The 143,171-nt window shown below is 38.6% G+C and overlaps 13 protein-coding genes across 13 annotated transcripts; 8 read left to right on the top strand and 5 right to left on the bottom strand.

Moving 5' to 3' along the window:
- Window positions 1-36,371: 36,371 nt before the first annotated feature.
- LOC128862160 (collagen alpha-1(X) chain-like) lies at window positions 36,372-37,085 on the bottom strand. Its single transcript, XM_054100629.1, has 2 exons — window positions 37,010-37,085; window positions 36,372-36,947 (listed from the first exon to the last, which is right to left on the bottom strand). The coding sequence occupies exons 1-2, from the start codon at window positions 37,035-37,037 to the stop codon at window positions 36,385-36,387; spliced, it is 591 nt and encodes a 196-aa protein (XP_053956604.1). The 5' UTR covers window positions 37,038-37,085; the 3' UTR covers window positions 36,372-36,384.
- Window positions 37,086-37,579: 494 nt separating this feature from the next.
- LOC128861927 (collagen alpha-1(X) chain) lies at window positions 37,580-38,145 on the top strand. Its single transcript, XM_054100303.1, has 2 exons — window positions 37,580-37,607; window positions 37,700-38,145. The coding sequence occupies exons 1-2, from the start codon at window positions 37,580-37,582 to the stop codon at window positions 38,143-38,145; spliced, it is 474 nt and encodes a 157-aa protein (XP_053956278.1).
- A 9,120-nt stretch (window positions 38,146-47,265) lies between these two features.
- On the top strand, window positions 47,266-48,388 carry LOC128861926 (uncharacterized). The gene is made up of 2 exons (XM_054100302.1): window positions 47,266-47,296; window positions 47,395-48,388. The coding sequence occupies exons 1-2, from the start codon at window positions 47,266-47,268 to the stop codon at window positions 48,354-48,356; spliced, it is 993 nt and encodes a 330-aa protein (XP_053956277.1). The 3' UTR covers window positions 48,357-48,388.
- Window positions 48,389-52,420: 4,032 nt separating this feature from the next.
- Window positions 52,421-53,316, top strand: LOC128860418 (nucleoplasmin-like protein ANO39). Its single transcript, XM_054097943.1, has 3 exons — window positions 52,421-52,498; window positions 52,588-52,965; window positions 53,104-53,316. The coding sequence occupies exons 1-2, from the start codon at window positions 52,456-52,458 to the stop codon at window positions 52,962-52,964; spliced, it is 420 nt and encodes a 139-aa protein (XP_053953918.1). The 5' UTR covers window positions 52,421-52,455; the 3' UTR covers window position 52,965; window positions 53,104-53,316.
- A 2,112-nt stretch (window positions 53,317-55,428) lies between these two features.
- LOC128861925 (uncharacterized) lies at window positions 55,429-58,752 on the bottom strand. Its single transcript, XM_054100301.1, has 2 exons — window positions 58,591-58,752; window positions 55,429-55,650 (listed from the first exon to the last, which is right to left on the bottom strand). Exons 1-2 carry the CDS (start codon window positions 58,750-58,752, stop codon window positions 55,429-55,431), a joined length of 384 nt encoding a protein of 127 aa, XP_053956276.1.
- A 10,353-nt stretch (window positions 58,753-69,105) lies between these two features.
- Window positions 69,106-70,639, top strand: LOC128860414 (uncharacterized). The gene is made up of 2 exons (XM_054097940.1): window positions 69,106-69,516; window positions 69,587-70,639. The coding sequence occupies exons 1-2, from the start codon at window positions 69,486-69,488 to the stop codon at window positions 70,570-70,572; spliced, it is 1,017 nt and encodes a 338-aa protein (XP_053953915.1). The 5' UTR covers window positions 69,106-69,485; the 3' UTR covers window positions 70,573-70,639.
- Window positions 70,640-76,833: 6,194 nt separating this feature from the next.
- On the top strand, window positions 76,834-78,109 carry LOC128861924 (uncharacterized). The gene is made up of 2 exons (XM_054100300.1): window positions 76,834-76,888; window positions 76,974-78,109. The coding sequence occupies exons 1-2, from the start codon at window positions 76,834-76,836 to the stop codon at window positions 78,107-78,109; spliced, it is 1,191 nt and encodes a 396-aa protein (XP_053956275.1).
- Window positions 78,110-81,014: 2,905 nt separating this feature from the next.
- LOC128860416 (transmembrane protein 19) lies at window positions 81,015-82,808 on the bottom strand. The gene is made up of 4 exons (XM_054097941.1): window positions 82,566-82,808; window positions 82,252-82,500; window positions 82,044-82,196; window positions 81,015-81,972 (listed from the first exon to the last, which is right to left on the bottom strand). The coding sequence occupies exons 1-4, from the start codon at window positions 82,681-82,683 to the stop codon at window positions 81,491-81,493; spliced, it is 1,002 nt and encodes a 333-aa protein (XP_053953916.1). The 5' UTR covers window positions 82,684-82,808; the 3' UTR covers window positions 81,015-81,490.
- Window positions 82,809-82,938: 130 nt separating this feature from the next.
- On the top strand, window positions 82,939-84,717 carry LOC128860413 (ruvB-like helicase 2). Its single transcript, XM_054097939.1, has 2 exons — window positions 82,939-83,566; window positions 83,626-84,717. The coding sequence occupies exons 1-2, from the start codon at window positions 83,099-83,101 to the stop codon at window positions 84,586-84,588; spliced, it is 1,431 nt and encodes a 476-aa protein (XP_053953914.1). The 5' UTR covers window positions 82,939-83,098; the 3' UTR covers window positions 84,589-84,717.
- A 4,682-nt stretch (window positions 84,718-89,399) lies between these two features.
- On the bottom strand, window positions 89,400-94,129 carry LOC128860412 (lysophospholipid acyltransferase 5). The gene is made up of 5 exons (XM_054097938.1): window positions 93,779-94,129; window positions 92,612-92,743; window positions 91,801-92,538; window positions 91,446-91,738; window positions 89,400-91,378 (listed from the first exon to the last, which is right to left on the bottom strand). The coding sequence occupies exons 2-5, from the start codon at window positions 92,721-92,723 to the stop codon at window positions 91,034-91,036; spliced, it is 1,488 nt and encodes a 495-aa protein (XP_053953913.1). The 5' UTR covers window positions 92,724-92,743; window positions 93,779-94,129; the 3' UTR covers window positions 89,400-91,033.
- Window positions 94,130-94,362: 233 nt separating this feature from the next.
- Window positions 94,363-95,239, top strand: LOC128860419 (BET1 homolog). The gene has a single exon (XM_054097945.1). It carries the CDS (start codon window positions 94,707-94,709, stop codon window positions 95,052-95,054), a length of 348 nt encoding a protein of 115 aa, XP_053953920.1. The 5' UTR covers window positions 94,363-94,706; the 3' UTR covers window positions 95,055-95,239.
- LOC128860417 (protein max) lies at window positions 95,217-96,691 on the bottom strand. The gene is made up of 5 exons (XM_054097942.1): window positions 96,439-96,691; window positions 96,261-96,326; window positions 95,969-96,076; window positions 95,779-95,902; window positions 95,217-95,656 (listed from the first exon to the last, which is right to left on the bottom strand). Exons 1-5 carry the CDS (start codon window positions 96,475-96,477, stop codon window positions 95,496-95,498), a joined length of 498 nt encoding a protein of 165 aa, XP_053953917.1. The 5' UTR covers window positions 96,478-96,691; the 3' UTR covers window positions 95,217-95,495.
- Window positions 96,692-102,662: 5,971 nt separating this feature from the next.
- On the top strand, window positions 102,663-109,770 carry LOC128860411 (collagen alpha-1(IX) chain-like). Its single transcript, XM_054097937.1, has 7 exons — window positions 102,663-102,890; window positions 107,367-107,812; window positions 107,881-108,072; window positions 108,137-108,445; window positions 108,506-109,049; window positions 109,109-109,210; window positions 109,272-109,770. Exons 1-7 carry the CDS (start codon window positions 102,803-102,805, stop codon window positions 109,679-109,681), a joined length of 2,091 nt encoding a protein of 696 aa, XP_053953912.1. The 5' UTR covers window positions 102,663-102,802; the 3' UTR covers window positions 109,682-109,770.
- The last annotated feature ends 33,401 nt before the right edge of the window (window positions 109,771-143,171 follow it).

Genomic DNA, 143,171 nt, shown 5'->3' with positions numbered 1-143,171 from the left:
TGTGTATGTATATATGAATTTTTCACAATACTACAGTCCTATATTAAATTCAGTCCCATATTAAATTCAGCCCTATATTTAATTTGTTACAATGACAATGACAATTGCAAACAACAGCTACATACACACCCACATAAGTACCGAAGTACTCCACCAGAGCAATTGTAAATATCCTTGTTTTTATATGTATTTATTCTCTTGTAAACAAACAAATAATGCAAATATCTGTTTTTCTTCTGACAGCCGCTTTCATTTGAAATTTAATGATAAATAAAAGTGCTCTGCTGGGCATTACTTTCCGATTTAAATGGGCAATTTTTCGCAAACACTTGTTTTCTTGTGATTGTGCCATTTTTTCATACAGATATCGAATACGAATGGTGAAAGAAATTCGTGTCAGGAAAATACTATTATTAGAATTGCTAGAAATGTTTGAAAGGCGTTTGCAATTAATCGTAATATTGTACCGAGCAGCACAAAAAAATTATAATAATTCTTTGAAATTAAATTCTATTAAAATTGACGCCCTACGCTCCACTAAGAGTTAAAGGAAAACATATAACGGGTGATTTTTTAGCTATTATCTTTTTAAACAGTTGGCTTAAACAGCTGACGCACGTTTCGTGTTTAGTTTCACTGTCAAACATCTTCAGTTTGGTCTATAATTTAACCATGAATCGTCTTACAAGCGAACAACACTTGCAAATCATTGAATTTTATTATAAAAATGCGTATTCTGTTATTGGGCATCAAACCACCAACACGCTTACGTAGAGTGCGAACTGAAGAAAATATCGCAGCTGTATCGGTCAGTGTTAATGATGACCATCAATTATCGATTCGTCGCCGTTCGCAGAAATTGGGCTTCTGTTACTCAACAACGTGGAAAATTTTGCGAAAGGATTTGGGTGTGAAGCCTTTCAAAATACAGCTGGGGCAAGACTTGAAGCCGAGCGACCTACCGCAACGCAGAACTTTTGGTGAATGGGCTCTTGGAAAGTTGGCCGAAGATCCACTTTTTAACCGAAAAATTGTGTTTAGCGACGAAGTTCATTTTTGGATCAATGGGTACGTAAATAAGCAGAATTGTCGATTTTGGAGTGAAGATCAGCCAGAAGAATTGTAAGAGCTACCAATGTATCCAGAAAAAGTCACAGTTTGGTGCGGTTTATGGGCTGGAGGTATCATTGGACCGTACCTCTTCAAAGATGCTGCGAATCGTAACGTAACTGTGAATGGTGAGCGCTACCGTGAATTGATATCCAACTTTTTTTTGCCCAAAATGCAAGAGTTTGACTTGCATGACATGTGGTTTCAGCAATACGGTACCACATGCCACACAGCACGCGAAACAATGGACTTGTTGAGAGGCGAGTTCGGTGAACATTTTATTTCACGTTGTGGACCTGTCAATTGGCCACCCAGATCGTGCAATATAACGCCTTTAGATTATTTTTTGTGGGGCTATGTTAAAGCTCATGTCTATTCAGACACGCCCGCCTCAATTAACGCATTGGAAGACAAATTAAAGCATTTATATGTGAGATACCGGCCGAAACATTGGAAGAGTATGCCAAAATTGGACTAAGCGGATGTACCATTTGAAGCGCAGTCGCGGTCAACATTTGCATGAAATAATCTTCAAACATTAAATTATATGGACTGTACTATCGATTTAAATAAAAATTTCATGCATTTTTCTGAATTTTACGTTTGTTTTTTGAAAAACTTTCCTATAGCTCTTAAAAAATCACCCTTTGTATAAAATTTGCAAAATTCAAAATTATTTCCGTGATTTTATCGACATTTTCTTTAATATAAAAAGTGCCTCAGCGGAGTCGACGGAACCAAAACTGCACGTAATTATTTAGCTGCTCAGTATCAGTGCAGTATCGGCACCAGAAACACCATTCACAATTTAAGCGGCCTGGCTTGCATTTTCGCATTTTCACCTTTATCAGAGAAAAACTCTAAAATGTACCGAATTTTCTCTCTGTTGAGTTTCATTGTTAACACCCGGTAACTTACAACCGAATGGAACAAACGAAAAACAGCAAAAGAATTTTTTAGTGTGAAAAGTCATCTTTACAACGAGCATGAACTTTAATTGTTTGATCGATAATTTACGAGATATCACTACAAACATCTACGAGAAAAAAATGTATACAAATTTCAAAACCCAAAAATATTTACATATTTAGCAAGGATAATTATGACAAAAGAGAATTTCTCTGACTTCTCTTGACATTCTCCTTTCATTTAATATTACATTTTTTTTTTGTTCATTTGTCGGGACATCTAGCAAGTACAGCACTATTACAACATTAAGTCCATTGTACTGCACTCGGATTCCTTTTTTAATTTTCTTTAAATTTATCTGCCCTCCGAAGAACTCCGACTATATCTTGTGGTGCTAAAGAGCCAAGACCTCAAGCCTGATTCGAGCGAAGGCCGGGCAGACGCACCGAAAATGATCCACCGTCTCATCCCCCTCTCGCCTACAGTCCCTTCTGCTTAAATGACAGCCTTTCCATCTGCAGCCTCTCTTAGCTCGCCAAGTTCGCTTGTGTGTTAGAGTAACCCGTTTGCTAACCGTGGCTTTAATGAATGCAGAAGGAAGTGGCAAAATGAGCAGAAGTTTGGCTCAGAGCCCATCCTATCTAAATAGTCATAGGTCTCGTTACTCGCGATACTCACGATTACCGGGAGCCATGTTAGGATCAGGATAGTATGTCTACCGACGAAATTCAGCTTGCATTTACAAGACTCAGCTACCCTTGAACTGGTTGGAGGCTGTCTAAGGCCATGAGCGCAGCTTTTACATAGATTTGTACATTCCAAAAGCAAAGTGCAATTTTGCCCTGCTTGATTCCACGTACTCACCAGAGCTGGAACCGTGCTCGGTCCTGGAGCCATCCGTGCTCATTTTCAGAATTTGACCACAATTGAGCCTCTGACAGCACCTAACTATATCTATTTTCAAGTACGACTCTTGATGAAATGGAGTCAAATGGTTTGGAGAGAATCGTTGGATCGAAGTCCATGCCTTCTCTGTTGTCCGGATGGGGCCGCACAAGGGCCGTACCAATTCCCTTTGTATTTCAGCCTGCGGATGTCCTTCAAGGCCTCTTCTTGGATGAAAACATCAAGTGTTGGTAGACTAACCAGAACATCTAGTGCCGGCCTTGAAGTAGTCACACTTACATATACTAGGTGGCGCAAAATTAATCATCTAACTTTTTTTTTAATAACTTCTTTACTAAATAAAAAAAATGCTTTTGAGTATTGGAAGTCTTTATTTTGATCTTTACGCGCTCCACTGCTTGTATGTTTGTGTATGTACTGCAGTTATCTACTCCACAAGATAAAATATTATTGAAATATGACGCTATTAAAATTTTAGATCTTCCTATAGCACGATTAATAAATTACTTTAAATTATTTTATAGATTTGGATTAATTTTTTTAGTACTGGATTCTAACTTAACCCTTTCGGTACATCTTTTTATTGCGCCATCCAAAAAATCCAAATTTTTGTCTGAGTATTTATTTTAGGACCAATAACAATACAAATAATTTTTTTTTGTTTGTTTTTTGTTAAGTGATTTTTTTTAATGTTGCCATATGGCAACAAATGTTGTGTATTCGTTTCAATCGCAACTAAACTTCTTCTGCAATCTAATGCAAGTTAACACCTTACGAAAAATTTGTTGCCATATGGCAACAAGCTTAGTTTTAAAAATTAGTACAGCTTTTAAAGCTGCTAGCAAAAAAATATTTATATGCCAAATGACAGATTGAACATTTTTCTATATACTTTATTCAAAAATTGTTGAAAACATTTGCCCAAAATGCCTCAAAAATCTAAAAATGCAAAATACAAATTTCAGAGTGAAGTGCTATATGCCAGAAGGCTTTCTTTAAAAATGTTGTATTACCGATATATAAAGGGCGGTTATTATTTATTTTATTTCTGTTTAACCATTAAACTTCAATTTTTGAAAATATGTAACAAAAAAGTTGATATTTTTTACAAGAGAGTGTTGACGGCCTTTTAAAGTTTACTGTTGCCATATGGCAACAATATCGCGAAAGGGTTAAATTTGGAAATAAAACAATTTTCTCCTATTGACTTATAGTAACGCGCACGTATCGATTTTCTTATATGTGAGAAAAAAATTTTAAATTCGGCGCACTGTGTTACGGCCGAACACGGATTTTGAAGGCTGAAGCGACCTGAAATTTAACCCATTTTAGCCGAAGCCGAACAAAAACTAACATGAGGATGACCCCGCTAGTATCCCAAAAAATGGTCGCCATGACCTTTTCGGCGGATGGGACTGTCCTCACCTTCATTGGAGCGGATTCACCGGGAGAAATCCATTATTTTGATTGTTGCTTAGTTTCTGATGTGTAATGATGAATACAGTTTCTATCAACGGTGACAACTCGATGCAAAAATGTCTTCGTATTTCGCTTAAATTTCTCCAAACACTGCTTCGAAGTTAACAGCCGAATACACTTGTTTCCCACCGTTAGTAAACGTGTCACTCATCGGACCAACAATTTTTTCATCGCCAACTTATCATGAAAATATGAGTTGCCGTTCCGGCCGACGTGCCCATGACCTCTGTTACTTCGCGCACTTTCGTTCGTCGATCAGCGAGAATCATGTCGTGGATTGATTTCCTCGGTAACCACTTCTACCGGACGTTCTGGTCGCTCCTCATCAAAAACGAATGATCACCCACGTTTAAACTCGTTTAAATCTAACTGTGGTCATAGATAGCGAAGCGCCCCCATAGACTTTTCAACCAACTACTGAACGATACTGCTCTTATTCCATCTTAGCGAAAATCACGAAACTCGAATAGCTGCCAAATCCAAACTAAACTATCAATCAGTCTGAAATTTGTTTTGCCTGCGTTTAATAGATGGCAGCACATGATGCAAACATCAACTTCACATAGGAACGCCCTCTGTTATCAAACTCGGGTACTTATTGAACCGCCTTCCTACAGTTTTATGACGCCAACGAACGGCAGATGGCTTTTTATGAGGACCTTTTTAACGGCAGAAATATATATATATATAATATGGAAATATTTTTCCATCATTTTCCATCCGGGGTTTCGAACCGCTACCGCGTTACCGAATAGTAGTCACGCACCCATTCGGTTACGTCAGCCGCAGGAACTGAGGGACAATTCTTTAAATACAATTTAAATTTACCAAAGTCGCAAATTAGTTTTTCTGAAATTTTACTGGCATGTAATCTCTGTTTAATATTTGTTTAAATCGTTATGTCAAAACCAATAATTTCTACCGCAAAAATCGAATATTATCTCCTTCAAATAGGAAATATTTTACAAAGAAAAATGAATTCAATTGCTTCTGCAATAATGTTTTTGTTTCCTACAGCTAAAATTTTGCAATATCCATATAATTTTGAAATCAATCAACAGAATTGCGTGCAATAACTCCGGGCATACTAATACATACTCGTACGTACATGTATATGTCAGTCAATACGGATATTGCTCAACACTCATACGCCCAGCAGGACCGAAGCAATCCATTATAACAAGCTTGAAAGCTTTCATCATTTTCTAACCATTTTTACGTAGCACAAATGCATACACTTTTATATGTGCAAGTACACTGTGACAAAGGCAATTGCTAAAAAGCATGCAAATCAAACAAAACCACTTTTCACATTCTTCAATTCAACATTTTTGCATGTCTGCCGTGCTGCTGGGCTGCAGATGGCGATGAGACTACCATAGAAAACCACAAATTGAATTGCGAGTAAGAAGATATCAAAATTTAAAATAAACAATTGACAGAATGGTAAGGAAGTTGAAAATAAAGGAATGCCGCTGAGAATGTCAAAGACAAAATCTTACTCCCCTTTTGGCCATTCCTGATATGGTTAAGCGAAATTTAATATTAAGCAAATTTTCACCCAAACACGCACAAGGGCATGGCGTACAAAATAAACACACAGACATTTTGTAAAAGTCTGAGTTGTTCATTATGTCTGGCATTTCAGCCTTTTTATTCATTTTGGCTCGTTAGTTATGCAATGCAAACGCAGACAGAAACGATTTAATGTTGGTAAAACACCAGAAATGCAAATGCACTATTTTTTCAGATCACATTTTTCCCTCATCAGCGTGAATTAAGTTCAACATGCCTATGTATATGTGTACGTATGTATGTATGTATGAGCGTGCATTTGATTTCAACGCCGACAGATTGTCTTCGTGGTGCGTTAACAGGCCAGTTGTCTGGTTGCCAACGTGATTATGTATTTGGTCCGGCTAAAGCGGGCTGTAGAATAAAAGGTACATTTCCTGCAAAGAAGAAAGAAAGTCATTAAAAGCCTAGAGAGCCTGCAGAAGGCTGCAAAATTAATGAAAAGAGTCGTCTATTGAATTAAAGTTTAGCATTTATAAAACTCAAATGGGCTTAACTGCATATTTTAATTTTACTAGATAACTTTCAAATTAGAAAGCGACAATAAATGGATTTATGTAGAATTTCTTTAATCAAGCCGCAGCCACAAGAACTGCACTTTCGATAAAACCATCCAATTTTCAGAAGCTAATCGGCTTTGCACTCATGACTAGCTGTGATTAATGTATATGCAGCCGACTAAATAGAACAAAACTCACTTCGGCGCTCCCTCGGTTACTTTGAAATGGAGCTGCAATACGACTACTTTTCTATAGTAATAGACCGGAAAAGAGTGAAACATCAAAAGTTGTTGGAAATTGATGGCTTCGTCTTCACTCTACAGCAATGGCACCAGGTAGAAAAGCGAAACACAACCGATCTTTGCTCACAAAATCTGCAGCCTGGCAACTACAGGATATTGCAAATGAAATGCATCTCCAGCGATTTATCTTTACTGTTAGAAGTGCTGCACAGAATCAATGTCAATAGAATCTGGTGGTGAGTGAATCACATTCTCACGACAGTCTTTGTTACATTACCGAAATGACCTCCGATTTACTTCCAGTTAAGGGCACAGAGCTCTTCCAAACGGTATGATGCATGTTTTATCCTTTTTTTTTTGGTGGGTGAGGGAGGGACCTTTGCACGTTGGCAACGACGAATATCGCAGGCGATGGAACATTAAGCTGTATGAGCTTTACGACGACATAGACATAGCGCAGCGAATAGAGATCCAGCGGCTACGTTGGCTGGGTCATGTCGTCCGAATGGACACAAACGCTCCGGCTTTGAAAGTATTCGATAGTGGTAGCAGAGGAAAGGAAGACCTCCTCTGCGTTGGAAAGATCAGGTGGAGAAGGACTTGGCTTCACTTGGTGTGCCCAATTGGCAGCGGTTAGCATAAGAAAGAAACGACTGGCGCGCTTCGTTAAACTCGACCAAAATCGCGTAAGCGGTTATCGCGCCAATTAAGAACAAGAAGAAGAAGAAGAGGGAGGGTTTAAAACACCTTTGCACCTGCAACGAAACTGGGGAAACTCCCTTCCTGGACTACTTTCTGCATTGCGATGGGAGAGCCCCGAAATTCGTTCATAAAATGGACCAGTTCTATTCGCCCATGTTTGGTCCACCATGCTTGTAGCCAGCTCCAGCTTCGTCTTCCTAGGTCTGTCTGTTAAGTCTTACTTTATTGTACTGTTCTTGAGGTCTATCTTTTTCCTCCTAAATACGTCCTGAATGTATCTCTTTACACGCTTTCGAACATCTTGATCCGCGCGATGTCGCCAATCTGCTCCCTCAGATCATCTCTTGCCACGAGCCATCTGTCGCCACTAAAGAATGTGTGTTCAGCGTCATCGGTCGATGCTTTGCAGTATATGCACGTGGGGTCAATTACCTTATCCATGCAGGAAGGAAATACCCGTGGTCTGAAAGGAGTTGAGTCATGAAATAGTCCACTTCCCGAAGTTCTTTTGAACCCATTTGTCTATTGTAGTAATCCGCTTCGCCGTTCATCTGTCACTCGATTCAGTGTCCCATTGGCTTTGTCATCGTTGCATGGTTTGGCATATCCGTTGCACGGCGTTAGTGGTGGTATTTTTTTCTTGGAACCCCACGCATCTCGTATCTCCCCGCTGATCACAAAAACTGAGACAGTGCGGTAAGCTCAAGCAACTCTGAATGCATCTGTTCGTTGTATAGTCTCCAGTGCTTTGCGTTTAGTTTTACAGTTTAGCGTATCTCCCCATATTTGGCTGTTGTACAGGAGTATTGCGTTTGTGTTTACCATAACCAGCCTTCTTTTAATCTGGGTTGATCCACCGATGTTCGCCATTAGCCTGCTCAGCATTCCTATGATATTCGCTGCTCTAGTGGCCGCGTGCCATATCTGGGGTCAGAACGTAAGCCTCCAATCGAGTTGGATGCCCAAATATTTCATCGCTCTTTGAGTCTCTAGGAACATATCGGCTAATTGAATGCTGACCTCGAGTGGCATATGGCCTCGTGTCATCAGGATGACTTCGGTCTTATGTTTGTCGAGTTCCGTTTTATACTCTTACAACAACAGCAAATTGCAATATCAACAATTTTTAAGATATCGCTACCTTATTCCGGTACTTGGAGTGCTATAAGGTCTATCTCTACTGTAGATATTGTAAAGATATATCTTCCTCTTGCCCCAGTTCTTTAAATACAGTAGAGAGCGCAGAACAAACCTTTCAGTGACTAACGAGCAGAGCTGGAGAAGGCATTCAAACATCCACCATCTCACTCAAGAGTTGTCCAGGATATGTGCTCGACCATCGCAAAATGGGGCGCCGTAAAAACGTTCGCGGTTTCTGTCCCCACTTCATTTGCTTCGTAAGAAATTAAAAATCCTGAGATTGTTGACGAATAGCCCCGGTGTTTTCTGGACTTAAAAAATACTGAAATCCCTGCATACCGGGACTGATATTAATATTGCGTACTAGAAGATGTAAGATACCGAGTTTGATAAAGAGATAGTGGCCAAATCTGCTTTCCAAGATAGATCTGAACAAAGATTATAAAATACGAATACCCGACAGAAAGGATTGGCAGACCAGAGTCATATCAGATGATAGTGGTCACCATATTTATATCGACGGCTCATAGATGGACAATCTCACTGCGTTGGGAGTATTCTCAGAACAATTATCCTGAAAGTGTTCCTTTAGACCCCAGACCGGTGTAGCGTCTTCCAAGCTGAGATCTACGCTATAGACAAAACAGAACAGACGATAGGACTAACGAATTTACCTCCGGTAAACTCACCATTTTTGTTGACAGTCAAGCAGCGACGAAAGCACTCGCCTTAGCGCACATCAATTCAAGTTGTGTTAAAGAATGCAGGAGGTTTTTCTCGCTTATCCATCAACACGACACCATACTTTGTTGGCTCCCCGACCATTTTGGAGAGGAGGAAAATAAAAGAGCACTCTCATCCGCAAGGAAATGAGCATTCCTCTAAACGAACTAAACACTGCGATTGCCTTAGGCGTAATCGCGGAACCCAATAGAAGGTGGTCTTTAACTAATAACTGCAGGATCTCCAGAATGTTCTGGTCAAAACTGAATCTTAAAAGGTCAAAATTTCTGCTCGAATTCAACAGATCAACTACCAGCGTCCTCACAGGTATTATAACGGGTAACTGCACTATTGGCACTCTAACCAGTAGAATGGGTGTACACACAATGACTTTTGCAGGGGCTGTGGAAGTGAAGAAGAAATTGAGCCGGTACAAGATCTTCTCTGTGAATGTTCTGCACTTCAAAGAAGCTGTGCCGATAATAGCCAAGATATTATTTCATTGAACCCTGCCACTTTCTTTCAACTATGCATAGAGTGGAGTTAAAAAAAAGAATAAAAAATAGTAAAAGCAAGCTCCATTATCGATGTGCTTCTTTCAAATATCCTTGCCGTTTTCATCCCACTTTTTCATTTCACTACTAAGATTCATTGCTATTAAGAAACGTATTTCTTTGAGAGCACAACTTAATAGAACTATTTAAACGTACAAAGTTCAACTGAACCTTGGATGAGCAAAATGAAAATTATGAATATCAGTACCATGATGCAAAAGAGCCCTCATAGTTACCTATGCAAATTTCCCAACAGTGCTTGCCTACTGTATACCTGCACACGTACTCACATATGCACATATGTATATCAATGCATTCAAATCCCCATACACGTGTTTTTTTATATTGACTCGTATTTATTATCTAGATATTTTTGAAAACCATTGAACACCTTTCACTTAGCACAGCAACTCTTTACTTAGTGTGAAAAATTTGACTGCAGTTATCTTTTCGATTGCATCCAAGCAGAAGTTGCTATCACTTTTTGTTGCCACGGTAGAAAACTTGCATAGAACCAACCTTCTTTGCTCTGAATTAAAACCTTCTTCGCTCCCTCTCTGCGCTGTGTTTATCCAATGACTTCGACTGCTGTTTGCTGGTCGGTTGACTTGTTTGGTTGGTTGTTTGTCGATTAGACTCGCTCTTAGTTGGCTGCGACTGCATTTACACACATACATACATATGCAGATGAACGCCAGACAGCTGTGTATGCGAATTGCGCGATATTAGATCGAAGTATTGAAACGCTGATTTACGCTCGTTTTGCTATTACAGATGCAAATACTAAGGTAAACGCATACGAACCCAAGCATATTTTCACAGCCAGCAGGCCCTGTTGGTATGCATTAACAAGCGCAACCTTGAAATATTGCCAGATAGTCATTTAAGGTAATCACCAAGAAGTGCTTGAGTAGATAATTGCATGTGGTGTGTAGGCAATTGAGCACCAAAATATGCTTTTGATGAACAAGAATTGGTTTTAGATAGTCCCGATTTACACACAGAGGGATCTGGAAGGAAGACACTGGCAATTCTCTCTTGGTGTTTCATTCGCGGTCACATGGGCAAAGTTGTTTTCGGCAATATTTGCTGTCTTTGACGTTTACTTCCTTTTACTTCCTTTACTTATGCGATGTGCATATTTTCACATTTTTCTCATTCGTGCAGCCGTAATTTTTGTGGTTTTTATAAAGTGACGAAAATATTTGGTCGGGGAAAAGTTCGTAGCGCTCTTACCGAACACATTTATTTAAACAAAAAACAATAGTTATATCAATAAGTTAATCAATTACATATTCGCCGTTGCTGTTTACAACCTCTACCCACCTCTCGACCAATTTGTTGATGCCGTTTCGCCAAAAACCGGCGGATGCTGAAAGACCTCCCATTCGAGCTCTCGGAGTGCGACTTTGACGACTTGTGCAACATGAGGCCTGGCGTTGTCGTGAAGAAGTATAGTTTAGCCATGTAGATTAGGTCTTTTCAGTCAAATAGCCTCATTCACGCAGTGTAACTGGCCAATGTAGGGCTCCTTGTTGACTGTGGCATTCTTTTCGAACATTTTCCCGTGCACCAAGCCCTCCCAGTCCCCCCAGACACATATCATGATCTCCTTTGGATGAAGATCCGGTTTGACTCTCGGTTTTGGCGTAGCTGGAGCCACCCACTCCTTTCTTTGCTTCATATTGATGTATGGGCATCATTTCGTATCTTCCGTGACGATTCGGTACAAAAAGCCCTGTTTATGACTACGTGTTACTCGATGGCGGGCGAGATGCTGAGAAGCAATTTGAAGGCGACTTTCTTTGTTTTTTTCATTGAACTCATGACCGACCAAAGTTCCTAATTTTTGGTAAATCCCATTGAATGATTGCATTGTTTTATGATTGCAGTTAATTTTTTCCGCCAATTCACGACTGGTTAGGCGACCGTTCTCCTTCAAAAGTTATTTAAGCCGTTCCTCATCGAATTCAGAAGACCTTCCACTGTGGGACGAGTCATCGACGTCAAAATCGCCATATTTGAGCTTTGCAAACCATTTCTGGGCTATAGCCTCGCTTATGACACCTTCTTTAAACATGTTGCAAATGTCCCGGGCTGCTTCGGCAGCTTTTTGACCTCAATGAGTAGCAAAGAAGAGCAGGTGTCGAAAATGTTGATTTTTGTCTCCTGGGTATTCCATTTCTAAGCCTCAAAACTAGTAAAAAGTTAAATAATTCAAAAATACACGCGTCCTTCTCCCACGAACAAAATGTTTCCCTGTGTAAATCGGGACATAGGAGACTCAACATAATTTCAATACGATATTGTGGTAGCGCGACAGCATCTCAGTATCATTCATCTCGTTATCATTATTTAGCAAAGCTAAGAGTTAAACATATTTCATCCAATTTTAGGTACACCTCTGACAATTTATCTGTGATGAATATTAGTCACCTACCCAATTTTTTTATCGACAGGCAAAAATTAGCTTATTCCACGTATAAATGGATGCCGTTCACTTCTTTCCTTTTTTGCTTTTCCTTCTGATTTTGCGCTAGTTGCTATATTCTTATACCTTTTTTATTTGCGGATCCAATATGACGATCTTCTTAAAAAGTGGTTTGCTTTAAACCTCTTTATATGCCATACAAGATTTTCTTTGGTTATTTTTTTATTTGATTTCAGGCCAATATTTAATGATCCTAAAAATCACTTGCCATACTGGACTCTCTACTATACTACAACGATGTCTGTTTTACTCCAATTTATTTCAAAATACTGGAAGACAATTTTTCAGCTGAACGTCTGAAAAAATTAAAGGAGGAAATGAAACCATGAAACTTAGTTACACTTAAAAATAAATTAATAATTTGCATGCACTCTTCTGTTAGATGTTTAGCCGAACTCCTCTTCCCATTTATGGCGTACGTTTTGATGGTGTTCTACAAATGAAGGGATCTACAGTTTGAGCCGTCTCCGAAGGTAGATAATTTTTATGAGGAGCTTCTTTATAGCAGAAATACACTCGGAGGTTTGCCATTTCCTGCCGAGGGGCAACCGCTATTAAAAAACAACTTTTTCTATTATTTTGCTGTTTTATGCCAACAAATTCGTACCTAGGCACTTTCGAATGGTAGTCACGCACCAACCCATTCGGATATGGCGGCTGCTTACAAATCTTATATTTGGGGCCCAGTTGGGACTGGTTATTAAATTATATTAATAAATGCGAATAAATTATAAAATGTTTTTCAACGGTGATCCTATGCCTGTATATAGGGCACTAAGCCATCGTAAACTCTCGGCAACTGATTTCCTACTGGCACCTTCCGATTCTTGTTCTAATATGTTTGATTAAAAATTAAAAAAATAAAAAACACAGAAATAGAAAAGCAAAATCTGACGCTGTTCAATTTGTTTGCCATCGCCTGTTCGCCATTGGACGTTGTTTCCACCGAAGCGACAGGTGGACATTGATGTTCAATGGACAGCAACTGACTTTGAAAAAATTGCAATATGAAACTATCAAAGTGCAGATGTTGAAGACGAAGGAGAAAACGTAGCATTAGAAATCAGCCAAGCAGATAACTTTTTGCATGCGAGTATAATTTCGTTCTATTCCCTTCTGCTGCTACTACAGCCAGTTCTGACTGCTCTGCATCCACCCACCAACAAACTGTTCTTTCCAGCACATCCGACTACTCATTTTATTCCACCCACACTGGCTGGCTGTTATGGCCTTAACCCGCACCACGAACAATATCAACTTTTCCACCAAGTTATCATCTCAATCAGTCGTTTCTTGTGCATCAATGATTGCTCATTGCTCATTGCTCTGTGGGAAGGTGATGCTGCATATCGGCTGATATGAACATCATTCCGGTCGTTCAAACATTCAATCGCTCGGTTCTATAGTTATGCTCTACTTCATCGTTCCTGCATTTCAGCTAGCAAACCATTCAACAGTTTTTTGGAAGCCATTCGCTCTGCTTGGCATTGACTAACAGCCAAAGCCGCACGACACACAACACACTAACTGACGGACAAATATTGGTTTGGAAAAAAGCCATGCAGACATAGCAAAAAAGCGACACTAAAAAGCGGTATCGATCAGGCGGACTCCTTTCTCCGATTATCTTCTTTTACACGTACTCTTCCCTGTCAACGTTCTTATGATCCTGCATTTGGCAACGACAAGAAGCAGTGCATTCATAAGAAAACTATCGATTGAATTGTGCGATAAGCTAGCAAAGAGTTGAATTAGTGAATGCCAAGTAGAAAGAGTGCGTATGTTTGGCTGTCTGTGGGGATGCCAAGCATAGAAGAAAGAAACAATAAAAAAGTTTTAAAGATAAGAGTAAAGTGGGCAGCAATTTCATATAAATTCTGCACCTCCAATGTCGTGTCTGCAACCACCGGCCAGCGTTCAATTTCCCAATCAAATATTTTATACTTATTTATATACTCACATATATATACATATGTATAAAGTATTCATCGATTTCTTCTTAAGTCTAAAGGGTGTTAAGTTAAAAAAAAAACTTTGAGTTAAATGCTAAACGTCTTCACAGTTCTAGCAACCTAGCCGTAGAGGTCCTGCTGCAGCAAAATAGGATGGGGAAATCTAGCAAGCAGAAACTTAGTTCTCAAATTTTATTACTTTCTGAACTTCGTAGTCTCAGTATTCTTCGAAGCAAAATAGGATGGAAAAATGGAACATGCAGAAATTTAGTTCTCAGATTTTACTACTTTCTGAACTTCGTAGTCTCAGTATTCTTCGAAGCAAACACGTCAGATCTTGCTATCAGCCCATTCTTGGTGGAGGCATAACCCTGAATGCAATACAGCTCCTCTAAGTCCCAGAGTAAGCCCAGCTAAAGTGAGGAAGCAATGGCAAGTGTAGTAGGAACAGCTGTAGCAGCAATACCAACAGAGTGCGAACTCTTTTTTGCAGTCGGAGTACCCTAAAAGAGGAACTGAGAAAAAGGCGACAAGTCCAAAGTAACAGTAAGGAAACAAAGCAAATGAGCTGCGCTAGGAAAAGGCGGTAACTACTTAAGGGCGAGGTGTTGAAAGTATATCAAAAATAGTACTAAGCGCTTTAATAATAACTTTAATAAGCGAGCAGGTTTTTTGAAAACTCATTATAGACTAAGAACTCATCTAGACAGACTTGGCAAATGGTCAAAGTTTTGCGGTTCGTAAAGAGAGGACGTTGCTACTAGCCTAATTTTTTTTTTTTTTTTTTTTTGGTTTTTTCTTATGTTGTTACACTCTTAATATGAACGAATGTGAAGTTTCATTTCAATCTGTCAATTTATTCTTAGTTTACAAACCATTTAGTATCGTGTCACAGTATTTTCTACGATAGAAAAAATCAAGTATCGTCCAGTGATTGAATTTCTATTTTTGGAATGTTTAAGAGCAAAAGAAATTTATGAACAATTATTCAAAGTGTAAAAGAACTTTTCACCATCAATTAGTACAGTAGGAAGATGGGTTACTAACTTAAACGTGGCCGTACAATCCTTGAAGATGATCCAAGTCAAGGACGTCCAAAAGCAGCAACAACACCAGAAATTGTAGAAGAAATAGAAGAAATCGTATTGTCGAGTGACTGAAGCAGATTTAGTAGAAGCATTAAGCATCTCATTGGGCAGTGTAAGCAATATTTTGACTAAAGTATTGGGTTTCAGAAAGTTGTGTGCATAACGGGTGCCGCATTCGTTAACAATGGAACAAAAACGCATTCGAATGCGACTTTCTCAACAACATTTAGAGAATTTTCAGAAGGATAAAGTGCACTTTGTTCATCGATTCATCACTACGGATGAGACTTGGGTCTATCACTATGATGCCAAGTCAAAACCTGAGGCTACTGAGTGCTGTGAACCTGGTTTTTCGGCTCCGATACAAGTTTGTGTCTAGAAATTGGCCAAGAAGTTTTTTGGGATGCGAAAGCAATCTTGTTTGTAAAGTACTTGCAAATTGGTAAAGTAGAAGAAAAAAAATATTTTCCATGAGGACAATGCACCGTGTGACAAGAGAATTTTAAGGGGTTATACGCAGTTATGACTTTCAAAAAAATCGATTTTTTTTATTGCATTTTTGTAATGTACATATATTCAAAAGTATACGCACGAAATTTGAAGTAGATCTAAGCAATACTTTCGGAGTTATACCTAAATATGTAGTGATGCCTCGGCACGTTTTAAGGTAGGTATTGGAACTTTAAACGTGTTTTTTTCAAAACGGCATTTTTCAAGTCGGTGTACACGATATCTCGAAAACGGCTTGTTTGATCGGTCAACCGTTTTAACTCAATCTTTAAAGATACATTTTCTAGTAATTAATCGTTCCTTTTGTAAATCTGATACTTATTTTCCATTTTATAATCAATTTACGGCCAAATTTTAACGTAAAAATCGAAATCATTTCTTTTAAAAGCTGCCATTTTGTGAAAATTCACTATTTTGATTAGCCGAACGATTAATTACTAGATAATCTAATATATTAACAAAATTTGTTTGGTTTTTTGATTTCAGATAATTCAATCCTGAGTTACGATGTACACCGTAAATCGTCTTTTTTTAAAGGAGGTTCCAGAAATCGCCTGCAGCGCGCTCTATAATCAACATTTTCATAAATAAAAAATTTTGTTACGTTCTTCCTGCTTTTATAACCGCCAAAAATTTTCAAATTAAAATATTCTGAAGTTTCTTCAGGATAAATCCTTGACAACCCGTCTTTTATTTGCTTCATAACTGCGTATAACCCCTTAACAATGGCTAAAACCGATGAACTAAAGTTCAAATTGTTGTAACAGCCACCGTATTCCCCAAATTTGGCCCCAAGCGACTTTTATCTGTTTTCCAACCTAAAAATATTCATACGCACAAAGGGTTTTTCATCAAATGATGAGGTCATAACAGCTATGGAGGCGTTTTTTTTAGCCCTTCCAGATTCTCAGCTCAGGGATGGCATTCATTAATTGGAATCTCATTGGAATAAATGCATTGATGTTCAGGAAGACTATACTAAATCATAAAGTGCATTTCAAGCCATAAAATTGTGTTTCTCTTATCGAACCGCGAAACTTATCGAACAATTCCAGAAAAAGAAATTGCAGTACGTTTGTATTTAGAATGTCACTCCACATCAAGGAGACAAAAGAAGTGCTGTGGCTCAACAAAGCTTGAACTAAAGCACTTACATTCACTATCAGCGAATAACTTTTTCGAGATTTTCGAAGGGGTCTTGTAATGAGGCAAAGTTTCAATATATTTGCACCTTGGACTGTGCATAGGAGTGCGGATGAATAACTTCCTGAACATTAAATTTTAAGCTTCTGAAAATTTTAATATATGCTGTTGCCGCCTCAGAGCCATCACTTTGCACTTTGCTTATTATCAAAAAGCATATTTTAAGAGAACGCAATAATATTCATGAATTATCTGTCAAATAGTTTAGTTCTGAGAGCCATTCGAAATAGAAGCCTACGAACAATTTTGTAGAAATTGAAAAAAGTTAATTTCGCGTGCACTTCAAATAATATTTTTAAGCAAGAAAAGCGTGAAGGAGATTTAACAAAAACTTTTCAGGTATTATAGAGATTTTTAACCATCGACTGAAACTATCCAGTACTGGTTTATCCCATCTTGGTGCGATCTAACTAGCAAAAGTGACGCCAGTATGATGTTTGACGTTGGAAAAGCGAAAGTGTAAGAGCTGGAGATTTCACATAGAATTTTTTACTATTCCGTTGAAGAAGAAAGTGTAAAGATTAGTAGATACAGCTCCCGGCCAATTTCGCTAACAAAACTCAGCTAAGCAACTTGACCTAACGAGAACTAACGAACGGGCCGGAATTACCGCTTCTTGCATTTATATTTCATCTGTCGTGGCTCGCAGCTAAAAACAAAAACCATCATTTTACAGTTTCCAAAGAGTGTTTCGCTATGTTCGATAGGAATCCGCACAAGTTTTTCCGCTACTTCTTAATCGCTAATGAAGCATACGAATTCGTCATAACTCTCCTCAACTCACTTTTCGTGCTGAATCGAATGTGCCAAAATAAAGCCACATAGGCCGGTTGTGCGGCCGAATGGTTTGGTGCGTGAATGCGACTACCATTCGGCAGTGTTTTCCCACAAATAGCAGGACCTACCATTTTATGCCGCCTCCAAATGGCAATTTTTTTTTTATAGACATTTTTTCATGGCAAAAATGCACTCAGAGGTTTGCCATTGTCTGCCGAGGAAAGGTCGCTATTTGAAACAACTTTTTCTTCCATTTTGTATTTCATGCCGGAGGTTTTGAACCAGGGCGCTACAGAATAATAGTTACGCACCAACCTATTCGGATATGGGGAAACGACTTTCTGACATTTACTTGACATGTAAAGCCATTAATAAAAACCAAGGCCAATTGAGTACTGATGGTGACGCCATTAAAAAACTGTTACTTTACTCTGACGTCAGCTCCCTTCGCAATACAAAACACACGAACAAAACAAACAAAAGTAGGAAAAATTACATGTTTGTGAAAATTCTGTGAATGGCTTGGTAATATTGTGATTTGTGAGATTAAAACTAAATAAACTAATGTCAACGAAGAGCCGCGGAAGACGGAAAAAGTAGAAAGTGTGTGTGTGCGTATAATTGCTTGTGTCTTGCTTTCGCCTACTCTTCTTCTTCACAAGCAAATAATTCCCTTTCCTTTTGTTTATTTATTGATGAACTCTTACGACACGGCGAATTTGGAAGGCGAAATCTCGTTCTCTATCACTCTTGGATAAAAACAAACGTCAAAAACAAACGAGAAATCATGGAAGGCAAAACAGTTAAAGAAATGTTGTATAAAGTGCATCGAGCTAGAAGGATATAATGTGAAAAAATAAAACGAATAGAGTACTCTATACTATATTTCAATGTTCAGAGACTTATTGCCCACTCTCGCTTGCAATTGTAAATGAGAAATGAGGAAAAATTTCCGCTCCCTTTCTAGCTCTGCCCTTTCTGTGCCTGCTTTCAATATGGCACTAAAATCGAGGATGATAGATTTACATGGTTTGGTGAAAGAGAAAATTGTGAGGGGAACTTCGGCTGTCACGTCACAAGGGAGATTCGGCACGACCATTTTAAAAGTATTCACCCACTCGTCCAATCAGTCATTGTTCAGATGGCTACAAAGTGACATTGTGTTGAATTTTTTTCGTGTATCACCAACACAATCCCACTTTTTTTTAAACTCACATCCCAGGTGCTGTCAGCCCATCAGCTGATTCTAACGAATTCGTTCAAATGGGCTGCTCAAGAGCACACCTCTAAAAATCTTTTCACCATGACTTAAATGAAAACAATATTTTAATTGTTCGAACCCTCAAGCACCCTGTACGCTAAAAATTTGATGACTCTTTATTGCAATTGAATGTGTCGATTAAAATTATTCATTTTATGCGAAAGGAAATTGAATTTTACCAAAGTAAATATTAGCTTAAAAATTTATACTTATTTGATTTTGCAATAGTGATGTAGTGGCATTCAATAAAAGCATAATAAAATACACTCACACAAATGTACACACACATACATATCTTACAAGCCTAGTCATATGGATTCATAATCCGGAATGGAAGAGTCAAAGTTAAGGCAAGAATAATAACAGTGATGGTGATGTCTAAGAAAAATATGCTCCACCAACAAGCAAGAACAAAAGCAAACACTCAAACTAGCATATGCTTATGTATGTATATATGAGTCCGTATAAACACTTTAAACACTTGAAATGTTAGTGGCTGAGTTATGTGTAAATTTATTTGTGCATTGTAGTAAGACGTTGTCTGCCAAGGCAGCCAACAAACGAAAACTACAATCAGGATCAAGTTGATAGATTGCCACCAATCATAGAAGCAAACACAACAGAACATTTTTGCGTTTGTACATATTTAGTTAAGGCTAACGGAAATCGTATATGAGTGTATGTATGTGTGTGTGTGGTTAGTTGAAAGGAGTTAATTTTAAAGGCAAATTAAATGCAAATATTCGTTACATTATGCATGCGTGAATTTATTCACACGCACACATACGTACACCACAATGCACAAAACTATTATATCTACTCGTGTGTGCGAATGTGTGCGCATGCATCGGCGCATGGCTTATAGTTTGTTTTTGTGATATGTTGTTCTATAAGGAATTTTGAAGTTTTTGAAAATTGAAATAACTGTTTTAATTCAATCCTCAAAAAAAAACACAAACTAAGAAATGCATCAATGCGTAATTCCCCATATACTCGTGTGCATTTGTGTATGCATCACCTGCAGGCGATAACGTACGAGCAATTTGCAATGCATAGAAATCAAACAAATGCCAGAACACTCACTGCAGTAATTACATACCATATCTGCTTATATGTACGCACATATTTTTTTGAAGAGAGAAGGAAATTCATATTAAGTAATCTGCTATCAAGCAAGTATCAATGGATGTCAATGTATGTATAAGTTTTTAAGCATACGTTTATTTATAAGACTTTGGCTTTTGAAATATTCAGATTGGAATTTGTGAAATATTATTAAGAAAATACCGTATTTTCGGAATGAGGGAGTGATTATAAACTAGAAAAATGTGAGTTAAGTAACTGCCTACGTCTATGTATGTAATTGTCCCATGCGATGTACGCAGAGCAGCCATGCCATGTTGGGTACTCGTAAAAGCTTACCTTCCGCGCATGCAAGACTGCGATTCAACTTGAGGGGACCTGGGGATCAAAAAATTTCAAAAAATCGATTTTTTATTTTTTCAAAATTTCGAAAATATAGTACCTTAAGAATGTACTGTGAAATTGTCATGCAGAACTTCCCAATATTATAGCTTCTACAGCCTATTAAGGGGGCAGATACATGTAAACGGATATATTTTCCCTGATTTTCATTAAAATTATCTATTTAAAATGAAGAAGTCAATAAATTTTTTTCAAAATTGGCATACAGTTTAGTTATACATTAAAATAATATAAATTTTTTTTATTTTAATCATTTAAAATGGCGTATGTACACTCAATTAGATCCTCAGTAAGATCCTCCTACAGGGACCCCCGCTGCTCAAAAACGGATCAGATTACACAGTCCCCGACCTCAACTTCAAGAAAGGCTTTACGGTACGCTTTCCACCGAGAGCCGAGTGGAGCAAAGGAGAGGTGATTGGAAAACACGATATCGAAATTTATACCGATGGTTCTAAGATGAGCTGTGGTGTGGGAGCTGGCTTCCATTCGGAGCTACTCAATCTATCTCAACCAATTCGTCTTCCTGATTATGCCACCGTGTTCCACGCAGAACTTTTAGCGATTAGAGAAGCATGCAAATCCCTAGAACTCTACAAGGAAGTTGGTGCAAGAGTAGCTATCTTCTCAGACAGTCAAGCAGCTATTAAGGCCTTAGACTCCAACTACATTTCATCCAAACTGGTCCTACAGTATAGAGAGGAGCTGAAACTGCTCAACCATTGGCTTGAAATTACCCTGATATGGGTTCCCGGTCATAGGAACATACGGGGCAATGAGATAGCGGATGAGCTAGCAAGAAAGGGCTCGACACTAGACATAGCAGAGGCGGTTGCAGTCTCCACCCCACTAAACACACTAAAAGCATCCATTGCTTCATACTATCATGCTTTAGCCGAAAGAAGATGGAAGCAAATACCTACATGTATTACAACAAAAAACACATGGCCGTCATACAAAATCCAAAGGACGAATGACCTGCTAGGATGTTCTCGGCCAAATATTTCACGCATCACTGCAACCCTTACAGGACATTGGAAAGTAGGGGATCATGCAGCTAGACTCAATCTACCCTTCAATTCTATCTGTAGAAGCTGTCAAGCGGTAGGGGCGAAGGAAAGTCTGTTCCACTATTTATGTGAATGTCCGGGACTAGCCAGGGCCCGACTCCGATCCTTCGGTAAGCCTTTCTTACAGCAAATTAAAGAAATCTCAGACATAGAGATAAAGGATTTGCTGCTATACTTGGACCTCACTAAATGGATCTGACTTGGAAACAAAAAAAAAAAAACCAAACAAACAAATAACAACATCATCTTCACACGAGATAGTGGTAATAAAACGGAGCTGGTCACTAATTAGGAGCATTTTCAGCTCAGAAATGTTCAACCACCTCAACAACAACAACACTCAATTCTTCCAGGAAGGTCACAGCGGGGCTTCTCAATCGGCGGGCATTATAGCATCGGCGTCAGTGACCTGAATACAAAAAACCAAAAATTTTTTTGTTGATTTATGTCATAATTTCTATATGAATTAAAAAAAAAATTGTTAAATTCGCGGGACAAAATGCTTCAAAAAAATTAATTTTAGAGCAAACTTTCCTACTATTTTTGCTTCGAAAAAATTATTTTTTCGAAAAAATTTCGAAAGCTTGTAAATTCACATAGAAAGTAATCAGTCCTATCATAGAATCCGTCGTAGACTGTTTTTCGTAGAAACTAAGATATTGTAATCATACAATTCGAATAGCTCCGAACGTACATATATTCGAAATACATAAAGCGAAAATTGTCCGAAAACAAGAGGGAGCAAACAACAACTGGCGGTGGCCGATATATGTAAGCAGCACCACTATAATGAAATGGAAGAAGAATTCATCAAACTGACCGCTTTAGAGACCGGCACGCACGGTATCACAGGCACAGTAAGTGTGGGGCTACCTGCTGCTGTCGAAGCAGAGACTAGTGGACCCGATCCGGACGTATCCATACTTTCTGATAACTGCAGTCCTTCTTTCACCAGACGTGCACCAACTGTCCAAAAGCGAGTCGATGCATGTACTGCAGATCTTATTAAAGAGCAGCTAGCGCTTCAAAAGGACTTCCAAGCAAAGAGTCTGCAGCATTTGGAATAGCAAGATATGAAGCTAGACAATCTCGCTTCGAGTATGCAGCGCATGTGTTCGGCACTTGAAAAAATGTGCGACCTGAAAGCAGCCGACCTGGAAGAAACGCGTAGGCACTATAGAAACATGGAGTGCTTGAATGCGGTCAAAAATCAAATAAAACAACAAATGTTAGAAGTAGAAATTAAGAGCCTGGAAAATGTATACACATATTTTATTGAAAACTACAAATGTTTTGTGTTAAAATTTATTTTATTTGTCACTGGGAACAATCTTTATATTATATTAGTGCTCTACATATAGATTGTCTAATATTTGAAGCTGCATCACTATAAGTGGATGATGACAATTGTTATTTCTACATTATTTCGAGCCTTTGCGTGTATGTTGTTATAGTTTATTTCAGGGCTGCCCATTTGAAGTGAAGGCTAGGCGCTTGAGATTCCTTAGCGTGCCCTTTGGGAATGACTTGAAGAAGCTCTCCAGCCTAGATCCCTTTTCTCTCCTCCACTACATCAACAGCACGGGATGGCTGTAGACGGTTTTCTCTTTCCTAAATCTTTTGACAGGTAGTGGTCCACATTATGGTATCAAAACGGCACGTAAGTGCTACTTGAAGTGTACCTGGAGTATTCTTGCCATCTCATCTAACTACCTTACTTCTCTCTTTCTCCATTAGCACAACCGCAGATGCCAACGAATACATTTTAATATTAAAATTCAGCTAACTTGACAAAAAACTTAAAGACCCAAATTGTCTTCTTTACATTGAAGTGAGCTGTTGTCGAAATATTATAATTTGATATTTGAGTTTGGCAGCACTTTTTCGTGTTCACATGGAATCCTCAATTATAATTTTTTCGTATTCGTAGGTTTTCTACGACGGATTCTATGATAGGGCCGAATGTCATTAGAAAAATGTGTGCAAAATTTCTGGGAGATCGGTCAATAACTTTTCGAGTTTTCGTGTACGCCAATTCGAAAAATATAGTTTTGAAAAAAACGCGTCTAAAGTTTGAATACAACGCAACTATACCTCTGCCAGCGCTCGAACGCAAAGAATAGAGTCGTCACGGTTGATGATCTATAATATAAGAAATTTTAAAAATTTTTTGACATATTCTTAAAGGATTATATTCACATTTTATGAAAAAATAAATGTTTCGAAATTTTACAAGTATTTGTCCCCTTAACTAGGTAGAGAGCGATCCACGCGCTCCTGTGCCTCAAACTTTAAACTCATTTATCTCGAAATGTCTTTTTTCGGCCTGGTGTTGTCAACCGAATCGTCTGAAATTTCAATATGTTGTTCACAACATCAATGGCTATCGCCCGTACTTCTTCTTCTTCGCGCCCGTACTAGAATCATATTATTATTTCAATTATTTCGTTTTTTTTTTTATTAAAAAACTCAAAAAACCCCCGATCCTTAGTGTGTCAAATTCGAAACCGCGCCATTTTGCCAACTTTTTTTTATTATAGTACGAGACATACATACATAGCTAAAGTCTTACTGTTTAATATTTTTTTTGGCTTTTGTGTTTCAGTTAAATAGAAGAGCCACAATGGATAACACCATCCAGGTCGAACTTTTCGGCAGGGTCAACTTCAGCACCATTTTTAAAATAATTAAAATCAAAAAAAAAATTTTTTTTTACTTTTGTATGTAATATAAAAGAAATTAAATAAAACCTAAAAATTTTAATTTAATATTTTAATTTATTTAATTTAATTTTTTTATTTAAAAAAAATTCTTGAAAATACCCAAAATTGCAGCTGGCTAGTAAAGACGCTCCCCTCTGTAGCTTACGGAGAAGGGAAGCAATTCCATGTCAAGTAACCCAAATATTATTTGGAGCAAAAGAAATCTATTATTTTTGCGTAAAATTTTTGCGCAAATGAATTAAAACTGTTTAATGGTCCTCTTTAGCTCCTGGGCGATGCTACGACTACTAACATGCCGGACAACTTCGTTTATTTCTTTGATTTCATCGACATTTTCGACATTTTTTTTGGCATCAAAAATTCCTGAATGAAATCGACGAAACCAAAATTGCACGTAGTTAGCTGTTCCAGTATCGGCACCAGAAACATCATTCACAATTTTAGCGGCCTAGCTTGCATTTCCGCCTTTATCAAAAAAAAAAAAAAAACACTGTAAAATGCAGCAAATTTTGGCTTTGTTTACTTGCATTGTTAACACCCGGTAACTCACAATTGAATGGAGCAAATGAAAAACAGCAAAAGATATTTTCAGTGCGAAATGTCATCTTGACAACGAGCATAAACTTGAATTTGTTTGATCGATACTTTACGAGACATCCATCACTACAGCCATACACCGAGAAAATATCGGGTTTCCCCCCCCCAATTAATATTATATTTTATTCATGGTAGCATATTTTCCAGGAAATTTTTTTAATTGTAGTCTTTATTGTAATAAAAAGTAAGTAAAAAAAATTAAAAAAAAAAAAATTATAATTTTAAGATTTATTTAAAGTTGGTTATTTTTACCAAATTTATGAATTTTTTTAAGTTTATTTTTTTGAAAAAACTATACATAATAAAAATATGTTTTTGGATTTTTTTATTTTTTTTGGTTCAAAATTGTTAATCAAAAATTTTCTTTTTTTTTGGCTCAAAATTTTTTGTTGTCAATTGTAAAAAGCACCCTCAGGTTTTTATCTTTTTTTATTTAAAATTTGTCATTGCTTTTTTTAAGATTGGTCAGTGCTGCCGTAGCCGAATGGCTTGGTGCGTGACATTCAGAAGTGCCTAGGTCTCCGTGCATGAAACAGCAAAATGAAAAAGTTGTTTCTAATAGCGGTCGCCCCTCGTCAAGCAAGGCAAACCTCAGACTGCATTTCTGCCATGAAAAAGCTCCTCATAAGAAACCATTTACCGTTGGGAGTCAGCGTGAAACTCTAGATCCCTCCATTTGTGAAACAACATTAAAACCCACCCCACCAATAGGAGGAGCTCGGCCAAACACCTCACAGAACTGTACACCCCAATTATTTATTTATTCTTATTTCAATAGCCGAGTTATACTTAAATACATCAAGAGAACTAGTGAAAAAGTAGTTAAAAATGCTGCTCTAACAGGTGCAGGTACAAATTTCTCTCATCGGGGTTCCAGGGCATAGAACATAGAGGGAAATGAAATTGTGGATGAGCTTGCCAAGAAGACATCGACTGAATTGGTCTCAAAGGTCTCGGTCTCAAAAGGGAATTGCACAATTTATTTCTCAGAAAAGCGCAGTAAAGATGGAGTTCCATTTCTTCGTGTGCTATTTCGAAAACACTTTGACCCCAGTACAATACATAAAAGACTCAGAAAGTCCTTGGGAGTACAAGCTATTCAGCTTCCGAACTCACAGCTGTCACAACATTGGACGATCGGCACACACGCGGAAAAGTTAGGTTTACCATTTAACCCCATTGCAGAAGCTGCGGGAACCTTTCAGAAAAGGAGACTGTTGAGCAGTTTCTCTGTTAATGTCCAGGTTTGGCAGCTAGATGACTAAGGTCACTGAGTGCTCCTTTCTGCGACAGCATGTGGCAGTACTCCAACTAAATTCCATGTCCAACTTTTCCCCTTACATTAATTCTGGCTGGCTGTAGATATCTTCCTGTTGGATGTCTCGTAATGGTATCAAAACGGAGATTTAGTGCTACTTGGGGCACTGGTAGTTCAACCATTTCACCTACCTACTTACTGCTCTAGCAAATCATACGTCCTCGTACATTGCTTGTACAACGCAGTTGTCTAGTTCGAAAGTGCCAAATATATCAAAAGTTATGGGAATCCTACTACGAAATACTCAGGGATTACTGAGCAAAATCTCAGCTATGAATGACAAAAAGAAGGAAAAAATCTGAGTTAAAATCTGTGTAAAAATTTCAAGGAAATCAACGAAAAGAAGTTCTACGCAAAAATACTACGAATGGCGTAGCCGGAGTTGGACTAATGAGGGTTATTTTTTTGACTTAGGGAATATGAACTTTAATTGAAGTAGTGTAGTTAAGGAAACTTGAAACAAATAAAACTTCAAACGAATTTTGTGAATACGCTTTGGAGCATCGAACTTCGCTTTTTCACTTTCTTAAAAATCAACATACTTCATAAATACTGTATCAAAATTTCAGGAAAATCGGAGAAACATTAATTTACTCAGAGATGATAAAAAAAATACTTGTTTTCAAAAGTTTTGAATTAAAAAAATTTCATTTATCTAAACAAATATTTTTATGATAAATAACAAAAAAAAGTATATATGTAAATATATTAGGCCGGGTCGATTTGTGGGGAGGCAAAAAAAATTGCCCATTGCTCTGTGAAAATCATATTCTAGGGATCAAAATAAGAAACTTTGCCGAAGGAACCATACCTCTAAAAGGAATTCTGATGTCCCCCAACTTGGGTCGAACTTTTTAGTTTCTTTTCTATAACTCACTTAAATTAATTTTTTCATTTACATATGTTCTGACTAAATAAATTTCTTAAGAGAAAAAAGAGATATTATTATAAATAAATAAAAATAAAGAAAAAACATAGCCATTTAGCTGATTTTTTCATGTAAAGACGAAAAATGGTGATACTCGTATTTTGAAATTGGGGGACATCAGAATTCGTTTTAGAGTTATGGTTCCTTCGGCAAAGTTTCTTATTTTGATCCCTAGAATACGATTTTCACAGAGTAATGAGCGATTTTTAAATCGACCCGCCCTAATGTATATGTTGAAAAAGAATATTTTCTTCTCCATAAAGGATATTTGTTTATAATAATTAAATTTGTTTCATTCAAAATTTGTGGAAAAACACTTTTTTATAATCTTTGAATAAGTAAATCACTTTTTCAAAAATCTCCATACCAAAATTTTCAAGATTGAGTAAACTGCAAGTCTTGACAAAACGTTTACGTGGAACTCCCATATTGAGAGAGTTACTTCAAAAGCCACAAGGGCATTATTTGCCTGTACAAGGCTTTTTGGTAAGACATGGGGAGTAAGCCCTAGAATGACCTTCTGGACATTCACCACAGTTGTAAAACCCATAGTCACTTATGCATCCTTAGCATGGTGGCCCAAGGTGAACATACCACCGCTTCCAATTCTAATTGCAAGGGAAGCTCGCTCGAGTGCCTTAAGACTAAAAGGTATATCTGAACTTAAAAGTGGGGATATGAAAGGACATTTAAAGATCTTAGAAGACTACCTACATAGTCCCATTCTTCATAGGGATGATATACTATCACCCAAACCAATACTCTTCAGGAACTTCCAAGTTATAATCAATGAACGAACAGACTGGAGAACTAATTCTATCACTTTCAAACCTGGCTCCCAGCTATGGTTTACTGATGGGTCCAAATTGGAAAATGGTAGAACAGGGGCAGGAATCAATGGGCCCAAATTCAAAAAATCGATTCCGATGGGATCCTACCCAACAATATTCCAGGCAGAAATACATGCCATTGAAATATGTGTAAGAGAATGCCTTAGAAGATAAATGAGAGGTACTCACATCTACATACTTTCAGATAGCCAAGCGGCTTTAAAAGCCCTTCTATCAACAACCATCACCTCTAAATTGGTAAACGATTGCCTAAACCTCCTAAGCACGTTAGGAAACCTCAACACAGTAACACTATGTTGGATTCCGCGACATGAAGGGATGAGGGAAATGAAATGGCTGACGACCTTGCAAAACAAGGAGCAAATATGCAACTTACTGGTCCTGAGCCTTTCTGTGGACTGACAAAAGGCCACATTAATGAATTCCTTAGGAAATGGGAGGAAAGAAAACTTGCCGCACACTGGCTAAACTGTGCCGGTCAGCGTCAAGCCAAACTATTCCTAAGTCCCAACAAAGGAATATCTGACAAACTTCTCTCACTAAACAGAGTAGATCTGCGTCTTTTAACCGGATACCTTACAGGTCACTGCAGCCTGAGGTACCATCTAAACAATATTGGTCTATCCGAGACCAATGTCTGCCGCTTTTGCGAAATGGACATAGAAAGCTCAGAACATGAGCTTTGTGAATGTCCTGCGTTGGGCAGACAAAGACTTCACCACCTTAGTGGTATCGTAGTATCTCCATGCAATCTTTGGAACAACAAACCCAAAACTGTGCTAAAATTTCTAAAAAGCCTAAAACTCTAGGGTTACAAAATAGGCCTTTCACAATAGATCAGCTCTGGTCGCAGTGCGTAATGGCCTTCTAATAATAATAATAAACTTCAAAATTATTAAATTTTTCCAACTTCCTGCAAACTACTTCGTATTACACTTAAGTCTAAAAATAAACGAATTTTCAGAAAAAAAAAGTACAACAATATCCAATCTACTTGGATCGCTTGGTATGGAATCCCACCATACCTTTGTACTAGGAGAGATTTGTGCAAAAAAAAATATTTTATTTGAAATTCAGCATTCAGCGACACACTGATGTAATTACTTCAGTTTTAAAGTTCACACAAATATTGCTGTGAACCCTACACCAAATTCTCAGCAAAAAAAAAGCAGTTAACTTTAAAATTTACAGGGTGAAATTAGTAAATGATTTTTTACTGATGTATGCCACAGTGAAACAGGAATGGTTGCAAACTTGGCTACAAGAAACTATTCGGAAACTCCACAGCGCCATCTTGGAATGCAAATACAAAACAAAGCAAAATACACACACGCACAACCACAAACACATAAATGAGCAGTTAGGGCAGCACTTCAAGAAAACTACTAGAGAACGACCGAACATCAATTTTTTAGGCCGAACCGAATTTGAACCAAATTCAGTCGAAGCCGAACCCAACTTTTTAAAGGCTAGAAGTGATAAATAATAATGAATTTAACCCTAGAACACTAAACCGTTTTTTAAACGCTTAGAACTAAAGCTCGCATATCAGGCTACTTTTTAAAGAACAAAATTCTTCTCGAATTTTTGTTAAGTTTTTGTATTGAAAAACATTTTATTTTTTGAGAGTTGGAGTATTTAACTATAATAGTATAAAAAAAATATTTCATCAAATTGTTTTTATAAGCCAATTATGTACTTATTAAATTAACACTTTTTTTTGCAAGGATTTTATAATTTTTTTTCTTTAAAACAAAAACATAAAGTTCATATTTTTCTTATAGCTATTTGTACTAAGTTTCATAAAAATAAAGAATTTCAAATATATTATTAACATTTTGTTTTGTACATAAAAATTAATTAAAGGCAGTATGTTCTATTGCATTTTGCACAATAATAAACACTCATACGTTTCTTGCTTGATGGACAGTAATTGCACATTGATTTTTTCCCTTTCTTTATTGGTGGTTCAGAGTTTTCTTGCTGCTCTTCGGAGCTATGAATGGAGTCGGTTATTGCTTCACGAACTCGTTTTTGCATAGATGGTCTTTCTTGAAGTCTCATTGAGAGCCAGTCACAGCACAAATCCTTACTAAGATCCTTCATGAAATCCCTTCTGCTCATTGGCTTTACTTGGCTAGAGAATATAACTATTCAATACTGCCATATTTATCATACCGTAAAACATACATAATGGCCAACGCCTGGTTTTGCGGCTGCAGCTGGCATGACAACACATCTGATCAAAAGTTTCAACAGCACCTTTTGTTGCATTATAGGATTCAATAATTACAGGTTTCTTTGATAGTGAGTTAAGTGTGGGTTCGTCGTGCATAGTTGATATTATATTAAAAAAACAGTTTTATGAGGATTTGCTCTATAGCTAACAAGACTTAACTTATCATGGAAACCGAACATGGATGTTCCAATACGACGGGATGTATTATGCTTGAACTCATCTGGAATTTCTTTTTTGTTAGTTTTGATTGTTCCAATTAAAGTTAACTTATAAGGATCCGCTAATAGCTGTTCTGCTAATGGTATGGAAGTGAACCAATGGTCTACAGTTATGTTTCTATTTGTTCCATGTATAGCTCTAGTGAGAAGCTTACAATAATAAGAACCTGACGGTTCGCCAGCTACTGTATTAAAATTTTTTCCCAAATATGGTGAAGCATCAAACATACATATATTTAGTTCTGACATCGCAGACTAACACAATTTTTATTCCGTATTTAGCTGGTTTAATTGGTATGTACATTCGGAATGGACATCGACCTCTAAATGCTAGTAACTGTTCATCTATTGTCACATATGACCCCGGTTTAAAGTTATCTCTACATTGCTGAATAAAAATCTCCCATATGTTTCTAATGGGAGCATTGGGATCATACAAATGAAGGCAATTTATAAGAAATCTGAAACGTTCCATACTCATTGTAGCAACATTTTAAGATCCGCAGAGCAAAGGATCAAAAAGCCTTTTAGTTGACAAATGTTTGTTCTTTAGCGCACCACTTAAAACCAAAATTCCAAGGAAAGCACGAAGTTCTTCTGTTCTAGTTAATGATGTGGTTGTGGTTTGTTTTTTGTAATCACTGGATTTAACTTTAATGTCTTCGTTGGTATGAAGAAGAATTTCTTCAATTATATTTGGTGTGAAAAGCTTTTCAAAACAATCTAAAGGCTTTGTAACATCCCTAAATTCTCTCTTTGATCCCGGTAAAATATGAACAATATTCCTCGCTGGAGTTCTACTTGAGCTTCGTTTTGTAGAAGACGATTCAGTCGACCAAATGAAATTGTTCTTACCCCTTACAATAGCTTCGGAAGGCTTGATTATTAAAGAGTCATTAGGTTGGTCACTACTTTGTGGTACGTCTATAAGTGAAACTGCAACAGGAGTCAATTCTTGATTGCCTAGAATTATATTTTCAACTTCATATTCAGATTCAATTTGAAAGTTTGGATCAATTAGACTATCGTCTGAATCGAAATCCTTTTCTAAATTGTCCTCTATTTCGCTTCCATTTAGCGACAGCTTCTCCAGCCATTTTTCTATTTGGGAGTCAGAAGTACACATCTCTAAACGAAAAAGCCATTAACATTATAGCTACTGTTGCAAAAAAAAGGAAATATTTACAAATAATATGTAGGCAGAAAAATACCTTTAATACTAAACCTCGTCTCTCAGGCAACACGAATTAATATAATATATGTATCTCCGTAACAAAAAAACTTTGTGCAATGAACGTTCGCCCATAAACTCACACAAAAGACTACTATAATGGTTTGAAAGCTCGTGCTGCCACTTGCATTCAATCATAATGAAATACGTAAAAATGACAATCTTTGCGCCTCAGAGGCGGGGTTTAGTTTTCTAGGTTTAAAACAAAATAATGTGAATTTAAAAACTCAGTATTTTTGTTAATAAAAGTGCATTAAAGTTACATAGTATGCATGCGCATTAAGGGGTTATATAGTCAGAAAGTCGAAAAAAGCGAATTTTTTCTGAGAAACTTTTAAATTTATTGATCTAAAAATTTGTACACATATTATGTTATCTTTTAACTGCATTTTAAGACTTAGTATTAGTAAAAATGTTTGTTTGGAAAGGAGCTAAAGCTGATCCATGGGAGCTCCTCTCAAACAAGACCTTTTGCGGTGACCACTATATCTCTGAACTGGATCCTCTAAAATTAAAAAACCAAACAGATTTTGTTAAAGTAATGTTAAATTTAGTCACTAGACGAAGGAATAAGGAAAATAAATTTTGTTATAAAATGGCGGTTTCTCAAATAAAAATCTAATTTTGATCAAAATTTCGGCCTTAAATTGTTTATAAAAAATATTTATCAGTATGAAAAAATCTTCGATTAATTACTAAAAAATATATAATATTTAAGAAGCTCGTGTTAAAATTTGAGACTAATCGGTTTAGCCGTTTTCGAGTAATGTGGGTCACCGACTTTGAAAACACCATTTTGAGAAAAACGCGTTTAAAGTTTGAAAAGCACTTTAAATTGGATACAATTTTTTTTTTTACTTACATGGAGTTGTCTATTTGAGGACCATGCAATACACCATCCGCCGCTTCGTCAGCTTCTACTAACTCGAACTGATGTTGTCTGCAGGCCATTTTTCCATCTCGGATGCTCTCACGCGCTCTGAGATCGGAAATGTTCACGCGCTGCTCATCTTCTTTTTCGGCATAGAAATGCACATTGGGCCCAAGTGTAATTCCTATTCCCATATAATACAATAGTGATACCATTCCTTCATTAATTTCAAGTCATAAAATATTTGTAACAGAAAAGTTACATGTGGTAATTATTTAATACATTAGTTGAACAATTTGTTACTTTCATGAAATAGCAATAGCTGATCGGTTTATTTTTTGTACATATTCTTGCCGAAGTAATAGCATAAGGGTTTTTGGAGTTCAACAAAGCGCATTCTTTTTTCTCGAGCTATTCGGCAGCAATTAGAAAAATCTACTGACGGCAAATCTTTCTTCACTTGGCCTTACCAACACAGAATCTCTCGCAAGTCGCTCTTTCTTTGCCTCCTCATTTAAATTCAAAGTAGAGGTGCCATACCCTACCGCCATAACCTTAACCATAGTATTAACCATAACCATATTTATGCCATCAATGATTGGTCCCATAGCCATAAGCTGCTGATATTTACATACACTATCACATTTGTGCAGTTCGATGCGCAGAAACAAATAAGATATAACAACAAGTATGCCACAATGCAACTCCATGCAACTGGTTATATATGTATATATATATTTTCCCGAGGCTCCTAGATGGAGCATAGGGTCTCAGTAAACAAATTGTAATTAGTTTATATGAGGCTAAACATTTAATTTCGATCCTTTCCCACTTACGGCGTTGAATTTCTATGTGGACTGGTGTTTGCTTGGTCCCGATCCAGAGATCAGCGTTACTAATAACCTGGGGCCAATATATGTGCATATTCTTGCGTAGGCAACGATTCAGAAAGGCTTGCAGCGACTATAGTACACATGCCGATATGTTCCAGCCACACCTTATCCAGCATGTCAAATGCAGCGCATCCCTTGGATATACGGTTACGTATGTCAGCTGCTGACCCGCCGGTTTTGGAGATAATGCTCCCCAGGTAGCAGAATTCATCTACATCTTCCAGGGGTGTGCCGACAATCTGAAGAGCTTGCGATTCGCTGGTGTTGATGCGCATAACTTTAGTTTCGCGATATTGATTTTTAGTCCAGTTTGTGCCGCGTGAAGTTTTGCTGATATGTGCGAACATTTATGCGACAGCAGACATATGTCGTCAGCATAGTCTAAATCCTCCAGGTGGCCACATATACCCCAGGATATGCCTCTGTTAGTCGCACAGGATTGCCGCATTACTAAATCCAGAACTAGATTGAAAGGCAGCGGAGATAGTACGCAACCCTGCCTCACACCGGTTTGCACCTCGCCCCAGTACTTAGAACGTTTTCGTGTTTGACGCGACAGCAAGCGCCCCCTTACAGCTTGCAGGCGAGCGCTTTCCAGATAGCTTCGTGCTTAAGAGTATCGAAAGCTTTCTCGAAGTCGATGAAACATAAATAAAGAGGCGTCCGCCACTCTACTGACTGCTCTGCGATTACTCGCAAGGTGTTAACATCAACGTACGCGCAATGTGGGCGAAAGCCGGCTTTCTCCTTGCGTAATCCCTGCATCAATGAGTTGGATAGCCTTTTGTGAATTATGTGAGCTATAACTTTATTTATCATACTTAACAGCGTGATCCCTCTCCAATTTTTGCACTAGGATAAGTTACCCTTCTTCGGGAGAAGAGTGACGATTCCTTCCTTCTTTCAACTGGTTATGGTTACGGCGAAAAACCAAAATTCAATTTGTCTCTATGGTTATGGTTATACCTACGGAACTATGGCATGCCACCTCTAATCGACTACAGTGTTGCCCATATGTTAGTTGGATCAGCAAATTTATGACATTATGGTTATAGCACCTCTACTTTTGGCTTTTGGTACCGCATCGAATTCGATTCAATTCTCGTAAGGGTACAAGTATTTCTTCTAATTCAATTTGAAATATTTTTTATAAGTGAGCAAATTTCATACATTGAAAACATTTGTATATTTCTGTGGACATGTGTGTGTGACATGTACATTTTTCAATGAAATCAAGATAACTCAGTAAGAGCTTGAGATGTTAGAACAATAGCGTTTAAATCCTATGAGGTTTACTCGACCTGAACAACATCTGTGGTCGTCCTGTAACAGAAAAACCAGGTAGTAAAAGAAGGTATGGAGACAACTCTTTTTTAATCAAAATGTTAGAAACATCTCAAAGGTGCCGTCATACCAATGCTATGTGGGCCACGCTCCCACTAATACTATAACAATCCTCCCACCTTGGCTAAAATCTACCCTCGGAGTACAAAAGTATAACATCTGGGTAGAGCCGTGTTTATGTCCGAAGACACAACAGGCACCGGCGACCAAGTTCCTGTCCTGCTGGCTTAGGAAGACTATACGAATTACTCCCACTGAGTTTGTGAGTGGTTCTAAAGTCGCAATAGTCTTATACCTACCTACTAAAGTCTTGTTTTCTGTGCGATATTTTAGTGAGTGTTTCATTCAAATGTCGTTGCCGGCGGTTCGTTATAATACGTCCGCCTTCACTGCCTTGCGTTCCCAACCAATATCACGGAGTTGCGTCTTGATTTTAGGAGCGAATGTTTTTGCTGCTTCTTCAGCGAATTCTCCTTAATGGCCTCTATCGACTCAAAGCGGCGTCCGCGGAGTGACAATTTAAGTTTTGGAAAAGAAAAAGTCACAGGGGGTAAAATCCGATGAATACGGTGGTTGTTCGATGGTGTTTGTCGAGTTTTTGGTCAATAAAGCGTTCACAATATGAACTTTGTGAGACCGTGCGTTATGATGGTGCAAGATCCTCCCATATGCAAAATTTACAACCAGTTACCATCCAAAATACACCAGTTATTTATGTGGACCAACCATTCAATAATAGCAAACCCACTCAGTACGAGTGAGTTTTCCTGCAGTGCATCTCCATAGTCAATTGATGGATCAAGCCTTTGAGAACAGAGCCGTTCGACAGGCGAGCGTCGCTGAGGACGAGAGGTATTGGATCGCGCAGTAAAGAAAATAAATACGTTGAACATTATAAAAACTAAGGTTTTATTTAACATAAGAAAATTTTTTCGTATAATAAAATCAAAAATAATTATAAACAAACGGCTATCACTGCTAATGTTGAAATGCCTGAGTGGATTCCTTATTGCACGGATTTCACTTCCACTTGACGAAGTTATGCCGTCATCTTCCATCTTACCATATCAAAAGTAATATTCGTCAGAATTGTCACTATTTAACGTATCATCTCTAGATCGCCTAGCCCTCGTGCGTAGGTTTAAATATAAAATATATTATATAAAATGACTATTGGTTCCTTTGGATAATGGCCCCTAATGTCTTTTTGTTCAAAGACTCGTGAATATCTTGCTATACCTATGCGTATCTTACCGCTCAGAATGATAGACGTCGCGAGCGTTGCAGCTACGAACTAATTTGGGCGGCTTTATGCCGACACGCATCCGGAACGTTAAAACGGCTTGGGCGCCTGACACTCGTCCCCAAAGGGGTAGCTCTACAGTAATTACTTACCCGTAATATAATATTTGACCGAAACCGAAAATTTAAGCAACAAACCCGTTAGAGTCAAAATCATTTTATTCAATATATTTCGTACACTTCACTACCCTCCTATTCAGGTATATCATATTCAAAATCGGCAACATTATAATTAGCATGACGCGATGCTGGCGACGCATTAGCTCCTGGTAACCCTCTTGGTCCGGGTGCACCTTGTGGACCACGTGGACCTCTTGGGCCAGGAAGACCAGTAAAACCGCGCGGTCCACGACGACCACTCTCCCCAACCGGACCACGTACACCATTACGACCATCGTTGCCACGTTGACCAGGCCTGCCTACAAGGCCCATATCACCAGGATCGCCTGGTGGACCCTTCTCACCCGGATCGCCGTCGGCACCAGTTTGACCAGTAGGACCTTGCAAGCCAGGAGGACCGGGAGGGCAATTGCAGCCATTCGAACCGAAACCAAAATTAAAACCACCAAAGAGTTGACGGGGCATGGCATAGAGTAACGGTTGATGGTTTGTAAGCGCGGTAAAGTTCTCAAATGGGTTCCTATAGAACGTTTGGATGGTGTTGGTGGAGGTGATGAACGGTGACTGCACCGATGACTGCAACGGCGCCTGCAGCGGTTCCATAGCATGGCTGTAGCGCCAAAAACTAAGATATACTGGAAAAAATAGGATATACAATATAAATATCGAAATGTTTTGAAGGACGTGCTTGGCTTACCTAAAAAATTTATTGCAGCACTCCGCATTGTTGCCGTGGAAATGTGAGCACGAACGTATTTATGTTGGCTTTTATACTTCGTGCCAGCGTCAGAGAAAATTCTATAGAAAAAATAATTTAGTGAAGAAAATAAAAATCAATTAGAAGTAATGAGTTAATGTGAAGTTTTTCTTGCTCGTAAAAAAATTAATAGCTTAATCAAATGTAAGCATTGGCAGTGCTTTAAAATTCTTCCACTTACCAGCAGCTGCCATTAAAATTAGGGTGATTTAATTTTGTGTGTCATTAAATGTCAATAAGCACCGTTTTGGAAGCCTATCGCAAAGAAATATCTTCGAAGAAATAAAATTAGTATTGAAAGTTTAATACTTGATTCAATTTATTAGAGCAGTTAATACTTTTACTCGAAACAAAATTGTCAAAGGGAGAAAACTTCGAGAATAGTTAATTTTTAAAGCTATAAAATAAATCCAATGAAATACCAGGTTCTAGTTGCTATTCTAATACAAGTGGACATTTTTCTATAAATAGTCATGCATCGCCGCGGCCACAAACAGAACGCCCGGTACCATGACGCTGGCAATACTTTTGCTAACCTGTAAGTTTACAAAAGAAAAGACGCAGTATTTAATTCGTTTTTCAGTTATCAACTTCACTAATTCGTTATTTTTCTTTCACACCTCTTTTCAGCTCTACTCACATTCACACACATCCTTGCCACTCCCGATGAACGTGATGGCCGCGCTCTGTTTATGCGCACACGCAATAACTTTCCCAGTTATCCCACACCTCAATGCATTTGTATACCCGGCGCTCGCGGTAGTACTGGGGAGCCGGGTACAGCTGGCGTGAAGGGACCACGTGGTGAAACAGGCTTAAAAGGTCCAAAGGGGCCACAAGGTCCCAACGGGCCACCTGGACTGCAAGGTGCTAACGGACGTGATGGTCCTACCGGTGCGCCCGGTTCGCCGGGGCCAGCTGGTCGACGTGGTTTCCCCGGTGGACGTGGTTTACCCGGCCCGATAGGACCGCCTGGCTTGCCTGGACCACAGGGAGCCCAGGGTGATCCTGGGGTAGTAATTTCTGCAACAACAGCTGCGTCTACAACCAACAGTTCGTCCACGAGACGATATTAATGAGACTAACTTAACAGCAATGCACGAAAGGAAAATGAGATTTTAATTAAAATATATAAAATAAATGGAAAATTATTCGCTTAAAAAATTTTGTTTTTTTTCTTTTTATTTAAATAACTCGGAGTAGGATTCATTGTGGCCAGCTTTAATTAAAATTTTAGCTGAATTTGTGGTGTAAAAACAGCGAGTATATCCTCGTTTAGGTATTTGGCAGAACTGCTCCTCCAGTTTGTGGGGTGCGTCTTGATATTGTTCCACAAATAAAGTCACGCGAAAGTCAGAGAAGCAGAAGGGAACTTCTAAAGCTAATAAAGCCTCAAATCTTGAATTTTCTAGATGTCCTTTGCAGATATTGCACCTTAGTTAGCAATGCGTTGAGACTTGGAATTACTTGGAGTACTTTCTGCAGCAGCTGTCTGAAGAGTGAGATGGAATCGTCTCAGCACCTTCTTTTCAGCTGTCTTGCTCGCGCTGGGTTGAGATTTGTACATCTTGGCTCTCACTTCTTTGCTATACCTGCGGATATCTGCGGCTCACTCACCTGATAAATCGCATCAGTAGTAGGAAGCGGTCCGCCGTAGCCGAATGGGTTGGTGCGTGATTACCATTCAGAATTCACAGAGAGGTCGTTGGTTCGAATCTCGGTGAAAGCAAAATTAATAAAAACATTTTTCTAATAGCGGTCGCCCCTCGGCAGGCAATGGCAAACCTCCGAGTGTATTTATGCCATGAAAAAGCTCCTCATAAAAATATCTGCCGTTCGGAGTCGGCTTGAAACTGTAGGTCCCTCCATTTGTGGAACAACATCAAGACGCACACCACAAATAGGAGGAGGAGCTCGGCCAAACACCTAACAGAAGTGTACGCGCCAATTATTTATTTATGTATTAGTAGGAAGCGGTCGACACAATTGTAAGTAGTAGAGCTATCAAACTATCGATAGTTCAGACCATCGATAATTTTCGATAGTTGATGTATAGACTATCGATGCTATGGAATAATAACACAAATCATTATTTTAATCTTACATGCATGTATGTACATATATTAAAAGTATGCATCAACGGTTATAGGCTTCAAGCTTGACCGCCAGTATTTTATAATTAAATCTGTCTTACTGAAAATTTGTTCATACTCAAGACGGGGGTATACAAAAAATGCTTTTGCGAAAATGGACAGCGACTGTAATTAACTTCCCGTCTCTCTATGTGTCCGGCATTTTCTGGAGCAAGGCTTCGAATTTTAGGTTCCGATGTCAAGAGAACAAGTAAAATTCGTTCTCTCAAACTGTAGAATATTTCCAGATTTATCAAGGAAGGTAGGTGAAATGGTTGAAGTGCCGGTCTAGCACTCCTCAAGTACCACTAAAGCGCCGTTTTGATACCAATATGAGGCCTCCAACAGGCAGATATCTACAGCTAGAGTTGTTGATATAGTGGAGGAGATTGATTGGATTTAGGTTGGCGCACTGCCCCAGGCTGTCGAAGAAAGGAACGCCCAGTAACCTTACTCCTCTAGCTGCCAAAGGCGGACATTTACAGGGAAAATGCTCTGCAATCTCTTTCTTTGAAAGATCCCCACAGCTTCTGCAAGGGGGGTTAAATGGTAACCCTAGCTTTTCCGCGTGTGCCAATCGTCTAGTGACCGGTAAAAGTTTGGAAATTTAATGGCGAGGAGTCCAAGGGACTTTCTGAGTCCTTCGTATATCGTATTGGTGCCAAAGGGTTTTCGAAATAGCACATGAAGAAATAGAGCTCTATCTTTTCTGCGCTTTCCTGAGGAATAATTTGTGCAGTTCCCCTTTAACAACAGTCAGGGGGATGCCGATGACCGGGCAGGAGATTCTTGAGGCCAATTCAATCCCCTTCCTCGCAAGCTCATCAGCAATTTCACTTCCCTCTATGTTTCTATATCCTGGAACCCAGATCAGAGAAATGTTACCTGCACACCCAAGAGATTTGATTTCCTCCTTATAGGAGTTTACTAATTTCGTTCTGCACCATGGCGTCGTCAGAGCCTTGATCGCGGCTTGACTATCGGAGAAAATGTTAATATCTCACTCGCTCCCGCGTTCCCTAAGCATTTTGCATGCCTGCAGGATCGCAAAGCCTTAGATTTATCAAAGAATCTGGAAAATTCTCACGGGTCTAATTACTTGCATTCTATCCTATGTTTTTCCTTCTGTTACTTCTCGCTTTTCCTCTTGACTATCTACCCTTTCACTCTCCAGAGCTCTAAATACAATGGGCTTGTTAGCCTGAGTGTTTTAGGAGTTACCAAATCTCTCGGGGCTTCTTGGCTCGAATTTTCAAATTTCAGATTTCAGAACTTTCCGTCACTACACATAACAGATATAAACAAAACTAATACGGTTGTGCAAGGTAAGCAATAACGGCAACAGAGTCAGAATTGCAGAAGGTCTCTGCTAGCCATTCGATACCAAACTCGCTGTCGTATAATTTGTTTCACCTGATACTGAAAAATATTGCGCGAGCCGCAGAACTTAATTGCTCAGGCACTATCTTCTATAAGAGTTGGCGTAAGCCGATGGTATTGACATCACCGACCTTAATAACCGCGCTGTTGGTGCTGCCTTATGCAAACTGGATAAAGAAGCAAAGCGAATGTGTTGGGTGGTCGCGCAGCTTCAACTCGTACGGGACCCAATGTCCTTGCTTTTGGATCATTCCCATCGCTTTTAGACGCTTGCAAACGGTTGATTTATCAACGCCCAATGATTCAGCAAGCTCTTCTTGGGTTTGGCACGAGTCCTCGTTTACCAATTCCCCCAAGACGCTCCTTGTCTTCGGTGGGAAAATCACCACTTTTGAATCGTCGAAACCAGTACTCACATGTTGAAATCGACGGAGTATGGTCTGGGTAGGCCTCCTGCAGCAATTCACGGGCTTGGGCTGTATTTTTTTTTCAAATTGAAGCAGAAAAGCAAAGCTTCCCGCAAATTGCGTTTCGACGGCACGAAAGTTGACATACTCGGAGCACGAAAACACTGCGTTGTTTATACTTCAGCGAAATGACAGATACTGATAAACAAAGCCTAGGGATGAGGCTTTGTCATGAATATATATTCAGTATTGCCAACGCGATAAAGTGATAAATAGCGCCATCTGTGTGTCACCTTTAAAACTAATTCAACCTCCCAATACACTCGAAGGTTTGCCATTGCCTGCCAAGGGAAAAACTTGTTTGTACAATCATGCACGGAGATTCGAACCTATGCACTCCCGAATGGTAGTCACACCCCTTTCGACTACGGCAACCGTCATAATGGCAAGAGTGATGAAAAAACTACACTAATTAATTTATTACGATGGTGTCGATAATCACAAAACTTTGAAATATCATAAAATATCACCCACTATCGATACTATTGGCGATAATTTCACAGCTCTAGTAAGTAGTTATCATTCAACATAACCCCTTCATAACCCCTCTGCCTCACAATGGTATCAGAAGATCAAGGGCAATCATATAACCTAACCTAACCGCATATCTATGGCTCCAACCTGCTTCAAATCATTGACTAAGTTATTATGAAATATACAAAAAATATTTAAATATTTAAAAAAATTACTATTTATTTTTAAATAAATATTTTGTCTTAGTCAGATTTCACTTCCAATAAAAGTAAATTTCTTCTAATCAGTTTTGCAAAAAACATAACACCCGATTGCGTACTTATTAGCTTACATCAGATTGCATCACTTTGCGCTACGGCAGCAATGTTCTCAACAGAAATTTTTTAGTTTTTGGTCTGCCACTGCCTTTTCAATCCTCGACAGAATCAGTTTCTTAAATTTTTTTAACCAACCTTGAATTATCAACTTATTCGGACGATTATTTCCACCAAAAAGAATTTCAATAATTTTAACGCAAGTGTCCATGGTTAAAATAGTGCATCAGTCTACTAGACAAATGTCAAAGATGACGTAGAGAAAAGTTACCGTCCAGGAATTATTCCCTACGCACATCGAGGAATCACTTTGAAAATACCCTTTATTGTATGTATTCAGGAATCCTTCTTCTCCACATCCATTCAGCTACGATATCACATTAAAGTTGTAGACGGAAATATATATATAATACATGTACTGAAAAGTCCAGCACCTAACAAAAAAAACACGGTTTGTTTTTGTTCAAAATTAGATTTATTCATCAACGTAATTTCCATCAGGAACAACACAATCATTCCAGCGACGCTCTAACATTTCAAAACCATTTTTGTAGAACGATTTATCTGTTGTCTCAAAATAAGCCTCAGTTTCAGCTATAACCCCTTCATTCGAGCGAAATCTCTTACCGGCGAGCATTTTTTTTAGGTCTGCGAACAGCCAGTAGGCGCTGGGAGGCAAATCTGGCGAATACGGGGGATATGGGAGCAATTTGAAGTTCAATTCATGTAGTTTTGCCATTATTTTGATTGACTTGTTACGCGGCGTGTTGTCTTATTGAGACAAAATAATGAGCAAACGCCCACTTTCAACAGAGCTTTCTCATAGTCAAATGCGCATGCAATATAAAGCCAATCCGTTATTTTGATATCTTTACCATGTCAGTTAACTCACGCAACTTCACTTTTCGATCATTCAAAACGATTTTGTGAATTTTGTTTTATGTGTTCTGGGGTTACCGCCTCATTTCGACGACCACTGCGTTGTGTATCAGAGGTGCCTCAACGACCACGTTTGAAATCAGCAAACCATAGTTTTATTGTTGTTTCTAATGAAGCAGAGTCCTCGTAACACTTTTCAAGCCATTGCTTTACTTGAATGGTACTTTTTTCCGCAGTGTAAAATTAAAACACGAAATTCTTTTTGATCCAGTGTTTTGAAAATAACAAAAGTAGCGTCACTCTTAGCACAAAAACTCACGAGCTAATGAATAGAATATCGTGCAATTTCAACAGCTATCGTTTTAAAGTTAGTACTAACTGAAAAAGAGATTAATGGAGTAAAACTAGTGTCATCTATTGTATGTATTACGCCCAGGACTTTGCAGTCCATGTTTTACATTAAGATGTGCTTATACCTATGTATGTATATGAAAAGATACATTCATATCTGAAGTTCACTCGAAGATCTCTGTGAATTTCTACCGTTTTTGCTTTTATACTCATAACTCTCTTGCCAGCAGCTTTTTCCAGCTTGTTCATTTGTTGCCATATGTACATTTCATTTTTTATCTATAACAATTTGATAGCTTCTAGTATTGTTTTTTTTTCTCCATCACCTTAACACCGTTCATTAATTATTCATAAGTCAAAGTGATCTTGTTGAAAAGCAGTAGCTGTTACATTACCGTAGTAGTATTCAACTGTGTTGTAGTTGTTTTTTATGTTTTGTTTTGGTAAGAGTTTTTTTCCCTCGCTTTTTAGGGTTAATGCACTTTATGTCACTTACTACCAATCAATTTGTGTTATTGTGTCCCTTGGTTGCAGCTTCTTCTTAAGTGGCGCTTTAACCGCATAGGCGATTTTGGATGTTTTCCAAAATGCGCGCCAGTCGTCTCAACGTCTGGCTACCAAAACAAAAAAAATAAAAAATAAGAAATAAATAAGTGAAGAATTAATGAAAGCCAAAGAAAACACAAAAGGAAAACGGAGATAAATATTCAAATCGATTAACAAAAGCAATGACGTTGCCGTTGAAGGAGGAAGAAAGTTCAGCAGCCAATAAAGCAACGAACTTAAAGAAAGTTATTGAAAGGCTAAAGATCTTTAGAAATATTGCATGGCATTTAAAAAATAGCTGAGTAACTGAGAAATTGTACAAGATTTTGAATATTGTGCGTATATATGTATGTTTGTAATCATTGAAATAACCAGCGGGTAAAAAATGTTTCTTTTTTTATTGTGAAGTGAGCCACACCAACCAACTTCAATGAGTTTGCCAATATTTGGGATTTATTGGATTGGAAATTGTAGCGCATGCAGTGTTTATATCTCTCATATACGTTGGAAGAAAGTCATAATTGAAAACATCACAAATTCGAGTTAAGTTTTCGTTTTACTATGCCTAATAGCATACGCCGATGACGCGGTCCTAATGGTATCGGGACTGTTTCCCTTAGTCATGGCTGAGATTTTGGCTGCACTCAGTCGCTGGGCTGCCAGTTGCGGTGTCAGAATCAACTCTGACAAAACGGATTTACCAGAAAATATAAACCTCCACACTTTAGACTTCCCAAATTAAATTACTATTAATTACTACTTTCTCCCGCTTTCATTGGGAGCTAGGTATCATGGAGTGATACTTGACTCCAAACTCCACTAATAGCTCCACATAGCTCTCCTGCCAATCTATGTTCGAAAAAAAGAAACAGGTCGTGCTTTGAATGTACAAAGTCGTAGTACTGCCAATTTTAACGTATGGATGCCTGGGTTGGTGGAAAGGGCTATGATATCACTAAACTGGGGAGGGTGAATGCATTGGTATCACCGGAGCATGTAAAACTTGTGTGCCCAGTGCTGCCCTGCCGTTTTGCATTTACTTCTCATCAATCTTTACATTATTTCCATCGCAGCTCAAAGTGCAATCAGGAGTTTGACCTCTGGAGGCAATCTCTCAAGAGCCATGGTAGTATTTTTGGCAGCTACACCGTATTTCTCTGAACTTTGGACCTATCACTCTATCCGCAAACCGCAGTTTGAGAGTCGTGCCAGGGCAATCTTTCCAAGTAGGCAGGATTGGAACGAAGGGAAAACTTGCACCGAAGCTTGCACCTCTGTCTTCACTGACGGCTTCAAGATGGAATCGGGAGTTGGAGCAGAGGTTTTCTCTAAATCAGCCACTTTATCTATCTCCTTAAAACTGCCCAACACTGCTAGTGTTTTTCAGGCAGAAGTCTTTGCGATCCTACAGGCATGCAAAATGCTTAGGAAACGTGGGAACGAGAGAGAAATTAACATTTTGTCCGATAGTCAAGCCGCGATCAAGGCTCTGATGACGCAGAACCAACTAGTAAAGGAGGAGATCAAATCTCTTGGGTGTGCAGGTAACATTCCTCTGATCTGAAATTAAATTGCTGGCCTCAAGACCTCCCTCCCCTTACATCGGCATCCCCCTGACTTTTGTTAAAGGGGAACTGCACAACTTATATTATTTCTCTGGAAGGCGCAGAAAAGATGGAGCTCCATTCTTCATGTGCTATTTCGAAAACGCTTTAGCCCTAGTACAATATAGGGAGAATTCTGAAAGCCTTAGGGACTACACGCCATTCAGTTTCTAAACTCGTAGCTGTGTTTACCGGTTATTGGACGATCGGCATACACGCGGAAAAGTTAGATTTACCATTTAACCCCCATTGCAGAAGCTGTGGGGTCCTTTCAGAGATGGGGACTCTTGTCCAGTAAATCTCTGAGTGCTCCTTTCTTCGACAGTCTGGGGCAGTGTGGTAACCTAAATTCCATCAATTTTCTCCATTATATCAACAGCTCTGGCTGGCTGTAGATATCTTTCTGTCGGTGGTCTCATAATGGTATCAAAACGGCGCTTTGTGGTATTTGGGGAGTGCCAGAGCGGTACCTCGACCATTTCGCCTACCTACCTACCTGTGGGCGCGCTACCCTCAAGTGACCCTTTGACATCAGGACAAGCCTGTTGGTTCGTCGAACGCCTCACCCCACGGGAACGTCGCCAAACACTACAACGGTTATTGTTCCTTAGTTCCTTCATCGTCTCTGCTATTGCATCGGTTTTCTTTCTAGCCAGCTTTACAAATCTGGTCTGGCAACGCTAGTTGCTTCTTTCGACCCAGTTTTAAAGACGGAGCAAACTCGAAACGCACATAAACGATACATTGCCTTTATGCCGTGAAGGGAGCTCCTCTCTTAGTATTTGGTTCTTCACAATGTCTGCCAGAAGTGGGCGTCGCCGTTGCTTTGGCCCACGTGCGTTTAGCATTATCCGCACTAAAGCCGACACAGTCACTGATGCTTTTTTTGTCTTATACTCAAGGTGTATTTTAACGGATAACCTCCTGTATATCATTATTCCCTGGCATTTTATTGCTAGCAGTGTTGTGATGCTTTGACTGCACCCTAGTATGGTTACCACCTCTACTTTTTTCCGGCTAGATATGAGAACAGACTCCGTTTTCTGCTTGGTGAGTTAAAGGCCGTTTCACACTTCATGGCTGGTGTAACGATCGCTGTGGTCTGGTTACCTTTTCGTACATGTCGCTTATTCTTCTAGCAGTAATGACTGCTGCGATATTGTCAGTGAGCCCGAGAATGTTGACGCCTTTGGATACATTGAGGCGCAGAACACCATCGGCCATGATATTCCTAAGAAGTGGGCCAAGCACAGAACCTTAGAGAACTGCCACAGATGTGCCAAAGTTAATGATTTACACTTATTTCTATCGTTTGCGTTTTGACATTTTTAGTTTAGTTTAGTTTCTTGTTTCCTACCGAAAATAATTAATAGAGCTAATTGCTTGTGCTGGAGGCAACCGGCAGTTTAAACAAATCCCAATTCTTCAACACAATAGTTAGTCTTTCTTTCTAAGTATTTGCAAATATAAATCATCGAAGTATCACCAACGCGAAAACAGAGGTGTCAATACGTAAAATCAATACGCAGCTATTAGGCAACATTTAAGCAGAGACACTAAAACAAATTTCCATAAATACAGAGAAGAAGTGCAAACGATTTCGCTTTCTTTTGGAAAGAAACAGCAATAAAAAATAAACAATAAGGTAAAAAGATAAGCCGCCGCACGCACAAATAAATCGAGCGTTAAGGTATTCAGCAACTTGAAAGATGCTGAGTGAGAGAATATGTGCACGGTTTTATTTCCTTCAGCCGGCGCGCGCTGCGCAGTAGACGTTGCCTTAAGCTGTCGTTGTCATTGTTGAACAGCGAAATTGATTTTGGTTTTTACTTTCATTTCTTTTCGACAGCTATTGGTACCTTTTTGTGATTATATGTGTATTGATATGTATGTAATTATGCACGTTTGTGTATTGATATATTTGTGTATATACATATGTACATACCTCCATATGCCCAACTATGGTTGGGTATATAAAAGACGATTGCGGCGCGCTGAATTCGCTCATAAAGATCGCGCAAACTGCAGACTAATAAAGTAAAATACGAAATGGGTGTCCGTATCTTCAGTAGCTGTATCGGTGGGTTTTCTCTAAAAATATACAATAATAAAATCGACATTTAAAATTGCATATCTTTATAATTTAACTCCAATTTTCCTATCGATTTTCACTTTCAGCTTTATTAGCGATGTTGTATGTTTGTCTTGGCGTAATCGATGCAGCTGCCATAAATGGTGGAGCACGCAGCGCAGGCGCATTTTTCCCAGCTTCCAAAGCTGAGCACTCACAACTACGCATCGCCCGTCAAAGTTATTCCGACGAAGACGACTCCGAGGAGGATGATGAAGTGCAAGCACAAAATTTAGCGCAAGAACAACAACTGCAACAGCAAATTCCAGATGATTCGCAAGAGGAAAGCGAGGAGGATGGTGATGACGATGGTGATATCGATCGTAGACATCGACGTCGCCGTGAATCCCCTGCCGCAGAGGCTGAAAAAATCGTGCAGTCAGAGGTGCCAACGAAGGAAGTTGAATCTGTGGCTGTACCCGAAGCTGAGCCCTTAGCAGCACCAGCAACCAGTGCGCAAACCGATGCCGTCAAGGAACCTGCACAAAGTGGTGGCGAAGGCAATACACCAATCGTCAATACGCCCGCCGCACCATCACGCAACACTTCAGTGCTTATACTCATACGCGATGCGCTAAAGAAAGTCACCACTTTACCCACAGAGCAAGTGGCCACAAATGCGCTGCAGTATTTCCAGCTCTTCGAGCATTTCATACAGCAAACCATCGAAGAGGTAATCGGTGATGATGATGAGGACGAGGATGAAGCTGCTACTGCTGCTGCTGCTGGGGTCACCAGCCAACCAGATGCTATTTTCACACCCGAAGAGGAAGAGCTTATTGCAGGTGTTGAGGAAATTCTGAAAGAACCTGAACTGGTTACCAAGCTGCCTCAAGAAGTGAAACCAGCTGAGACACAATTAGAGGTAGCGAATCAAAAACCATTAGAAAACGAAATTGCAGTGGGGGAAACGAAACCAGCTCCCGATGCACCCAAACCTGAAGTTGTGCAAGCAGCGAAACCAGCGACCGAACCAGCGCAAGTTGAAACAGCTGCGAACTCCGTTTGATTGAGGCTTATATCACTCTTTGTGTTGAATTAAGTTGGTTGCATTTATTTATTAATTTATTGCTTAGCTTTGTAGGAAAAATATAAGACTATTTATTAAAAAAAAATATAAAAAACGACTACAAAATCTTTAATTCTCGAAATTGCATAAAGAAATCTGGAAACTGAAACACCAAATAATAGCAAAAATTAGGGTAAGACAAGGAGTTAGACACCTCCCAAATCTTAAATGAAGACCTGTAGTGAGCGGTGAAGTTTATGGCCCTTTTCAAACTCCATAGAGACATTTCGTTTTACCGTTGGTTGGTTGGTTGGTTAAAGTGGTGATTCTTCCAGAATCCAACTAGCGCTTCCGCATCATTTTTTTGCCACATCCTCGTTACCAACTTGCATAACGGTTATTTACAGCATGACTATATACAGTCTGTGCGGTTTAAGAACCTTATTAGGTTGTTGACGTCTAAGCCAGCGGTCGGCCCAGGGTTAACATTCTGTCTCTCCATAGGGCAGGGCATTCACAGAGGAAATGGAAGATTGTCTCCTATTTCTCCCGTTGTTTACAACTGTGACGGTATGTATTGTGCTGCCTGTTCTCCGATAGACCAAAAGCCAGTTATGACTGCCGTTAGTCTCCAGGCGTCCCGTCGTTGTATGCTTATTAATGTCGACGATTGCTTGAGGTTGTAAGTAGGCCATAACGTTCTGCTAATTTGGCATTTAGTCTGGGCTTTCCACCTACAATCCGCGATTCGAAGGTATTTTTGGGAAATGGCATTCTTGACTGCACCTAATGGTGTGAATACCGATTCTGCAAGAACATTGTTCATGACAGATGCCCCTCTTGCCAGTTCATCTGCTTTTTCGTTACCTTCAATGTTCCGATGTCCGGGAACCCAGATTAAGGTAACTTTATGGTTTTCTCTCAAGATGATGCGGCTATTCCTGCTTTGTTCTACCACTTTAGATGTGCCTGGATTGCAGCTTGGCTATCCGAAAGAATAGCGATATTGCCCTTAAAAGAGAAATCTCGGATTAGTAGCCTATAGGCTTCCCCAATTGCCAGTACTTCCGCCGTTTTACCTTTAGTTTAAGAAACAAAAGGAGTGCATCATATGCACACATCTACTGATAGTTCCATTTAGCGCTGATTTCGCAAAATTTTGGAAGCGATATACATACATACGTACATAAATAATTGGCGCTTACACCCTTTTCGGGTGATTGGCCGAGCTCCTCCTCCAATTTATGCTGAACGACTTCGTATTTTTAACAAATGGAGAGACCTTTTAATCCGTCTCCGAACGGCAGAGGCAGAGGTTTTTTCTTAGGAGCTCGGAGGTTTGCCTTGCCTTCTGAGGGACGGCCGCTATTAGAAAAAACTTTATTCTATTACTTTGGTGTTTCATGCACGGATATTCGACCCTACTCATTTGTGAATGGTAGACACGCACCAATCCATTCGGCAGCAAAAAAATACTTTTAAACCAATGTTTCAATCTATGCGTTTCAAAATTGGGAGCAGCCATAACAAAGCTTTCTTGCATTTATGGAGGCGAAATTATCAGAAAATTGTTAAATTTTGGGCTCACCCTTATTTTGATACGCTTAGCCCTTGCTTTGAGAAGCTGTCTAGAGTCCAACGTCTTTTATGAATTAAGGCTGCACATCCACAAGGATAGTGAAGAAAAGTTTCCTTACTTTCCTCAAGTTTGCAGCTTTGGTACTACGTGTTAAGTGTGAGTCGAATTTTTATCCAGAAGCTTTCCTTCCTTCCAAAAGCTTTTCCTGAAATCTAGTGAAGGAAGGACATAAACTTATTCTGTATCTCTTCCTAGAAGCTAGTGAAAAATTTACCCATGAAAAACCATAAAGAACTGCTACTGATTCCAGAAACCAAACTCTCCGAGCCTGATAACAGGCTCTGCCCGGAAGTGGAGTTGTATCTCGTATACTTTAGAAATTGATTTCATGATCACATTTCTCGGGTGCGTTGAGCATTACTTACTGGCTCCTATGAGACCTGCAGAAGCTGTGCGTTGGATACTGTTCAGTTCCCTTGACAATACAACGTATTGTCTATCTATCTATATTGTCTGTCTATCGTCTTGACCTTATGACAACTGGGATATACATCCACAGCGCCTTGCTGTTAATAGCCAGTTTCTGCTGAAGATATGAAACATTTATAGTGAGCTAGGTGTGATAGTGAAAAATTCCATAAGAAGGAGGAAAAATTATAAAAAAGTTTGTCCAATAAAAGCGTGACCGCCATAACTTAAAAACTAATATAGTTGACCAATTTGAAGAAAAAATCTAACAATTTTTATTCCGTGTGATTCCTTCTCGACATGAGCGCCCCTGATTTCTGATACAAATTCTCATTCCTTTCCTTAAATTTTGTTCGATGTTCTTTCGACTGTTTAAAATATTAATATAATAAACTATAATAAGCAGGTAGTGTCTGGAATCGAGCTTGGAACACCTCCTAAGTCTTATAGGTCGTTATTCTAGCATATATTCTAACCAATATATTCCTTAATGTATACTTTAAGCTGCAATTAGTGGCCGTACCTGGGCCATAACCGAACCGGATGCAATCAGCTGTTCTGGTCAAATATATGGGCATCACAGTAAACGAATGAAAGTGCCACAACGCCATAACCATAACCACAGCCGGATGTACCAGTATCTATTGAAATATCTGAACGTAGCATCCGGCGCATACTGAAAACGGATCTCAAAGTCAAGCCTTATAGGACCCAAAAAGCGCATGATCTCACACCAAAGCAGCAACAAGTTCAGACTTTAGAGAACGAAGGAGTTGCTTCGCTTGGCCGAAAACGCCCAATTTCCGAACCTTGTGTTTTCTGACGAGAACATTTTTCAAATTGAGCAATTCGTAAGCTCCCAAAACGATAGGGTTTATTTGACCGACCGTTCATACGAGATTTTGAGCCATCCATTGGCCACCAGAAGGCAGCACCCGCCACAGGTTGGTTGGTGTGGCCCGCTGTAGCCGCAGATGGGCGCTCTCCAATTGGTTTCATCGAGCCTGGCGTCAAGGTAAATGCGAAATATTATCGGAAAAGTATTCTGGAGGTTATTATAAAGCCGTGAGCAGGCAAACATTTTAGTGGCAGACCATGGACGTTTTAACAGCACTCGGCACCGTCTGACAAAGCTCGAGCGAACCAAGAACGTTCCGAACTTCATAACGTCGACACAATGGCTCTTAAATTCAACACACGCGAGTCCGATAGAGAGCATGGTCCAAATGGAGACCAATTTGGAGAGTAAGGTCCGAACTAAAAGATTCACCTGTCTCGTGGCGCTGAAGAAAGCCATTGTCCGCGAACTGAAAAAAGCCATTGTCCAAAATACCTGCAAGTCACATTCGGGCAGCTTGCGATTCTCTAGGCAAAAGGTGGTCATATCCAGCAAATTGATTCTTAACTTTATATTATTTTCACACATTTTTTACTTTGAATTGAATAAAAGTAATTTTCCAAACTAAATATATGGCCTTTTTAATTGGTTCCACTTCGAGTCCGGACCCTGGAGATAAAAGTCCACACAACTACACCAATTCGAGGAACCTGTAAAGTCCACAGAACCGAAAATTAAATACCCATGAGAAGCGCATTCATATACCATCTTTTGCCGATAAAAGCTGTTGTAAAAAATTGAATTTAAAGAAATTCTAGAGGAATAATTCGTAGGCATTGGTGGTGACTACATATTGCATAACCAGTTTATTATCAAATAGTTTCTGAAGGCTTATTTTACAAAACAAAAGCATTGCACCAACATAGCATGCATACTTATGAACGCTGGCGAGTTCAAATCGACACATTTTCTCTAATAAATTTTACCTTTTTAGCCGTGGCCAACAGACAAATAGACACTTTCACTTTCCATTTCACAGAAATGCCTGACTATGAAAAATGATATCGAAAACTTGTTCTATACTCGCAGAGCTTGTAAATTTTACATTTCATTGCATTCAAAATAATAATTACATCATTCCATAGGTTGGAGTATAAAAAGTCAACGGCGACAAAGTTGTGCATGCAGACGCCTGCGCAAGACACACCGAAGCGATGCAACTGACGGAAGTGACCAAGGCTGCATTGATTTCTTTAGGTTAGAAATCTCAATACAAAGCAAACGATATTTATCAAAAAACTCCACATTGAAATTTGGTTTTCTTGTTTTATATTTCACATTTTTAGTGGTCGCTTGGGTTGCTTGGCTGCCGAGTTTCGTGAGCACTGCTAGTATTACGCGCATGGAAAATGTGCTCGTTCAGTACCCGCCCCGTATGGATATAAGCAAGATAAGCGATCATGATCGGAGCCGCAGACAAGTCGCCGATTATGAATATGATGAAGACGAAAACGATGAAGAAGAAGCGGAAGAGGAATTTGTAGCGGCATTAGGTAATGCGAACGCCAGTGGTTCGGATGCAGATATAGAAGGGCAAGACGATGAGGAAGAGGAGGAAGATGAATATGGCGAGGATGAGGAAAACAGTGGCGGCGAGGGGCGTGCATTACAAGGAAAACCTTTGATACTGAAGTTGAAGGGAATAAAATTTGAAAAGCAATGAAGTGAGCCAATGTTTATTCTTGACTTTAAAGTACACTTTAATTCTCTTCTCAATTGTCTGTTAACAATATTTTGCTATTTCCGAAACTCCGAGAGGATGAGAGTAAAAATCTATTATCTTTTTTTCATCTATCTCAAAGCTCCTAATGCCGGTGAGTCAAACCAGCTGTTTTGTGCGTACATCACCTTAACTCCTATGTCAACAGCAACATGCCGGGGTATTTGCATACAGCCGCGACAAATGAGAGCAGATTAATATTTTGGTCTGTTTTGACTACGTTTCTTTTTCTTTTTGAATATTAATTATTTTTTTTATAAAAGTGTAGCTCATTGTTTAATAAAAACCACATAAAATTCAGGTTTCAAACTTTATGTAAATTTTAAAAAAATTGCACAACTTTAGATCGCAAACATTCAAATCGCAATAGCTGGTTTATATCATTAACTTTCAGTGTCCAGATTTCAGCACCATAAGTAAGCACCGGACGTATCAAAGTTTTGACGGAATTGCCCAAGTGCCAAACAATTTCTCGGTCCTTAAGCAATTTCCAGGGAATGGTTGGCTGCATGGATTCCTGCGCATGCTCCTGCTTTTAATAGAGCAATGGGTTTCACAAAAGAAAATGTAAAGATGTTTTTCGATTTACAAGAGTACGAGAAACACGAATTTCTGCCATCTGCTATGCAGAATGTGAATTTATATTTGCCTAAGGTTAATCTTTTTTTTCGGAATAATCAACCAAGAAGGCCATTAATTTAAAATTAAAAAATATATAAATAAATTCATTGACATATTATTTAGACTTAAAATTGTTTTTGGTGATTTTATATAGTTGCCACTTTACCCGAATACCCTGGGACACATTACCCACCATTTTTCTTTTCATCAACTTTTTAGGTGGTTTCAGTTTTTCTATATTATCAGACGAAAACGATTATATTAGGGTGTATTTTACAATAAAATGTAAAGATAATTCAATGTCTGTTAGAAAGAAAAAGTATCGCTTTTTTACGATTATTTTGGCAGAAATTAATCTAAAGGTAAAATGGTGCCCACAATACCCGACTTTACTCTATGCTTCAACATGCAGAGAACCAGTGCAATAAGTTTCGACGGAAAGCCAAGTTTATGGAAATAGTGTTTGATTTGTTTTCCGTCTAGACTATCAAACACTTGTTTCAAATCAATAAATAGGCAAAATATATCCATGTTATGCTCGAAAAATTTTTCAAAAATTTGGTTTACCAGGAAACCTTGATAAATTTTCGAACGATTGCTTCTAAAGCCACACTGGTATTCAGCTAAAGGGTGGTTAAATTTCAAGGGCCGATGTTGAATGTGAACCACACCTAAACGTCAACGACACCGTTGGACTTCTTTCTTTGGGGTTATTTTAAAGAATTCTGATGTCTCCCAATTTGGGTCGAACTTTTAGTGTATTTTGGCAAAAAAATCGCCCATTGCTCTGTGAAAATCATATTCTAGAGATCAAAATAAAAGCTTTGAATAAAAACGAATTCTGATGTCCCCCGATTTGGGTCGAACTTTTTAGTTTCTTTTCTCATGTTAAGGCCAAAAATTGTGATATTTTGAAATGATTGTATGGGGAACCCCCCAGGGGAGTTCCAGAGGGTGTGCCACTGGCATGGGTGGATCGGCCGTCCAAAGTTAGTGGGAGTCGGTCATACATTTGGACTCGATTGGAGCACTCTAAATGGGTCAAATTGGCATTTTTCGTTCGCGCCAAATTGGGGGGCATTCGTTTTAGAGGTATGGTTCCTTCGGCAAAGTTTCTTATTTTGATCCCTAGAATGCGATTTTCACAGAGCAATGAACGATTTTTAAATCGACCCGCCCTATTAACCACCCTTTAGATATGGAACTATTTGCATTTGGTGGTTTTTGGAGGTGTGCCGCCGAGGCCATGGTGGCTATTTGGGCGATATTTAGTTCCATACGTAATTGAGCCATACCAATAGTATCATAATAAAGATAAATGATAATAATTTCCTTAAAAAAATGTGTTTTCTTCAAAATCAACACCGGCCCTTGAAACTTAACCACCCTTTATAATGAAAACGGAGAAAAAACATTTCATTTCACGTTTACACAGAACGAGAATCGAACCCCAAATATGAGTGACGTAAGACGCAATTTGCAAAAATTATAAATCTTCCAATAGGACGACTAATTTTGAGCCACAGTCAAAATAGTAATATCGGCTCAGATTTTAACAGGCTTCTGGATGAGCTAATATGTGTTTACCTGTAATGTTGAAGAATAGGTGAACAAAACGCCTTAAGTGAGAGGATTAAAAAATTAAATTTTTTTTTCACAGGAATTTTATTTCTAATATAAATTACATATGTACGTCTGAATAATTGGAATACACTATTTCTACTGAGAAAATTAAGTGTCTTAAATTCTAGGAAATTTTAATTTTTATCATATTTTTTTTCTTGCTCTAAAGCAACTTATTGTATAGTGAAGTGGGCGAGGCTTCTTTCCGCGTAGTATCCCATCTACTTGCAATGCCTTGACGATACGCTTTAAGTGGTACCTGCTGACCACTTATTGAAAGTGTCACTGGTAGGCCTGAGCCTGAATTCACATATATCGGAATAGTTATAAAAATGGGATTACCGCTATCAGTGCTGGCCGAATGTTTCACCTTGTATGGTTTTATCTAAAGTTAAAAAGAAAAATAAGTAGTAAAAATATAAATAATGAAATATTTAAGTTTTTTTCTTAACTTCAAATACACATAAATGAAATTGCAAGGGTGGACGAATATGAAGGGTTTTCCAATAAGAGGTGTTATTTTGATATTCAAAGAAAAATGCCATTTTTTAATATAAACGATCATATGTTTATTTCATTATAAAGAGGAAGGTATGCCGCTAATAGTGGAAGATAACATCAGGCAAATGAACACCACGACCACGCTTACAGGACAATATCCTTCTCATGAAATTTTCCATAACCGAATTGCAAAGTGGCTGCCCCATGTCCTCGACAGCAGCACGAATTCCAGCTTTGAGGTCTTGAATCAACCCTGGGCTGTTGGCGTAGGCCTTCACAAGGTCACAAGGTGTTAAATCACAAGATTTCGGTGGCCAATTGTGATCACCTCTTCGAAAGATAGTACGGTCCGGAAACTTTTCCCGTTGCTTGTGTGGCACGTAGCGCCGTCTTGTTGAAAATAAACATTATCCAGATCAATACCATCCAATTCCGGCCATAAAAAATCGTGAATCATCTCTCCATAGCACCGAATAACACCTGTTATTGGAAAACCCTTTAGCAAAGATTAAGAAGAACTTTGGACTTCGAATTGAATGTGGTTTTAGGAATACAAGAGAATTGTAAAGCAGACAAATTAGCCAGTGAGGGTATTACCACTTACCCCCCTCTTCATACGGAAATTGTAGGAAAACCCCTCTCAACCTACAAACTGCTTAGTAGGAGTAATATTGTTACTTCAACCAACCCGGGATGGGTTGATAGTCTGACATGTACCGCTAGAAAAGAATTTGACCAAAATGAGACGTCAGGCGCTCAAAGGCGCTACTCAACCAGTCAAGGAAAAACGTCTCTATGCTAGTTGCTTTGATCACAGGACACTGTCTCCTAGATTGCCATGATCAAATATTGAATGTACCTCATTTCGACTATCGCAAAAGCTACAAAAGGGAGAAGAAGTAAGAGTCGGTCAGACATCTTCTTTATCACTGTCCCGCGTGGCATGGCAATAGGTTTAGATACTTTGGCTCGTGGGCCTTGAATGGTGCTGATGATCTTAGGCATGCAAATGTCTGCGAAATCAATGGGTCTGCACTTAAAACAAAATGGTTTAACGAGGAGCAGCAGATAAACCGTTACTGGTGCTTCACAATGGATCGGCACTGACCTAAGTGAATTCATTTAAAGACCGACTACCATCTCCACCTACCTACCAAGTATACCCTGTTCATTAAAGGTGCATTCCATAGTAAACATAAATAAGCTTCTTTCGATACAACGATTCTGTGACCTAAAGGGCATATAGAGTGAGCGTTTTGTAACGTCCGTCGCACCTTTTTTAGAATGGCCATACAAGCCTCTTAGCCCAGTTTCATGGGCACATGCGTATTTCCGCAAAGGGTAAAAGTCACGAATACTAGGAATCGTTGTCAGTTGAAATGCGACTCTTTTTGTTAGTCGGCCAAATTTTGTTAGTTGGCCAAAGCCTTCGAAATTTATGCATTGTGATTGATTTCTAATGAATTCACACGCAATTTTAATAATGAATATTGGTGTTCCAACGCGTTGCTGATCATCAAAACGATCATGGTCTTTTTTCACCCACATCTATCACTTATGAACTTTATTACGAGTTAAGCAATGGTTACCGGTTATTTGGTTCAACTACTGAAGCGTTAAGATAACAGTGTTAGCATTTTTTAAACTAAAATTAATATTAGTTCCTTGTTTGCAACTGATTTTTAGGCAGGTGTTACAGCACACCGTAAAACTCAGCACTGATATACCGCTGGCAAAATATTCAGTAAGGTTTGCTCTTTCCTCGAGCATCTTTTCATGCTGTCTAGGTCTGAATAGGTGAGGTGAATAGCCTTTTCGGGTCCAAGAAATCGGCGAGAAGGATTTTTGGCTCAGCGGCTGACGGTTTTGTGCAGTTTGTGGCATTGCGGCATCTGCGAAACAAATCTCTTTGGAAGCAACGATGGGGACACGGTAATTGTCAATGGTTTCCGGTATATTAACCGACTTTCTAAGTCCACCACATCAAGGTTTTGGAGCCGTGGTTCCAACAAAAAGGCACTACATGGCGGCCGCCGTAGCCGAATGGGTTGGTGCGTGACTACCATTCGCAATTCACAGAGAGAACATCGGTTCGAATCTCGATGAAACGCCAAAATTAAGAAAAATATTTTTCTATTGTAATAGCGGTCGCCCCGCGGCAGGCAATGGCAAACCACCGAGTGTATTTCTGCCATGAAAAAGTTCCTCATAAAAATATTTGCCGTTTGGAGTCGGCTTAAAACTGTAGGTCCCTCCATATGTGGAACAACATCAAGACGCACACCACAAATAGGAGAAGGAGCCCCGCCAAACACCCAAAAAGGGTGTACGCGCCAATTATAATTGCAAATAAAAATCGTCTCACGACGAGCATCCACCGCCAACAAGCGACTCGACACTCTTCGATTATTTTCTTTTGGCTACATCAAGTCTTCAGTCTATGCTAACAAACCAACCACTGTAGACTAATCGATGCCAGCATACGAGGTGCTATTGCAGGCATAACTTTGTATATATTGGACCGATCATCAAAAATGTACTACCTGCCAGCGAAGCTGAGATGGCCTTGGTCTCCCTATATTTTAAAAAAGCTCTGTGAAATTTGGTGAGCACCTTGATCTACCCGCAGCGATTGGAGGGACTTACAAGTTTTATGCCGCCTCCGAACGGTGGATGGTTTCTTATGAGAAGCTTTATCATGGCAGATATATCCTCATTTATTTACCGTTGGGCAACTGCTATTATAAAGAACTGTTTCTATCCATTGGTATTTCGTGCACGGCAGCTAAACAAATATCTTATTTTTTATTCTTCAAACACTCACCACAGCACTAACGACACTTTGTGGGCTCTCCTCAACGTCTTCCAAAGCACTAATATTTTCATCGTCACCGACTTCTTTCACTGCTGCTTTTGGTTTCTCATCCACTGATTCCTTATTGGTTGCGTCGTCTAGTTTTTCTTCAAGTTTATTCTCAGCAAGCATTATTTCTTTACCTCCCTTGCGTGAAAATAACGGTACTTCTTTAAATTCATAATCCCCACCTGATACCTGCAGTTGTGTGGCCACTACAGTTTCTTTTGGCGCAAACGCTGCATCGGGAACAAAAGTTACCAAATTTCGATGAGGATGGGCGCTCGCCAAAATATTTAGCAAGTTGAGGAGGAAAAATACTGTAGGTTTTTGAAATTTCGGGAAAAATTATAGTTGCAATTAGCTTAGCTGGTGCTTACAAATTATTGTTTTTATCGCACCAACATATACGAGGTGAGGCAATTAAGCTCCGGAAATTCGCCAATAAGACACAATTAAATTAATTTGCAAAATGTTATTATCGACCTTCATCAGCAGCATAAAGAGGTTAACACAAACGCAGACTAGTCACCGTTCGTAGTCCACAAACACTCACCATTCCCCATCCCTTCCTTTCTTCCCTTTTTTTCCTTCACCCTCTTGTAATAGTATCACAATGGATGAACCAAACTTTTTTCGTCCAAGTGGGCCCTACTCTCTGGGCAACCATCACTACTTAACCTAACCTATTATCGGCCTTCGCCTCCCTTCAGTCTTTCTCTAACCCTATTAGGCAGCTCCCTTGTTAAACCTCCAAGGTTAATCTATTCAGCAACACATTTAGTTTCCTTGTCTTCAATACGCCGCCATAATTAATTCTCTTGAAGTGCAACTTCATGTTGGGAAATAGGAAGAAGTTTTAGTGATCGATATCAGAGTTGTAGGGTAGATGCGGTTGGGACAACTTTTTCACACAAAAAAGAACTGTTGCACAGTAAGAAGGAATGACCTGAAACGTAGTTGTGGGACAAGACTCAGCTGTTATTGACAGAGTGTGCACCACTCTTACACACTCTTAAAACAGCTCCTGGTTGCCAACATAGAATTATCCAATCCATTGAAACATGAAGATCAAAGTTGCCTTTAATCGTTACTTCAGTCGTTTTCGTTGGTCGCCGTCCACGCTTTTCCGCACATTGCGAACTTTGTTTACGGATCTCGGCGTCATACTAGAATAGCCAAGTAGTCTCATCTTTAGTGACTACCGACCTCACTCGATCCGTCGCTCTGAATGCACGATAGCAAATTCTCGCAGATCGATTGTCGCTACATTCACAACGCAACTAACCAAATGTTACTTGCAACCAACGAATATAAAGCACAAACTATAGACTTCAAACTTCATCTGGAACTAAGGGAGTTGCCGTTTCCCAGACAAATGTCCGACACAGTTGACACAGTTATTCGAACTCCCGATTTAGTGCTAGGTTCCCGGAAATTAATTGCCACACTTCGTACGTTAATATTTTTAGTTGGTTTTATAAATTTTTATAGTAAATTTTGAATGTCTATTTCTTAAAGCTTTATTTAAAATTCAAAAAATAAATATTATAAATATAATTAAGTGAATAAAATAAATTTAGGAGCCACACACTTAACAAAACGATCCACAGATTCATAGTAACGAGCTATCAATAACACTAAATTTTTTCTTTGATATGCTCGCCTTTTTATAGAATGGCAAAAATTAGGAATTGTGTCAACTATCAGAATCTAATTTGTGATCTCCCACAGTTCCAAATTTAGCCAAAAAGTAAAAATCAGCAACAAAAGCTATATGCAGCGAAAAAATGAAAGTAGATCAAAATGAAATGAAGATAATAAAATCCAAAAATAAAAAATAGAATATCTTTCAAGAAAAAAATGCATACATATTAGAAATATTAATTAATTTTTGATCGGAAATTTAACTGATTTTTTTTTAATGCTTCTAAACCGTTTGTTTTGCCAATAAATACGAGGGTTGCCTTTGAGCAGGGTCGCCTTTGTAGCATTACGTGTGATGAGCTGTGGTTTCATATTTCCAACGAAAGTTTGGTGTTTTTTAGAATAAACTTTTTTCAATGAGTTTGAAAAAATCGTATCGCCCAAAAGATGGAATTAACCCATGAAAATTTTCGTGCGATGATTTATTACGACATGGATTACAATACCGGAGCGCATTGATGAACTTACTTCGTCGTTTGGCGTTGAAGCATCGCACTTAGCCACTGTGAAATGCTGGCACAACGTGGCCGTCAATGATTGCAGGATGCATTTCGTAAAGGCTGTCCAAAAACTTTTATTGTGACAGAAGCAATCAATGTTGTGCGTCAATCGATAACGCAAGATCGTCATGTGACATGTTGCAAGCCAGAGACATCGTTGGATATCGCATAATTCGAAAATTGCCTGAAAAACGACCCGTGTGGATTGCTGTAAAGAAATATTGAAGGAATTCAATCGCGGTGGTTCAAGGCAGCTTGGATTGATCTATGCATATGAGCTGGAAAGAAAACAGCAATTGACAGTTTGGGGCATCCAAACTTGAACCAAGGCTAGTCTAGCCAACAAAATTTGTTCGCGTAAAAAGCACTTCAAACCAAATGGTCGCCAGTTTTTTCGGAAATTTTGATGATGTCGCAACTTTTTCACTAGAAAAACTTAAAACAGTCAATTCGGAGTGGCACACAACCATTTGTTTGCCAGAAGTTTTCGGAGATTTAAGGAAAGCCAATCGCCAAAGACGAATCATCCTTCACCAAGACAATGCGAGCTCTCACTTATCGACTCACACAAGGGAGTTTCTGAGCACTTAATAGATCGAGTTAATGAATCTTCCACCTTACAACTCTCTGATTTGGCACTTATTGATGATTTCTTTTTGTTCCTGAACATAAAAAATAAAATGCGAGGTCAACGTTTTTGAATGCCTGAAGAAGCCTTTGAACAGCTCGTTTTGAAGATATCCACTTCTGTATGGCAAAGTGCTTCGAAAATTGATACGAGCGAGAGCAAAAATGTACTGACTTCCAAAGAAAATATTTTGCGAAACTATAGTCATTTCCATTATTATTTTACTGTGTTTTCATTGTTGGGCGCAAAATGTAAATGGCAACCCGCCTAGTAATGCAGTCCATGCCGACGATACTCCGATATTATGGATTGGTGCCAGTTCCCCAAATTAACAAAATTAAAAATTTCACCTTCCCGTTAACCCTAAGTTAACTGCTACCGGCCATATTGAGAGAGATGTAAACGGTAAGATAAATATTGAAATAAAGAGATAAAAGAGATTTTCTAACGCAGTTCAGAAATACCTGCAACTTTTGTCTCAATAGAAATTAGACGTACTTTGGTCATTCAGCTCATTATGCCCCCGATAGCTTATTCTGAGCTCGTATATACCAAGCTATACTCTGAGTCATCACCTGAGAAAGTTTGATCACATCGCTCCATGGAAAATTAGATTCTGGGCTGCAGTATTTTCAATTACTTTGCCACTATAAATTAAAGATTTGTTTACAAGTTGTTTGAGCGTAACTTCCCAAGATATCTAGTTTCACGCAGAAATCACAGTCTTATTGGCGCTAAACAAGCTTCACTGACCTCGTCAAAATTGCTTTTTGTCAACACGATGCGACTTTGGAGCTAACTACCGTAGTCATGTCATTGAAAGTGAAACAGTGAAATGAAATAGAGGCATCTACAAACCAGCAATTCTCTGCTGTAGCAAGGCATTGGATAAAGTTGACATGATTGGTTTGGCTTTCTATGCTTTTATTTTATTCATTGTTTCCCCCTACTGCCTGCTCATTATGTAAATTCAGAATTTAATTAATTAATAATGTTAATTAATTGATATAACTTAGTTTTAACAGTAATATTAAATTTAAAAAATTCTCGAATATTCTTCAATTATGTTTAAACAATTATTAAATAATATGTTTGCAGGAGATGTACTTTTACTTTGTCCTACGTTGTGCAAATCATTTCATCTAAACTAATTCAATTCGCGTATCGGCACCCAAGTTACTTTTGACAGTTATGAAATCGAGGTTGTAAAAGATTTCTTTTATTTAGGAACCAGCATTAACACTTATAACAATGTCAGCCTGGAAATCCAACGTAGAATCTCTCTAGCCAACAAGTGCTACTTTGGACTAAGTAGGCAACTGAGTAGTAAAGTCCTCTTTCGACGAAAAAACTAACACTCTACAGGGCTCTCATCATGCCCGTATACCTAATTATAAAATATTTGTCACAAACCACCCTGACAACAAAGCCCATGGAGGCACAGCGATAATAATTAGGCAAGACATTAAATGCATCGAATTAGAAAAATACGAAAAAGAAAACATACAAGCGACATCGATCCAAATCGAAGATGAAGGCGGCAAACTAACAATCTCTGCTGTATATTGTCCCCCAAAATACATAAATTCCATATCCCAATACTACGGCTTTTTAAAAACACTTGGCAAACGATACATAGCTGGCGGGGATTATAATGCTAAAAATGTAATTTGGGGTTCAAGATTGACGAACTCCAAAGGACGTAATTTACTGGATGCCATGAAAAGGAACAACAGTAAGTTCATAAGTAGTGGCGACCCAACATACTGGCCAACTGATCCAAAAAAAAGTCCAGATCTGATCGACTTTTTTATAACAAAAAACGTTAACCACGAAGATATGTCAATTAAATCGTTAATTGAATTGTCGTCTGACCATTCCCCAATAATAATGATATATCAGAGCTCATACACGAAGGAATCCTCGAATAGAAACATATATAACAAAAAAACCTGCTGGGATACATTTAGAGAAATAGTCATCCGTAATCTTAACAATAAAATAAGCTTAAAGATCTTTGACGAAATCGACAGTGCGATAGCCTATTTTAATCACACAATAATGAACGCCACTATGAAATCAACTCCACAAGAAACTATCTGTTCCTCGAGCTATAATATACACATCCAAGAAAAAATCAAAATCAAAAACCGCTTACGTAAACGCTGGCAAATAACAAGGCTGCCACTTGACAAAAGCAAGCTAAACGCTGCTACAAAGGAAATCAAGCAAATGCTATTCGACCATAAAAATTTGAAACTTAAGAGACGCATCGAAAAACTTGGACCCGGTATAACGACAAACTATTCACTATGGAAAGCTACAAACAAAATCGAAAATAAAATTTTATACAAACCACCTATCAGAAAACTTGATGGCAGCTGGACTAAAACAAATCTTGACAAGGCTGAAGTTCTCGCAAAACACTTCAAAAGTACTTTTACGAACAATACGCCTAATGTAAATCTTTTCCCGACCCACGTAAAAAAAGATCCATGCAAACCAAAAAATGTTACATTAGAAGAAATAAAACAATGCATATGTAAGAGAACTGATCCTAAGAAGTCGCCAGGATACGACCTAATAACTGGAAAAATTTTAAGAGAACTCCCAGAGAAGGGGCTTATCTATATAAGGAATTTGTTCAATCAAATCTTGAACTTGAAATATTTCCCAATAGTATGGAAAATTGCTCAAATTATCGCAATACCAAAACCATGCAAAGATCCTACGCAAGTAACTTCGTACAGACCTATAAGTCTACTACCTGTATTATCAAAAATTTTTGAAAAGTTGCTTTTTGACAGAATCGATCCCATTATACAAAAGGACAAAATAATACCTTGCCACCAATTCGGATTCAGGCAAAAACATTCCACCATCCAACAAGTTCACAGAGTTACAAACAAAATTTTAGAAGACATCGATAAAAAACGAACGTGTGAAGCAGTATATCTCGACGAGGCCAAAGCTTTTGACACAGTATGGCACGCAGGACTTCTACAAAAACTCTTGACTTATTTACCAACAGACTACTACGAACTAATGAAAAGTTATATAACTGGAAGACAATTTTATGTAAAATTCGAAGATAAGTATTCTGATATACTAACAATGGAAGCAGGTGTACCGCAAGGTAGTGTCCTTGGGCCGCTTCTGTACCTTCTTTACACTGCTGATATCCCTACACCGGCAATTAAGAATTCTCTAATAGCAACATTTGCAGACGACACTGTCTTGTTAGCATCAGACAAAGATCCAAGAACGGCTGCTTATAAACTTCAGGAATTACTTGACAACACCACTCAATGGTTCGAGAAATGGGGAATCAAAATAAACGAAGATAAAACCGCCCACGTCACATACACTAACAAGAGAAAAAAACAATACAATCCAATATTCAGAAAGAATAAACAAATCCACCACGACACAATGGCAAAATACTTGGGTATGATTATAGACAATAAACTTAACTGGAAGTTACATATTGGACAAAAACGACGCGAAATCAAGACTAGGTTTAAACAACTTCATTGGCTTTTGGTAAAGAATTCAACGCTCTCACTAGAAAATAAGATACTAATATACAAAGTAATTATAACACCAATATGGAAATATGGCTCACAGCTTTGGGGAACTGCCAGCAGAACAAATATAAAAATTATACAACAAACGCAAAATAAGATACTCCGTATAATATCAAAAGCAGAGTGGTATATACTAAATGATAATATCCATCGAGAACTTAAAGTAAAAACAGTCCATGAAGAAATACGCAACAACAGCTTAAGACACACAAACCGACTACTAGAACATTCTAACAGGGAAATTCGGCAACTTCCATTAAAAGAGGAAACCGAGACGAGGAGACTTAAGCACAAACGACCAACCGACCTGCAGATGTAAATGGTGTCACAATTTTATGAATATATTTATTCATTAAATAATTAAATTAATTAAATATAGAGTTAATTTTTGTTTTTTTCTTAGATAAATGTATATAGTGGTATTGGCTTCTAAATACTGTTGAAACCCAAAAAGAAAGAAAAATTGTAAATATTTTAAGTTGAAATAGAAACAATAATAAAGGGTAAAAAAAACAAAAAGAAAAAAAAAAAAAAAAAAAATCATGCCCGTCCTAACGTATGGCGCGAAACGTGGACGTTGACAACATGCGATGAAGCGACGCTTGGAATGTTTGAGAGAAATATTCTGCGGAATCCTTCCATAGCAACGGCGAATATAGCAGGCGATGGAACAATGAGCTGTATGAGCTTTACGACGACATAGACATAGCGCAGCGAATAAAGATTCATCTGGGTGGGTCATGTCGTCCGAATGGATATAAACGCTCCGGCTCTGAAAGTATTCGATGCGGTACCAGCTGATGGTAGCAGAGGAAGTGGAAGGCTTCCTCTGCGATGGAAAGATCAGTTGGAGAAGGACTTGGCTTCATTTAGTGTGTCCAACTGGCGCCAGTTAGCACAAGAAAGAAACGACTGGCGCCAAAATCGCGTAAGTGGTTATCGCGCCAATTAAGAAGAAGAAGATTTCAAAACTTATGATGTCTTAAGTTCATTAATTGCACACTTAGGTGTATTAAGTTGGGATGAAATTGATATTGAAGTCATGTAATAATTCCTTCATCTCTTCCAAGGGTACGGACTTTGGATGTACGTATACCTTCACATGATTTTTACAAGAAAACGAAATCGCATTACTGCCATTCGGTGGGTCCGAAGTTGTAGCCCACCGTGGCCATGAAACGTTAAACGTTTTTATAATAGGCCTTCGGTAAGCAATAGCAAAACTCCGAGTACATTTCTTCGGAGTTGGCATACAATTGAAAGTCCCTATATTTATGGGACAACATCAAAATACACAACACAAATTAAAGAAAAAGATCCGCGAAGCACCTAATATAGGATGTATGCACCTCCTTGACGTAGCCTCAGCTTAAACACTGAGATGCTTGCACAGTGACTGATAGCGATAGGCAGCACCGAAGTTCGAAATACTTTACGTAACAAGCTAAGAATTACTTTCCATAGGTTCAACTTAAGTCTGGAAAATTATCAGATACTTTGAATTCTTCACAAGTAAAACAGAATGAAGACAAAGGCTAAGCAGGGCAGCGTATGTTAGAGATGGTTCATAAAGGCTCATTTTGACTGTTCTTAGAGAGATGAGTTTATTAAGTTTGGGTCGAACGTCGGCACATGACACATATCGTAAAAATACATATCATACAATACAATAACATTTATACTTTAAAAGGTCTGTCGCAAAAGTTCCTGGACTGTCTTCATACCTCAACAACCAATGACACCATTCTTTAGATCTTGGTCGTATGATCTCAGCTATATAATAGATGTTGAGTCAAAACTTCATGACATTCCAGACGACCGTTTGACGGCTGACGAGAGGAGTATCAGATGATTCGAATTACAAAATTCGCGCTTGGGAACTTGTAAAAGTTAAAATAATGTCGATTTAGTCTAAAGGGGTTGTGCACAAAATAATCGTTCAAGTTAAGTCATGGGTTAGTGCTGCGTTCTATCTGGCTGTTATGAAGCATTAACCGTTGCGAATTCGTCGTGTTCGACCAGAATACCGTGAAAATGAAAGTAGGCGATAATTGCACGATAATCCGGCCACTCTAAAAACTGACTCTAAAAATGGCATTCTGTCTATCAACCAGTCAGCTCTATGTCTCATATTTCTGTTTAGATAATTACGTTTGGTCATGAAAGGAAAGGTTTAAGGTAGAGACCGCCTTGCTGAAAAAGATTTTCAAAAACGAGTTAAATAAGTCGATTTGATAAGCTTCTCTGCTATGCAAAGTGGTGTATGGATTCCGAAGAGAACTAAATATTTTGAATAAAATAAATCAACTTTGTCAAAATTGTTTTTACTTTTCTTAAATTTGTAGCGCGATACTTCTAGTTTGTTGTTGTTTTTTGACCAGCGTAAACATTCTCTATAAATGTTTGGAGAATGCTGCTGGAAACTTCAAAGCAAAGCGAATGAGTCTGGTGGTGAACGAAGACAAAACTAAGTACCTCCTGTCATCGAACAAAGAGACGGCGCCGATAACAATGTCAGCCTTGAAATACAACGAAGGATCTCTCTTGCCAAGAAGTGCTACTTTGGACTACTTACAATTGAGTAGGAAAGTCCTCTCTCGACGAACAAAACTAACACTCTATAAAGCTCTGACCATGGCCGTCTTAACGTATGGTGCAGAAGCTGGCACGATGACAAAATCCCATGAGGCGGAAGGTTTCAGATAAAGATTGTACGGAAGATTTTTGGTCCTTCGCATGTCGGTGACGGCGAGTATCGTTTGCGGTGGAACAATGCCGTTTACACCCGCTTTGGGTGTTTGACCGAGCTCCTCCTCCTACTTGTGGGGTGCGTCTTGATGCTGTTCCACAATTGGAGGGGCGTACAGTGTTAAGTCGACTCCAAATGGCAGATATTTTTATGAGGAGGGTTTTTATAGCAGAAATGCACTCGGAGGTTTACCATTGCCTGCCGAGGAATGACCGCTATATTTTTTCCAAATTTCACAGATACGACATAGACATAACGCAGCGAATAAAGATCCAGCGGCTTCATTGGCTGAGCCATGTCATCCGAATGGATACAAATGTTCCGGCTCTGAAAGTATTCGATGCGATATCAGCTAGTGGTAGTAGAGGAAGAGGAAGACCTCTTCTGTACGGGAAGGATTAGGTGGACAAGGACTTGAATTCACTTGGTGTTTCCAAGTGGTGCCAGTTAACACGTGAAAGAACCGACTGGCGCGCTTTGTTAAACCCTACCAAAATCGCTAAGGGGCTGAGGCGCCAATCAAGAAGAAGAATGCTACTGGATTGACTGTCCTTGACCGGATATAAATCCGGGCCGCTACGACAACGTGGAATCGATTGTCGTGGGAATGAGACTTCTGTTCTAAGTTATCGGTACAGGGAGCTCCTATGGATAACGAAGCCGTAAGAGAAATTTATAAAACTACAGAAATAAAAAAAACTATGAGTTTTATAATGTATTCGTTAATGCCTGTGAGGTTATGTTACACAGGTTTGAGGTTATCCCCCAAATGGAGGTGCCTTCAATTTTATGCTGCCTCCGAACGGCAAATGGCTTTTTATGAGGAGATTTTTCATGATAAATATGCATTCGAAGGTTTACCATTGCCTGCCAAACTCATGCCATTATTTTATTTGTTTTTTTTGTTTTTTTTTTTTTGGCAATACACCCAAATGCAAAATTTTGCATTAACATGACGATTTGGTGAAAGTACTGAACTCGATCTGATTATAAGTACAAGTACGTATATACATACATACATATTTTCACTGTTTCAATTTACAATTTCGGTTTTTTTTCCACTAACAATAACATATCAATTTCCCTCAAAACTTCTTTAGGTTCTTCGAATATTTTCTGTATTCAAGCGAGACAACGAACTGAAAAAAGCAGCAGAATCAAAATAAAAGTCAAATGACCCAATTACCAAAAACCGGCTGACGCACTCATCTCAACAAACCATATCTTCACTCAATATTTGTTTGCCCAAAGCATTAAGTGGCTGAAACTTCTAGGAAACTTACAAGCGAACGCCACAGCGCATCAGTACTTGTACAGCACCACATTCAAATTTCACCCAGACCCTCGACAGCGCGTTCATTCACACAGCGACAGCGAGAAAGTGGAGAAGCAAACAGAAACAGCGACTTACACCAGCAGCCGCATAAGTGGTAAACAAACTGAGATTGCACACAAGACAAGCTGACCGACCAAACCAGAAAAGAAGGCGCTAAAAGAATTCCCAATTCGAATTAAAGTCTTATTTTTATATTTGTTTTTGACTTATTTTTTATTACAAGTCGAGTTTTTTTAAGTTACTTAAGCAGCCCGCGGCGTGCCAGCAGCGGCAGTTGTATTGTGCCTGCGCGTGCATCCAGATTAGTGACTGAAAAACTAAAAACTTACTAAACGCGCTTGCCTAAGTAAATGCAAATATGAATTTATATAAAATCACTTTGATTTCTGGTAAGTTGGGCTACTTTAAGTGTGAGCGGTAATTTGTTATATAAACTAAACGAAAAACTTTTGCTTCCAGTGCTCATTGTCCTGCTCACCGTATCCACCATTGACGCCAAAAAGCATAAGAAACACAGATCGTCCTACAGCCGTGTGCCCTCGAGTAGAACCAAGACCAAAACTAAGTGGTCGTCTTCATCCGATTTGGGGCGTACTGGTGCACAGCTTGCCACAGAAGAACATGGCTACTATGTTAAACGCACCTTTTTGCCGCTGAATGCATCCGCCAACTACACCATGGAAGCACCACGTAGTCCTCCCTACTTGGGCATACCCATTGCTTGGTTTGCTTGCGAAGGTGAAGCCTGCACAAAAGCCAACACCGCTGCAATAAGTGGCAGCGCAGTCGCACTAAAGGATGGCTTTCTCTGCGATGACGATTGTGTAGAGCCATATGAACCAATCTGTGGCAAAACACCTAGCGAATTGGCAGTTTTCTACAACAAATGCAAACTAAATGTGGCTAAGTGTCGTACGCATGGACTTTGGCTGGATGTGGCCTATGAGGAATGCAAGAAGTCCAATCCAAAAGAAGTGGCATACGCGGAGCGTAAATTCAAAACTTCACCATTTTTCAGAGACACGAAGACCGAAATGTCAGTGAAAAAGCAAGAAGTTGTGAAAAAACAAGAATATGACTCTTCTGAGGAGGATACAATGTTCGATGTTGCACTGCAAGCATTGGACAAAATCGGTGATCAGATTGCGGAAGCTGAAGCTGAGGCATTAGATGAAGCATCGACATCGACTACAACAACGAAAAGTGAAGTGAGCACTCCCATTGCTAAACCAGTTCAGGAAGATAGCGTAAGTGTCAACAAACCTGAAAAGGAGAGCAATCCAGCTGCAATGCCAGTAAAAGAAATCAGCACAACCGCTAAGCCTATTAAAACTGCCGAAGCTAAAAAGACGGAGGAGAATAGTGTAAACAAACCTGTTGAAAGTAATAACTTAAAGCCAATAGGAAGTTCTGGAAGCACTGACAAGCTGGTTGCTAAAAAATAATTATACGTTAGTATGATTATGTGATATTTTTTAATCAATATTCTAAACGAGCTGATATATTTTATTAGGAAATAAATATTTATTATTTGAAATATGCTGCATTTACTGCATGAAATAAAATGGTATGTAATAAAGGGATAAGAAGGGGGAAATACTGTTTCGCTATATTTGTTTTGTAGGTCACGAAATTGGATCGTCAATGTGAATTGTTGGGCGCTTCTGGTGATATGTAAAACAGTAAACAAAGTTGAAAAGGCAATAATTCGCTTATCTACTCTCTTTAGAAAACTGATACAGAATTTCACAGGCAATTTTGTTGAAAGTTATGCTGAATCTGCCTTCTCCAAACTGGATAAAGAGGCAAAGCGAATGGGTCTGGTAGTGAACGAGGACAAAACGAAGTACCTCCTGTCGTCAAACAAACAGTCGGCGCTCTCGCGTATCGGCGCCCACGTCACTGTTGACAGCTATGATTTCGAGGTTGTAAAAGACTTCGTATACTTAGGAACCAGCATTAACACCGATAACAATGTCAGCCTTGAAATCTAATGTAGAATCTCTCTTGCCAACAAGTGCTACTTTGGACTAAGTAGGCAATTGAGTAGTAAAGTTCTCTCTCGACAAACAAAATTATCACTCTACAAGACTCTCATCATGCCCGTCCTAACGTATGGTACAGAAGCGTGGACGATGAAAACATCCGATGAAGCGACGCTTGGAGTTGTGGAGAGAAAGATTATGAGCAAGATTTTTGGGTGGGTTGGGTGGGTCATATCGTACAAATGGATACAAACGTTCCGGAAGGCCTCCTCTGCGCTGGAAAGATCAGGTAGAGAGAGATTGGTGTGTCCAATTGGCGCCGGTTAGCACGAGAGAGAAACGACTGGCGAGCTTTGTTAAACTCGGGCAAAATCGCGGAAGCGGTTTTCGCCCCAATTATATTAAAAAGAAGAAGATGCTGCTTAGAAAACGCCTCATGTTTGTATGTATATACTGCTTTATTTTCGAAAAGAGTGGTCTACATACATACAAACATAATTGGCGCGTACACTTCTGTTAGGTGTTTGACCGAGCTCCTCCTCCTATTTGTGGTTTGCGTCTTGATGTTGTTCGACAATTGGAGGGACCTACAGTTTCATGCCGACTCCGAACGGCAGATATTCTTATGAGGAGCTTTTTCATGGTAAAAATATGCTCGAATGTTCGCCATTGCCTGCCGAGGGGCGACCGCTATTAGAAAAATGTTTTTATTAATTTTGCTTTCACCGAGATTCGAACCAACGACCTCTCTGTGAATTCCGAATGGTAATCACGCACCAACCCATTCGGCTACGGCGGCCGCCAAATGCTCCTATTTAAATGGAGAGCTGCACAGGAGTCGCACAGTAGAGCGATTCACCCATACAAGTTATTCTTAATATCATTGTGAGGGGATTTGGCTCTGCGACCCGAAATATCTATTTTGCCCCCCTTCACCGACTCAGGGAATTTCTATAACTTGATGTTCCAATGACGACAGTATTCTCATTGTTACCAAGTATTTTCTATAACTGTTTCGCTCTGTCTTTCAGCGTTGAGTTAATGCTCGTAACCAACAGGCTTCTGCAACAGTCATCCGCTACCACGGGCATAATCTAACCAAATTTTGTTTATTATTTACAAGGTGTAGTCCAAAATAAGCAAGACTGGCGTCATAAATATGTTTTTGATGGCGCCCTCTTTTTAATGAGTTTGGGCGTTGGAATTTACTAGCTGACTTCCATTGAAAGGTGACTTTGGTGACATTCGGTTTAGTGGAAGCGAAGTTATTGCGCCTAAAGTGTCAGTGTGTTTGTGTCATCGGTACAAAATGAGTTTCGAACAAAGAGATAATATCAAATTTTGTTTTAAAATCGGTAAAACGTTAACCGAAACATTTGAATTAATGAAAAAAGTTTATGGCGATGATTGTCTACCTCGTGCCAGAATTCATGAGTGGTTTACACGTTTCAGAGATGATTGTGCGGATATAAATGACAATGAACGCACGGGCCGCCCAAAATCAGTAATCACCGAAAACTCCATCGAAATTGTTTGTAAATTTATCAAAAATAAACAGAAGTCATCGTTCTAATTCATGGAATCCGAGTTGAATATTTCCAAACCATCGATTTATCGCATTTAACTGATCATTTGGGCTTACAAAAAGACCAAGCACGTTTCATTCCGCACAAGTCAACTGCGAAAACAAAAAATCGCTCAGAATGCAACATTCGAGAGACCTCATTAAAGAGGCGAAAAAAGACGAGAACTTCCTTTACAACATTGTAACCGGTGATGAAACGTGGTTTTCCCAACATAAGCCTGAAACTAAGCGTCAAAGTGCCGAATGAAAGGCCCTAGACGAGTCACCACCCAAAAACTCGCGTTTTGAGAAGTCAAAAATCAAGTCGATGCTCATTTATTTTTACGATTCCAAGGGAATTGTTCGTGCCGACTTGAATCATCAAAAGTTGTATACCGAATACATTTGGTTTTGTATTGCTCATATAAACACTCGAGCCTGGGATGTGCTTAACACGCAATTTTTCCAAAATACCCTTAACTTTATGCATTTGAATATTTTGCGGTGGCAGGTTATTCTTGAATTCATAGCAAAATCCGCTACATCAATAACATGACTTGAATCATATTTTTCCAAAAAACCATTTCCAATATCAAAATCAAAATTTTCACTTTCCGGCTTTATTACGTATTTGTTATTGTTATTAACTTCATGGGGTTCGCCATCTACACTTTCCGAAGAACTATCGACGACTTTTTCAAAACTATCTCTGATGTCTCTCTTAGCCATTGCGTTCTTACTATGTATCAAACGTGCGTCTGAAAAATAAACGGACGCATTATTTTTTAATGGCTATAAATCTTTATATTCTTTTTTATAATTTCACGATATTTTTTACATCCCTCAGCATTTAATAATTTTGCCCTTTTATTTTTATTATTTGCCTTCTTCTTTCTGCGGTCGATAAGGCACTTGCAGAGTTTCCAGTATAGAGTATACCTATATAGAGTTTTCGCTATTTTTTGACAGATGTAATTGTCCAAACTGTAAAATACTAAATGAGAATAATGCAAAATAAAATAAATAAATAACGCAAAACAATACGTTCTTTGCTCTAATGCTCCACTTCTAAGCCTCGCTTTGTAACATCCAAATTTTACACATTAAAAAATTCCGCTTTCTGAAATTCTACATGACCAAACAAAAAATAAAATGTATACATTTATCAGGTTTTAGGGTTTGATGGGTTTACATATTTTCAATGATAATTACAAAGGTTCCTTAGACTTTCCTTTGAAAATTGATTTTCTTTTTTGCTTTTATTATGCTCATTACCAGAAATACTTTGCAACTTTTCTTATTGTTACAAATCGAGGTAAGCACTTTTTGCAAGATGTATTTGATTTCTCTTCAGAATTGTAATTTAAAACAATATTTCTCTTTCGACTAATTTAAACGTAAAACGCTAAACCATAAATACTTATATATGTATGTGCGATTACTTTCGTGAATTAGACTAAGTCCTATGCCATGATTATTTTTATTAGACATCATAACTCAGATTTCACTGACCCGTATACGCTGAAATTTATTTTGTATTATGTACATATTTGAGGCTTCAATACACTTCTTTCATCTGGTCTCTATCCTATGATGACAGAAAATATTCTTACGCTTTGCAGATTCCATCCCCACCTATGAACTTAGATTCATAGATTAATGCCTTTAATATCTCCGCAGAGTCTCCGTGCTCCTTGAGACTATTCTCTTTAATATTCCCATCAGATCCCTTCGTTGTTCGTATTTTTTCTATGTAGGCCTTCTTAGGTCTCTGTGTGCTCAAAACGTACGCCCAACGAAGGGTTTCAACCCCAAAAAAAGTTACTACATCTAACTTATTCCAGCACATTTTTCTCTCATACTCGGTCTCATTTAGTATTATCTCTGAGTTCAGCCACTGAGTGAAAATATCACAGAGTCACAATCTCAGTACTAGCACACCATCGTGCCCAATCTACAGCTCATTTGCCCGGTTTACCTCAAATATATTGATTTGTAATTTTTGAAAATCGAATGAACGTTCTGAAGATCTGACCATATTTACAAAAAATACCCTCACGTGTAAGGTTTGCTATAAATATTTCTGACCTAGCAATGGAAAAATGAACACTGGTTGCTGAAAACGGTTTTTGGTTTCCCCAAATATTCACTTGATGTGTTTGACTTTGTCTAGTCGCGATTGCGAACACACCTTTTTTATAGCAAGGTGATCATGCTAAACCTTGTCTCCGGCTCGCGATTGCCGATATTGGATATTTCGCGATTACCGAGCTGTAGGCAATCGGACGGGTCACAGGTTGCGGATAGTGAAAGGCCTTTAGATATGAAGTTTAACTGCGCATAACCAATAAGCAGCGTTCGGTGGCTAGGAGGAGAGAGTCTGAGATAGATTTTTGTGATGCACCGAACTCCTTACCATTCCTGAGTGCCTATGATTCTCCTAGCGTCATACCAGTCATGCAAATAATCTATGTTTTGATGCCTACTTAGGCCCTACATGCGTCGGTAAGCTCATGTCGTAGAAAAAAGAAGCAATGATGGTGATAGTCACCCGTCGAAGTGAATCCAAAGGCAGCGCAACATCAATGTTGTGCGTAGACGGGTCTTAAAGATTTCTCAATCCCGCGGTAGGTGACGTAACGACTCTGCTCAATCATTTCGCATACAGCAGCGATATTTTCAGACACAACCACGGATTTTGGATGACTTTTCCGCAATTCGTCGATGAGGGAACGGGCGACAACGAAAAAAGGAAAGATTTTTCCGGTGCTCAAGGATGGTACTTGCATGTCGTATAATGATTTCTATACATTTTGTCTTGCTAATCTACGTGAAAAATTGGGCAAGAAAATCTTCGAAGTTTAATTTCCTCCTTTTTGCCGAGATGAGTTTTTTAAAGCCACTAATACATAATTTTAAACACTAATAAATATGGCTCACAGATCGAAAAGTTCTGCGAAATATATAAAAGCGTAAGAACAGAAACATAAATAGCGACCCTCACATATGTATAGCTATATATAAATAAATATAAATAGACAATGGAAAAAATATTTCTCCTGTTTATTATTTATCAAGTAATTGGGAAACAACATAAAATAGAAACATAAATAGCGACCCTCGGATATATAGAAATAAATATAAATGGGCAACGGAAAAAATATTTCTCATCTAATGACTGCTATGAAATAACTTTTTGGTAAAATTTTAGAATTCGGCCATGTTTTCAACTTGCCAATTCGAGATAACTGTTGTTTTTAGTTCCTGATTTTTACATAGCCCATAAAGGAGATTGCGGCAAGACGTTTATCGAAGGAAAAAACCTACTGAGAATAAGATCAACAAGTGCATCTTCCCCTTTCTCCAATATAAACAGTATATTGTTCCATCTCTGTAGACATACATACATACTCATACATATGTGTACACATCCATACATACATTCATACATTCATACATACATACATCTTCACGACGAAGCATGCGCGTAGATCACATTCAATTTCCGTTATCCATCCAACTTTCTTTCTCTCTTTCATTAACCATTTCAGCAGCATAATGAGCACCTGAAACCAAAATTACATCCCAAGGCTATGTAGAAGTATTTATGTACGGTCCAGAAGTATATAGTTAAGTGCCTGCTACTTTTTAATTTTTAATTGAGTATCAACTTAAGCCTTTCCCGCCCACAACCAGTAAGTAATGCGAGTAATAGATACCTAGACTTGTCTGCATAAAAATTAATGCACGTGTGTGTGAATGTGTTGATGCCACCGCGCACAGATTAATTAAACCATGATGCGGCAACTTGATTGTTTTGATTGTGTGCTGGAAAGAGAGTTGAAGATCACTTCGCATAATGAGAATCTCATTAAAATTGTCTATTTGATAGATTTGATACATTGATGCTCATTACTTTTTATTGATACCTCTTGCATTGGCTCAAGAATTTGAAGGGTCATTGCAAAGAATAAGATTAGCTACAATACATGAATTCATACTTTCCCATATGCGGAGCGAAACTACTTATGAACACAGTTTTCAATTTTCAGTTTCTAAAACCATTGGTTTGTATTTCTGCGCTGAGAGGAAATTAATGCTGTCCGTAACTTAGTATAAAAGCGTCGGTGACGCCGGCGCAGTGATGCACTAACAGAATGACTACAGCAATAAACAGAACTTCACCACTATTACTTTGCATATTTTGTGCGGGTAAGTTAGAAATAGGCGTGGCTTACTCACCCAAACTTTAAAGGAACTCTTAAGTATATCTTTTCTGTGTATTTCTTCTTTACAGCTCTGACTGCTGCTGCTTTGGAGCCTGCGGTAGTGAAAGACGCCAGCGCGGGAATAGCAGTGAATATTACAACAGCAACAACTAAATCCGCGCCTACCACCGCCAATACAAATGTGTTGCCTAATACGACCCAAACGCCGATGCTGCTTGTCTTTGACGAGCCCACCGCACGATCGCAGCAAGCCGACGAAGGACGCGCCGTCACGCCAATTAACGCAAACGAGCTAGATGGGCGTAGCGCTTACATTAACAATCAGTATGTAGCCGATGGAGAAACACTCCCCTATAATGATACCTCGCCGCCGCTCTATCAATTTCTGCAGGAACAAATGGAGCATATACTCGGTTCGAATTCGCCAAGTGAAACGACGGCGAATGGCGCTGTGGGCAAAGAGATGAGTGCCAACGGTTATGGCTTGCCGGCGTTACAAAATAATGCAAATAGTCCTGTGTTTGCTTACGGCACAACAAACTTTGAGGAAGAGGATGACATGATAGGTCCTTATGCGAACGAGCCAGATGAAAAGTATTACCATGGCACAGCACCCACAAACCCAAATTCGATGGAGCTGCCTAAGCCAATAATTGTTGGTGCCACAAAAGTGCATGGCGGTAGCGTGCGACCAAAGTTGCGCACCACAACAAAATCAACGACCACTACCACAACCGAGGCACCTCACTTGCACACAGGTGGCTATGGTGGCCAATTGACATTACCGGCACCGCTTTCGGCAGCAGCCATATCGCAGCAGTATAAACCGCAATTGACGTCGAATGGATATGGCACGCACATGCCAAGCTATAAGCCACAAGTAAAGGAGGAGCCTTATTCCGTGCCGAGCAAGTATGCTTATGTGCGTCAAAATAGTACGGTGCACATGCGAAAGCGGCGCATTACATTCAAAACCGTTGCGTCGGCCTCGCAGATCGTCTCCACACCGCTAGCGGATTTGATGTTTAAGTATTCAATAGGCGTAGCTAAGCCATCGATGTCGGTGAACGGCAACTCTGTGTACGAGCAGGAGGAACAGCCAGTACGAAATTTCATCTCGAGTAGCTATAATGATAATTTGGATCTGCCGAAGCATACTACTTATGCAGGAAAGATTTCACATAGCAGTCATCGAAAGAATTAAAGAGGTTGTACATTTTTAAGAGTTATCGCCTATTTCCACCGAGTCTCAACTACACTCTTACATGCAATTGTTGCTGTATCAAAATTGGCAAACTTTCTTTTGGAAGAAAGTTAACTGAACTTTGCAGGCATAACAGAAAATGTTATGTTAACAGTCATATCCGAAGGGTTCTGGCAGATATGCTACTGTACAGGCGAAGGGGAACTTGAATAAGTATTGTGGGGTAGAATTTTCGTGAAGAAAAATTATTTTTACGGTAAATATATATTTGCTTTAATGGACGGAATAAATATTGCGATTATTTGTAAATAACAAATGCTAAAAAAGCAAAGCAAAAATATGGCAATTGCGGACGACCCTTTTAACATGAAAGTACGAGCAACTCTGATAGTCCTTTGATGTCAGATAACCTTAAATGTAATTAAAAATCAGCTGTTTGAGTTGGATCTATTGCGCAGAAGATGTTTGATATTTCTGAAATTAAACAGAGCTCTAACTTCATGTAAGTGCTCTTGGTGGAAATAGGTAATTAGGAATAAAAATATTTATTGTATTTATTTAGCTCTATAAAACTTTATGAAAATAAAAACGAAATATTACGAATAAGGTTTGTTGTTGATGCTACATAAAAACCCTGCCAAGTGGGGTGAAGTACATTCCCTTAACGGTAGGACCAGGAAACATACTGCCTCGATGGGGTGCGACCAAAGAGAGAGTTCGGGTCCCAGGACACAGGGGTATAACTGGAACGAAAAGCGGACGCATTAGTGAGTGTAATAGGACCCGAGCCCTTTCTTGCGATGGGACAACACACCATCACGGAGAAGCTTAGGAGTGACGAGCTAAGGCTAAAGGAAGCGAAATCTTTACTAGGAGGATACAATCAAAAAAGGTTTAAAAACTCATAACTCTCCCCAAGGATAAACTGAAAAGAATACTCACGGGTAGACTGCGAAGTCATCTGCACATGATCGGGATTTGGTCTACGGACTCTTGTCGTTTCTGCGACCAATCTCATGAGACTCCAAAGCACCTTCTCCTAGAATGCTGAGCTATAGCGCAGAGAAGGTTGAGACATTTCGGCTAACTGTAACCAGAAGAAAAGCATATACGCTGAATCCAATCCAGCTCCATCCAGAGTTGAATAAGGGAACTGGGTCTGCATGAGGTACTATGATGAGGAGAGGGCACAAATGACCATGAGGTCGAAGTACAAACCTCATAAAGAATCTAATCTAAGCTATTCTCAAGGGAGAGGGGTTTTTAGTGGGTTTAAGTGAGCATGTAAAGAGGTGGTTAGCGTCATGCACGGCACCTTTAAATGCTGGATATGTAGGATATGTCTGGGCAAGTTCTGATAGTTAGGAGTTTAACCTGACACAATATCCAGAGCATGAGATAACACGATAACAGGAGTCTCACGAGGCAGCTGTAGCTCTTCGTCTCTATAAATGGTGTTTGGAGTTCGATGACAGCATTTGACGGACGAGAGTTTAAGAAGATGATCAGAGACTCTCAGTGAATACTGTTTATAGACTGTCTGTATGACAGGTACTACTTTTCGAGCATGGTATGAAGATGTTGAATAAGCGGCACCGGTCGCTGATGGCCGTGTTTAGATGAGCTTGTAGAGAAATTTTGATGCCATGGCTGCATGGTCACCCGCGAAGGCGGCTCTAAGGTAGATGTTGAGTGACTTAGCAAAGCTATTTCATTTTTGGGCATCGTCGCGCCTTTATGGCAAAATAGCATAATCAGCATTCATACCGAATTTCGCATATTTAACACTAATGTCAAATCTGTTATTGTTGTTGTTGTAGGACTTGCCTTGCCTAAGGGAAAGAAGTAAAAAATTATAATGTGGATCTACATCCGATCGAAAAAACTTTCGCCAGTTGTTGTTGTTGTAGGACTTGCCTTGCCTAAGGGAAAGAAATATACAATTATAATGTGGCTCTAGCTCCGATCGAAAAAACTTTCGCCAGTTACTCATCTCCTTTGTGAAATTGCTCGAGTTATTTATATCAAGTACAGAAAGGTCCTACAAAATTTAATCCTGCCATTCTTGGTCGCTTCGTTGTTCTACCATGGTTACGGTACTAATATAAAATATAATTTGTTTCGAATCTTTATCCTCAAGTTTGAAATGTATACTGATTCCGGAATAAACCTCTGGGCAAAAGTCATTCGTCCCTGTTGCTATTGTTGTAGCAGGATAAACATTCCCCATACATATACGGGAAATGCTGCTGAAGTGACAGTCCTTGGCCGGATATAAATCCGGGTCAAACCGGTTACGTAGAACCGACTGTCACGAGAATGTCCGTCCCTAGTTCCCATGGCTGTCGTTGTTAGCTGTATTTACGTTAATTCACAATTCCTAATATCGATAGTTGTTGTTGTAGCAGCATAAGCATTCACCTACAATATTTAGTGGTATGCAGGTCTAATGTGGCAATACTGCCATATGTGACGCGTAGATTGATTTCCCATTACGATATTCCCTGTACGAAATTTACTGAAAGTCTTTTTTCTTCTATCCGATAATTAACTGTTGATTGCGTGACTGACGTACGCATTTATAGACTTCGTCTTTAAGTCGAAATATACATACGTTTTGAAGCTGTATAGTAGACGGGTGACAGAACACTTTCAGTGATAAGGTCAACGCGGCACTTCATGATCATTCCCATAAATATCGGTTAAACATTCTCTCTAAATGAGTGAGAATGCTGCTGAAGTAACAGTCCTTGGCCGGGTATAAATCCGAGTCGTTCCGGTAACGCAGAACCGACTGTCATGGGAACAAACAACCCAATACGTAGGGATCACTGATTTTATTCAACCAATACTGTTTAGATAGCCCAATTAGATAGGCCAATTATTTTAATTACAAACGCAGTAATCATTAGCCACATACAAATGTTTATTAGTTACATTTACATGCGTCTTACTTTATAAAAAGCTGCCATAATATTAATTAATTAATTCTATTAATATATAAACCAGTTCCATTTAGTTATTCTTTGTGACGCAGTTAAGAATTCAGAATATCTCTACTTTAAATATAGAGAAAAGCACAATAGATCAGTTCAGTGATTCAATTTTTCATACAAATTGAATTTAATACAAATTAAACTAAAACGGTAATTTTAATTCATTCTTCGTTGACACTCGACACCTTTATATGTATGTGTGTATGTACACCTAAAAAGCACTAAAGTACATAGAAAAAATGCTAAAAAAAACCTAGCAAAATATTAGCTACATTTATACTCTTAATTAAATTTCATTCGATTTTTGCGGAATATCAACGTCGTTCATAAAGTTCATGAGTTTCTATATTCATACATTCACGGGTTTTTAGTTTCTTAAATCGCCTCAACTTACAGGCCAAAACTTCAGAGCAATTAACGGCATGGTGACACCTGTCACAATGCTAGAAATTAAGTTTACACTGTGATTGTCCAACATACGTAAGCCGCAAATATGGCGTACCCCCAACCCCGGGCATTCGACGATCTTGCCTTCCTTATCAATACCCGAATACTGCATCGTTGCACCAAGTATTGAGTCCACTAATGAACCAAATAGTCCGCCAATGCCGCCGAATACGATTACGGGCCATTGTGGCGGACTTGTGAGTAAAACATGTGAATCCACAGTGTAACGTACAGTTAAGTAGTAGACGAAACCAACTAGTAGACCACCCATAAGACTGGCGATAAGGCCTTGCAGCGACACACCACCATTTGTGCCACGCGGTACGCGCTGTCGTGTGGTGATGAGAAAAGGCTCACTTTTTGTTAGCACACTGCCAAGTTCACTTGCCCATGTATCGCCATTGCAGCATGCAAAGGCACCTGTAAAAACAAAAAATGCCAGCTTAGTAATTAAACCCCGCAAACAGATATATTTAGATTACTTTACTTACTCATAATGGCTACGCCTAACCAACTGGAACGATACTCTTTGCCAAAGTCTATCGGACGCTCACAACTGCCGCAGTCTATGAGATATAATATGGCCAACTGGGTTGCCATGCCACCATTGCACAACACCTGCACCCAATTGCGCTGACCTTCTCCTATAAAGGAATTGCTAAAGAAATCAAGAGAATACGCATTACTTTATTCGCCCACCTTCTTTGAAGTCCTTTTCAAATTTTCGTTTTAAATGTGCACGAAATTTGGTGGCACGCGACGAACTGAAAAAGAAAGCCGCCAAACTAGCGAAGAATGCATGATTGGCTATAGATAAGAGAAATGCAAAAATAATCCCTAATGCTGCGCCCGATTTGTTAACCGATTTCCTGCGCAGTGCAATCATCATAAGCGCCAGCGGCGCTAGAGTTGAAAACAGCCAACGTGTCGGTGGAATCACTGTGGGTTCTACGGCAAAAGTGTAAATTATTTTACATCCGCTTATCTTTAATAATTTGGGTATATTCATTTACCTTCGAATTCATTGGTGTACCAAAATTTCGAGAAGGCCAAATTGCCTAGCCACATAAATAGCGATAGTGGTATGGAAAGACTGCAAAATATCACCGGTAACCAGGCGTGGATGTCCATCGTCGACGCATATAATCGAATTAAAATTTAAAGTAAATAAGGCAAAGTGCAATTGTCCCGATTGTTGGATTAGCGATATTCACTTTCTTTTTTGAACAGAGCACTAGTGCAGCAACAAAAACAAAAACAAAGCAGTGGAAACTTGATAGCAAAACAAAAATAAATGAAAGTTTCCTTTTTCTTGCGATGGGTCACAAATGAAGCAACCCTGCGCTTACAATAGCACACCACACTCTTTTGTTTTTGTGCGAATGTCATAGAAAACAAAAAGAAAAACACGTTAAACAAATGGAATAGCAGGCGGCTGGCGGAATATCCTAGCAACAGCAAACAATTATAATTTCTAGAACTTTATACAGAAATCAATTAACATTAAAACTAAAGTCGGCGGAATATAACAGCAGTAAATAAAAAAATGGCTGACGGCGATAAGATTGAAGTGCGTGACATTACGCGTATAGAACGCATTGGCGCTCACTCACATATACGCGGGCTTGGTTTGGACGATGTGTTGGAAGCGCGTGCAGTATCGCAGGGTTTGGTTGGTCAAAAGGATGCGCGGCGTGCCGCAGGTGTTGTAGTGCAAATGGTACGGGAAGGCAAAATCGCTGGGCGTTGCATACTGTTAGCCGGTGAACCGAGTACGGGCAAAACGGCAATAGCAGTGGGTATGGCACAAGCACTTGGCACAGAGACGCCATTCACCAGCATGTCTGGTTCGGAGATATACTCGCTGGAGATGAGCAAGACAGAGGCGCTATCGCAGGCGCTGCGCAAAAGCATTGGCGTGCGCATCAAAGAAGAGACGGAGATTATTGAGGGTGAAGTAGTTGAAATACAAATTGATCGGCCAGCAACTGGTACGGGTCAAAAGATAGGAAAGGTAAGGGTTAAATTTTACTTTTATAATTTCCACGTAACTTTCAATTTTGCGCTTTTTAGGTTACTTTAAAAACAACTGAAATGGAAACCAATTACGATTTGGGCAACAAAATTATCGAATGCTTTATGAAAGAGAAAATACAAGCTGGTGATGTTATTACAATCGATAAAGCTTCAGGCAAGGTAACCAAATTAGGACGCAGTTTTACACGTGCACGCGACTATGACGCTACCGGTGCACAGACACGCTTCGTACAGTGCCCCGAAGGTGAACTGCAGAAGCGCAAAGAAGTCGTGCATACTGTGACATTACACGAAATCGATGTTATCAATAGTCGCACACACGGTTTCCTTGCATTATTCTCAGGCGACACGGGCGAAATCAAACAAGAAATACGCGATCAAATTAACAACAAAGTACTTGAGTGGCGAGAGGAGGGCAAAGCTGAAATAAATCCGGGCGTGCTATTTATCGATGAAGTGCACATGTTGGATATAGAGTGTTTCTCCTACCTCAATCGCGCACTTGAATCCGATATGGCACCAGTAGTGGTGATGGCTACAAATCGCGGAATAACACGCATACGTGGCACCAACTATCGCAGCCCACACGGCATTCCCATCGACTTATTAGATCGCATGATTATCATACGCACGGTACGATATACAGAGAAGGAAATCAAAGAAATACTAAAAATACGCTGTGAGGAAGAAGATTGTCTTATGCATCCGGACGCATTGACTATTTTGACACGCATAGCAACAGATACCAGTCTACGTTATGCGATACAATTGATTACCACAGCAAATTTGGTGTGCCGACGTCGCAAGGCCACAGAAGTCACCACTGAGGATGTGAAGAAAGTTTACTCCTTATTCTTGGATGAGAATCGCTCAAGCCAGATACTGAAGGAGTATCAAGACGAATATATGTTTAATGAAATACAAGAATCCAACGAGTGCGAAGTGGTTACGAAACGTGAAGAAATTGGTGGCGGAGACGATCAACCTATGGAGCATTAAAGGAGAATTAAGACGAGTTTACTTGCGCACATTCGAACACATTTTCACTTTGTTTCAAAAAAAAAAACATTGTATTTCACTAATTTAATAATAAACGAAAAACATGCCTATGTGTAGTTAGAAATGATACACCAACTGCTGCTATGTTTAAAAGAAATTTATTGAGTTGGCGCATTATTTCAAGAAATGGGTCAACGTAAGTACTTCTTCTCTTAAATTTCGTGATGGCTACTTCTCCAAAAGTAGGGAATATACCATACAGTGGCTCACAGCTTATTTGATGTAGGTAATACTTTTTTAGAAAAGAGAAAATGACTCGATGTGTATTAATTTTAATACAAAAAAATGTGTACGACTTGTAATGAGATATGTATGTATGTACTGTTTACCACTACAGAAAGACAATAACAAAATCAAAACTTGCTGAAAAAATATAGAAACAAATAGTTTTCTCATCAAAATATGCGCACAGCTTAAATGATGCAGTGTATTTTATATTTTCTCTGATAATGCAATAACGGTGTAATGTATTTTTTTTCTGTTTAGCTTAGCATCTTAATTCATTCTCAAAAAAATTTTATAAAGAAAAGTTGATAAAAAAATTTAAATTTTTTAAAATGGGAAAACGGATCTCACTTGAAAAAAGGTAAAACGTTATTAGTCATTATAAAAAGTGCAAAAGCCAACGAAAAATAGCAGAAACTGTTGCTATTAGTTTCTCAACTGTTCAGCATTCCATTATAGAAAGGTGTCGCCACGAAAACAGGATAGAAGATGAGGCAGATCTGCGCCAAATAAAGTATTTAATGATGCCAACAAGAGGTGGATGGTTCGCAAAGTTAAACAAAAAACCCGATTTAAGCGCTCCAAAATTAGCGAACGAAGTCGAAAAATACTTAGACCAATGTGCTTACGCCGACGACGTTTTCCTACTATGCAAAGCTAAGGATGTTTCCGAATCCAATCAAATCCTTGAAGATGTTTTGAAAGAAATTGAGGACTGGACCATAACTTCAGGGGCAAAAATTTCGCTCGAAAAAACGAAAAGGCTACACATATGCAAAAAAACCAAATACGATTATCACACCCACTCAATAAAACTAAACCAACAACCAATCGAAAACGTCCAAGAACTCCGTATATTAGGACTCATATTCACAAAAAACTACTCTTGGAAGAAACATCTCCTAAAACTAAAGAAAGACCTGCAGCCCAGAATCAATTTACTATCTTACCTATCACACAAAGGGTATGTTCACATAAATACACTTATACACATCACTAAAGCAATAATCATAAGCAAAATTGACTACTGTCTTTTCTTATATGGATCCGCATCCAAAACTACACTTAATATCATAAAACCCATATACAACAAAGCTATCAGAAGCAGCCTATTTGCCTTCCGCACCACCCCAATAAGAATCCTCCATATTGAATCTGGCTTGCCTACACTTGAAGAACGAATCCAAGAAATCAACTCTAAACTTATTCCAAAAACACTTTTCTTAAATACATCAATTATAAAAGATGACGTAAAAAAACTGCTACCATCCAAAAGAAGTTACAACGTTACGCCTGCGCTACTCAAAATCATTAATGTTTCCCGCGGATATAACTTAGAAACAAAACCGCAAACACTCTCCTATTATAATCCTCCTTGGAAATTAAGCACTCACACTTGTGATACCACACTTCATACACATAAAAAAGACAACACCACCAATCCAATATTTAAGCAGCTTTTTCTCGAAAAAGTCAATACCCATAAAAATAACGGCTGGTCAATAGTCTTTACTGACGGATCTAGAACGGAAGACAATGTTGCATTCAGCGTAACATCCGAAGATGGCATATTTTTAAGTTTAAAAACCATGTTCCCTTACTCTTCTATATTCTCGGCAGAAGCAGCGGCAATACACGAAGCTATGGTGTTATCTATCCAGAAAAAGACGAAAACCATAATATGCTCTGACAGTTTGTCAGTCATTCAAGCGGCTAGTAATCCCACTTGCAACAAATGGGAAACTGTTAATCAAATAAGGGATTTGCTAATAAAAAACAGTAAATTACTAAAAGTACTGTGGGTCCCTGGACACACAGGTATCGAGGGAAACACATATGCCGATAATGCAGCGAAATTCGCTTGGAATGCCCCAATTATAACCAGCCCAAAAACAGAAAGACTCGATATAAAACGACATATAAATATATGCATAATACACAAACAGCGGCAATCATTAAAAAACTACAAGCACGAACACTATTCCAATATTAATAAGAATGGAAACCCTCCACTCTACCCAACAAATATACACGGATTTAAATCCCGAATTTTCTCCCGCCTTCGCCTAGGCCACACAACACAGACCCATGAACATATCTTAAAAAAAGAAAATCACCCTACCTGTACAACCTGCAACACAAACCAAACATTGGACCACATCCTCAACAAATGTCCAAATCACGCCAACGCAAGAAAAGAAATACTAGACTCAGAACAAATAAGCGACATCCTCGCCATTCCCAGTCATTCAAACATCGAAAAAATAAGCAAATTTATTAAAACTATCGAAATGACAATATAACAAATAATCCAGACACCCACAGACGACACAGAGCTGATGGCCGCTGCAGCCAATGCTCAAACATAATTTTAGTACTGGTATTCATACCAGTCACTAAATAATAATAATAAAATACTTAGGCAAGATATGTAACCCTGAAAATGTTCGTAGAGTTCTGCGCGAAGAAAATTTTCATGGAAGGACTGCCCGAAATAAGCTGTTGTTTAATGCTCGTAATAGAAAACAAAGAATAGAGCTTTGCCGACAACATTTGAACAAAGACATTTCGTTCTGGAAGTCCGTTGTTTTTGCGGGTGAAGGCAAATTTAACGTTTTCAGGTCTGATGGGAAGTCCTGTGTTTGAAGAAAACCAAACGCCGCGCTTCAACCATGTAATTTGCGCTCTACAGTTAAACATGCCGGGGGCAGTGTGATGGTAAGGGGGTTGCATGTCCTATTCAGGCGTCGGAAATTTAACATTCATCGAAGAAAACATGAATAAAGAGATGTATCTGGATTTGCTTAAAAATAATTTAGTACAAATGCGGATAAAATGGCTATTAGGGATTCGTTTAGGTTCTACCAAGACAACGATCACAAGCATACCTCTGGTATTTTAAAAACTTGGCTTGTCTGGAACTGCCCACATGTAGTACAGACACCTGCACAGAGTCCAAATCTCAACGTAGAATAAGAAACCAGAACATTTCTAATACAGGGTGGCTGATGAATTTTGCTACATTAAGAAACTCAAATAACTTTTCTTTTAGTGTATGGAATTCATTTATTTTTTTTCAAGTTGAAGGTCATTAAATTTTATTAAATGTAGCTTAACTAGTTTTAAAAATAATTGAATTTAAATGCCCCCCATGCTCGTTGACACAAGTGCGGCATCTTAGTAAAAAGTTGTTCATTGCTGCTTTGAGAGTTGCGACAGGAATAGCCGCAATTGTTGCCCGAATGGATTGTTTTAGTTCATCCAAATTTGTTGGCTTTGTTTTATAAACTTCTTGTTTACATAAACCCCACAAGGAAAAGTCAGGTGCAGTAAGGTCAGGCGACCTGGGGGGCCAACGAAATTCGGAGTTTCTTGAAATCAGTTTATTGGGAAATTTTCGTCGCAACTCTGTCATAACAGTCTGGGCTATGTGAGACGTTGCCCCATCTTGTTGAAACCACACAGAGTTGAAAGGAATTCTCTTTCGGCGTAGTTCTGGATAGAAAAATTCTTTCAGCATTTTCAAATAACGGTCTCCAGTAACCGTAACGGTGTGACCATTTTCTTCAAAAAAATAAGGCCCGACAATACAGCGTGAAGAAACCGCACACCACACTGTCACGCGAAGAGGATGCAATTCCGTCTCGTGGAGTATCTGTGGGTTAGAAGTACTCCATATTCGACAATTTTGTTTGTTCACATTGCCGTTTAAATCGAAATGGGCCTCATCAGACATGAAAAGGCAGTTTAACATGTTTTGGTCTTCTTCCACCTTTGCAGGATCTTCTGGCAAAATTCCAAGCGAATCGGCAAGTCTGCTGCATTCAGTTTGTTAACCATTAGAATTTTGTAGGGAAATAAGTCTAAATCTTTGTGCATTATTGTTTGCAAAGACTGTCGGCTGACACCAAGTTGCGCAGATAAGCTTCTTGTTGAAACCCTTGGATTGCTTTGTATAGCTGCAGCTACAGCAGCGATCGTTTCCTCCGTCCGAACTGGTGGGTTTCGATGGTAAGGCCTTCTTGCGACTGTTCCTTGCTCAGCAAAATTATTCACCAGTCTCATTATGGTCCATCTGCTCGGGGGATCGCCGCCAAACATCCGCCTGTACTCTCTCTGTACCAAAACTACGGACTCCAGTGCGTGATAGCGGCGGACTATCCAAATTCTTGTTTGCGTGTCCCAGTTATCCATTTTAATAAATTTTAAAGATCAATCTGCAAATTAAAACAAAAATGGAACAGATAACTTAAAAAGAAAAAAAGTTATTCAATTTGTTTTTGGTAGCGGCTTTCATCAGCCACCCTGTACTTCTGATCTGAAACGGGCACTACAGGAAGAATGGGCTAAAATTCGTTCCGATTATACAGCAAAACTTGTAGAATCTATGAATTACCGATTAAAAGTTGTGCTGAATCAAAAGAGAATTTTTTCTGTAATGGAAATTCCATAAAATATATTCGATATTTTAATAATTTTTTTGACTGCATTAAATAAGCTGTGAGTCACTGTATACATAAACCACATTTTCTGCGCATAATTGAGGAAAATTGACTTGTTTATTTTCAAAATTAATTAATGCTACATCTCATCTTATATTTCCGACAGCATCCATAAATCTTTATTTTAAGTACTATTTTTGTATGCACATAAAGGTCAGATAAATATATTTGTTGGTTGAGTTGTAACAGCTTTTATGTTGGGTAATTGCAGTCAACGATTGTAAGTATATATTTTGGTAAGCCTCTGCAAATGATGCGCGTCATTTACACTTAGGAAATAATTAACTAGTACAAATAGAACATTAAGCATTGCGACTACGTAAGTTTACAAGTTTTGAAATTAGGATTTGTATATGAAAAAATTTATATAATATTTAACTTATGAGAAAACGCGTCTAATTTGATCAATTAATTATTTATATATATATATGTACAATTGGGTGTGCCTGAGATTTGCAGGATGTAAACTTATGCAATGTGTGATATGAATTAAATAAATGTAATTACTGACTAGAAGGCTGCGGTGTTGCAAAATACAAAATGACCAAATAAAAAAACAAAAAAGAAAAAAAATGTGTATATAGCACTTCCGACAATAATACTATGCATTCGAAATATAGCCAGTATTGAATTTTGTTCAAAGCCACTAACCGGAAATTTACAGCCAATTTTAACATTTTTTGTTTAAGGGGGGAGCCTGGTTTATAAGGTCAAAAAAATCAATGTTTTTTTTCATTTTAAGCGATTCCTAATATATTTCAGAATATTCACACAAAGTTACAGAGCCTAATTCTCAATTTTTCCGTAGATACAAAGCCAAAGGTAGGCAAGCGTTAGGTAGTTACGCTGTGACCGGACAGCTATAGTACAAACTTTATCTTCTTTTCTCGACTTTTCATTTTTATGATTTCTTTGAATTGGCGTATATGAATGAAAAAATACTAATGAACCTTTTGAAATTAATCATAGCTTGTTCTCTTCAGTATTAAATTCTCTTCTATTTGAACAAACAAAATAGATTAAAAAAAATTTTCAAGATTTTTATATCAAGTTGAAGGCATTTTTTTTTTTTAAACCTCCAAAAAGTTGAAATTTTGGAATTTCTCTCAGTTTTCTTAGGTCATCCAGAATAAAAAATTATGATAATTAAAAATCCATTTGAATTTTTTGCTTTAGATAATAATTACGAGCTGTATCTTGTACGCCAGTTGGAAACTCCAGCGTTGCAGCGCTCTACTAATTTCTATGTTAAACATTTTTGTCAACTTATTTTAACCAGTACAAACATTTTTTATACTTTTTAAATGTTCATTAAAAGATAGAAAAAACTTTGCAGTGCTAAATTAATTTTTTTCCTTAAAAAAAAAAATAAACCAGGCTCCCCCCTCAAGCATCAAAAGCAAAGAACCTATAAACTCATCTTATTACAAAAAAAAAAAAAATATTTAGACTCTTATAAAAATATGTGTCTTATTTTCGCGAATTTCATTTTTTTTAACAGCCTTTTCTTTTTGCACAGTTTATACAACAAGCTGCCAGTTTCATTATTAGCAGTTACACCACATTCCACCGAATATATATAAATATATATATATACATATATATATCTATACTCCCCCCTATCAATTTCTCGTGCCACTTATTTATAAGTACATTTACTAATTTCGGTTCTCGTCAATTTTCTCCTCCACAGTTGGCGAAAGTGTTGTTGCGCGTCCAAAAGTATTATCCTGTTCACGCCGCTTTGCCGAACGCTCAAAATATTTAAATGCTTGATAGAAAATCGTCCACACGATGATAGCAACAAAAGCAAAATAATTGACCGAACTATAGGCTTTCATCCAACGCGGATAACTGTACAGAATGAACGGTGTCATACACCAGCCAATATAGAAGAGATCATAAAGCTTTTGTACGCAGTATTTCAGTACGGGATATACAAATGGTGGACTAATAAGATCGGCGTACACGTCAATGTTGGTCTTTGCCCAAACACTGGCAAACTGTGGGTGGTAAAGTATAAAAAGAAAATTATATAAAATATTGTGACTAACTTTTAATCATACTTACTTGCTTCTCCACCGTTACAGTCATGTACTCATTCAGAAAAGCCATGTAATAGCCACTGTGGAAGCCATGCCATACAGCCAAGAAACCCAAAGCAGCAGCGTAGCTGATCGTGCGATTGTTAAGAAACTTTAACCGCTTATAGACATATTGGCCGACCCACTGATTCGTATTGACATTAAATGAATGCACGTAATGTTGCATTGAATAGCCAGTTTCTAATATTATAAGATTTACATTTGAACAACCAGACCAATCGTTTTCGCCATTTTCCTTCTTTCCCGCATGTGAAATGCCTAAAACATAAGCGCTATTTAAAAAATTCCATACTTTTGACAAAAAACAAAACGCTACTTACCTAAAATCATGAGCGCACCCTCTGTTAGTAGCCAACATGCGACGTACTTGGACAATGCCAATTTTGCCCACACACCCAAATAGACAAGCCGCCAAAAGTAAGGCACTTTCGGGTATTCATCCGAAATGAAGTAGGAGTCAGGAAAATATGTGGCACCTATTTGTCTAATGATTAAGTATACAAATCCAATAGACATACGCTTGAGACCAGCATTCACACCACCTTCGTATTGTCGGAATTCACCACTAATAAAACGCTGATAGCGACGGTATGCAAACTGTGGTCCAATTAAAAACGAACAAGGGAAATAAGCAAAAGCAAACAGCTCAAGCAGTGAGGGTAGCTCGGCAATTGCATTTTCCTGTTGCTCTTTAGAAAGCTTTGCACGCTCTTTCAGGCCGTCGGTTATGTCGAACCCAAAACCAATCAAACGCAACACCATCACACAATGCGGCATTGTCCATAGGATGTCATATTCATTACTCTCTGTGTAATAGTAGCCCACAAGCAGATATGACATGTGAAAGACGAAATTGATAATGATGAGTTCACGTGGAGCTGAGCGTAGTAATCGTGCTAGAACATAAGTGGTGGCGACAGCAATGAGCGAGTGGCAGGTGTTATTGCCGAAATTAAAGAGGCATAGCAGCAAACCCCATGCGACGAAATAAATATGATGCAATAATTTGTTTGGCTGAAGGACGATAAATTTACGATATAAGAAAGCAATGGCATATCCTGAAAAACAATGAAAATCAAGGATTATTTGCTTCCACAAAGCACGGGAAAAATATAAAATTGCCCAATTTACCTGCAAAAATAGAGATTAACAGGCGTAATGCAGCTTCAGTGGCGCCAAATGACTGCGCCAGCTTCCCAATCAGCCCAAGCACTGGTGCGCTGGTAGGCTCCGCAGTGGACATGTTTCAAAGTTCAATACACGCTACAATTACAAAACAAACAAAAGAGTACTGTAAATATCATTTGTAACTGGCTTATCAATAATGTTTGCATGTGTTAGCGCTGGCATGAGACGCAAATAAAACTAAGTAATTTGTTGTATAAACAGATACGCGCATAAATAATTATATTTGCATGCAAATTATACATGTTTCTGTGTGTAAACAAAGATCGGTGTGACATACTAACCTACTGACACACTGATTAGAAAACAAGGAGGAGTTGAAGATTAAGTAACCAGTTTTCCAAGCTTTTGATGCTATGAACTTGAACTGTCCCGATTAAAGATATTTTTTTGCAGTGAAATGGGACAAATACTAACTAAAAAAGCTTAACAATCGACCAGCATGCAGGACAATAAAAACGACAAGTATAATTTGAGAATTGGCAAATTGCCACCAAGGCGAAGTGCCAACTGATATCGATTAAGAAAGTTCACATATATATTTATTTATATTATAAATAAGTACCTACAAGCAAGCATATAAAAATACTAACAAATCATAGTAAACTGATACAACAACAACAACTAATAAGGCAGGCAAAGGCAAGCAAGACTAATGACTGAACTGACTTATATTACTGCTACAACAACAATGCGGGTAATAAAGCTACTTCTACAACAAAAACATGAACAGAACGATACAATTAATTAAGTCGAAATTAGAATAAGAGATGACTTTCATTTATTTCATTCAAGCGCGAAAGTTGCAAGTAATGCAGTTGTTTTATGAAAAGCAGATATGCTTAACTGATAAAGTAAAAATATCTATATTTGCTGTAGTTCAGCTGTTCCTCATATAACACAATAAATATACGACAATAAGAGACAAACAAATAAAAAGTCATATTTATTCAATTGTAAATAATTTTATAACTGTTTTATTTAAAAACAAGTTACTTATAATGCATACAACTTGCAAATTTACTTCGAAATTGTTTATTCACAATATGAACTAATTATTGATTACTCAAGAGATACGTAAATAAAATTACGCATAACACTCTTTTTGCTTACCTCTACTTTGTTATTATTTTGGTCAACGTCCTTCTAATAAAGCGATACCGTTTTGCGTTTTGCTCTACCTCTACCAGTCAATTTGTACGTGCTATTGTTCGCGTATTTGTTTTTTTTTTGTGGGGATTTTAGTTGCTGCCTACACTTTTTTACTACCCCTATTAAGGCAGCAAACGTTAACAACTACCAGATATTTATTGTAACATTCACACTTTATATTAATTTAGCATTGATTTTTTGAATTCTGCAATATTTAATTTTGAAAATTAAGAATCATGATTATCTTAACAAGTGCGCAAATGAATACTGCAAAACCACAACGAATCCCGTCAAATGCCAAACAACAATGCTCGCATGACAGCTGTCAGCGTATTTATTTGTTTACTTGATTGTGAATGTGAAGTGAGCAGAGTTGCTAGGCCATATTTCAATTTTCATAATCACTGAACAATAATTTAATCATATTTTACCGCTAAAAAATTATATTTGTATATGTTTTTTTACCATTTAAATGTAAATCAATAGCGCCGTTTTCGCCTCTTCATTTCTGCAAAAAAAAATTATTTGTTCTACCACTGTGATGTTTTTATATTCTTCGTACGTGTTTATTGTGAACTATTTTCCTAAATTCACTTCACTGATTTGCAAAAGGAGCTGAGGCAATTAAAAACTAATTAGTTATAAAAGTTTCGACTGAATGTGAAATCAAAACATAAATAGTCGGTAGAAACAAAAGTCAGTGAATTATTAGCGCGCAAGTAGGCGAGAGAAACTCAAATGCAATAAAAATAAACTAGTATTATATCTCAAATTGAGTTTGGCCATTTAACTGACGTGTCAACAAAACTGCAAATCATTTCACCTCTTTCGTAAAAAATAGCTTTATTACAACATTCCCAGCATAGATCTGGCGCATTCCAGCAACAGTATGCGACGGAACAATTATCCCTACCAACCACTTAATCAGACAACAGGGCAGAGCGCGCTGCCACACGATGCTCTTGAAGAAGAGAACGAACGCGCTGCAGAAGATCTAAAACATAAAATCGGAGCGTTAAAATCACTCACTATAGATATTGGAAATGAGGTGCGCTACCAAGACAAGCTATTGCGCGGTATTGATGATGATATGGATCGGACGGGTGGCTTCCTTGGCAACACAATGGCGCGTGTGGTACGACTGGGGAAGAATGGAGGCAGTCGCCACATGTGCTACATGTTTCTATTCATACTGTTCGTATTTTTAGTACTTTATGTTGTTATTAAAATTAAGTGAATACATCGCTAGAGGCGAAATGGTGTAAAGAAAATTAGTTAAAAAATATTAACCGCAACTGAGATCAATTCTCTTCAAACTGTTTGTTGCATGCAGATTGAAAAAATTGATAAAACGCATGAAGTGATAATTTCACAAGATTGCGAATATAAAAGAATAAACTATTTTTGTAAACATAAAAAATATATATTTGTGATTTATTTTTAAATGTAAATAAAATCTAAAAGAAGATAGCCTACAAACTAGTTATATGTATTGTAAAAGAAGTTCCATTCTATCATCATTAGACTGTACGAGTACTTAGCTTAATTGATTCGTCTCTCATAAGAGGGAAGTTTTCTTGTAAATATAAAAGGGGTGGGCCACCTACAAAATATTTGGACGCCATTTGCGCTATGTAATCCACGGTTGTGCACAGCGTGGATTGAAGTCTAGCATGACCTATGTTTGATAGGATGTCTTCATTTTTTTGCTGCGTCTGCTGAAATCTTGATCGTCACCATCAGAGCTATCAGCTGCGGTAGCTTGATACTCTTGATTCAGTTGTTGATATTCGTTGGGATCTATCACATAGCCCTTCTTCGCCTCTTCAAGCATGCGGACTATTAAGGAAAAAATGTAATTTTTAAACACTTTAAATATTTAATTCAACTCGATAAATGTAAGATGAGCTTTTTGCTTAATATGAATTAATAAAACACTATTTTTTTTTGTTTTTGCTTACTTTGGGCTTCCAGTATTGCATTTTGCTTCTTAATGTCCTCCACATCTTTTTGATTCGATTGTATTTTTCGTCTCATCACTTGTATGCATTCTGTAGTCTTCTTTAGTATTTGTGCACGGCTGGCCTATGGCAGGGTACAATGGGATAAATTCTGTAACACTATGTGCCAGCAAACTAATGTATTTAATACCTTTTCACCCTTAAGTGCTGGCACAGCTTCACGAAGACTGGTAAAACTTTCCTTTATGTGATCTCGTCTTTTTCTTTCCAATGCATTGTGATGTGCACGTTTTTCGGCCTAGAAATAATTTACTTCTGTTATTGTATATAGGCACTGCAAATGAAGTCGCTTTACGGGGTGTGGAGGTCAGTAAACCATAAAAAGTAACCCTCCCCACCCACTGTGAATGCCCACCCTTTTTGCCTATATTCAACAGCACGCGCTCGCCAACACAAAACGTTACATAGCGACAGACACTCACCTGCGTGAAATTTTGAGTACTTGTATGCCTGGATGATTGCGCACCAGTATCTGAATCATTATCATCCTATGAATAAGAAAATAAACCAATTGGTTATTGCAATAAAATTCATAAATAAGTTTGTTTGTTTTGCTTGGCAATAGGTTTTGTTGCTGTTTTGTGGCTGATGTTTCCTTACATCACTTTCAATGTCAATATCCCTTTCCTCGTCGCTCATTTTCGTCACTGCGTGTCTAAAACTTGTTTTTGATTTTTCTTTTTGCACTTTATTGTTTTATTCCCTGATTTCGCAGATTTTAACGATATATTTGATCTATTTTGATGAAATAAATTAATTGATTACGCACTTATTATTCTCTGCTTATATCTTGGATTACAAATTTCACACGCAAAAGCAAAAACGGTACACACACACATGCAAATACATCAAAAAACGTGCGAGTCAAGAACACGGAGAAGACGAATGAGACAATGAATAGAGAATGGAAAAAAGACAACAACTCTCGTTGCCACATATATTAGAACGATTTACAGAAATTAATTCGAAAATCTCCTCATTTATAAGTAAAACTAAATTTATAGTCCGTGGTAAATTTTGCCCACATATGAAGGGATGGAAACGGTTTCTTGCTAGGTGAAGCGAATTGGGATTTTAGTAAAATATTAAGAAAGCCTTACAATAGCGTTGCAAATTTTAGCTAAAATAATTAGAAAACCTATGTCTTTTCGTATATTCGCAGAAAGTGAGTTCACTTCAAATGTTCCATTATTGCAACAAAAAATCTTTATAAGCAAAAAAAAACTGTTATTCATTATTTTCACTGATATCAGCTGCTAGGTTTTGTTCTGTGATCTGATATTGGCTATTTAGACATTGAAAAATAGTTTTTAAGACATCTACCGAATGCGTTTTTTTTTTTTTGTCACCAGAACGACCCAGATTTAAATCTTGCCAAAGATTATCAATTCATCCATATTTATTAATTCGGGAATTTATTTTTTTGTAAGTTGGAAAGAAAATTAGGTTTATATGAGGTACTGTGTGGAGTAGAGAGCACTAGAGATCTTAAGGTCGGTTGAAAACCTCCTTTTTGTACATTTATTCATGCTTTCAAATTTAATTAAAACTTGTCTCACTCCTTCATTTCGACGGATTCGAGTTACTCCAAGATACAACTTAATATGTCATAAGTTCTGTTAAAAGTAAAGTCCGTTATAGAAATGAAATTATAATACTTTTTTTAATGAAGTTAATTTTATAAAATCCTGTAAATAATAAAAAAAAATGTTTAATTTTCATTCGAAATTGTCACCATTTACTTTTACACACATCTTTAAGCAAGTAGGACATTCAGCTATTGCAGCACGCACTATTTCCATAGATATTGACGTCGCTGTTCGAGCCAAAGATTGTTTGAAACTCTCCAAATTTCTGGGAGGTCTTCGACAAGCTATGTTCTCCAACTCTGACCAGAAACTGCAGTCCAATGGATTCCAGGCGGCCAATTTTCTGCGGCTATGAACCCAGAAATATTATTTTTTATCTACTGCTGGGTGGTTTTTGCCTTATGGGCTGGAGCGGAATCTTGCTGGAAGATCCAACACTCTCCATTGAAGAGAGTACTGTTCAACTGCTTCACCACGCCTTCCAAGATATACTCCTAGTACACTTTTACCTCGGTCATAACCCCTTTTGCGCAGAAATGAAGAGATGTACCGCCTTTACAAGACACTCCCCACCAAACCATTACGGAGACTGGATGCTGGCTACGCTGAACCCTTGCAACAACATTTTTTACGTCTTCAGAAATTTAAGCATAGATTTGGTCGTTTTTCTTATTAAAAACTTTTTCAGCAGTGAAAATTTTCTCAGCTTTGCTTGCATCTGCTGAGTCTAATCTTCTTCAAACGCATTGTCAAAAGATGACCAGGTGAGCGACGGAAGCCTTTCATGTGGAGATCATCTCTAATTAGTCGTGACATGGATCTGGTCGATACATTACTTTTCTGTTTTCTAAGGGGATTTCTGTTTGTCACTTCAGTGCGGTAAACAAACATTTTCGAAATGTTAAGTTTTTTCAGCAACTCGTAAGTTAAGAACCGGTTGGACGTTGTTAGACTAAAAGCCATCGATATTATTGACGAACGTCAATAGAATGGCGTTGGGAGAGCTTAAGAATGTAGAAGTTGAAAAGCAGGAAAAAAGGATACCATTCTTTGGCATCCTCGACATTCTTCTCTTTCATTTGGATGTTTGACTTCGAAATTTTATGGACAATTACCGACCACGTTGGTATCAGTGCCGCAGATATAGTGGAGCTCGCAATGTAAAGTAGTAGCGTAGTATGACTGAAAGCATCGAAAACCTTTGGCAAGTCTAGCGCTAATAGGCAAGCTTCCTCGATTTATCTGAGTATTCATAGCGCTAAGTGCTATGGTGGTACTGCACACTTTACGTAAACTATGTTATCCGCCATGTGTTTCGTGAAATGTGGGAGTGGAGAGATATGCGGCGATATGAGTCCCCTTGGCTGTCAGATTTCGAAAGTTTCAATAGTTGGCACTCTTCATATTTCCCATTTTTCAGGCATTATAAGTAGCGTTTAGTTTTTTGGTAGGTTGTGCAGCCTTCAGGTTATCCATCTTTTCACCTTTTCCACCGCAGGATGTAAAGGGTTTACCAATAAGAGGTGTTATTTTGATAAAAGATCAATGGTTTTGTTGCTTGTGTGGCACGTAGCACCGTCTTGTTGAAAATAAACGTTGTCAGATCCATACAATCCAATTCCGGTCATAAAAAATTCTTAATCCTCCTTCAATAGCTCAATCCATTCACCGTAACTGTTGCTCCAGTTTCATTTTCGAAAAAGTAAGGCTCTTATACCGAGGCCATATAATAAATTATCAGCTGAAAAAGTTCGCGCATCTCTTCGTGTCCGACGAAACACAATCACTATTAGGTACTTTAGTGGGACTTAAAGATGGACGAAGCTACTCACCCCAGAGGTAAAATTGCAGATCTTGGGATCATCAACACACTTCGTTCATTTGCATTGATTTTCTAGTTGTAATCTTTGAATTGAGATCCTTTATGAGAGAATGTGTTTCAGCAGTCATTATCACCTTGTGGAATTGACCTACACAAACTCTTGCGTCCAGCCGGAATGGGAAAGATGGCGAAGGTGTTCTCAATAAGTTCCATGAAGTCGACCCAATTAACTTCGCTAAGCTAATGTAGGTACGGTGATTCACGGAAATAAAGTCGGCAGAATGCCATGCTTTTCAGGGCATCGATAGAAACAAACCACCTTTAATACTTCGTCGGCAAGGAGTGTCGAAGAAACTCGCTCCTTTTGTATCAATGACCCTGCCAGGGAAAACATCTGAGGTGGACGACAGCGGAATTACGAAAAATACCTTCAACTCTCTTATTATGGACAGTAAAAAGCGTGGAAGACCCCCAAGAAGATGGGCAGATGATGATGATGCAGATTTACGCGTTGTAAATGCTAGGCGGAACGACGCTAGGAACCGAGTCGTATGAAGCGCGATTGTGAAGAAAGCGCTGGCTTAATCCGAGCGGTAATTGCTATGATCATGATGACAGTGATGTGATTGATAAAGGTGAAGTCTGAGCCAAAACCGACACCAAGGTCAACAAAAGGTCTTTTTATGTAAAAATTATTCAGTAACTTGCCAGTAACTTAATTTCCGAGAATTCGCTCTCAAAGAGAAAAATATCAAAAAAAGTACAATATATGAACGCAAAGCTAGTAACAATTTGCAAATTTTACGAACAACTCATTAAATTGTTGGCGGGAAAAATCCCAAAAATTAAAAATGAAAATTTAGTTGAGCTACCTCGTATTAAATTAAAAAAAATTAAAGCAAATAAAATGCTAAATAACGAGCTTAACATTACGCGATTATATTTTATGAAGATACCTTCAATGCTGCTGTCGATTCGTATTTTGGAAACTGCAGCAACGGTAACTGGGGGCTGTGATTCAGAAGTACATGCCTCTATAAAATTTGCCGATTCTTGTTTAATATATCACTTCAAACAAACCTTATAAATTTTATCTAAAATATATTCTGTCAAAAAAATATCGAGAAATGTGCATTTAAAAAGCGCGCTTTACTCAAATGTCTAAATTTTTTTTTGCTGGAATGTTGGTACAACTGTTGCCTATAGTGTCGCAGAGTTTGAGGGTGATCTGTCAATTGGCTTTTTTTTGGCATTTAATTATATCAGTCAACCGCAGGTGTGCCCTGCGATTTTCAATATGGATAAAAATATCGAACAAAGAATTTGTCCTAAATTTTCTGTTTTGAACGGCATTTCGTATGACGAATCGTTGAAAATGTTTCCGAAAGCCTATGGCGAGTGTGCTTTATCAAAAACACGGGTATGCGAGTGGTATAAGTCTTTTGCAGAGGGCCGAGAAGTCGTGGATGATTTGCCCACGGTCGCCCACCAACATCTTTAATAGATGAAAACGTCAACAAAGTCAAGGAAATGGTGCTCGAAAACCACCAAACGATCATTTAAGTTTGAGGGAGGTAGCTTGTGACCTTAGCGTGTCTCACGAATCAATTCGCAACATTTTACACCATCAATTGGGCATGAGACGCGTGGCTGCTCGACATGTTGCGAGAGAGTTGTATTTCTTGCAAATTCATGGGAAAAGGTGGCTGAAGACATGCTTGAGCAAGTGAATTCGGATCCAACGTTTATCCAGCGCATCATAACAGGTGATGAGACGTGGGTTTATGAGTTTGACATGCAAACCAGTCAATGGCGGCTGAATGGCGCTATCCACATGAACCGAAACCCAAAAAACCACGTCAAAGTCGTTCAAAATGAAATTCGTACTACTCGTTTTCATTGATTATCATGGAGTTGTGCACTCGGAACTCGTTCCAAATGATTCTACCATAAATAAAGAATATTATTTGGAAGTCATGCGACGTTTGAGAGAGAATGTGCGTAGGAAACCTGCCCAATTTGTGGAAAGAAAACTCATAGATCTTGCACCGTCTCACAAGGCTCACATTGTGAACACTTTTTTTGACCAAAAACTTGACGAATATCATCGAACAACCACCGTATTCACCGGATATAGCCCCCTGAGACTTTTTCCTTTTCCCAAAACTTAAACTGCCACTCCGCAGACGCCGCTTTGCGTCGATAGAGGCCATTAAGGAGAATTCGCTGAAGGAGTTGAAGAAGATTTCTTCAAACGCGTTTAAAAGGAGCTTTGATGACTGCACTAATCGTTGGCATAGGTGTATTGCTTCGATGGAGCCTATTTTGAAGGCGAAAAAAATAAATTTTGATGATTAAACAATTATTTTGCGTTTTATTAAACAATTTCCGGTGTTTTTTTTTTTTTTTTTGTTAGAATGCATATTTACATACATTTTCCATTTTAATCACCATTTTTATTTAAATTTAAAATTTTGACTCAATTCGCAAATTTTAATTCGAGTTTATTTTTACTTTACGATCAGCTGTTTCTCTCAATTGTTACAAATTATTTGCTTCATAAGCAGACCCAAGGTAGTTTACGGAGGCAAGCTGTTCACTGAAAATATGATACTTAGTTGGAAGAATTCCAGATGTTTTAAGCGTATATGGAAGCATTGATGAAATATGGGAATCGCTCTCGATTTCATTGGGCCAAATTGGGAAATCTTTCAACATCCAGCCCATAGAATTATTGTCTAACTCACATACCTACACATGTACATACGTAATAATATTCTAAACATTATTTTTCTTTACTTCTAGGCCGGTTTTATATTTTTTCAAGTCAAGGTCATTGCTAAAAATTTCAATTTGTCAACTGATCCATGCATGGACTTGTATATATAAAGAATATGTGCCGAAGTATGATTGTGTATGTGTGTGTATGTTTCTCTTAAAATCATTAATGGACTGAAAATGGTGTCATATGTTTACACACACTATGACACACAAAGCATTGCTTCTTTGGCCCACTATCTCATAGAAAGGCTAGAGTTCTGAATAGATCTTTATAGATGGCTAAATGGTCATCAAATGTTTGTATATATATGTGTACATACATGCAAATATATGTCGTCTAATAGAGCAACTGTTAAAACGATTAAAATCCGAGTGCTTTTCTCCATGGCTACAACCAAATTCGTGGGTGATAAGGTGAGGCGTGTAATCGGAAACCGCCAGCAATGCAAACGGAGTTGAGAAACTAACACAAAAAGATCATTCATAGGTCTCGTTAATGTGACAATTGCGTAGATTAAAGGTATAAACATATTTACATACTTATGTACATACACACACATACATATTAATGGTTGATCGCGGATGGCTAGTTGAAGCGATCTGATTTATCAATTTTTCAGTTGCGTGGCGGTCCTCGGCAATCGAGGAACTTTGATTTGATTGAAAAATCTGTAAATTAAAACATTTGCAGAAATTTTGGAAATATGAAAAGAGTTTAGTTAATAGAAATTGCAATAGTTTTTTACAGAAATTTTATTAAAAACTTGGCGAAATGGCTTTCAGAGCGGTGTCATTACTATTCGTGACATTGGTAGTGGTGCCTCTACCGAATTTTGCTGAAATATCAAAACGACAAATTGGTGCGTGTGTGTGTGTGATAATTTTTTTGATTACGAAAAATAGACAGTATTTTCGCTTAAAATTTAGAAATCAAAAGTAAAAGGAGTGCTCGACATTCCAAAAACAATAAAAGTTGACCATTTTTGTGAAATAATCTCAAACTTTAGCTAAAGATGATAATCATAAAGTCACAGTTTAAATTTAATACAAATAAATGGAAAAGCGCCAAATGCGAAAAAAGGATACGAAAAGTACATTTAAGCTGTACACAAGTCTACAAAATTCCATTTTGTTTGTTTTCATATGAGACTGCATTTCGGTGTATTTTTGTGTACTGAACACGATTCTGAGGCTCAAAAGTGTTTAAATTCCTATTTTGAAAAAAAAAAAAAAATGGAGATGAATACTCGTACTTTTTGGTTCAGTGCACCAGACAGGGCTAGCGGAGCTACATCGCACGATACTAATTACCCATTCGCATGCCCTCTTAAGCCCCCTTACCTAAAATGCTTCTCCCTCTGGAAGAACAGCGAGTGTCCTGGCGTTACCATTAGATGAGCTAAACGATGACGGTCGGTTACTACACCGCACTGACAGGACCTAGTGAACTGCAACAACAACAACAAGCCGTACTTTTTTATTTTTCGTTCGTCATTTTGAATTTCGATTCTTTTAACTCAATGTTATTTAATACGTTGAAATTAGATCTTAACATTTGGGCTCTAAAGGGTTAACTCCATTTCATTTTAATTATTTTTTTTTTGTGTTTTTTTTGTTTAGTTTTGGAATTTGCATATGTGGTTTTTCCAGTATAAAATTCAAACTTGAATTTGAGTACAGGTTGAATTCGCGAGCACGTCGGGTTTTTAAGTTTTTATGGGCTTTTGCCCCCACTTTTCTTAATGCTTCGTTTAAATGAGAACTTTTGGAGGACAAACCGGTGTTCAGCGTACAAAATACTATTCTCACCTCTCAAAATAAAATAAATTTAGATCTGCATAACTCATTTCCGTTCAAAAGTATTGCTCAATGTTTTATAATACGAATTTTAAGCTTAAAATTCACTCGTAGTTTCAGAACTCAATTTGTTTTCTCAAGGGTAATGATATTTTTTTAATACAATTTTTTTCCGCACGAGAATGATAATACTGCGCGAAAAGTTCAGGGCGATCAGTGATTAGATTAGGCCTGTGGTGGTGTCAGATTTATTTTGTTGTTGGCTTATTAATAGAATTTATATATAATTACTTTAATATAAGTTTACTTTGTGGCAACTGCCGAATTTTGAAAGTACTAGCTGACGTTTCCACTTGAAAGTGTAAAATTTTTTCCTAAAAAATTATTCAAAAAGTTTTGCCATTTCAGCCTTCTTTGCATTGCTTTTTCTTTACATAAAAATTGTGTATCAGCAAAAACACAAAAAATGAATTATTAATTACTTTTCACTGTGGATTACCAAGACAAGAGCCTATGAAAAACATACACCACTTTCTCGATGAAATCACATTCGTGGCTGCTGTGAAACAGTTGCTGATGTTTAATCCCACAGGTTCTTCACTCACGGATGTAGTTAAACCATCATTCCCAAAGATTCAGAAACAGGGGACTTGGGTTCCTTATGAGTTAAAACCAAGGGATGTTGAACGTCGTTTTTTTGCCAGTGAACAACTGCTCCAGCGGCAAAAAAGCAAGGATTTTCTTCATCGCATCGCGACGGGTGATGAAAACTCGATTCATTACAGCAATACAAAGAAAAGAAAGCCATGGAGACTGCCCGGCCATGCTTCTACGTCATAGCCTTGGCAGAATATTCACGCTGCGAAGGCTATGATGCTATGTATTTGGTAGGACCAAGTTGGTGCTATTTATTATAAACTGTTAAACGCAACTGAAACCAACACTGGGGATCGGTATCGACTTCAATTCATGCGTTTGAGCCGATCACTGTGCGAGAAGCGGCCGCAATACGCGGAGAGGCATGAAAAAGTGATTCTACTGCTTGACAACGCTCGGCCTCAAGTTGCCAAACACGTTCAAACCTACATGAAAACACTGAAATGGGAAGTCCTACCTCACCCGCCATATTCTTCAGATGTTACGCCGTCCAATTATCTCCTGTTCCGATCGATGTCACATGGTCTAGCTGAAAAAAATGAACATAGGAACTTATCTATTTTTTATTTTTTTTTATTTCTTTTTAAATGGAATGTTTGACTTCAGATTTGTAATCAGCGACACTAAATACCTTAGGAACACTGCACTTTTCATTATATCTTATCTTGAGTGTAGATAATTTCCTATGTTCATTTTTTTCTCTACCCCCGTAGACATAAGTACACCCCCTACTCTAAGGGTGCATGCGAACAATTTGGGTTTGGGCTTATTTCAAAGAGCAAAGTTCAACCTTCAATTACTGACAATAACGAAGATCGTAGCACGTCAGGGTTCTGCTCCACAATTTTTGAACAATGGCCAAATACGCTATTTTTAGGGGTTTCAACCCCCTTTTTCTCGAAAACCTGACGTGATGGAAAATTTTTGAACTCGGATTCGTGCTTAGCTCGAAAATTCCCTTCGGGATCACTAGGTCCCATCTTATTCGCAAAACCGATGCAGGGCAGTGTAATTTTTGACACCTCACATTCAACGAAAAAAATGCTAGCCCAATGAAATAAAGCTCAATATTTGGCGTCCAGCTATGCTAGCATGAATGACATACAAATGCTGATAACCCCGGCTGGTGACACTATTTCCTGATTCACTGAAGAATTAACAAACATACGGGGCGCTAACATTTAAATCGTCATAACTCAAAGCAAAAAAAAAAAACTTATTTAAGGGCTGGAAGCTCGCACTAATAAGGTATTTAAAGCTAATAAGCGCTCGTATGTAGAGAAACACTGGCAGAGGAAGTGCGGATCAGAGTGCATCGTATTTTCCAAATATAATTTTGTCATTTCAAAGAAAAAGAAATAGGTTTAAAAACAACAATTTTGAGTAAGGCCACTTTATTGGCCAGCGTGCGACAGTTTGGCCAAACCAACAAAAAACGCTTTTAGGCGAACACTTAAAAAAAAAATCAAAAATAAATCAGCAACAAAAAAAAACACCGATACACGTTGATCTCGCTGAAAAAAATTAATTCAAAAGAATTTGTTGCAAAATAAATTTTCTTTGTATTCAATTTTAAATTGGAATATCTTTTTTATCCATACTCTGATTTTGATAAAATATACTCTATTTATATATTACAACCGATTTGCGATATCCTTACGAGTTACAGCCGCATGAAAATCCAGTCAGTAGTTTGGAAGATTAGCGGGTTCAAACAGGAAGACAAATAAGAACTCTAAAATTCCAAATTCTAAACTTTCCCTACATCAACTTCGGTCATCCGTTTAAAGAAACTTTCAATGCACTGATACGACTTTTCCACTGTTTTATTAAAGTATAGATTTTCAGCTGATTTCAGCTGCTAATTTTTGTTATGGTATCGCACCTTTCGACAAAGTTTATCGGAAGTTAACTGACAGAAATGCGCTAACCAGACATTAATAAATCACTTTTTAACCACATACCGAATTGTGTTCTGGCTAAACGCTTAAACAGACATTGAGACACGTCCAGAAAGTAAGTGTATGGGGGCTCTCATGGCGGTAAGAAATGTTTTTTCGACTAATTTGTCACTTCACAACGTGACCGCGTCTAGCATCGACGTTTCTCTAGCGAAAAGTATCGACTCAATCTTCTGCCAAGAGTGAAATTCGTGCCGTCATCCGCTCCTCATTGTGTAATTCAAAACTCCAGTTCAGATTAAAAATATATATTTAATTGGCGCGTACACCCCTTTTGGGTGTTTGGCCGAGCTCCTCCTCCTATTTGTGGCGGGCGTCTTGATGTTGTTCCACAAATGGAGGGACCTACAGTTTCAAGCCGACTCCGAACGGCAGATATATTTATGAGGAGCTTTGTCATGGCAGAAATAAACTCGGAGGTTTGCCATTGCTTGCCGAGGGGCGACCGCTATTAGAGAAAAACTGTTTCTTAATTTTAGTGGTTGACGAAGATTCGAACCTACATTCTCTCTGTGAATTCCGAATGGTAGTCACGCACCAACCCATTCCGCTACGGCGTCCGCTGAGGTTAAAATTATTTGTGAGTATGATAATAAAAACGGCCGTACTTCCGTGCATGATACGGTCTATACCATAAAGATGAAGTAACTCGAGTATTTAATTAGATGGGATGTTTTGACCTTCCCTCCCCCTCATTCCTCTGACATGTGTGGAAACAGATTTTTAACGGAAAGAGGTAGCTGGAGAAGTGGGCTCCGAAGCAGGCGGGAGGTTTCCCCGAGTCAGGCATCAAAATTTATGTAATTTTTTTTTCAATAAATTTTTCGAAACCCTCACAAATTGAGTACATATTTTCTAAAAACTCAGCAAATACTCCTTTACAAATTCATATCAAAAGCTTTTGCTATTCTTCTCTATAAGAAAATTTCGACATTGGCGCATATGATGACGAGGAATTTGTGCCGGTGAGTCCTTGCAGCGTGCAACGAGCTGGTGATCCTGATCTTACGAATTATGATATCATCTCTTCGTATCACTTTGACGAGTACTATCACCAATATCAGGGCGTCAGTCAAATAATTGGTTCGACTGGATATCAGACCGCTTATCACTTCGAGGAGTACTCCAATATGACTATCGAGTCCTCACAAGCATTCCCCAAAGGTGTGCCTGATGCATTTTCATTTGAGTGCACTTTTCGTGTACCCGAATTCGATCCGCCAAATGAGTGGTTTCTCTTCGAGCTCTCAAACTATAGATATGAATCTCAGATGAGTGTGATCATGAATCCAATTTACAATGCGCTTGAATTTTCGCTTCCAAAATATGATGGTTCACTACAGACAGTAACATTCGAGGAGTTAGAAGTAAGCTTTGGAAACTTGTTATGGACATACTTATTTTTTAGTCTGTAATAATTATGCATTTTAATTAGATATTTGACCACTCATGGCACAAAGTAATGCTGGGCGTTACTCAGGATGCTGTGCGACTGTGGGTCGATTGCGAGCCTGTACCTGATAGAAATGGCAGCCTGTATACACCGCTGGATGTGCGCAGTCCAATCGACTCGACTGAAGGTGCCTTTACAGTGGCACGGGATTGCAAAACTAAAAGCACAGTGCCTGTAAGATAAGTCAATATACTGAACTAGGTATAAAAATACACTCAGAAACCGTTATTCTTTTTAGATTGACTTGCAATGGATGATCTTTAGCTGTGATGTTGATAAGCCTGAACGGGCCACCTGTGAGGATATTCCCAAATACGCAAGAGCTCCTAAAGAGATGGTGGAAAAAGAACCGCTTCCCGCACCACGACCCACCGTGGTGTCTTCGCCAACACCTCGTCGTCCGGACTTAACATTTCTCACGTCAACTACTTACCGGCCATTTATGCTGTCTTCTACTCCCTCTGCGCTGCAGGGACAAGAATTGCATGCTTGCCCGGAAGTGTGCCCTAGAGGACCGCCCGGACCACCTGGTCCACCTGGTCCACGAGTAAGTTAAGCTAAAAGAAATCTGCTATCCACTATGAATAACACAAATTTCATGTTAAAGGGTTTCGAAGGCACGCCTGGTCAACCCAGCCCATATGGCAGCCAGTTCGATGGTCGCTTAAGTAAAGGTGAAAAAGGTGAGCCGGGTGATTTTGGCATGCCTGGCTTAACTGGAGCAGAAGGGCAGCGAGGCTTGCCAGGAGCTCGAGGTTTTGATGGTGTACCGGGACAAAAAGGAGAATCCGGCGCCATGGGACCACCGGGGCCCCCAGGGCCCACAGGAGCTTTTATAAGCGATGAGAAAATCAGAGAAAGTGTAGCGAACATAACAACTGATTTGTTAGGTTCCAGAGGTGTGTCAGGTATGCCAGGCTTACCAGGAGCCATCGGACAAAAGGGAGAGCGTGGTATACCAGGATTGGACGGAGGTATGGGGGAACGTGGTGAAACCGGACTGCCAGGAGAGAAAGGGGAACGTGGTTTTGTAGGACCACCAGGACCTGCCGGACCTCCCGGACCGCCAGGTGAATCAGGTACAATACACAGCGAGGTAAGAAATGTAGAGGAACGTGAAATACGAGAGATTTGCTTGGCTGTTGTTAGAGGTAAAAAAAAATGTCTCCAGTTGTATTGCAAAACACTTGATTTTAATATTTGCTCTTAGATTACATTAGTGAAATTGCTTCGACTTTGACGGGACCACCTGGTCCACCAGGTCGACGTGGTTATGGACGCCCTGGGCCACCAGGATCTCCAGGAATACAGGGTATATATTGTTTGCAAAAACTTCTGGCTAACTATTTTACACGTTTACATCTTTATTTTAGGTGATTCGGGACTGCAAGGTCCACCGGGTGAACGTGGCTACCCTGGTATTCCCGGCCTACAAGGGCCACAAGGTGAAGCTGGTCCTCGTGGACCAGAGGGACAAAAGGGTGATCGTGGGGACGATGGCGTTGGTCATCCGGGACAAATGGGTGCACCTGGGCCGCAAGGGCCTGAAGGACGTTGTGTGGATGGTTTGCCAGGCAGACCTGGGGAAGCTGGCGTTGTTGGTGCACCAGGCGAACCGGGTGCACACGGACCACCTGGGCAACCGGGAGTGTGTCCAGATTGTACTGCTTATCAAGCAGCATACGCCTATCCATTATTGCTTGCCCAGCAGCAACAGAATAATAAAGGTCCACCGAACTACTACAATAAAGGACCGCCAGTCAATTACTACAATAAGGGTTAAGGCTTACGAGTTATTATGAAAATTCGTTAATTAGATTTGTTAATAACAAAAAATCCTTCAATAAAAATTGCGATTTTTGAATTCTATAACATTTAATTTTTTTTAATAAAACGAATAATAAAAAAATTCATATATTTTGGAGAGACGGTGGATATAGAAACCTACTGTCATTCTCTTTGTTCCTCAACCGTTACGGTACCCGCACCCTTCTTATGGACATTTCGAATATTCTGATAATGAAATACTTCGATCTATGCGGAAAAATCGAGTTATGTGGTTAATAAAGTTCGTACAACTCAGCGTTTCCAACTTTAAGAAGTCTTTATCGTCTTCTGCATATAATCTTCGTTTCGTGTATTTTTAAGATTTAAAATAAAAATCTCGATGCTAAGTTCACCAGGCCTAGAATGAAATATGTACCAGAAAATAGAAAAAAGAGCAGAGAACGGTCGAGTAGCGAACGATCGAGCATCTACCGAACCGAACATTTTCAAAAAGTCAAGTAATAAGCAATCATGGACTTCTTAAAAATTCAGTATTTTAATTAACATTAAAATAAGTATCCAATTTACTATTTAATAAAAAATTAGTATTTTTTCAATATTATGCCTTTATTATGTAAATGCCAAAGGCTGTTTTGGGTGTAAGGAATAAAAATTAAGAAAGTTCGACCGAAGTTCAACTGAAATCGAACACAAATTTTGTCACCGAACATGGAGAAGCTGAAGCTAAAGGTGGTGGCAATCGACCAACAACAATGTTCTGTACGTTTGATTGTCAAAGCAAAGTATTGGGAAACTAGAAAACAAATAATGAATTCGCCTTGTTTCATTCTGAGCTGACAGCCACATGGACACGGCGAAAGAAAAAAAAAACAAATCAGCTGATTTACCAACACCACCTTTAATAGATTCGCCTTGGTATGTGTTGGTTGGGTAATAGCGTCATAGCGTTTTTATATTTTCTTTAATTTTGTTTGCTGTTTGGCAAAGGGTAAGTATTCACTCGATAGAACTATTTCAGCTCTACAAAACTATGCTAATTGTATTGTATTTTTGAGTTATTTAATTTTTTATTAGTTTTGAGGCTTAGAAATGGAATACCCAGCAGGCAAAAATCAACATTTTCGACACCTGCTTTTCTTTGCTTTTCATCGAGGTCAAAAAGCTGCCGAAGTAGCCCGGGACATTTGCGACGTGTATGGAGAAGGTGTCATAGGCGAGTCTATAGCACGGAGGTCTTTTGAATTCGATGAAGAACGGTTTAAATAACTTTTGAAGGATAACGGTCGCCTAACCTGTCGTGAATTGGCGGAAAAAATTAACTAGGATCATAAAACGTTTCTCAATCCCCTTCATTTACCGAAAACTTGGGAGCCTAGATGCCTCACGAGCTTAACGAAAAAAAACAAAGAAAGTCACCTTCAAATTGATTCTCAGCATCTCGCCCGCCATCAACCAACACGCGGTCATAAATAGCGCTTTTTGTAGCGAATCGTCACATGAGATGAGAAATGGTAAAATGAAGTAAAGAAAGAAGTGGCTGGCTCCAGAAGATACGCCAAAGCCGAGAGACAAGCCGAATCTTCATGCAAAGAACATCATGATATGTGTTTGGTGGGACTGGGAGGGCTTGGTGTACTGGGAAATGCTCGAAAATAATACCACAGCTACACCGCGTGAATGAGACTATTCGTATTTGACTGAAAATACCTGATCGACATGGTCAAACTATACTCCTTCAAGACAACGCCAGGCGCCATGTTCCACAAGTCATCAAAGCCGCACTTCAAGAGCACGAATGGAAGGTAACGCCATATTCTTCGGACATTGCACCTACCAATTACCATCTTTTCCGCGCCCTGCCAAACCAAATGGTTTGCTTCGATAGCAAAGAGGTCCTTAAAACTGGCTCATCATCTCCTGTGACACCAGACCAGGCGATTTTTGGCGGGATGACATCAACAAATTGGTCCAGAGGTGGGAAGAGGTTGTAAACATCAGCGGCGAATATATAATTGATTAACTTATTATAAAAGTCTTCGGAGAAAACGCTACGAACTTATTTCCCAACCCAATATATACGCTCGAGGTCACGCAAACCTTTCCACTCCATTTTTTGCTTTCTAAATCTTTTTGAAAATTAAGACGTCTACAAAATAGAAAATAATGCTTCAGCAAAAAAATTATTAATTTTTAACTATGAAGATATTTTGCCATTTATATGCATATGCGGATTTTTATTATGCATTCATCGGAGTAATTTATGTATCTTCTTTTTCACTTCTATGTAAAAGGAAAATAAATCGCAACATTCATTGTGCAAAATATGCAGATTTCTCTTGCAATACAATACAATACGTGGGTAACCTTAAAATTTTCTGGAATTGACTAATAGAAATCATTTGTTGGCTGTGTCATTTCGAAAATATAAAATTTTAAATTTTTATATATTGTACTTAGCATCGTGTCAAAAACACCTTAAAAAGTCAATTTCGTGCAATGAATTTTTACGATTTCAAATGTGGCCTAACTCTAACAAAAAAAAAAAAAAACAAAAATACATCGATCGGATTCATTCTGCCTTTGGGTATGAAGGACCATCCAAGATTACAGCATTCGACTGGTTTGTAGAATTCAAGCGGGCCGTTTTATTCTCAGTGACGAATTCAGTGAAGGTCGTTCATCAACTGCTTTTGTTCAAGCCTTGGAAAACAATAAAGCGATTTTTCCCACTTATTATTATGTATTATATATGTATGGGTTTTTCAGTAAGAGCGCTTCAACTTTTGAACTTTTTTGAATAAAACACCAACGGTTTGACTTTTTTAACTAATTTCTTTTTTATTATCGAGTTTGAACATATACATTTAAGTATCAAATTCGATTTCTTTTGCATGACCACCGCGTGCACGTTTTACGAAGTCCAATCGTTGAACCCAATTTTCGACCACTCTTTTGCATAAATCGGCCGAAATTCCAGCAATTTCACGTTCAATATGGGCTCTGGGCTCACAAATCGTCGCCGGCTTGTTACTGTAGACCAATGACTTCACATAACCCCAAAACGGGACGGCTTGTTAAATGGACCGTAGAATGGCCGTAATGCTCTTAAAGTAGCAGCAACAGAACGATTATTTTCATAAAAAATTTGCACTATTTGCAATCGTTGCTCAAGTGTGTAGCGTTCCATGATGAAATGTATACTAATGAAGTTTACCAATTACAAGCGAAAAATAAAAAATATTGCGTCGTTCGCCCTCCCTATCGGAAAAAAGTTGAAGCGCACCTATTGAATAACCCTATATATATATAATTGGCGCGTACACCCTTTTTGGGTGTTTGGCCGAGCTCCTCCTCCTATTTGTGGTGTGCGTCTTGATGTTGTTCCACAAAGCCGACTCCGAATGGCAGATATTTTTATGAGGAGCTTTTTCATGGCAGAAATACACTCGGAGGTTTTCCATTGCCTGCCGAGGGGCGACCGCTATTAGAAAAATGTTTTTCTTAATTTTGGTGTTCCACAGAGATTCGAACCTACGTTCTCTCTGTGAATTCCGAATGTTAGTTACGCACCAACCATTCAGCTACGGCGGCCGTAATTTTATGTTTGTAGTAATTTTATATATGTATGTATGTTTGTATGTACATAATTATGTATATGTAAGTATGTAATTTTATATATGTATGTATGTTTGTATGTATGTACATACATCAAGAATTTTCGAACAGTTACAAGAAAATGTGTTTCCTTTCGTATGCCTCTATCAGCCCAACAAGTTTTTTTAGTCTTTAGGGTTTTCTTTTTTACAAGATAAAAAAAAACAAAGAAGTTACACTGAATTTATTTTTCCCAATAAAATTTGATAAACTCCTCACTACAGGGGAAACTTCGTGCTACTGGATAAATTTCTTGGCTACTGAGGAAAATTTCTTGGCTACTGAGGTAAATTTCTTGGCTATTGTGGAAAATTCTTTGCTACGGCCGTAAACTTCTACAACTGGATTTTGCATTTAGAAGGCGGAGAAAGCACATCCTCACAAAAGTTGTCGCTTTATAGATAAAGTGAAAGTTTTAAAGTTTTAGTGAAGACTTCGAATTATGGTACATTCGAATTCGTTAAGTTTTTTATATAGTGGTAGGCAACGATTCCGAAAATACTGGGATTCGGAAACCGTAAAGACGTTTATAGGTTATAAAATTTAAAAAGTTCATATTGTATATTAACTTTTTTCAATATTATAAGCTTTCGATTATGACTGTTTTTCGAAGTACGCAGAAGTCGTTCATTTAGCCGTGTCCCACACCAGTTGTATATTATTTTATTACAGCCAATTTCCCAGCTGGTGTCAGTTGTACTTTAGCTTTATGCATCAGGGCTACCCTGTATGATGTTTGCGAGACAATTTCTGTATCGATAACGGTACAAGGTAGGTGTTTGTCAAGAATGCTAGAAACAAGATTGCGCCCATCAGAGAGTGCGTGGGGTTACGTTGGTACAGTTGCATGAGAGAGATGTGAAAATGCTGAGGAGCTCAGAAACGAGCATGAGTCAGGGTGGCAAATACCACTGATCTGATTTATTATATACTTATACATAGATTATTAGCACATATTTTCCATATCTATCTACAGAAAATCATCTAAGTATATATCAATGTTTGCGACAAGAGTTTCTGGAAAAAAATGGGCATACTCCATTTCTCAGGCGGAGTTCCACGGCTTAAATTTACACATGTGGCAGAGAATGTCTTCGTAGAGGTACAGGTGGTGCCAATATCAACATTCTCTCTAACAGTTAAGCTGCTCTAAAATCGCTAAATAGCTTCTCATTTCAATCAAGGTTGGTTTGGGAATGTTTTAAGATTCTCGAAATCCTAGCATCAAGAAACTTTGTTACTCTGATATGAGCACCGGGACATGAGAGGCACGAATGGAATGAAATTGCGAACTCTTAATCGAAAAAGGGTACAAACACTCCCTTCATAGGTCCTGAATCTGTTTGCGGGGTAAATAAAAGCTTCAAAAGTGTCTTTCTACGTGAGCGGGAACAACGAGGCTTATTCGAGTAGTGGAGAGTCCAAACTGACATGCGGTAATCGAAAAGACTCATTGATCGAGGACGTATAAAGGTAGCGACAATCCTAAACCTCAGCAGAAAAGACATAAAACTCTACACTGAACTGCTAAGCGGATATTGTAAACTTAATTACCACATGAAAAAATTGGTGTGGCAGAAAATTATTCTTGAACACTCTGTAAAGCGGCGTAAGAAACAACAGATTATGTTCTATGCGACTGTCCAGTAGTGGCACGACGCAGACTAGTTTACCTGGGAAGCGAGGTTATAGATCCAAACCTCCTAAATAGCCATTTATAAAAATAATAATACTCAAGTTGTTTCGCTCTTAACCGTCACTACTACGTAAATCATGATCATTGATTCCATGTAATCTGAAGCACGCAAAATTCTGCGAGAGCTTTGACGTCCTTCTCTTATCGGGAGTTAATTGGTAGAAAACATTTGATAGGCTGAACTACAATTTTGCCGGATTTTCTGGGAATAAGAAGATATTTCCAGAGTATTTTTTTAAATTCTTCCACTTCCTTCTTATAGCGAAAATGTCATTCTACGTTAACCAAACTTAAAACTTTTCTCTATGACTTTCTGTGTGTAAAAAGTATTATCGGAGAGCAAAAGTAGGAGTTGTATAGCCAGTCTTAGTCGTTGTTGTTATTGTAGTAGCAAAACATTTCCCGTGTGCTGCTGGAATGACAGTTCTAAGCCAGACATATAGTAAATCTGGGACAGTCAGTCAGGGAAACCCAGTCGTAGTCGTTGAGTTTTCCTTGGCTTCTTTCACTAATTTTAGTCTTAGTACTTAGATTTATTGGGTCATAGTGCATTGTGACCTCTTTTGTGATCTATTCTGCTTGATCGCGAGCCTATAGTTGGAGTCTTCTAATGAATTTGAGCACTTTTCCGGAGTATATTTTTCCATATTACCAATGCATTCAGAGACCCACCACTTGGATGAGTGAGTCTTCATCTTGCGAAAGCTGCTCATTCACAGAGGATATGTTTCGTTGATTCATTGTTCAGCTCACAAAAATGGCACGCATTTGTTTCTGCTAATACGAATTTGCTGAAATGATAATGACTACAATGTCTGTATAGTATCCAGTAGGAGTTAGTAAGACCTTTGCATCCAGGTTTGAGAGCCTACTTACTCCCATCTAGAAGGGGGAATAATTTATTTTTCCTGCCTCTGTTAGTCTCTGAGCTTTCCATTCAGTGTAATATGAATTCCGTGTTCTCCCAATGGCTTCGGTAAGACCGCAGAAAGATTCTGGTGCTTCACTAAATGTGTTTCCGAATCTTGGAAGAAGATGCTTCCGTCTTTTGTCTTTATCAAAACTTGATATATTGGGTTGGGGAAAAAGAAATGTCGTTTTTGTGATGGAAATTTGACGCTTTATTTAACGTACATAGAATTATCCGATTCAAGTCAAATATGCCCCGTTTTGTTCGCAAACTTGTTGCCATTTAGAAGGCAACTTCATTATCCCCCCTTTACAAAACCCTTATTTGCAAAAAACTCAGACAACCAGTTTTCGCAAGCCTCTTTTGAGGCCAACTTGGTATCACCAAGGGCGTTTTGCATGGACCGAAAGAGATGATAGTCACTTGTTGCCAGATCCGGACTATATGGTGGCTGCGATAGAACATCCCATCCGAGCTCCCGTAGCTTCCGGCGAGTCATCAAAGATGTGTGAGGACGAGCGTTGTCCTGGTGGAACACAGCACCAATCCTATTGACCAATTCTGGCCGCTTCTGGTCAATCGCCTGCTTCAAACGGTCAAGTTGCTTACAGTAGAGGACCGAATTAAGGTTCTGGCCATAGTTGAGCAGCTCATAGTGGATAATTCCCTTCCAATCCCACCAAACACACAGCAAAACCTTCCTGGCGGTCAATCCGGGCTTGGCGATGGTTTGGGCCGGCTCGCCTCTTCTCGACCACGATCTTTTTCGCTTGGCGTTGTCGTACGTATTCATCGCCAGTCACCATCCGCTTCAAAAATGGGTTAAGTTCGTTCGGTTCTAGCAGAGAATCGCAAGCGTTAATTCGGTCCAAGAGATTTTTTTGCGTCAACACGTGTGGCACCCAAACATCCAGCTTTTTTTGGAATCCAATCTTCTGCAAATGCTTCCAAACGGTTTTGTGGTCTACGCCTAGTTCCTGACTAATCGAGCGAATTCTCACGTGCCGGCCTCTTTGGATAATTTCAACGATTTTATCAGTCTCTACGACGTTTGGCCTACCAGTACGGGGTGCATCTTCGACATCTACTACACCAGAACGAAATCCATCGAACCAACGCTGTGCTGCGCAAATCGTTACAGTATCAGGCCCATAAACTTCACAAATTTTTGCCGCCGCCTTCGTTGCATTTTTACCTCTAAGGTAATAAAAACGTAAAATATGACGAATTTCTTGCTTGGTGCACTCCATTTTTGACGCGCTATAACTTAAGACTGAAACGTACGATGACAACACTTTCAAAGAGACACTTGTAGTACAGATTGTCGTCTTCCAATCGCCGTTTAGTGTGACCCGATGCAATAAGTACAACGCAAAATATGTTTAAATGTCGCGCTCAATTGACAAAATACGACATTTCTTTTTCCCCAACCCAATATTTTGGATTTTCGATTTTTTTAGCCGATGAAACTAGTTCATAGCCCTTTTTTTGTCGGTACAACTAGCAAGTACAGCACTCAGACACAATTAAGTCCCTTGTACTGCACTCGGATTCCCTTTGAATTTTCTTTAAATCTACCTGACCTCCGCAGAAATCTGAGTAGATCTTGTGATGCCAAGGAGTCAAGGTGGTCGCTTCTTAGTGCCAAAGACCTCAAACCTGATTCGAGCGAAGGCGGAACAGACGCACGGGAAGTGGTCCGCCGTCTAATCCTTCTCTTCACAAGCTGGGCAGAGTACACCGTCAGAGATACCTACTTGTGTGCTTCGCCTACAGAAAATGGCCCGTCATCAGTCCAACCAGCTGTCTACAGTCCTTTCTGCTTAATGACAGGAGGATTTGCGGCAGTCAGTCGGACATGGCAGGTAACATCAGTTTAGTCCATCTGCAGCCTCTCTCAGCCTGCCAAGCTCGCTTGTGGGTTGTAGTAACCCATTTGCTAACCGTGGCTTTGACGACTGCAGAAGGGAGTGGCCATCCTAGCTAAGGAGTCAGAGGTTTCGTTACCCACGATACTCACGTGTCCCGGGACTTATGTTAGCATCAGGCTATTATGTAGTTGGGGGCTATCTAAGGCCAAGAGCGCTGCTTGGATGTCGCTGCATGCACATATAGATCTGCCTCTCCATTTGTTTTCCACAACAATGTTCATCGCTTCTTGAATAGCATACACATCCGCTTGAAACACAGATGCATGCATTCCAGGAGCAAAGTGTAGTTTTGTTCCGCTGGATTCCACGTAGACCCCAGAGCCGCAGCCGTACTTCAGGACCGCGCACCATCTGGGAAAATGCGAAAACAGTGTTTGCTGAGTTCATTTTCAGAGTTTGACCACAATAGGGCCTCTGGCAACACAATCTGTATCTCTTTTCAAGTACGAATATTGATGGCATGGAGTCAAGGGGCATGGAGAGAATTGTTCGATCGAAGTCCATGCCTTCTCAGTTTTCCAATGCCGGATAGGGGCCGTACCAGTTCCCATAGTGTTTCAGCCTGCAGATGGCCTTCAAGGCCTCTCCTTGGATGAAAGCATCAAGTGGTGGTAGACGAACCAGAGCATCCAATGCCGTGCCTGAAGTAGTCGGAAAAGTTCCGGCCCAACAGATGGCCCTAAATGTATCTTCTGATGATGAAGAAAACCGGCGGTACAAATCGGAACTTACGCTTTTTTTTAAAGATTCAATTTCACACCATGACAGGAGTAGTGCTTGCAAATGCTCTCCCGCATACATATATAACTGCGATCTTACCGATACAAATAAATTTCACTGGAGTCGCTTTGCAGTTTTTAAGTTTATCTGCGGCAAAGAGAGCGAGTCGTCAGATATTGTAAATTCGTTATACAGACGAACTATGTTCCTTTCGGCCGTCCTCTTCGGCGAGAGCTTTGAGGGTTCCCGTCTTTGAGGGTTCCATTCTGTTGATGTCCGTCGCAGTTTTACGAATTGCATGGCCTATCCATATCCATTTCCACTGTTCGAGTATTTCAATTTCAATTTATCCCAGATACAAGCCTTTAAATCAGAGTCCATCGTACATTTATGTGGGTTGCAGGGAAACTCAGTTGAAGGATAACCTGCCTTAAGAACAAAGATGACTTTATGCGAGAATCCTCTACTCGTCAGTTAGTTTTAGTGTCTTATGGCAGCCCGCCATATCAACTATCAGCTGTTCATCAGCCCAGGGATTGATAATGCTACCAAATATTGAAACGAGTTTCTGGGTGCGTTCTCACACAAAATGAAAGAGTTTCGCTTCTTATTATCTGTGCTTAAGAAATTGACAGTAACTAGTCAACTCGTCAATATTTTTTATTGAATTGATCTACTAAGCACATTTAACAGTGTGCTTCCTATAAAACTGCATGCGAAAATTATTTTCCAAAATAATTTCTATATATGTGTGTATGTACATTTATTTTCAAGAATTTTAAATTCGAAAATAACTCCAGTCCGAAGCTCTACTACTCTCTCTTTACGCAAGGCCGAAACCTAAGAAAAAAACCATAAAAATCTACTGCTTCTTAAGTAAAGTTAAGTTTTAACTAACCGCTAACGCAGCTTTCCATATAGTAGGTTGGACCTAATATTAGGTTAGGTTTAGTGAATAACCGTTACGTAAAGTAAGTCTAGACTAACTGAGTTTTAAGTAAAAATCAATTAAATCCGGGTTAGTAACATTTGAATTCTGGGCTGCACAGTAATGAAATGCGGATATATCAAAAATTAACAATTCCTTAGCATGCAGGATGCTTCGCCTTTCCATATTGGTTTGTGGAATTGTCTTTGAAAATAACTAAAATATTATATTTGCATCATTGCCTTTTCTACTTATTTCTACAATTTAATAACAATTCCTAGATTAATCTGTAATTTTAATTATATTTTAATAAATAAAAATAATAATAATTCCAGACATGTTTGGCTTCATACCTCTGTTACGCAGCATGTTGCGTAGCGATGCGCTCTATAGTTGAGTTTATTCAACCCCTGCAACATGTGCGGAATCTGCTTCCACTGCTGCTAACAGTGGATAAAGTAAAGTCACAGAATGTTAATAGCATTCTCTCGTTTAACATTAGCTGTAATTTTAAGTGCCATAGAGAAGTTCTGCTCTTTATTAGTCTGCTAAAGTTCTCTATAGAGCGTGAGTGTAAATATTGTCAAATGGGATATGCGGCAGACATTCACGTGCCTTCACACCAGTAACATGGTGGACAGCAAATGTCGGGCATTTGGTTACCTTACATTTGATGTGATTGCTGCTAGCTAGACGTGCTTACCTACAAAAAAAAAAAAAACGACGTACATATGTATGTATTATGAAAGCAAGCATTTTCACGGTGTTAACTAGTACCTAGTATCGTGTTTAGCCGAGGTTTGCTGAGCAGCGAGGCGGAGGCCCACCAGCGGGGATGAAAGCACGTTTTTTCGCACGCTGCGCCCAATTCATTCGTGACGTACTCCTTTTTAGGTGATGAGTATTGTTTGGAGGGTCCTTCGGTTGCGGCAACTATAGCTGAAATATAGGTTTATATAAGTAGAAGCAAATGGAAAAATAGAAAGTCAAGCAAACCCAGGCAAAGGGACAAGAATAAAAAATACTCAAAATGCGGTAAAGGCGAGCGGGAATAGACAAACAGATTAACGCACAAGCATATAATTATACTTGATTGCATATGTGTATATACATATACATACATACATATATGTACGTATGTGCGCCGACAAAGTGACAATAAAAGTACGAAAACAAACAAACCAATGCACAGACGGACAGATAAGTAGTAAAGCAGCTGCTACCAGCATTTTCCTCGCATAGACTATGGTTAACTAAATAGCGTAGCTTTGCGTGCGCACATTCGGTTTATACTACTTTCCATTTTACCTGATTTCCTTCACCATTTAAATTTTATTCCGTACATTATGTCTGACTGCATGGATGTGTGCCAGTGTGTGGCCCTTAAAAGCACTACTTTAGTTTGCTCTTGGTTGCTTTGCACTTGAAATTTATACGCACGCATATTCCCATGATGACATTTAATGGCGTTACCTGCGTTGTAAGGTTATGTGCTTACGTTCACTCTCGCACTAAGGTACGTAAAGGTGAAATTTTTTATAGCTTACTTACTTTACTTAGTGCAATGGAAGATTGGACGTGTGGTCTCCAAGCTCGACAACGAATAAGCGCATCATAGTGAGAAATAAGTAGCGTTCGTCATGGAGTACATCTTAATGGTAATGTCTGGCAATGCGATGAATGCACTTTCCTTTTTCAGCAGAAAACTTTTCCAAAAATAAACTTTCACAGTGTACATGCCGTCGTATATTAAAGTGCTGTCTGCGTGCGTTAAATTATGAGATTTGTTGTTGTGGTAGAAATCATCACGCGCCTATCGCACTGATAATCGATTTAGATGTGTGTACGGACATCTCATAAGCACCGGAGAGATGACATATTGGGGTACAGACATCAAAAAACAACCAGACTTATTGGATTTACATATTTTTAAAAATATTCCCCAAACTCATCTGGCAATTAAGTCATGTTTGGAGCTATTGTCGGATCATTCAACACTTCCAATGACAACTTTTGGAACTATGCATGAACAAACTTTAACAGGACTGTATAACAATAAAACGGACTGGAACTATTTTCGACAAAGTGTGGGAGCACAATGGGCAATATGTATTTCATTGGAAACGCAAAATGAAATTGACTCAGCAATACCTTTTTCAACGATTCCATCATCAAAACCCTCACCCTTTCAAAACCAATTATAAAAATTAAACCAAAAGATTTTATTCCAATATATACCAAACAGATAATACAGCAAAAAAGGAAATTTTCGTAAAAAGTGGCAAACTACTAAACATCCCGAAGATAAGGCAAAACTTAACAAATCAACAATTGAAGTATTAAAACAACACCAAGATTAAAAGCTTGAGAAATACTTAGAAGGTGAAGTCCAAAATAAACAAGACTGAGCTAAAATAGAAACGGAGGTTTGTTCGGATAACTTCGAGTTTATTTACTATTTTCCCTCTGTCCTCGATACACTGTTTACGCGTTCTAAAAGCTTTTCCAGAGAGTGTTTCAGGTAATTGACCGGAATGTCCTTCAGGATATCGGTGCAAGTCGGTACAATCGGTGGTTGGCCTCTACGGACGAAAAACGTTTTCCTTTCATGTCCAAATGCAATTTTCCGACTAGGTATAAGTCACAATGAGCCATATCATTCAAATACATTGAGTGATTGTTGGTTAAATGCGATTTCTAGTCTAAAAATCATGCAATAAACGCCAGCTTCCTCCTTCGCGGTATTCAGGACTAATTCGACGAATGCGATGCAACAAACGCTTCAAAACGGCAAGATAGTGTTGTGAGTGGTGGCTCATCTGGGGCCTTCCATTCGGCACTTTGACGCTTAGTTTCACGTTCGTGTTGGAAACACCCTGTTTCATCACCAGTTACAATGTTGTACAGCAAATTCTCGTCTTTTCTCGCCTCTTCAACGAGGTCTTTCGAATGTTGAATTGTGAGCAATTTTTGGCCCTCAGTTAACTTGTGCAGAATGTAACGAGCTCATACTCACAACCATTTCTGAAACGTGTAAACCACTCATGAATTCTGGCACGAGGTAGACAATCATCGCCATAAGCCTTTTTCATCAATTTAAATGTTTCGGTAAAAGTTTTACTGATTTTAAAACAAAAAACACTGACAATTTAGACGCAATAACTTCGCTTCCACTGAACCGAATGTCACCAAGCTTTCACTGGAAGTCAGCTAGGGCTGTAAATTTCAACGAACTAACTCATTAAAAAGATGGGGCCATCAAAAACATTTTTATGACGCCTTGACGGTCTTGTTTATTTTGCACTTCACCTTGTATACACACATAATTTGAGAGCCGCGGCAGCTAACCCTTATTCTCTATTGAGAGCAATTAAAATCTTAGTGAAAGCAGCTCCATATAATTCTCCCATCGTAACACAAAGCAGAACTTGGGCAAAACCAATAAAGAGAAGGCAAACAAACCAGCTGAACACTTTAAAACAATATTCTCAAACGTAAAGGACAAGCACCACATTGAACAAATTGTAAACACGAGTAACCCGGAAAAGAAAATGATTCATTTCAACAGAAATCAGATATCATTTGAAAAATCTGAATAGAAAAAAAGCAACGGAATATGGTCTAATAAACTTATCCGTCAAAGCACTGTCACTTGAGCGGCTTTCTCAAACAATTTATGAGAACAACAGAAGCTAATTTTTATTTTTTGTTTTTGCGGATGAGGGGGTTTGAAATGCCTAATGCATCATCATAGCTGCGTCGCAGCAAAGGTATATCCCGTTAAAAACTCCCCCCTATGCATGTGGGGTGTTCACATTTCCTTTTTTTTGCACAGGTATTTCGAACTTCGTATTAGAGAACGGACAGCGTGGTACTCACATTATTTCCGGTTTCATTTGGTTTGGTCCCCCTATGTTTGCTATCAGTCTACTGAGTAGGGATGTCATCTTAGCGCTGTTCTCTGATCTGTGTTTTATTTGTGCCTAGAAGGTTGGTCTTGGGTCCAGTTTTATGCCTAGGTACTTTAGAACTTTTTTGTGGTTAGAGTATTTGAGCAAGTTTGCATGCTAACAGAAGCCAATTTAACATTCCACAAATTATCAGCAATTCCATTTCTGTAAGTACAATGAGATCAGAATCCTAGCTATATCAGCTGAGATTTAAGGCAGCTTGCTTACCAAAATATACAGATGCTGGCTTTGATGACATAGTGTTGCATTGCCTTAACCAGTTGCTGGCCCATGAAAGAGTTGTTTGAGCAGACTCTGGCTAAATTAGCACATGTTTCAATGCAAAGTTAGACGGAGCCTGTACATTCCCATAACCGACTTAGTCAGTTATGAGTATATTTAAAATATAATTCGGTTGTGAACCAGTAGCCTGTAACGAAAGTAATGCATAAAAGCATCCTGGCGCACCTTTTGTGGTAATGGATTCCTCCGCTCATTGAAAACAATTGTGGACAAGTTAGCAGACAAGTCTTGACTTGCATTTGTAAAAATTTTAGAAAAAACAATTTTTTCTTTTGATGATATTGTGTATTTTCTCAATATAAAAAATATGTTAACACCGAAGGCTTCAGTAGCCAGTGTGCTAATAAAGTTAGGGTAACATTGCATATATCCCCTACAAATAATTATAACAATAATGAATAATTTGTTTTAGGAGAAGTTCAACTAAGTATAGCATAGTAATAAATTCGTACTGTCAAAATATATACAAATTGCATTGCCGTGAAATGTACGTGACATTTCATATGTATCTCATGACAAAGCATTACTCAGTTCGTGCCATGAAAACACAGCGCAACATGCCAGCAACATGATACCAGCAACATTTTTTCACTCCTATCTAAAATCTATAAGTCATTTAAAATTGAGTGAAAACTGACAGTTTGTTTGCAAGTGAAATGCTTGAAAACATGGAGTTTTTTAAGCGAAACGAGTGTGAGTAAATCTTCGTTATATTTTTTTGAGTCAATATATATGAGTGTTAATTTGAGCCAAGCTCCTCCTCCTATTTGTGGCGTGCGTTTTCATGTTGTTACACAAATTTACAGTTTTAATCCGTCTCCGAACGGCAAATGGTTTTTTATGAGGAGCTTTTCCATGACACAAATACACTCGGAGGTTTGCTATTACCTGCCTAGGGGCGAACGCTATTAGAAACAACTTTTTCTACCATTTTGTTGTTTTATGCACGGATACTCGAACCAGCGCCCTCCCGAATGGTAGTCAATGTTAATTTAAATACTAACACACATTTTCAAGCATGGACAGTCTAGAGCAGTTCACAGCTTCGGCGAAAGTTTCGATCAGCTATAATTATGAAAGATTTAGTACAGTAGAAACTTGAAAGATTTAGTACTAGTAGCAAGTTTCGAGGTTCTCGCAAGTACTGAGGTGTGTTTTCCATACAAATTAAACTAGTTTTTTACCGATAGCAATCCAAGTTTATTTGTTTTTATTACATTAATTAAATACACTTTAAAGCGACACTCTGCAGCGTCAAAACATCGTTGAAGGAAGCATTGTTTTGATCTGCCCAATCTAAACATACTTATGTATATTGCCTCCTCCGACGTAATTTTATTCGCATTAAGCATCACGTCGTTACTGCCTTTACCGACTGTTTCGCCGCCTTCATTTAAGTATTCTTCATTTGAAGCTGCGGGTTCTGAATGAGGTTTAACAATCTATAACTCGATTTCAATTTAAGAGACTTCCTGCAATGGTTCTACTTCCCGAAGCAAAGTTGCAATGCATTGAATGTTAGATGTATCTTCAGCTATATGTAACCGTAATTCCGAAAGAGGAATGATATCGTCACAATACCAGTTAGATGCTTTTTCAAAAAGTTTTTGAAACGATTAATAAATTGAAGTTGCAGTAAGAGCATCCTACTCACTCGTCCTCAAGCACTAGCTACGAGTAAAAAGCATATGGCATTTTTCAGGTAGTTATTTTACAGTGACTCTTCGATAGTTTCTCCACGATCAACAACGTGACTTAAGAGGGATTTTTTGTAGTTCAGTTTAGTAAGCCTTAACACGTTTTGATCCACGGACTGTATTTGAACCGTATAGTTTGGAGGAAACCACATTAACGATGTTTGTAATATAGTTCCTTAACTCGCCTCTTTTGGGAAGCATGGAGCATTATCAGTACGAAGAAGTGTGTCTCCGGAAGATTTTGTGCACGAAGAAACTCTTTTACCTGTTAGTTAAGCAATTTTTGATTAAAACAGGATTCTTCGTTTTAGTATTAGCGTACTACTGACCCAAATGTTCTGTGAAATCATTCTTCAAATAAAGCTAAGGTCCAAACACTTTTATATGATTTGTAGGCAACAGGCATTTCAATAAAAAAATTTAATTAACGTGGACTCGGCGTTTCCCCAATAATCATTATTTTTACTTTATGATTTGCAGCAGCATTTCTACAAGCAAGGAACGTTATTCTTTCTTACTGATCTTGTACCCCGAAAACGATGTTTCCAGGAAGCCCGATTCATCGGCATTGTATATCTGCTCTTTTGTCAAACTTAAATCCATAATTGTTTTGTTAAATTTGTCCAAAAATGGGTTGATTATTTGATAATTTTTCTCCGCAAATCTTTAGCTATGCCTCTTTTTGAAGTTTGCAACCCAACCATTGCTAACGTGGAAGCCTACAGGCTTTTCCTGAATTTTGGTATGTAATAACTTGGGTTTCTCTTTTAGCATTTCACTTGAAACTGGTAAGTTTTTGGCCCTTTGATCCCCAAACCAATTGAACAACGCATTTTTCATTTTTTGAAACCCAGAAATCTTAAGAGTTTTCCTTTTACGTGGACCGCATTCAGATCGCGTACCAAACTTCTTTATGGGCAGTTTAGTTTTTTAATACGGGTTATTGTTGATCTATGCAAGTGAAAGTTTTTATTTAATGCATTAATGGAAATTAACGCATATAGTTTTCTCTTTATCATTTTGAGACCACACCACGCAAAAACTCACGTAAAATTGCCATTTTGTTAGCAACTGAATTAGATTCCCCTAAATTCAGTCAGCTAATACAATTCAAAAACGTTATTGATGGCACTGCGCAGAGCTTTATTCTCAAAATTACAATGTAGTAGGTAGTAGGAATTCGTTATTTAATTTATAAAAAATTATGGTTAACAATTCATTTGATTCATCCATTAATTCATTTAATAAATTGAAGTAAATAAAGAAATAAATAAAAATATTTGTAACAATAACTAAATTAATTAATAATTGAACTCTGCTATAAGTAAATCTCTATAGGGCCAGACTGAGAATGTGAAACCAATTAGTGTTCTCCAATTTTGGCCATTTAGTATATGTATATACTACTTCAGCGTCGTTTAGCTTATCTGCATTTAAGTATCTTTGACTGATTTCCTTCAGTACAGGGCACCTTCCTAATAAGAGATACATAGTTTCTTCTTCGTTTGAGTTGCATAGTGTGCAAATTTTAACCCCCAACAACAAACCACATCTTGCTTTAAATATTGTTGTCATATCAGCTAGCCGCATATCTTCTCTAAAGTATGATTCTCCTTTTGAATGATCTATACTCGTATAAGTGTTTATACATTCGTATTGTGCTTCATAGTGCTTTTTGTTTTGCCATTTTTAAATTTTGTAATTTCATGTTTCATAAAAGCTGGATACAGTAATCTTGCCAGTCCGTAGTAGTTACGTATATTTTCTTAAAACTTTAGGCCAAAAAACACGTTTTTTCGTAATATGCACTGTGTAAGTTTGTGCGGGAGTCTACTGCTGTTGTATTCATAGATAGTTTTCCTAATGTATTTCGTATCTTTCATATTATTTCATATTTCATATTTTCATATATCTTCTACGTTAGTTTCTAGCGTTATTGCATAATTCGCGATGAAGTCAGGTAATTTGAAAATTCTTTTAATAAAATAACGCTGAAGTTTATTTACTTCTTCAAACAGCGTATAACCGGAGGTTTGAGCGGAGTATGCTTGTATGGCACAGCTTGAAACAGCTTCCATTTTGCTTTGTATGAAATGTATGGCTTAGCTAAGAAATTGCTCTCTGAACAATTAATGCTAGCCTTTGCTGAATTATATCTGGCTTGCACATGTTAAGTAAACGCATTTTGGATGTGAGAATGACACCAAGATGTTTATACTTTACCACCACTTTTCTTTCCTCACCTTTATACCACCATTTTTCTGCCTTGGCTAGTTGACCACCATTTCTAAAGACCATCATCTCAGATTTCATTTAATTTACTTCCATGTTCCACTCAGCGCAATATATTTCTAGTTTTTTAATCATAGATTGCATGACATTGGACAACCTTGTTTCACCCCTGTACCGGTTTCTAAGTAATCTGATACTTCCCTTCCTGTCCAAACTGCTGTTCTCGTATTCGAATATATATTTCAAATTAGATTTGTTATCTGTTGAAGTTTGTAAATTAATGGCCTCTTGGGTACCCTATCGAAAGCCGCTTTGAAATCCACAAAGTATGCATACACTTTTTTGTTTTCATTGAACTTTAAAAGTAATATACGAGTATGTAGGGCGCGAAATTCACACAAATGCCTTGCGAGGAGATTAAAAAGCACCAAACATTTTTAATTTTATTTTATTCTATTCTATATTTTTACTTGTTTTTTATTTATTTTACTTCATTTTACTATCCAAATGCTAAAATAAAAAAAAAAAATAATTGGCGCGTTCACTTCTGTTAGGTGTTTGGCCGAGCTCCTCCTCCTATTTGTGGTGTGCGTTTTGATGTTGTTCCACAAATGGAGGGACCTACAGTTTCAAGCCGACTCCGAACGGCAGATATTTTTATGAGGAGCTTTTTCATGGCAGGAATACACTCGGAGGTTTGCGATTGCCTGCCGAGGGGCGACCGCTATTAGAAAAATGTTTTTATAAATTTTGCTTTCACCGAGATTCGAACCAACGACCTCTCTGTGAATTCCGAATGGTAATCACGCACCAACCCATTCGGCTACGGCGGCCGCCAAATGCTGGTAAATATAATATAATAATAAAAGCTGTTAAAAATACTACAATTTGTAATATTACTATGTTTAAAAACACTTTTTTTACCAAAATTTGCAAATCTGCTTCTTCTTAATTGGCGCTATAACCGCTTACGCGATTTTGGCCGAGTTTAACAAAGCGCCAGTCGTTTCTTTCTCCTGCTAACCGGCGCCAGTCCTTCTCCACCTGATCTTTCCAACGCAGAGGAAGCCTTCCTCTTCCTCTGCTACTACCAGCTGGTACCGCATTTGCATTCATTCGGACGACATGACCCACCCAGCGTGGGTGCTACGTGTGTCGTCGTAATGCTCATACAGCTCATCGTTCCATCACCTGCGATATTTGCCGCTGTCAACGTGCAAAGGTCCAAGAAACTTGCGCAGAATTTTTCTCTCAAATACTCCAAGCGTCGCTTCATCGGATGTTGTCATCGTCCAAGCTTTTGGGCCATACGTTAGGACGGGTGTGATGAGAGCCTTGTAGAGTGTTAGTTTTGTTCGTCAAGAGAGGACTTTACTACTCAGTTGCCTACTTAGTCCAAAGTAGCACTTGTTGGAAAGAGAGTTTCGTCGTTGGATTTCAAGGCTGACCTTGTTATCGGTATAATGCATTTGCAAATACTCATGCATTTACGTTTCTTCTCATTTGACAACCAATGTTGCTAGCAACATTTCACGGCAAGCCAAATGCATGTTGCTGACGAAAGATCGCGCCTGTGAAGTTAGCTCAAGGCTTAAGCAATAAAAAAATTTGTGCAAATTCAACGCGTCTTTTGAGACACTTCAAACTTTAATTTTATTATATAAAAATAAATATCCTATATTATTAAACTGCATACTCAAAAGTATTCCAGGATTCCGATAAAAAATGGGAAATTTTGATAAAAAATGGAAATTTTGATAAAAAAATGGAAATTTTGATAAAAAAAATGTCTGAAGTTTTCTCAATAGCACGAAAAATGTGGGGAACCTTGACTCATATGGTGTTTGGTAAATTGTGAATTATGTTTTTATTGAAAATTAGTTAAATTAAAGAAAAAAAATAAATATGAAAATTTAGAATCACAAGCGATGCATGAGTTTTTTTCTAGTTGTGTGCAAAAAAGCTCTAAACCGATGTGGTTTGTTATTATTATTCATATATTATCATTCAACCCACAGCATGTACGTACATACATATGTATACTAACATTCTTTGAAATGGCATTTAGTGCTATTTTAATTTTTAATATGAAAAAGGCCATATACTTTTCTTACTTTTTCTCTTTTTCAATATACTCAAATGTATTGAACACAAACAGGAATTTAGCGTGCATTCAGCAAATGATAAGTAAATAAAACAAACAAAAAAGTGGGAATAAATTTTCTCTCGTCGTAAACACTTTTTGTGCCCTTCCCAACTTAACTCAACCTACACACAAACATATTTTCCAGTTTATTTATTTACTTCCGAGAATTTTCTATTTTGCTCCTTCACTTCATATTTAACCCCCACAGCAAATTGTCGGTTGTGGTCTCCCCTTTCGACTGCGCTGTATGTGGCATGAAAAAACACTGTTTTCGTGGCAACTGTTTTGAAATTTACACTTCGTTTGCTCTATAAATCTTTAAACATTGATTTTTAATGGAAAAGCCGGCACAAACTCACCGCTAATTTAGTACTCGTATTTCTATGTTGGTGTGCTTATTTGCCGCTGTGCGTGCTTTGCTTTGGTTGTAGTGGTAAATTTTGTCATTATTTGCTTTATTTGTATTTTATGGCAGTTAGCGGTAATCTGCTGTTTTCATCATAATAATTTATTGTACTGGTTTATTTAAGAGGCTTTAAAATTACGTTTAATTTGTTTTTTTTTTTTGTGTAAATTAATAAAATAAAGTCTGGAATTACATTAAGGGCCTAAACGAAGGTAGTATTTTCTAAAATTTATTTATTTTATTACAATACATTTTGCCAATTTGCGTTTAAAAATGTATCTCCTGCTGAAAATAATATGAATATTTAATTTTGGACCTTCAATTCTTCTTAAACGGAGGACGCGCGTTCTTCGCTTCTTCTTCAAGGCTTTTAAGCTACGAAAGCGATGAAATGATATGTGTTTCTTTTAGCTTTAACTAAATATAAAAATAAAATCCGTTGTGGGCATTATTAATGCATGGGATCCTTTTAAGATGGATTTGAAATAGGCCATCGTGAAAACAGCGATCGAAATAAAGACGTCTCGAAGTTGGATGAGGAACGCACATTAAGGGGGGCAGCTCTTCCAGCACTTAACATTTTTTATTGTGTTTTGTTTTTTTGCTTTAAACTTCATTTACAATCTAAGGAATATCTTTTGAATGTTTTAAACTTAAGGGGTTAGGGGTAGTCAGAGGCCCGAAAAAATTATAATATTAAATAATGTTTTTTTCTAGATAATTGCTTAATTTTACAAAAATAAAAATATAACATTAATGCGAGGTGTGTTCAAAAAGTATCGCGAATTTTGTGTTTTTTTTTTAATTATTTATTGTATATATTCATTAATATCTATTTTGTCCCCTTCAAAGTAATCCCCATGAGATATTATGTACTTGTGCCAACGTTTTTTCCACTTCGAAGCAGTTCAAACAATTTTTTTTTTTTTTATCTTTTTCAGCTCCTCCTTCAGCATCGAATGCCGTCTTTATCTCGTCAATCGTAGCGTAGCGTCGTACTTTCATGTGCCTCTTCAGTTTCGGGAACAAGAAAAAGTCACAGGGGGCCAGATCTGGGGAATACGGTGGCTGTGGCATCATAAGATATTCAGCATATCAAGGCATTCTAGCACTGGCTTTGATGTAATCTGGAAAGAGTAGGAACTCTTGGCTAAGGAGGCACTAACAAGTCGGTACCAATAAATTTGATATCAAATTCTTCCGATGTTCCTTTTGCTTTAAAAAGCGGAGCAATTGAAACTATAAAACCCCCATATGTCAAAAAAAAGATGCAGGAATCAATTGTAGTTAATAGACACAAACACGGCACAGATAGAGACACAAGAAGAAGTGCCTATACAGGAAGTTGGCAGCTATATGAGGAAGTCGTGCTTCGTGATTTTCGATAAGATGGAAAAAGAGCTGTGTCGTTCGGTAATTCGCTTTTTGATTTTGGATGAGAAAAAAAGCGGGAAGATAAAAGTAAAGTTGAATGCTGTCTAAGGGGATGCTTCGTCGTCTATGACCACAGTTAGATTTAAACGAGTTTAAACGTGGGCGAGCTTCCGTTTTTGATGAGGAGCGACCGGCAGACGTGGTTACCAAGAAAATCATTCAAAAAGTCCACGACATGATTCTCGCTGAACGACGAACAAAAGTACGCGAAGTAGGAGTGTCGACCGGAACGGCAATTAATATTTTACATGATAAATTAGCCATGAAAAAATTGCTGGCCCGATGAGTGCCGCGATTGGCCACGGTGGGAAAAAAGCGGATGCGACTGTTATCTTCGAAGCAGTGTTTGGATTTAAGCGAGATCCGAAGTACTTTTTGCATCGAGTCATCACAGTTGAAGAAACCTAGATTCATTATTACACACCAGAAATTAAGCAACAATCAAAACAATGGATTTCTCCCGGTAAATCTGCTCCAAAGAAGGTTAAGACAGTCTTATCGGCCGGAAGGATCATGGCGACGATTTTTTGGAATATGAACGGCGTTATCCTTATGGACTTTTTGATGAATGAATAACGATCACTGAACAATACTACAACGAGTTATTGGACCGCTTTCACAAAAAATTGAAGGAGACATGGCCGCATTTGGCGAAAAAGAAAGTGCTGTTTCACCACGATAACGCACCATCACTTCCATCCGGAGTTATCGCACCCCCCGTATCACGCGATCTGACTCCACGCGACTTTTTCTTGTTTCCTAACATGAAGAAATGACTCGAGAGAAAAAAATTTAGTTCAAACGAGGAAGTAATCGCCAAGACAGAGGCGTATTTTGGAGAGTTCCAGTTAAAAAAGTGCGTTGAGAAAAGTGTATTTAAAAAAAAAAGTACTATGTTGATAAATAAAAAAAATTGATTTTGAAAAAAATGTTGTCTTCATTTATAACACGGGTACTTATTGAACCCCTATCGTATAAGGTTAAAGTGAGCGGACTTTCGCTTGAAATATGCCCCTACTATTTATACTACTGGTATTCTTCCATAGTGCTTCCGAGTATATTTTCGGCGGTACGCATAGAACTGCCTCAGTGAGGGATCCGACCGTATACCACGTTTTCATATTCTAAGCTATCTTTTAGGTTTTACATAATCATTCCCAAGTATTTTTTTTGTCCCATTCAGTCTTAAAGGGTTTGTGAAAACAGAATATCGGTTGAAACATGTCGCATGACGTTAAGATCTCAGAGGTTTGGGCCAAGCGAGAATATCACACTTTCTAGGATTTTGATGAATGCCTGATCCAATGCCAGCTTCAGTTGTTTTTAGAATAAGCCTCCTCTTTAGGAATTGGATATCAATGTGAAGAGGTGTGAATTTTAGAAGAACCTCCTCTGATGCGGAGCTTAAAAATGGACTGCAAGGTTCCTACTGAAATCTTGAAAGAACTCGAGTTGATATAAAGGCCGTAATACAGGCGATAGCTGATAAACTAGCTAATGAAGGCTTTTCAAGTAAGCCAATAGGCCCTGGATCCTTTATAGGTGTCAATTCTGCATCGATTCAACTATGGATTGACGACTTGGTGAGGTCTACCCACAGAGGATGTTGGTCTGGGTTGAACTCGTGCTTTGCTGTAGTGCTTTGAGAAAGAACCAAACAAGAATATAGCGGCAATTCTCCTAAAACTCAGCAGAAAGGACCTGAGAGTACTGGTGGGTGTAATTACAGGTCACACCGCCTCTGGTCAGCATATGGCTGCCTTGGGCGTCCTCGACAGCCCGATATGCCTATCCTCTCTTGAGTATGACGATACTGCAGATCATTTTCTCTGTAGTTGTCTGGCGTTTTCCAGAATCAGACTTAGAATATTTGATTGCGATATATTGAGTATGGATAAAGTTCATACTCTTCCTCTTCCGGATCTCTTAAGATTCATCAATGAATCCAGGAGATTTGTGGAAGCGTGACCTCAAGCTAATTTTTCCGTCTTACCACCCACATTTTATCTTCTTTCTACTGAAATCTATCCAGGTGCATACATTACAATGGTCTTCTGACTGAGTGCTTGGACTTGTCCAAGCCCCCCCAAATCTAATCTAATCTAATAACGATCTTGCAATTATGAAGTTAAAAAAAAGATATGCAAGCTAAATGAAACTCCGTGTGGAGTTGCTTATCTCCCATCGGGCGCGTTTTCAGGTTGCGGATCGGTGAATGCCGTGTAGATATGCGGGGAGGTAAGAAATAAAATACCACCCGCAGACCAAGCATGAACCCAACACACACCTGCTTGGAGGAGCAGATAGACATCTCATCGCAACCTAGCTACCTGAAACTGCTTTTGCTAACGAATCGGGAAGACGCTCTTTGCTCCAAAAGGAGTTAAATGAAAAAAAAAAAAAAAAAAAAATTGAAAAAAATTAACTTTTGTGGTGCGCCATTCATAATGCCGTCGAGTGTAGATGCACAGAGGCTTGTGTAATTTCGTTCAAGGACAGTAGGTTAGCAAAGCAATGAAATTCACTATTTGGGGGAAAAAATAAGAAGGCAAAACAGTGCACACAATGGGAATATGAAAATATTTGGAAACCTTTGCTATTATGATTTAGGGCGATAGGAATTAATATAATGTAAGTATATATCTGCATGAAAATGTAGAGGTATGTGAGCTTGCTGGTGTATCAAATCATATTCAACATTGGATTTTCACTCAAAAGAGAACATCTTAAAAATTGCAATTTACATTCCCATGACACCAACTGTCCGCAGATGTCAGCACAGAAGCAACATGCCGAGACAGTGGCTACAATAAAATGACTACAATTGCGACAAAAAATCACAATAAGAATACTTAAGAAGTAGAAATCATGGAAGCAACGTAGCAGCAAATATTTCAAATTTCCAACTCACAACATGGCATAGCATACATATCATGATACACAGTGGGCGAAATCTAGTTGCTTAGCTATGTCACTCAATGAATCTCAGTGGCGAGAAGTGAGGTGACAGCGACAAAAAAAAAGAAGCAAAACACCAAACTAAAGACAAAAAATGCAAAAAATAGCAGCTTGTTCTTTAAAAAAAATTTGAATATTTCAAGAAATAGCTTTGGTAAATCTTGTTTTTTTTTTTTATTTAGTTGTTGTGAGTTTTGTTGATGCTTGGCCATGCTTCTGCCAAATCAGTAGTATAGTAAAAACAAGCACACATTATTGGCGTTATGGTCGAAATTACTGCCCGCAGCTCGGCTCATGCTGCAGCGACGAGCTGTGAGCCAACCAACTGTAAATTGTCAAGTGCCAACTTGGTGCAGCTGCCAACAGGCTCACACAACGCCAAGCACAATATACATACATAGGTATATGAGCATAGCATAGCATACACATACATGAGCATAGCGAACGTCCTTGACCTTTTACTCAACTATGTGCACAAATATACATACCGACATGCTGCTGGCTGCACACACACGACCCTCTTGCAAAAAAGTATGGTATATTGTTGAAAGTTTAATGTTTTATGCTTACTTTGAGTTTTTGTTGATTTACGGGTTCAACCTTTTTCTAGCGATATATTTGTTTTTGTTTTTACTTTTGTTTTCAATGAGTTTCTCATGTATTTATTCTGTCTACGCGTCAGGTTTCATTTTCTACTTTGCATTTGCTTCTGCTTTTGCATTTCTTTTTTCATTTTTTTACATTCTTTTTTTCACGAGAAATGTAAACATTCTCAAGTCTTTCGCGCAGGGATTATGTTAATTTCCAATGCTTTTTGTGGGCCAAATTCTTGCAGATTATTATTATTCGACGTTTTTTTATTTTTTTGTAATTTTGCAACAAATTTGAAAGTCATGTTGGAAAAATTACCTCAGCAGGCGGTCATGGGCAGGCTGAGTGTTTAAATGCTACCAAAAATCGGTGGTGGTGGCAAACTTTCAAAGTTGCACAAGTGGGATATGTTACAAAGTATAAAAAGTTACCGAAATTCATGCCCCAATTTTGTAACAAAATGCCATGAGGCTAATAGAATTTTTTTGTATATAATACATTTATCTCATTCTAACTAATCGAAGTTGAGCGAAGGGCGTTTACCTAAAGGATTTAAAAGAAGTTACTCACAGTTGCGATGTGCGATAATTATTTGGGCTGTACAGCCGCATAAGCAAAAAATAAATAAATTGGCGCGTACACTTCTGTGAGGTATTTGACCGAGCTGGTCCGCCCACTTATGTCGTGCGTCTTGATATTGTTCCACAAGTGAAGGGACGTACGGTTTTAAGCCATCTCTGAACGGCAACTGGTTTTTATGAGGAGCTTTTTCATGGCAGAAATACATTCTGTCAAAAAAGTACGGAGAACTGTTCAATAAGACGCAAAGTAATTGTTGAATCAGCAAAATTTATTTTGTCGGCTTCAAATATGACAACGATTAGTCCAGTCATCAAAGCACCTTTTAAACGCGTTTGAAGAGATCTTCAGCTCCTTCAGCGAATTCTCCTTAATGACCTCTATCAACGCAAAGCGGCGTCCACGTAGTGGCAATTTAAGTTTTGGTCTAAATCCGGTGAATACGGTGGTTGTTCGATGATACTCGTCGAGTTTTTGGTCAAACATGTTTTCACAATATGAGCCGCATGAGACGGTGCAAGATCCATGAGTTTTCTTTCCACAAATTGGGCCGTTTCCTACGCACCTTCTCTCTCAAACGTCGCATAACTTCCAAATAATATTCTTTATTTACCGCAGAACTATTTGGATTGAATTCTGAGTGCACAACTCCATGATAATCAAAGAAAACGAGTAGCAGGGCTTTCACTTTTGACCGACATTGACGTGGTTTTTTGGGGTTCGGCTCATGTGGATAGCGCCATTCAGCCGCCTGTTGACTGGTTTGCATGTCAAACTCATAAACCCACGTCTCATCATCTGTTATGATACACTGGATAAATGTTGGGTCCAAATTCACTGTCTCAAGCATGTCTTCAGCCACCTTCTACCCAAGAATTTTTTGAAAAAAATGCAACTCTCTCGCAACAAGTCGAGCAGCCACGCGTCTTATGCCCAATTGATGGTGTAAACTGTTGCAAATTGATTTGTTAGACACCCTAAGGTCATGAGCTACCACCCGCAAGCATAAATGATGGTTTTCCAGTACCATTTCCTTGAGTTTGTCAACGTTTTCATCCGTTGAAGACGTTGATGGGCGATCAGATCAGGGCAAATCTTCCACGACTTCTCGGCACTCTGTAAAAGCCTTATACCTCCCGTAGACCCGTATTTTTGATAAAACACACTCGCCATAGGCTTTCTGCAACATTTTCAAAGATTGGGCACACGAAATCCCGTTCAAGACTTAACGTTCAGAAATTTAAAACAAATTCTTTGTTCGATATTTTTATCCATAGTGAAAATCATAGAGCACAACTGCGATTGACTGATATAATTAAATGCCAAAAACAAGCTAATTGACAGATCACGCGCTCAAACTCTGATAGGCTATAGAGGACAGTTTCACCAACATTCCAGCAAAAAAATTGAGACATTTGTGTAACGCACGCTTTTTAATGAACAATTTCCGATAATTTTTTGACAGAATGTATGTTCGGAGGTTTGTCATTGTCTGCCAAGAGGCGACCACTATTAGAAAACACTTTTTATCATTTTGCTGCTTCATGCACAGAGATTCGAACCTACGCACTCGCGAATGGTAGTCACGTTCCAACTCATTCGACTACGGCGTAAGTCTACTAATTTATGTTCGACGTCACACTGTGATGCGGTGATTTATGGTTTCACAGTGGCTCATATTCCAAAAAATGTTAATAAAATACTCAAAAGTTGAGATATTTTTGAAAATTTCAGGCTAAGTGGTTTCAATGATGATAAAAATTAAGTGAGGTAGAACCGTTGAGAGGCACTTTTAGCTTTTTTTGATGCTTGCAAACCATTTAGTCTAGCTGTTACAGCTTTGGCAAGCCTTCAGGTACGTTTCTCATACGTCGCCATTAAGTTGAAGGTGCAGGCTCAGTTGAGAAATCCTGACTAGTCCTGGCTCTGAACTCTATTGCCCATGAAGAATGGAGTCAACCATCGTCCACATAGACAACCATGGGTAAATTTGGGGTAACTGCATTTTCGTATAAAGATAGGGGCCTAAAGTCGGAAGCCAATAGAAATTAATAACTCAAAACAACAAAAATATAGAAGCAAAAAAAAAAAAAAACAACAGAAGAAGGAAATAGAGTTCCAAGAGCGGTTAGAAGAAGCAGCCTACTGCTAAGATCTCTGCTAGCAAATCAGCCGCCAGCAAATCAGCTCACATTGCGTTCAAAAACGTCATAGCTGATAGTCCCACAAATAGCAGCGTTCATACAAACATCAGCGCTCAGAAGAAAGCCGCCTCCAGTAGGGCAACAATCAGAGCAGCAAATGTCAACCAGCATTCATGCCACAGTAGAACAGCTCGTCACTACTACCCAAGCAAACGGCAGCACAGTCCGCGCTGAAACGACTGCTACGAAAGAGAGTGCATCAAACGACGAAATTAGAGATGAATTAAATCTGATCAAAAAATAAATAAAATGCCAAGGATGGAGGAAGATACGATCTCCTAATGTGGGCTGATCATAAGTGATTTGCAGCAGGCGTTCACGCCCCAAAAAACAGTGAGATTTTTTTCGTATATCACCAACACAATTTTAGTTTCTTCGTAAACAAACTACTGTCATAACCCTGGTTACGTCAGCCAATCAGCTGATTACTTCAAAATCGCAGGAAGCCGGTTAATGGACTGATTTTGACTTAACCTCTGCATTCTCTACATCGTGTTATGGGAGGGTTGTCCGCGGAAGAGAGAAAAATTAAAAAAAAAAATTAAGCAATTTTTGCGGGGCTGAAAATAGTGTCTGCTTATGAGAGGAGTTCGTTTAAGAGAGGTATCTGTTTAGAGAGAGTACACTGTACATACATACATATACATACATCCATTTTTCGATAGGCGAGTAATTCGGTAAATTACGAGTAAGCCCCCACGAAAACTTTCTAATAAATATATTTATTTTCTATTCAAATGTAATGTCGAAGTTAAAAGGATTTTTTGGGATGTTCCTTAGAGACGCGCAAAACTGGCATGGAAGACATTGGGTTGGATGAGGGTAAATTACTGTCCTTACGAGGGGGCAACTTGGACAAAATTCGACCGTTGCGATACCATACAGGGGAAGGAGAAAGAAGGAAATAAAATGTCTTGGGATTAGAGGATGACGACCATGCGCTTACGACGATGACCAACAATGGCAAGTTTACTTTCGTAATTAGCCGCTTCAAGCTCCAAGTCTCACCGCATGAACACCTAACGTGCAATGTCCGGTAAGGATACCCACCAAAATCGAGAGATCCAACTTTGTTAGACATTGGGTTAAAATGTTTTACACAAATGATTGAAATTAAATTCTATCATAGAAATTACTAACGGAAATCGATTAATAGCAGATTTCTACGACCAAAATGTGACACATTTTACAACCCGCAAACAAACTGAGCCGTACTGAACTATAATTTTGTTTTACAAAAGTGATTTACGCATGGCATACTTTCAGAGTTTTATGGTTGCTTTACCGATTCAATCAAAGGATTTAAATTTGGTACTAAAACTGAAATTTTGAGTTATATGGCCTCAGAGACATTACCTTTTTTGTTTTTTTTGTTTACTTTGTTTTTGTGTGGTGAGTGAGGTAGGGTCCAAAATGCCTTCGCACTTGTAGAGATCGTCGTCTACTGCGTTGAGTGGTGTGACCACTGAAACAGTCCCTCCTCCTCTTCTGGGGAAACTCCCTTCCCTGGACTACTTTCTGCATTACATCGGGAGGGCCCAGAACGGCGTCCATGAAATGGACCAGTTCTGTCGTTATTGATGTTGTTGTCACTGTTCTCGTAAGATGATGTCTTGTTTTTTTTTATTTTTGTTTTTTTTTTTTTGTTTTCTAAGTTAGAACCATTTTGTGAGATCCAGGTATAGCAGAAAATTCTTTATCTAGATATCTGAGACCTAACTCATTTACTGTAAGAAAGAGAAAGTTGTTAGCCCTGGATATTCACATGAGTAGTGGAAAAGACTTTCCTTCACCCCTTCCGCTTGACAGCTTCTGCAGATGGGATTGGAAGGGAGGTTGAGTCTGGCTGTATCATCCTCTTCCTTCCAATGACCTGTAAGGATGGTAGTAATGCTTGAAATGTTTGTTCGAGAGCATCCGAACAGGTAATTCGTCCTTTGGATTTTGTACGACGGCCATGTGTTTTTTGTTGTAATACATGTTGTTAATTGCTTCCACCTTCTTTCGCCTAAAACCTAATAGAGTGAAGCAATGGGTGCTGTTAATGTGTTGAGTGGGGTGGCGACTACCACCGCCTCTGCTATGTCTAGTGTCGAACCTTTCTTTGCTAGCTCATCTGCTTTCTCATTACCCCGTATGTGCCTATGACCAGGCACCGATATCAGAGTAATTTCAGGCCAATGACTAAGCAATTCTAGTTCCTCTCTACACTGTAAGACTAGTTTGGTTGAAATGGAGTTGGAGTCTAAGGCCTTGATAGCTGCTTGACTGTCTGAAAAGATAGCTACTCTTGCACCAACTTCCTTGTACAGCTTTAGTGATTTACATGCTTTTCTGATCGCTAGTAGTTCAGCCTGGAACACGCTGGTATAGTCAGGAAGTCGAATTGACTGAGATGGATTGAGCGGCTCCGAATGTAAACCAGCACCCACACCACAGTTCCTCTTAGACCCGTCAGTGTCGATTTCAATATCGTATCTTCCAATAATCTTCCCTCTGCCTCATTCGGCTCTCGGTGGAAAAGTCTTTCTTGAAGTTAAGGCCGGGGACTTTGTTGTCAAGATTCCTATGCCTCTGAGTCTCACCGCGCTGCAAGTAGCGATTGTTTTTATATGTAAGTCCTGTTCTACTTACCCATATCTTGACCCACCATTTTTGTAGTCAGCTTCATGCTATAGACTCGTCTTGTTATGTCTCTGTCTATGAGGCTGCGCTTTGTTTGAAAATTGCATTGCTCTCAGCTTACAGAGGAATTTAAGTAAATTATTTTTCTTCCAAACGGTTTTGTAACAGTTAAGAACTTCCATTTGGTTATAAATACTTAAACTCAATACGATTCAATTAAAAATACACTTACTAACATTTTCTATTCAATTTGCATGAAATGCATCGCCCACCAGCCACTAAGCGCCTTGTCCTCGATTTCGATTTTCGTTCTATCAACAATACTCCTGCGTCATTATCAAACTAAACTCATTCGCATTTTGAATGAGCCGAACGTGAGATGGACTTTTTGTAACGTAGAAGGAGAAAAAAATTGCATATCATACTAACCCTTTCGGCTTGTGGCGCCACCCTTCTGCAGATTTCGTGCTTACAATGTTAATCAATACAAAGCCATGCAAGATAAATAGCAGAAGCGAACCGCAAATGATAAACAACTGCATGTAGAAGGACGATACGCACATACACACCGACATGTGCGAGTGCATATGCAAATGTAAATTTACGTCAGTACACACAGCTATACAGAGATGCATACATACACACACATACATACATAGATGCGTACACATCTAAGTACAAGTGCAATTGCCAATCCCACAGTTGCATGCAAACGAACTCATTAAATCACTCAATCACTGCAATGTGCACCATAAAAGGAGTGACGGAGCCGAGGGAGTGACTGTAGTCACTGTAGTGAAGTGCAGCCGACCAACCACTTTAGGAATGCAAATTCAAAATTGACAGCGGAAAAACGCGAGACTAGCAGAAAAAATACTACATTCTCGTGCTATGAGAAGGCAACAAAATAAACAAACACAAAGTGGAGTGAAAAAATCGTAAAATCAGTGGCTATGCGTTGGTTGTGATTGGAAGTGGGGTAAGGGCAGAAAAAACAAGAAAAAAACATGAAAGCGCACATGTTGAACGTGGGAACGAGGCGAAGTAAAGGGTGCAGCAGTGTAGATATGGAGATGTGGCATATACTCGTATAAATACAAACATATTTATTTGCATGCACTTAATCCGATGGGCGCTGAAACTGATACATGCGCAAGTGTGTATGTATGTTTATGGGCACCAGCAGAGTAAAGCTTGACAAATATACTTTTTTTTCGTATTTAATTCATTGATTTAATAAGTGGTATGCGTCAGGGAAGTGCGCTATTTGCTTATCATTTCACTTGTTCAGCGCTTGTGTCTGAAATTCTCAACCAGCTTATGAAATAAATTCAAGAAAGCTAAAGCTTACTGATATATGAAATCCAGCTCTACCCATCGGAACCCGAGCTTCGCATTCAGGTCAACCACCGGGGGCTTAAAGCCTAAAGCTTAGATCGCATTTTGTTTGCTCACTCACTGTGTACCAACGAACCATCTGAGTTCATGTCGGAATTCTATTTATTTACCGAACTACACCTGTCTTCAATCAGCCTTACCCTAATAACGGTTGCTGCTGATCCTCAGCACCATTAAATCCTTCAAGCTATCCAACTGCCTTCAATACTTTCTGGAACCTCAGCTGTGAATAAATGAACACAAACACTAGAAAGTATTCGAAATATGCAACAACAAAAAAAAAAGAGGTTGTCTGTAAAGTCGGTTTACTGAAGATAGTTTAACGTGACAACGTCATAAGAAAATACTGATGTAAGGGTTGCAATTTGCAAAACAAAATTTTAATTTTATTTGTTTGATAGATATTTTGTATGGATATAGAGGAGGAGGTAAATGGAATTGCAATGGAATAGGTCAAGTTACATTTACACAAACGTGAAAAATGACGAAACATTTATCAAATTCATGAAAGATATCTTCAATTTCGATTGTGCATCAGACGTTAATAAGTCAACAACGCTAAGAGGCACCATCATCGATTTGCCTTTTTCAAGACACTTTACACTCGAAACACTCTCTTTCATTTCCTACTTTTTCTATCATCGTCCTATTCTCAACAGAGAAATGGTTCATTACCATGCACACAGGAAGAAGGCATATGCAAATACAAGTATATACACATACATAAGTATATATACATATACATATATACATACATATATATGCTCACTCGAGTAGGACAGAGCCAGATGTCGAACGTTGCCGAACGCGGAGGCCGATTGTGCTCTTTGTTGTTCGTTCCGCGCTCTCGCTTGCAGTTCAAGCACATTAGCTTACATTTGCTTGCGTACGGAATAGATTCGTATATTTGATATGTCCATATGATTTGTATGCATCTTTACATATAGATTGGTTTTTTTTGTATATATGTACATATGCGCTCACTTAAGTAGGAGAGAGCAAGGTGTCGAACGTTGCCGTTCGTTTGCTTTGTTTGCTTTGTCGTTCGTTCCGCGCTTTCGCTTGCAGTTCATTCAAGGTAACGACAAATGAGCAAGGTAACGACAAATGAGCAAGGTAACGA

The sequence above is a fragment of the Anastrepha ludens genome, chromosome 4 (genome assembly GCF_028408465.1).
Source record: "Anastrepha ludens isolate Willacy chromosome 4, idAnaLude1.1, whole genome shotgun sequence".
Lineage (NCBI taxonomy): Eukaryota > Metazoa > Arthropoda > Insecta > Diptera > Tephritidae > Anastrepha > Anastrepha ludens.
This window is presented reverse-complemented; position numbering and strand designations above follow the sequence as displayed.

What these genes read in the sequence shown, in the direction of transcription:
- LOC128862160 (XM_054100629.1), bottom strand. Translation starts at nt 37,037, where the DNA reads ATGCGGAGTGCTGCAATAAATTTTTTAG. An exon ending in TGCTGCAATAAATTTTTTAG is followed by an intron (nt 36,948 to 37,009) that starts GTAAGCCAAGCA and finishes TATTTTTTCCAG; the next exon opens with TATATCTTAGTTTTTGGCGC.
- LOC128861927 (XM_054100303.1), top strand. Translation starts at nt 37,580, where the DNA reads ATGACGCTGGCAATACTTTTGCTAACCT. An exon ending in GGCAATACTTTTGCTAACCT is followed by an intron (nt 37,608 to 37,699) that starts GTAAGTTTACAA and finishes ACCTCTTTTCAG; the next exon opens with CTCTACTCACATTCACACAC.
- LOC128861926 (XM_054100302.1), top strand. Translation starts at nt 47,266, where the DNA reads ATGGGTGTCCGTATCTTCAGTAGCTGTATCG. An exon ending in TATCTTCAGTAGCTGTATCG is followed by an intron (nt 47,297 to 47,394) that starts GTGGGTTTTCTC and finishes TTTCACTTTCAG; the next exon opens with CTTTATTAGCGATGTTGTAT.
- LOC128860418 (XM_054097943.1), top strand. Translation starts at nt 52,456, where the DNA reads ATGCAACTGACGGAAGTGACCAAGGCTGCATTGATTTCTTTAG. An exon ending in GGCTGCATTGATTTCTTTAG is followed by an intron (nt 52,499 to 52,587) that starts GTTAGAAATCTC and finishes TCACATTTTTAG; the next exon opens with TGGTCGCTTGGGTTGCTTGG.
- LOC128861925 (XM_054100301.1), bottom strand. Translation starts at nt 58,752, where the DNA reads ATGCTTGCTGAGAATAAACTTGAAGAAAAACTAGACGACGCAACCAAT. An exon ending in AAAGTGTCGTTAGTGCTGTG is followed by an intron (nt 55,651 to 58,590) that starts GTGAGTGTTTGA and finishes TTTTAACTTTAG; the next exon opens with ATAAAACCATACAAGGTGAA.
- LOC128860414 (XM_054097940.1), top strand. Translation starts at nt 69,486, where the DNA reads ATGAATTTATATAAAATCACTTTGATTTCTG. An exon ending in TAAAATCACTTTGATTTCTG is followed by an intron (nt 69,517 to 69,586) that starts GTAAGTTGGGCT and finishes TTTTGCTTCCAG; the next exon opens with TGCTCATTGTCCTGCTCACC.
- LOC128861924 (XM_054100300.1), top strand. Translation starts at nt 76,834, where the DNA reads ATGACTACAGCAATAAACAGAACTTCACCACTATTACTTTGCATATTT. An exon ending in ACTTTGCATATTTTGTGCGG is followed by an intron (nt 76,889 to 76,973) that starts GTAAGTTAGAAA and finishes TCTTCTTTACAG; the next exon opens with CTCTGACTGCTGCTGCTTTG.
- LOC128860416 (XM_054097941.1), bottom strand. Translation starts at nt 82,683, where the DNA reads ATGGACATCCACGCCTGGTTACCGGTGATATTTTGCAGTCTTTCCATA. An exon ending in TGAAAAGGACTTCAAAGAAG is followed by an intron (nt 82,197 to 82,251) that starts GTGGGCGAATAA and finishes ATTCCTTTATAG; the next exon opens with GAGAAGGTCAGCGCAATTGG. An exon ending in GTTAGGCGTAGCCATTATGA is followed by an intron (nt 81,973 to 82,043) that starts GTAAGTAAAGTA and finishes TTGTTTTTACAG; the next exon opens with GTGCCTTTGCATGCTGCAAT.
- LOC128860413 (XM_054097939.1), top strand. Translation starts at nt 83,099, where the DNA reads ATGGCTGACGGCGATAAGATTGAAGTGCGTGACATTACGCGTATAGAA. An exon ending in CGGGTCAAAAGATAGGAAAG is followed by an intron (nt 83,567 to 83,625) that starts GTAAGGGTTAAA and finishes TGCGCTTTTTAG; the next exon opens with GTTACTTTAAAAACAACTGA.
- LOC128860412 (XM_054097938.1), bottom strand. Translation starts at nt 92,723, where the DNA reads ATGTCCACTGCGGAGCCTACCAGCGCACCAGTGCTTGGGCTGATTGGG. An exon ending in GTTAATCTCTATTTTTGCAG is followed by an intron (nt 92,539 to 92,611) that starts GTAAATTGGGCA and finishes ATTGTTTTTCAG; the next exon opens with GATATGCCATTGCTTTCTTA. An exon ending in GGGTGCGCTCATGATTTTAG is followed by an intron (nt 91,739 to 91,800) that starts GTAAGTAGCGTT and finishes CTTATGTTTTAG; the next exon opens with GCATTTCACATGCGGGAAAG.
- LOC128860419 (XM_054097945.1), top strand. Translation starts at nt 94,707, where the DNA reads ATGCGACGGAACAATTATCCCTACCAACCACTTAATCAGACAACAGGG.
- LOC128860417 (XM_054097942.1), bottom strand. Translation starts at nt 96,477, where the DNA reads ATGAGCGACGAGGAAAGGGATATTGACATTGAAAGTGAT. An exon ending in ATATTGACATTGAAAGTGAT is followed by an intron (nt 96,327 to 96,438) that starts GTAAGGAAACAT and finishes TCTTATTCATAG; the next exon opens with GATGATAATGATTCAGATAC. An exon ending in CAGCACTTAAGGGTGAAAAG is followed by an intron (nt 95,903 to 95,968) that starts GTATTAAATACA and finishes ACCCTGCCATAG; the next exon opens with GCCAGCCGTGCACAAATACT.
- LOC128860411 (XM_054097937.1), top strand. Translation starts at nt 102,803, where the DNA reads ATGGCTTTCAGAGCGGTGTCATTACTATTCGTGACATTGGTAGTGGTG. An exon ending in AAACTAAAAGCACAGTGCCT is followed by an intron (nt 108,073 to 108,136) that starts GTAAGATAAGTC and finishes TATTCTTTTTAG; the next exon opens with ATTGACTTGCAATGGATGAT. An exon ending in TTGCTTGGCTGTTGTTAGAG is followed by an intron (nt 109,050 to 109,108) that starts GTAAAAAAAAAT and finishes ATTTGCTCTTAG; the next exon opens with ATTACATTAGTGAAATTGCT.